Source organism: Phyllostomus discolor, chromosome 3 (genome assembly GCF_004126475.2).
Source record: "Phyllostomus discolor isolate MPI-MPIP mPhyDis1 chromosome 3, mPhyDis1.pri.v3, whole genome shotgun sequence".
Taxonomy (NCBI): Eukaryota; Metazoa; Chordata; class Mammalia; order Chiroptera; family Phyllostomidae; genus Phyllostomus; species Phyllostomus discolor.
The window spans coordinates 180,132,762-180,272,349 of record NC_040905.2 but is presented as its reverse complement, the minus strand read 5'-3'; the positions used below and the strand labels follow the sequence as shown (position 1 = coordinate 180,272,349).

The 139,588-nt window shown below is 41.6% G+C and overlaps 2 protein-coding genes across 3 annotated transcripts; one reads left to right on the top strand and one right to left on the bottom strand.

The window, feature by feature from the left end:
- Positions 1–27,276: 27,276 nt before the first annotated feature.
- GOLM1 (golgi membrane protein 1) lies at positions 27,277–80,327 on the top strand. The gene is made up of 10 exons (XM_028508079.2): positions 27,277–27,424; positions 40,461–40,610; positions 42,619–42,798; positions 58,675–58,729; positions 61,154–61,256; positions 67,840–67,969; positions 72,214–72,373; positions 73,058–73,327; positions 75,194–75,307; positions 77,392–80,327. The coding sequence occupies exons 2-10, from the start codon at positions 40,482–40,484 to the stop codon at positions 77,433–77,435; spliced, it is 1,185 nt and encodes a 394-aa protein (XP_028363880.1). The 5' UTR covers positions 27,277–27,424; positions 40,461–40,481; the 3' UTR covers positions 77,436–80,327.
- On the bottom strand, positions 79,974–138,332 carry NAA35 (N-alpha-acetyltransferase 35, NatC auxiliary subunit). Of its 2 annotated transcripts, none has more exons than XM_028508071.2 (23): positions 138,167–138,332; positions 137,179–137,307; positions 127,456–127,489; positions 126,908–127,022; positions 125,717–125,791; positions 123,692–123,859; positions 112,893–112,959; positions 112,770–112,813; positions 111,473–111,523; positions 110,732–110,815; positions 109,796–109,910; positions 101,910–102,088; positions 99,416–99,475; positions 97,317–97,423; positions 91,094–91,160; positions 89,702–89,800; positions 88,936–89,114; positions 86,878–87,014; positions 85,791–85,858; positions 84,869–85,009; positions 84,369–84,491; positions 83,409–83,489; positions 79,974–82,643 (listed from the first exon to the last, which is right to left on the bottom strand). In XM_028508071.2, the coding sequence occupies exons 2-23, from the start codon at positions 137,300–137,302 to the stop codon at positions 82,584–82,586; spliced, it is 2,178 nt and encodes a 725-aa protein (XP_028363872.1). In that variant the 5' UTR covers positions 137,303–137,307; positions 138,167–138,332; the 3' UTR covers positions 79,974–82,583. The 2 variants fall into 2 exon arrangements, with proteins under 2 accessions (XP_028363872.1, XP_035877693.1); XM_036021800.1 differs by having other exon boundaries at positions 138,036–138,302.
- Between the last annotated feature and the right edge of the window lie 1,256 nt (positions 138,333–139,588).

Here is a 139,588-nt window from a genome sequence, read left to right as displayed (position 1 = left end):
GAATGAGGACTCATGCTTTGTCAAAGCTGAGGGGCGAGGGTCCATCACCCCCTTTCTCCATAGCCCCCCAAGTCCTTCCCTGGGGCCTCCACCTGATCGTGCCTGTCTTAAGTCATTCCCCCCTTGGGGAATCTTACCCATCATTGGCTAACTGACTGAGCATTGGGGGCCAGTTATGGAAGAAGGAGCAGAAGTGGTACTCCTGCCAGGGAGATAAGCTTTGTCTCCTCAGTGGCTTCTCATCTGAAGGTCGCTCACTCAGCCTTAGCTATGGGGGGGGGGGGGGGGGTTTACAGCTCCTGAAACCAGGCAGGGCAGTTTCCAACAGTTACCCCCACTTTGTACTCTACCTGACTTTTGACCTTTCATTTCATCTTCCCTTCTATTGATTTTTTAGGAATTAGAGAATAAAATCTTAGCACAATGTCCCTCAACAGAGACACTGATCCAATAGAAGACGGTGTGGAGACAGAGTTTCCCAGGTGTTCGGTACGTACTTATCCTCTAAGATTGTACACGGAAACTGTACTTTCAAGTTCTGTAAAAAATACTAACTGTGGAGTACCCAGTGGTGAGCCTGGGGAGCCACGGGGAGCACAAACATTCCACTCCAGGGACTTACCTTTTGGGGCCCAGCAAAAGGCAGCTCTTCAGTGGGCAGCCGAGCAGGCGCACCGACTTGTTTTCATAACGGTGGGAACACGGGGGAAGAGCCCTCCGCCAGTCCCAGCCCACGTCCTCTGCGTGGCTCTGGCGACAGAGCCCACTAGAATCGAAGGGAAACTGCAGGGACCCGAGTTTGGGCCCTCACTTTGTCCTTCCAGTCGAATGGCCTAAGAAGCCTCTTAGGAATTAGGGGATTAGTAGGCAGAATGCTCTGGAAAATAAAGTTTTATCCCTTTAATACAGGAGTTTAGATACAGAAGGGGGACTCCGAGGGGACAGGGTTGTCTTTTCTGCTGACAACTATTCCCGAACACTCCACAAGTGTAACCGTTTGTGTTGCTAAAACATTCCAGTTCATAGGGACGATCACAGCCCCCTTTGTACTGTGTTCCTAAACATCCCAAGCCCATTGGACACCGGGATGAAGCTTTGGTATCTACATCATCTGGCTCCCTTTCTTCCTTAAACAAAGTGTGGCCTTACCCACAACAGATGTTGCAACCCCCCAAAGCTCTCTCTCTGCATGCTAACTAACAGAATTGCAGAGTAAGGAAGATCTTAAAGACTTTAGAATTCAAGCCTAACAGGTTCATTTTATAAGGCAGGCTTTAAATGACATGTCTAAATAATACCTCTTTCGGGGAATGACCTGAGACTTGACCATCCAGTCTCTGCTCCACATTGCCACAATGGACTTGGTTTAGTTGGGTAACAGTGTCTCCCAAGGGTAGCTGCTGCTGTTTGCACGGTTAGTTATGCTCTTTGTTGTAGGGTTAGTAGATCTGCCGGATGATTACCATTCACCAATCTCATGACTTCCCACTTTTTTCCACACAGCTGCCAGAATTATATGCCCTTGTCGAGAATTTGAACAAGGAGAGCAAGAAATCCAATCGTCTAAAAACTCATGGTATTTCACCAAATGAAGCACAGGAAATACTTACTCAAAACCTGAATACCATGTCATTCACCAGCAGAACTGATTTGACAGAAGATGCCCAACCTGTTTTCCTGTGCAATGTGGCTAGACCAGATGAGGAGAGCCCAGTGTCCATGACTGACCTCCTACACACCAGCTTACTGAGCAGCTCGCTCTCTTCAGAAGACAGACTCTCAAAATCCCGGCAGAGATTGGCTCAGTATGGGATCCCTCCTCCCTCACACACTTTCCCTTATGAGATTCTCACCAATAGGTTGAACTCTTTGGTCACCACAAAGAAGGAAAGTCAGAGGACCACAAAATTACCCATGCTCAGCGTTTTCCGCACCAGTCCAGAAAAGTTTGCCTTTGAAGATACAACTCATGAATACTTATTAGTTGAACCAGGTAATCAAACAGTAAGGCTGTGTGGGAGAAAGAGTGGAAACCTTCCCAGAAAATTTACCTACATTTCTAGAGCTGAAAGAGTCAAATATTTATCCATGAGAACTCTGCAGCGCTAATGCCCTTGCTACATCTAATGGCGACAGGAAACAGAGAATAGAGACTCGAACCTTCCAGGGTCAAGTCTAAGACCCATTCACCAATGAGCATATCATTTAGACATAGCACTTAAGCTTGCTTTTATTTTTTTTAAGATTTTATTTTTATTTTTAGAGAGAGGGGAAGGGAGGGAGAAACTTCAATGTGTTGCCTCTTGCACATCCCCAACTGGGGACCTGGCCCACAACTCAGGCATGTGCCCTGACTGGAAATCGAACTGGAGACCTTTTGGTTTGCAGGCTGGCACTCAATCCACTGGGCCACACTAGCCAGGGCTAAAGTTGCTTTTATGAAATGAGCTGGTTAAAGTTGGCCTCTAAAGCACCCATTCAATTAGTCAAATATTTACTGAGTAATGATTTGCATTAGAGTTTTTTCAAGAACCTGTACTCTTTATGATGCATCTCTACAGAGAGGAGGAAACTCTCCATTCTCATTATTTAATGGAAAAGTACCAATAAAAGGCGAAAGGCCATACAGAGAAAGTAAAAATATATAAAACATGATTGCAAGTTTTGATAAGACAGGAGTATCCCTAAGGCCTCCATTTTTCCCATGTAGTTTGAGGGAAGTACTGTTTTGTTACTATGTATAGCTGTAAAAATTAGATTAACCCAGCCCTGGCCGGGTAGCTCAGTTGGGTAGAATGTCATCCTGATATGCCAAGGTTGTGGGTTCAGTCCTCCATCAGGGTACACACAAGCCTCAAACAACGAATGTATAGAAGCATGGAACAACAAATCGATATTTCTCTCTCCCTTCCTCCCTCTCTCTAAAGTCAATTAAAAATAGATTAAACCAATAATATATAATAGTTGAGTCTTTCTAAAGTGGGTTCTTGACCCCAGATAAAACCATTTGTACAGCAAATATGTTGATGCCACAACTTTTACATTAAAAGTAGTGGGAGAGATAGGAACAAATTTATAGAATGGATTGATTACTCTGATCACACAGGGTGGGCAAAAGTAGGTTTACAGTTGCTCATATGGAAAATAATGCAATAATCAATAAATAATAATACAAGAATAAGCTCTATGTGTTGCATGCTCACAACTGTAAGCCTACTTTTGCCCCACCGTGTATGTGCTCTAACTCTTCACACTGATGTCTACACAGAGCGTAGTGCTGTGCTCAGTGGGGGACTATGCAGTATATCTTGGCTGTGGTTCCTCGACTTCTTTTTTAAATCTATTTTATTGATTATGCTATTACAGTTGTCCCAATTTTTCCCCTTCCCCCCCTCCACTCAGTACCCCCCATTCCCTCCAGCAACCGCCCCACCCCACCCCCTGCCTGAGTTCTTGTCCATGGGTCATGCATATAAGTTCTTTGGCTTCTCCATTTCCTATACTGTTCTTAACATCTCCCTGTCTATTTTGCACCTACTAATTTGTGCTTCTTAATCCCTGTACCTTTCCCCCCATTTCCCCCCCCTTCCCCTCCCCATCACTTGGATGGTTATCATCCAAGTGATCTCCATTTCTGTGGGTCCATTCTTGGTCTGTTTGTTTGCTTAGTTTGATTTTTAGATTCAGTTGTTTATAATTCTGAATTTGTTGCCATTTTAATGATCATCTTCTTTTTTTAAACAGGTCCACTAAACATTTCACATAAGAGCCTGGTGATGATGAACTCCTTTCACTTTACCTTATCTGGGAAGCACTTTATCTTCCCTTCAATTCTAAATGATAGCTTTGCTGAATAGAGTAATCTAGGTTGTAGGTCCTTGCTTTTCATCACTGTGAATGCTTCTTTCTAGACCCTTCTACCCTGCAGAGTTTCTTTTGAGAAATTGGCTGACAGTCTCATGGGAACTCCTTTGTAGGTAACTCTGCCTTTCTCTTGCTGCTTTTAAGAGTCTCTCTTTATCTTTAACCCTTGGCATTTAAATTATGATGTGTCTTGGCATGGACCTCTTCGGGTCCAACTTGTTTGGGACTCTCTGTGCTTCCTGGACTTGTGAGTCTATTTCATTGGCCAAAATAGGGAATTTTTCTTTCATTGCTTTTTAAAATAAATTTTCAATTCCTTGTTCTTCCTCTTCTTCTGGCATCCCTATGATGCAGACCTTGGTATGTTTGGAGATGTCCCAGAGGCTACTTTGCCTATCCTTGTTTTAAATAATTCTTTTTCCTCTTGCTGTCCTGATTGAATTCTTTTTTCTTATGTTTCAAATCATTGACTTGATTCTTGGCTTCATCCCTTCTATTCTTGGTTCCCCATAGATTTTTCTTTATTTCATTTAATGTAAACTTCATTTGTGCCTGGGTCTTTTTGGATGCCATTGAAGTACCCAGTGAGGTTTTTGAGCATCCTGCTAATCAGAGTTTTGAACTCTGCATCTGATAGGTTGGTTATCTCAGTTCCGTTTAATTCTTTTTGTGGAGTTTTGTTCTAGTCTTTCTTTTGGGCCATATTTCTTCCCTCAATTTATCAGCCTCCCTGTGTTTGTTTCTGTGTATCACACAGAGCTGCTTTGATTCCCTGTCTTAGTAGTGTGGTCTATTGTAAAAGAGCGTAACTGTAAATTGTGTGAGGCAGAGCCTTAGGTGATCACCAGGACAGGGCAATCCAACTCACCATTTTGTGGCTCCATGTGGGGAAAGGTTCAGAGAAGGGACAATGCCATTGCTTGGCTTCTGAAGGTTTGCCTGGAAGAAAGCTGTCTCCTGGCACTCACCCTGATTCCAGTCACTTCGCTTTCTACCTGTATGCCACTTGTGGCCTTCCAGCGGTTGCCCTGGTGCTGAATCCCAGAGGGGGTGGGTCTGTGTGAGTCCTAAGTCCATGTGGGTGCTTTAAGAAGAGTCTCCTGAAAATCTGGCAGTTCCTTCCATCACCTTCTGTCACCCAGACCCCCACTGGTTTTTACAACTGGAAGTTATGGGGATTTATCCTCCTGGTGCTGGAACCCTGGGGTGCTGGGTGGTCTGGCTTGGGGCTGGGATCACTCGCTCCCAAGGTATCCCTCTTGGGTTTTATTCAGAAGATGAATGTGGGACCACCCATTCCTCCACCTCTCTGAGCCACTCCATGGCTCTGCCCCTCCTACCCATCTGGATGAATGTGGCTTCTTTAAATCCTTGGTTGTCGGACTTCTATACAGCTTGATTTTCTGATGATTCTGGATGCCCCTTGTTTTGTAGTCAAGTTGTAATTTTTCTGTAGTTGTATGAGGAGGCGAAGCATGTTTACCTGTGCCTCCATGGTGACCAGAAGCCACTGTCCTTTTATACTCAGGGCCTACACAAGCATCTCAGAAGCAATGGTACTGGCAATATACGTACTTCTGACAAATCTTCCTCCCTGTTTTGACCACACATTAGGATCCTCTTCTCCTCCCTGTTGCCCTCAGTGCTCTGCAGTTCTCTCCACTGCACACTCTTAGTTTTCGAGCACCAAATGAGACATTCTCTCTACCTGCTGTGGCCGTACAGGGGCCTCTCCAGCCCAGTTAACCAGGCCCACCCAACATTCCATTTGGAGGAGGGCTTTAAATGAGGTGGACACCATAGCTTCCCCCTTGGTTTATAAAAATTCAGAAAAGCCTTTCTACCAGAAGGGAAGAGACTCAAGTTCATCGAAGGTCTATTCTGTCATGACAAACCTCTGAATCGCTGAAGGTTAAATGACACCACCATGTGACTCTTTGAAAATGTGATTCTTTTCAGAAAAACAATTCATGGATCTAAGGGATCTGGAATGGAAATATTATAAGGGGATCACAACGTGGAGACAAAAAGCTTCAGGCTCATATACAAAGATACTGTACAACAGTGAGAAGAGATTTGTAGAGAGCAGGGAAATGCATGAGGATATTTCCCCCCCACTCACTTATGGGTCTTTGGTCGTTTGTTCTGAAGTTGATTATCCAAAAAGTGTAACTTCTTCTTCTTAGTGGAATATGTAGTTTATTAAAATATTTTGGATGTAGACTTTACTTTGGAGAACATCAAATTCATACACAAAAAGTAAAGCAGCAGAGGCAGCACGGAACATACGAACTGAATCTGATACACATGTAAGACCTAAAATTAAACCACTAATATGGAGTAAAAGATCCAAGCTGATCTGCTAGGGTGTGTGTGAAGGGGAACACACAAACAAGAATGGCTCTCTCAAACTTTTAAGCTCATGAAAAAGTCATAAAAGTAGTTGGTAAATTGAACAAATGGAAGAATTAACACCTGAGGAGACAGAGATCAATCTGAGAACTTAAAAATATGTTAACAGCTGGAAGATATGAGGAAGGAGGTAGCATCTATGAAATAAGAATGGGATGATTTGAAAAAGAACAAATTGGAAATCTTAGAAATGAAAAATGTGGTCATTGATAGTAACGTAATAATAATAACCCTCAACAAATTATCTCAAAGGTGTATGGGATGAATCTGAGGAGAGAGAATGAATGAGTTGGAGCACAGCACTGAGAAAGAAGCTTCCAGATCACAACACAGTAAGATAAAGGGGGAAATTATGAAAGACATTCATTCTACCCTTCATCATCCTTAACTTTACATCCTTTAACTATCCCCTTTACTTTACCCTCCACTATATATCTGATGGAAGTTGCAGAAGAATATAAGGAGAATGGAGAAAAGGTGATGTTTGAAAATAAAATGACATGATTTTCTGGAAATGAAGAAACACGTGAAAACTTGAATTGAAAAATCTCACTGAGTGTGATTAGCAAGAAAATAAATCTATACCTAGAAACGCTGTAGCAAAACCACAGAACATCAAGCAAAAACAGGAAGATAGAATCTACAACAGAGAGAAAATAGATGACATAGAAACAAATGACAGAATGGTGGTGCTACTCTCCGTAACAACAGATGCCAGGCGATGGCGTCATAACTCAAAACCCTGACGGAAAACAGCTGTCAGTCTGGAATTCACCCGACGGCCAAACTCTCTTTAAAGAGTAAGGGTGAAGTAAATACATTTTAAAACATAGAAGAGTCAAAATTGTTTACTGCCCCCACTGAAAAAAAAACTGCTAGCAAATATGTACTTTAGTGGGAGCCCAGAGGGAATACAAGCAACAGGGGTGAGCAGTTAAATTCTTAATGATATGTGTGTATGATTGTGTCAGTATTAAAATATACATTGAGATTCTATTTCCTAATATTTCATTTTTTAAATTTGTCCTCTGTAAGTGAAATTAGTCTGTAGTTTTCATTGTTTGCACTGTTTTTTTTAAAGATTTTATTTATTTATTTTTAGAGAGGGAAGGGAGGGAGAAAGAGAGAGAGAAACATCAATGTGTGGTTGCTGGGGGCCATGGCCTGCAACCCAGGCATGTGCCCTGACTGGGAATCGAACCTGCGACACTTTGGTTCTCAGCCCTCGCTCAATCCACTGAGCTATGCCAACCAGGGCAATTGTTTGCACTATTTTTAAAATCAGATTTTGGCTTCAGCATAGCGGATATGATCAGCAGGAGAGACCATCTAGAAATGGGCTGGAGGAAGATTTCTGGGGTTTTCATAACATACTGGTTTTTTTAAAATCAGCATATTCAAATGTGTTCAGTATGCAAAAATTTCTCAAGCTATAGATTTCACAACTGTAAACTTTTCTTTATTCATGTTATACTTCAAAAAAAGTTTTATAAGTCATGCTACCTTCATAAAATGAATTGGGGAGTTTTTATCTTTTTTTGAGGCCATGGCTATTTAAATAATATTAGAAATATTTTAAGTCCAAATCTTTAAAATCTAGATAGAATTTAGTTATAAAATCATCTAGTACTGACATCTTTTCTTCTTATTTTATTATGAAAACGTTTACACTAGATTCAACACTTAAGATTTTACCAAACTCTTTTCATCTATTCATGTTGTTTGCTGAGCTTCAGGTCTAAGATACTATCCTTATATGTTATTGGTGAAAATGAAAAATGTGTCTTTTATTTCATGGGAAAAAACTAAACAACTATTAGCCAACCCGGTAATAAGGTTCAGGTAGGAAAAACTGAGCAAATAGTAATATGTTGGATATTGATATATCAATGATAATTTAAATGTGAATGGAATAATACTTCAGTTAGAAGCCAAAGATTATCAGAGTGCATTAAGAATTCCAATGACACACTGCTTAAAAAAGACATAAGCTAAATAAATATAATAATGCAAAAAGGCTGAATGTACAAAGATGGAAAAAGATGTATCTCCCAGACATTAACTAAAAGAAAATTGGTTTAGCTATACCGATATCAGACAAAGCCAATTTTAAGAAGCATCATTAAAGATGGAGGATCACTTATATTAATCATAGAAGTTTTGTTCACCCGGAAGACATGGCTGTACACTCCCAAGTCCCAGGGTGAATGCCCGCAGCATGGTCTGCCCCGAGAAGACAGAGCCAGGGAAAGCGCCCATGGCGGCCTGGGAGTTTTCCTGTTTATTCTGGAAGGGACGATCTTCCCATCAGAATTCTGGATGCACACTACTAATCAGAACCACTATTAGCCACAGGGGATTTGGGGAAATCAAGGGTTTTTAAATTAGATGCAACGCAACCTCAAACAAAATTGTAGTACTGTTTGTTAGAAAGGGAAGAAGACATGGGGATGGGTGGTTACAGGGCAGGCACCTCCGTGTCAGCAACAAGGGGTGCAAGTCAACAGTCCTCATTTTCTGATCCTTCCACTTCCTGCGACCTCACCGCAAGCCCAGTGCTCCTTCGCCACCGCCCTCCAGCCGCACTGCCGTCTTCTGTCCTTCAACTCACTAAGCTCCTTCCTGCCTTTGGATCTTGGCACTGAGCCCTCACTTTCACGGAATGTGTTCCCCTGAACCTCATAAGGTTGCTGTCACCTCATCCACCGCATCCCAGGTTCCAACGCTGCACCTCAGCGAGGACAGCTTGGCCAGCTGGTCTAAAGACGCTGTGCCATCGCTCTGTAACACACCTTCTTGCTTTAATTCTCTGCTCAGTATGTATGTGATCGAACATACAAATTGTACACCCAACCCTATGCTGATCAAAATTTTACCTGATTTGTTTCCTTGTTCACTGAAGTTTATTGGTCTGCCTTTTTGGGAGTTAAGTATCGTACCCTCTTTATTCTTTTTTTTTCAATTATCGTTTATACTCAACATTATTTTGTATTAGTTTCAGTATACAGCACAGTGGTTAATCACTCGTATACATTACAAAGTGTCTCCCCAGTATTTCCAGCACCCACTTGGCCCCACGCATAGTTATTACAACGTTACTAACCATATTCCCTGTGTTATAATTTGCATCCCTGTGACTGTGCTGCAGCTACCAGTTTGAGTTTATTAACCCCGCCCCCTTTTTCACTCAGCCCTCAGACTCCCGACTCGCCTGTCTTTCCCAATAAAAATCTTGTCATTCTGTTTGTCATCCTATCTCCAGTAGCTAGAGTACGTATTTTTTTTTAAATTTTGTTGTTTTTTTTTATTTTTTAATTACAGTTGATGCAGTATTATTTTGTATTAGTTTCAGGTTAGGCAACCATGTACTTTACCAAGTGTTCCCCCGATATTTCCAGTACCCAGCTGGCACTGTACGTAGTTATCACTACATTATTGACTATATTCCCTATGCTGTATTTTACAACTCGTGACTTTTTGGGAACCACCAATTAGGACTTTTTCATCCCCTCACCTTTATCACCCAGGTCTTTCTGGCAACCACATCCACTCTGTGTCTATGAGAGTCTGTTTCAATTTTGTTTGTTTATTTTGTAGAGCACTTCTTGACACGATAAATACTCGATGATTATTTGTGGAATGAATAAATGAACAAATAAAATACTTCTAAGCATCTATTGAATGACTGAGAGCATCCCTACGGAACTGCACCTTTTCCTCTCACTATACAACACATGTTCTCTGATCACAATCATTTCCCCGGAAATTTGCCAGAGAAAATTAAATTTCTGCAGCTACCGCAGTGCCCCCAGAGAATTCCAAATGTGGCTACTCACCCTGTCATTGCAGATACAATGACTCATGTTGAATTATTTTGGAAAGTAAAAAATGTTAAATCAATCCCTGAACACACTATGTGCTTCACTATTGATAATGGATCCTGCGAACTCAGTTCCATTCAGGGTAGTAAAGGATGAGTTTTCTTTGTTCTAGACATTAAGATACAACTGTACCTCTTCAAGTTGCTTGGTCATTGCCACCATTTGAACTTTTCCTACTTACGATAAATTGCCTCCCAATTTAATGCAACACGATATTGAGAACCTGTTGTGCCAATTATGCTTCTAATTTTCCTCTAATGTGTATCTGTTTCTAGAATGGTAATAAAATCAACCTAAATCATATTTAAAAATAAGGTTAGAGGCTGCAGGTACACATAGAGTTTCATTAAAAGAGTATGTCATATAATCAGGATTATGAGATAATCAAAATGTAATAATCATCTGTAAAATTATTGCAGGAAAATTAATGCTTAAATGATACAATCATGATGATAATTAGCATAATACTTTTGAATTTGTGTGGCTTTCTATAATAAAATTATTATTAAGGAAAAAGGGTCTCTTTTTCAGGTCCTGAACCAAAACGAATGGCCTAATTACTGTCAAGTCTGAAAACAGAACTAGACATTGTGATCTTGAGAAAGGGAGTTATTTATCACGTCAGTAGAGGCAGAGGGTGATAATAAATCAGACCTTTTGGTGACACTAATTAAAGCATTTGGAATACACCTCGATGAAAGGCAGAAAGGCAGAAAGGAAGATGATGCAAACCTATTGTGCTGAACTAAGCCTGGAGGGTTTAAAAACACAGAACAACTTTATACATTAGACTTTAGACTTATGATGTGGTAACTTTTAGTTAGATGTTCCCCCACTCCCAACAATGCCCAGGCTCTCGTTGATCCCTATCTGACTGCATGCCTGCTTTCGGTGTGCCTTTATGAACTCTAAGCAGTAGTAAAGATGATGACTATTTACCATTTATAAAGCACAATCTCAATTTATGTCACTTGAGATACTATATTAAGACAGCTTTGCTGCTCACGCAAATAAGTATACTAGGAGATGGACACGATATTTCATTCACTTACATTTTTCCACACACTGTGACTAAGACTCTCACTAGCAAAAAGCCTCCGCGCCAGGCTGAATTTCTGGTCTTACCTAGACAGAGAAGCAGCTGACAGATGCTCTTGCCTTAGGAGAAGGGAAGATATTTAAATTCTACATTACTAAATATTCTATTAATGTCAATAAGTCTTTTTATCTTTTGAAAAGATGATATGGTCTAAAGCACTAGAAGTAGAATTATTGTTTAATACAGCTTTCTGGAAGGCAAGTTGGCAATTAGTATGAAAATCTCAAACTCTTATAATGTATAAATACATATCCTGAAGATATATGTCCAACAATATGAAAATACACATGTAAGCACAGGAGACTGGTTAAATGTACACACACACACACGAAATGGAGAAGTTACAAAAGGAACATGGAAGATATCTATGCACTAATAAGGAGTGACTTCTGGGAGACCACTAAAAAAAGCAAAGTGCAAAAGAGCATATGTGGTAAGCTATGTTTTCTATAAGGAGGAAAATAACAAAACATACATATATCTGCTTATCTTAAAAAAGAAAACATACTCCCTGGCTGGTATGGCTCAGTAGACTGAGTGCCAGCCTGTGAACCAAAGAGTTACTGCTTTGATTCCCAGCCAGGGCATATGCCTGGGTTGCAGGCCAGGTCCCCAGTAAGGGGTGCAAGAAAGGCAACCACACATTGATGTTTCTCTCCCTCTCTTTCTCCCTCCCTTCCCCTCTCTCTAAAAATAAATAAAATATTTTTAAAAAAAAAGAAAGAAAACATAGGGAATCAACCAGTAAACAATGAAGCTGACTGCCTACAGAAGGTAAGGAGGTATGGGCTTAAAGGGATATGAGACAGTGAAATTACACTTAGTGGGCCTTTTTATGTAGTTCTGACTTTTGGAAACATGTTAATGTTCTGTATTCATGTAATAAAATTAACAAAGAGAGACAAGATGGAAAATATGAAATTGAAAGCAAACTGAGAAAAGCAACTCAATTGTATACCCAGTGAATACCATAACTATACTGAAGGCGAGAAAGAGAAAGAATCAGTCGGGAAAACATAAACACAGTACAGTGTGACTTAATGTTGCCTATAGGTTCTATGTCTTTAAGCGAAACTACATATAATGAAGCCAATTTTACCACAGGCTAATTGATGTAAACAAGAGTTTAAGTTCCTAGGCATCTCATCAATGTTATAACAAAACAATGCTGAGCAAAATGGCATTATTTAAGGACCTGTGTTATTTGGCAGGGTAGGAGAACTACAAATACGCTGAGCTCTTTCTAGTAGATTTGCGTAGTCAGTGAAAGAAGCCATTCTGAAAGAATGTTTAGATGTATAGTAACATGGAATGAAAAGTAAATGTGTCGGTTTCTGGCATCCAGGATTCTCCCTGTGGAAGAGGGGCTTACAAATATGGAATGGGAGAGGCAAGAAAGAACTCTGGGGGGTGGGTTGGAATTGGAGGTGTCAGTGGGAACTTACGATTTCTAAAATATGTATTTAATGCTTATGATCAGAAGGTGCCACTACTCACCAAAAAAAGTGTGTAACCCCAGCGAAATCTGTATGTCTGCCAGTGCTAGGGCCATTCGCAGACGTGCACACAGCAGCAGAAACTTGGAGTCCCCTGACTTGCATGTTCTCAATGCGGTTGACACAGGTGTCCCTCTGCCTTCCAGTGTCAACCCTCACGCCATAAACCAGTGTCCTTTTTCGCAGTCTATTTAGTGCCACATTTTTCCCATTTTTGTGCTTTTTGTCAGCGATTTTGCTGTTGGAAATGGCCCCTAAGCACAGTGCTGAAGGGCTGTCCGGTCTTCTTAAGTCCAAGAAGGCTGTGATGTGACTTACGGAGAAAAAAAAAACGTGTTGGATAAACTTAGTTAAGGCGTGAAATACAGTGCTATTGGCCATGAATTTGACGTTGATGAATCAACAGAATATACTGAGTTAGACGTCTCTAAACAAACACATACCAAACAAAGTTATATGCCGATCAGTTAATGAAAACGTTGTGATTAGAGGCTCGCAGGAACCTAACCCTGTCCCTCTTTTAGCAATGCTCCAGTATTCTCTAATCCAGTGTTTGTGGCAACTGTATGGAACATAACTAATGCAGATAAGGAGAATGAGCTATGTGTGTATGTGTGCATATTTGCACATGCATTTGGCATGTGGATAAGTATATTTTTGCATGTATATTTGTGTTAAGTATATATACTATATGTGCATATACTTCCTAGCTCTGACTGCTGAAGGTGCCCAGCAGCAAAAACATCCTAGAAACAATTAGCACATCTAGCACTCAGATATTGGTCTCTAATACCATTCTCCACTAAAAAGAACCAGGGCTCCTTGGTCAAGTGGCTGATTCCAGAGAGTGGGTAGGATGGACACAAGACGAGCCTGGAATATCTCAGTGGGGAAGTGCTAAAAAAAATGATAGAGGCAGCCAGCTCAAGGGGGCCATCGGTCAAGTCTGGGAGAACATGAGCATGAAAGTAATTGAGTACAATAATGAATTACAAACCACTGGGAAATAAAACAGGGATCCATGAATCCATACCCATTATTCCTAAATGAGAGAGAAGGGAGTTCTTCTTGCCTACAGTAGAATGCTGAGTGCCAGCTGATAAATGTGGACATTGTGCTAGAGTTGGGAAATCATCACTTCTCAGCCATTGTTATAAAGATTGGTTTAGATAAGAATCAATTAATGCTAAATCTACGGGTAAATTTTGATGAGGAGCTAGATATTTGAGTATTCCTCTACAAGTTGCTTGGGAGCTCCAAGAGAAAACAATAACTATACACGGAGAAATCTGACCGCACTTAGTGAGTGTTTAGATTGAACTGAGATTGCCGAAACAACCAGAATTTTTATTCTTCTGTGCTTCAAGATGTTTCATTTGGAAATAAATTCAAACTTACAGGAGAGTTGCAAAAATAAGAATAGTACTAAGAACATTTTTACACACTTTACTCAGATTCATCTATTGTTAACAATTTATTCCCAAACACTATATATTTTCTAAGAGTAGGGACACTCTCTAATACAAGCACAATACAGTTATCAACTTCCGCCACTTGCTTCTGAGACAGTACTTTCACCTAACCTGTTGTAACACCACAGTGAGGGACAGATGGACACCCCGAAAAGCACAGGACAGCAGGCTATGCTGGGAATGTGTAACTAGAGTCTAATCATGAAGAAACACCAAACAGACCTGCAATGAGAAACCTCCTATTTTCTCAAGGAGTTGGGGGAAGCTCTGTTCTTTTAAAATGTTAATGTCATAAAAACACGAAATGGCTATGAACAAATGTTCCAGGTTAAAGGAGACTAAAGAGATATGACAACCAAATATAATGTGTGGTCCTATCCTGGATCCTGTACTGGAGAAAATGCTATAAAGACATTATAGATATTGGTGAGTCAACCTAGGAGACTAGAACATGAACAACAGATTAGATGAAAGTACTGTCTCAGAAGTAGGTTGTGGAAGTTGATGACTGTGTTGTTCTTGTATAAGAGCGTGTCCCTATGCTTAGAAAATATATACCAGTGTTTGGGAGCAAATTGTTAACAATAAGTGAATCTGAGCAAAGGGTGTAAAAATGTTCTTTGTACTATTCTCTCTCTCTCTCGTTTTAAAGATTTTATTTATTTTTAGAGAAAGGGGAAGAGAGGGAGAGAAACATCAATGTGTGTTGTTTCTCTTCAGTGTGGTTGCCTCCTGTATGCCCCCAAAGGAGGCCTGGCCCAAAACCCAGACTTGTGCCCTGACTGGGAATGGAGCCAGAGACCCTTTGGTTTGCAGGCCAGTGCTCAATCTACTGAGCCACACCAGCCAGGGCCTTTGTACTATTCTTATCCTTGCAACTCTTCTGTAAGTTTAAACTTATTTCCAAATAAAACATCTTAAAATACAAAAGAATAAAAATTCTGGTTGTTTCAGCAATCTCAGTTCTGGGAATGTTTTTCAGGGAAATTTTAAATACAGTTGCAAAGATGAGTATAATAATAGAATGTTTGCTATCATGGTATTTACAAAATCGGAGAGTTGGAAACAATTTAAGTGCTCTATGATAGGAGACATTAAATAAATTGTGGTACAATGGAATAGCACGCCAACATTAAAAGTGATGTGGAAAGATTCACAGTCCGTTAAATAATAAAATACAGTTGAAAAACAGTATTTACCATATAGTCATGTGGGTGTTTGTGTGTGTTATGGGCTGCTTTTCCCCATGAAGTGGATTTTGAAAAGGGTTTGCATGTGAGTGATTCTTGGAGAAGCGTTCTGAGAAAGATCAGCTCTAAGGGCATGTGGGAAGGAGGATGGGGCAGAGGGAGAAGTTCAAACTAGTGCAGTCACAACAGAGGTCTCAGCCAACTGCGGGCACTTCTCTAGCTGAAACTGGGAATTTCCTTCAGAATCGTCCCAGACTGGGGCCCTGATGTATGCTGAGCAGGCCAGACAGTGTCTGGCGTTCAGGAGTGCTTAGTCATTGCTGCTGAAGAAAGGAAGGAGTGAACGACATAAATTCATTTCAAATACGGTTTCTGTGGAATCTGAATTCGCAGGTCCCACTTTGAATCACAGAAAGGCTTTGTTTTTCTGGGAAGAGTCCTTATTATATCCATTTAACATATGTTTGTCTTATTAGCACAATATATTCATACGTCGTCATTCTGAAAACTTCAGCCTGCATTTTTCTAGAACCACACAAAATTGCTATTTTTGTAGGCCAAAGTGATTGAACATCAGCAATTTTATATGATGTAACCTCATGGAAATCTCATAGTAAAATATTTAAACCATAGAACGATACAAAGAAACACACGAGGTCTCCGTTTATTCCCCACTTCTCGATCCCACCCTCTGCCCCAGGGGTCACCACAGTTACAACCTGGTCTACAAACTTCCATTTGCTTTCTGGGCACAAACATTTCTGCATTTGTACAACGCACACACGAAAGGCTTAGTTTTTATGAAAACGTACTCTACATCATGATTAAATTCTTTCCAAGTCCAGACCTACGGTGATACCTCACCATCTGCAGTTGCTACATACTGTGATTAATATAATTTACCATAATTACTGTAATCTATCCCATCCTGTCCTCTGCTGACAGGCATTCAGATTGTTGTCAGTCACTCACCACTATCACAGTGGCCATTCATTAAAATGAGGAAATAGCCTTTCACGTGGTGTGGCTGCGATGAGGATTCCCGCCGGTGGCCAGGGAAGGGCCTCAGGACGGTTTCACCGACTTCAACTCCCATCAAAAGTTTTGGAGGTTATGTGTTTTCCCGCATCCTGATAATTACCGAATATTATCAGTTTTTTAAAATAATCTTTCGTCACCTCATCTTACAGATAAAAGTGAACTCATTTTAATTGGTGTATTTGTTTCTGTGTGAATGGCCACTAGGCAAGGCTATGAATACATAGACCTGGTCAACTGTTCTGCCTGATGGTTTGAGTTACTCCTACTGATTTATAGGAGTCCTTTAAATTAATCCTCCAAAAGTCATAATGTTTTGGTAAATATTTTCTTCATGTTTGCTGTTTTTGTTTTAATTTTGCTTTTAGTTTCCGTTAAATACAAAAATCTCTTTAAAAACTTTATGCGGTCAAATCTAAAAATCTTTTGCTTGATGGCTTTGAGTTTACTCTGGTCTGAAGAAGGCCTTTCCTACACTAAAACAAACAAAACATCTCCTGCTATTTATCAGGCATTCAAACAGCTGGTGAGAATACTGAAGGCATGCATGAATGAATAAACTGGAAGAAAGTGTAGGAGAGTATCTTAGGTTGGAGAAGGCAACACTGTATTACAAATAGTGCAAAGCAGATCCATTCCCTGCCTCATATCTCAGATTAAATTCTTACTTTTACACGTTTTGCAAAAGCACGCCTGGTAGGAATGAAAAATAGTACAACCATTTTTGAGAAACGGTTTGACAGTTTCTTCTCGTGTGTTTCTTAAATCACACTTTTTCAGGCTGGTCCCCAGATTTTAGTAGAGCCTCAGCTTGGCCATTTTTCTTCTCACCCGCTGGAGGAAATGATAGATAGGCACTCAGAGGGCCCCCTTACCGGCCCCTGCAGCTGGTTCCTTCACAGCCCTTTGCTTTGGGGCCTCTCCCCGACACGTACATCACACCAAGCAGAGAAAACCGTGAGAGCTGCTCAGAAAGAACATCACTTTTAAAGGGGGTTGTAGGTCTCAAAACACATGAAGTCACCCTTTTACTCCTTTGTTGAGTGCTAGGAAAGGCTCTTTAAAAACTGGTAACATTTCCTTCTCATCCTCAAGTCACATTAATATCCGTGATACTGTGAGTGTATAATCACAATGATCTACATACAGCCCCAATCAGTGCAGGGCACAGATGCTGGTTGTTGGAGTGCCTGATATTATGAAAGGCATCTTACTCTAGACTAAGAATTATTCTTACCTCCCTTTGTACTGTAACAAGCTGGCCTTTCAAAGGTTTCAGATGATCTTCCAACATAGGATCACCACATTTAGCAAAAGACAAATACCCCAAAACCAAAAAACCAGGATGCCCAGTTAAATTTGAAATTCAAATAAATAAAATATTTTTTTAGTATCTGACCCATGCAATATTTGAGATACATTTAGACTAAAACCTTATTTTTTAAAGATTTTATTTATTTACTTTTAGAGAGAGGAGAAGGGAAGGAGGAAGAGAGGGAGAAAAATATCAATGTGGGAGAGATACATGGATGAATTGCCTCTCGCACATCCCCAAGTGGGGGCCAGGCCCACAACCCAGGCATGTGCTCTGACTGGGAATTGAGCCAGCAACCTTTAGGTTCACAGGCCAGCACTCAATCCACTGAACCACACTAGCCAGGGCTATAAATTATTTGGTTTTTATTTGAAGTTCCTATATAATTGACAACCCTATACAGGTATCAAAAGGACTAAGAGTCAGAAGTCTTTGAGCTGTTTGTGGCAAAAACCCAGGTCATATGAGCTGAAGTAAAACAGGGAGTTAATTGGATGACATACCTGAAAAGTTCAAGGATGGTGCTGGCTTTAGACAGGCTGAATCCAGACAAACGACATCATCAACACTAGGTGCTTGTCTCTGTCTTTTTCAACATATTAGGCCAGTGTCTCTACATGGTGTCCCTAAGCAGCTCCAGGCTTATCTTCTCCCAGCATGGGCTGTCTTAGTGGAAAAAAGAACCCCTCTTTCCCAGTAGCTCCAGCAAAGCTCCCATAATGGAGTCTCATTGGATAATTGGGTCATGTGCCTATCTGTGACCCAATCCCTACTGCCTTTGGAACTGGACATTGGATTAGCTTTCTTTGGCTGCCATAACAAATCACCAAAACTGGGTGGCCTAAAACAACAGAAGCTTTGTTTTCTGGTAGTAAAGGCTCTTGGGGGAGACCATCCCATGCTTCGTCCAGCTTCTGGGGGCTCCAGGTGTTCCTTGGCTTGGGGCTCTAGTCTCTGCCTCTGTGGCCAGATAGCTGCCACCTCTCTCTGTCTCAATACTCTTATGATTGTATTTCAGGCCCACCTGGATAACCCAGAATAAGTTCCTCCTCTCAAATTCCTTAATCGTATCTTCTGCCTTAGAAGGTAATATTCACAAGTTCTAGGGATTCACACATGGAATATCTTTTTAGGGGGTCACCTTTCAACTCACTATAGACATTAGGATTGAAAAGTCAGTGAGAAAGAATTCTCCAAAAAATGGTGATCTCAGTACTTGAGAAAGGGAAAAATGAACGCTGGGGTTTCCCAACATAACATAACAAGGTGTTAGTGACAAGGACTTTCTATTCTATTCCATTCCACTGATGTCACATGTTTATTGGGAGGGCCCCTCCAATGTGCTGGGCACTGTACTGCCCACAGAAGCTTGTAGTCCAGTCTGAAGTGTTTATCCAGCACTTGCCACGTTAAATGCCAGTGAGGATACCAAGCTAACAAAGGAGAGTCCCTTCCTTGGGAACTTTGCAGACTTTACGTGGTGGGGCAGAAAAGCGGTGTGTGCTATGAGAGTTGGTTCTGACTGGGGATGTTGAACAAAACTGTGATCGATGAAGGGGAAAGGGACCTCTTACAGGCAAAATAGCAGAACAAAAGCTGGGTGGGGACCAGGCTGACATGGAATGAGGACATTGGACAAATAGCCAAGAATGCTACACTAGGATTCTATATGGGCAAGAAAAATCCCCACTAAAATTTATTAAAGAGGGGTGAGATGACCAGATTGGTGCTTGGGGAAGATGATAATGTTGTACAGAATGTTTGTGGAGTCTGAGGTGAACCCATGAACCCTTGGGTATACCTTCCAATGTTACATTTCTATCTCACCCACCCGTTTACAATGATTCCCTAACCCGCGCCTGTCCCCTTGCTTTTCTGCTTCAGGCTCGTGTCCCTCTGGGTCCCTCATCATGCTGGAGTATTTCCCCTTCGTTAAGACAGCCACCCATCTAGGCCTGTGTCTGGCTGCTGTGGTGCACGTGGCTGCCCCAGAGTCCAGTCTCCTCATAGCACGGCAGGCAGCAGCAAGTAATGGCGTCTCCCCTGGCATGCAGAGCAGGTTTGCAGCAGAGTGTCGCCGACGAGAAACCAACCTGTGAACAGCTTTCCCGGGCACCTTAGAAGGAATGTTCCAGAGGGCAGATTTCCAGCAAGTCCTACTGGCACCACAGCAACTTCTCTGATATTCAGGGAGCCATACCCTTTCCAGTGAGGTGTCGAAGTCATTCCTGGGTGTGGGTGGGTAGGGAGGGGGCTCTTCCGAAGATGCTCCTTCTGAGCCCTAAGAGGTAGCAGTTGCTCCATATCTCTGCCATTCTTACATCCTTTAAAGTTCTCTCTGCGACTTGCTGCTCAGACTCTCATTAGTGCAACTCTGCTACAGTTAATGATTCTTCATATTAATCTTTCCATGTTCAAATTACTGTGATTCCTCTCTCCTGATTGGACCCGAACTGTACACCCTTCTGGACCTGCCTTTTCCAATATAGTAGCTACTAGCCATATGGGCCCTTGAAGCACCTAAAATGTGGCTGGTGCCGAGAAAAAACTAAATTTTTAATTTTATTTAATTTAAACGAAAATATGTGAAACTGTAAGTTTTTCCGTTAAATACTTTAGTGCATGTAAAATATCTCATTCACATTTTATTACATTAATTACATGTTGACATGATAATATATTGGATATAGGGGATTAAATAAAATACATTAAAATGATTTTTACTTGTCTATTTTTTTAATGTGGCTAGTAGAAAATTTTAAATCACATACACCGCATGAATTCTATTTCTGTAGGACAGCCTTGTTCTACACCCATTTTCCACATAGTCCTGATTTTCCTAAAGAAATATGACTTCTGTCTCTTCCATAACTCTTTGAATTTCTGTTAGAACATTTGTGGGGGATATTGGCTAGGTTTTTTTTGCCTGCCAGTATTCTGTCTCCTGTTGGGAACTGCCCTGCCTGGTTTCAGAAGCCGTAAATAATCCCCATGGCTAAGGCTGAGTAAAGAGACCTTGGGACCATAAGCCACTAAGGAGACAAAGCTTATCTTCCTGGTAGGGGCACAGCCTCTGCTCCCTTTTATTTTGCCCTGCTTGGCCCTGGACAGATGACTGGTTAGCCAGTGATGGGTAAGATTCCTCAAGGCAGGGATGACCTAAGACAGGCATGGTCATAAAGGAGTCCTCAGGAAAGGACTTGGGGGCTATAGAAAAGGGGGTGATGGACCCTCGCCCCTCAGCTTTGACATAGCCTGAGTCCTCATTCTGTCTGTGAGAAGTCTCCTAATCTCTTGGCTGCCTTACTTCCCCTGCCTGATTTACACCTGAAACAGTGCCGGAGGTGGGTGCGGCCCTGTGCTGGAAAGGGTGGGTTCCCCGGGGGCAATCAGGCCTAGGAAAGAAGGCATAAATCCTGTGGAACCTGCTTTGCTAAAACCTTCAATTTTCTGATAAGGGTCCAAGCATAAAATGAGTTAATTTCCCAAAGATTCATGGCCCTTTGGCTAACTGACCATGACTCAGAATAAGCCCTCATAGTTCTTTGAATGTTATCTATTGTTTAATCATTACTGCCTGACAGTGATGAATAAGAACTTCCTTGAGGTAATGTTCTCAGAAAAGCAATAAAAGCCTGTCCAGGCAAGGGTCAGGGCGCTCTCTCACTCAGAGAGTGGCTGTACCGTCCCTTTTTCTCCACAGGACTCCTGTAGTCTGTGTGAATTTGTTCATTGCATCTACAACACTGCAGACACCGCTGGTCAGAGTCCGCATCAGTCTCCATGCAGGAATGTCCCATGGTGCTAGCCTGGATGATGAAAATGAGTGCCCATATCCCCCTAGAGAGACCACAGGGCTTGTACCTACCAGCCTGAGGGAAAACACAAATGCCTTGCATCAGAAGCTCCTTCCCCACACGTCATATCTTGAGCAAATGTTGCAAGGGATCAGCTGAAGGTCCTGTTTTTTTTCTAAATATAGTTTATTGATTATGCTATTACAGTTGTCCCACCCCCCTTTATTCCCCTCCACCCTGCACACACCCTGCCACCCATATTCCCCCACTTTAGTTCACGCCCATGGGTTGTGCATATAAATTCTTTGGCTTCTACATTTCCTAGACTATTCTTAACCTTCCCCTATCTATTTTCTACCTACCATTTATGCTACTTATTCTCTGTAACTTTTCCCCTCTCTCCCTAATCCCATTACCCCACTGATAACCCTCCATGTGATCTCCATTTCTGTGATTCTGTTCCTGTTCTAGTTGTTTGCTTAGTTTGCTTTTGTTTTCGTTTTAGGTGTATTTGTTAATAACTGTGAGTTTATTGTCATTTTATGGTTCATATTTTGTATCTTCTTCTTTTTAGGTAAGTCCCTTTAGCACTTCACATAATAAGGGCTTGGTGATGATGAACTCCTTTAACTTGGCCTTACTTGGGAAGCACTTTATCTGCCCTTCCATTCTAAATGATAGCTTTTCTGCATAGAGTCATCTTGGATGTAGGTCTTTGCCTTTCATGACTTGGAATACTTCTTTCCAGCCCCTTCTTGCCTGCAAAGTTTCTTTTGAGAAATCAGCTGAGAGTCTTAAGGGAACTTCGTTGTAGATAACTGTCTCCTTTTCTCTGCTGCTTCTAAGATTCTCTCCTTAACTTTAATCTTGGGTAATATAATTATGATGTGCCTTGGTGTGTGCTTCCTTGGGTCCAACTTTTTTGGGACTCTCTGAGCTTCTTGGATTTCCTGGAAGTCTATTTCCTTTGCCGGATTGGGGAAGTTCTCCTCCAGTATGTTTTCAAATAAGTTTTCAATTTCTTGGTCTTCCTCTTCTCCTTCTGGCAGCCCTATGATTTGGATGTTGGAATGTTTAAAGTTGTCCTGGAGGTTCCTAAGCCTCTCTTCATTTTTTTGAATTCTTGTTTCTTCATTCTGTTCTGTTTAAATGTTTATTTCTTCCTTGTAGTCCAAATCATTGATTTGAGTCCCAGTTTCCTTCCCCTCACTATTGGTTCCCTATACATTTTTCTTTATTTCACTTTTCATAGTCTTTATCTTTTCCTCTAATTTGCGACCAAATTCAACCAATTCTGTGAGCATCCTGATTACCAGTGTTTTGAACTGTGCATCTGATAGGTTGGCTATCTCTTCACCGCTTAGTTGTATTTTTTCTGGAGCTTTGATTTCTTCTTTCATTTGGGCCATTTTTTCTTTTTCTTTTTTTTTTTTTTTGTCTCGGCACACCTGTTACATTGTAAGGGGTAGAGCCTTAGGTTTTCACCGAGGTGGGGCAACGCACATCGCTGCGCTGTGGTGCTGTATGTGGGGGAGGGGTCTGAGAGGGAACAATGATACTTGTTTGGCTCCTGCCCTGCTTTCAGTCACTTCTCCCACTACCCCCAAGCAAACTGGGCCCCTTTGGTGCTGATTCCAGGGTGGGTGGGTTTGTGCACGTTCTAGGACCCTGTGGGTCTCTCCAATGAACTCCCCTGTGAGGCTGGGAGTTTCTCCCACCACCTCAACCACCACAGGTTTTTTCAGTCAGAGGTTCTGAGGCTTTATTTCCATGCACTAGAGCCCTGGGTTGTGCAGTCTATCTTGCTCCCCAGTTGATCCTCCTAGTTTATCTGCACACAAATGTGGGACTGCCCACTCCTCCAGCCACAGCCTTGCCTGGTCCTCCAGCCAGCTGCCTTACAGTGAGTCCTCTCCACCCGGCTGCCCATCTCCGCCCCTCCTACGGGTCTGGGTGAGTGTTTCTTCTTTAACTCCTTGGTTGTCGGACTTACATACAGTTTGATTTTCTGTCAGTTCTGGTTGTTTTTTGTTTTTAAATTTGCTGTCCTTCTTTTGGATGTGCAAGGAGGCACAGTGTGTCTACCTATGCCTTCGTCTTGGCTGGAAGTCCAAGGTCCTATTTCTTAAAGCTGCAGCAGAGTGTGGCAGATAAACTATACTCTTTCTGTTGTGTCACTTTTGCAGTGACTTCTGTTGCCTACATTTTCCAGATTGGTTGGAAATCAATCAATAGAATTACACTAATTCTCACCATTGATTCTGCAAGACACTGACATCTGTTTAATCAATTCTCCTTTTCCTTAAGATTGATAGAGGCTTTTTCTGTTGTCTGCAACCAAGCGTTCTGATACCACACTGAAACTGCTCTATGATGACTTACATTTAATTCTAGCAAGTTCTAGGCTATGGGGAAATTCTATTGAAAGATAAACTGGAGAATCAGGCAGGAGCCATCCCTGTAGGTCTATGTGCAAAGGATGGTGGGAGCCATCTCGGAGAAAGGTGCACATCAATACTTTTCAGTCCTTGGTCATCACTTTGCTCATTCCAGGAACAGAGTATAATGGGCCAGCCTCAGTAGGTTAGGGGTCTGTGGTAGGCTGAAAAATAGCCCTCCAAAATATTCATGCCTTAATGCCTGCAACCCGAGAATGTTACCTTCCATGGCAAAAGGGTCTTTACAGAGGTGATTAAATTAAGGACCTTGAGGTGGGAAGATTATCTTGAATTAGTTGAATGGGACCCAATATAATCACAAGGGTCCTTAGAAGTGGAGAACCTTTCCCAGCTGGGTCTGAGACATATGACTCCAGAAGCAGATTAGAAAGATGTTACTGATTTGGAAGATGTATGAAGCGGGTCACAGCTGAGAAAAGTAGGTAGCCTCAAGAGGTTGGAAAAGACAAGGAAATGGGTCTTCCCTAGAGATTCCAGAAAGGAATGCAGCCAATGAGATTTCTGACCTATAAAAGCTGCTGTTTTTAACTCATTAGGCTTGTGATAAGTTGTTGGGGCAGCAAATAGAAAACTAATACAAGATTCCACACCCTGCCCTCTGCCCCTGCCCTTGAGCTGGAGAGGACATCACTTTGATTGACAGTCCTATCAAGACAAGGCTGCATCCCTTGCAGAATAGGAAAGTTCCTGTCTGAAAAGCATGTGTCATTAGCAAGTGAGGGAATGGACACTGAACAAACAAAACATGGCTGCCCACTGCCACCTACCACCACTGACCACCACAGCCTTCATTTAATCAAAAATCTGTCCAGTTGAATTTTTAGGACCAGCAACTGATTAGACTAAATATTCTGGGTAAGAAGACTTGAGGAAATAAAAAACCTTATAAGGAATGTAAATCCAATATTTATATATGCAATATACACAGTCTGGCACTCAAGTAAGGCCTGCTTGAATGTCATTGGTAGGGTAATAATATGGGTGTAATAATTTATAGTTTTTACTTGAACATTTCACCTAAAATGTCATATGGTGTACCCAAGTGTGATATTGTTATGTTACAGAATTACATGCTTATGATTTTGTAATAAAAAATGTTATTTGTGCTGGACCCTGTATCTTTATATATATATATATATATATATATATATATATATATATATCTTTATATATAACTGCACCTTAAAATTTCCAAATTCTGAGGCCCTTGGCTGGGTAGCTCAGTTGGTTAAAGGGTGATCCTGATACGCCAAGGTTTCAGGTTCAATTCCTGGCCAGGGCACACACAAGAATCAACCAATGGATACATAAATAAATGGAACAACAAAATAGATACTTCTCTCCCCCTTCTTCCTCCCTCTAAAATCACTAAAAAAAAATCCAAAATTTGTCATAAAGGTTTTCATGGAACCTAAAAAGGACTAATTCCTCTTCAGTAAAGATGTCGTTAATTCAGCCAGCTGCTGCCTTCGTACTTAGACACACGGACCTGTTCCATAAAAAGAATCACTGGCTTAGTCACTGCTGACTTAGTTGCTGATAAATGAGAGGTACTAATGGAGACCTACTCAGAGGCAAATAAGATGAAAGTGACAGTCTACCAATCTAAGAAGTCACAACATAATCAGGATAGACAACAAAACTTACTGTATCTGTCCCCAACCCTGTATGTGCTCAGTTAGGGTTACGAGAAGATCAGAGAAAAGTGATACAAGTCAAGTAATTGGAAAAGCCAGGGCTGATGTCCAACACACTCTCAGCTTTTGAACCTTTGGTCTGACCAGGTAACCATCTAACAGCAAGTAGTGAAAATTTTGCTTTGGAACATGGTAGAATATGACTCTAAAGGGGTCATTATTGCCAGCTCATAATTCAGTTCAGCAGGTTTTGGCTCATAAAAAGTATTCTGGGGCATTTAAGGAGATCTATGGTCTGGTGGTTGTTAAGTTATCTTGGACACCCTTCTAGGTGAGTCACTGTCCAGGTTGAAAAGTTTTGACTGTAAGCATACCCTTAGGGGTTTGTGTACTTTCCCATTTATCCTTCTGTTGTTAGGATTTGTGAGGGCTGAGAGGAAGGGGTTCCCACCCCAGAAACTCCAGCTAGGTAAGTTCCAAAGGAGATAATTCTATGAGAGCTTTTCTCAGTTCCAGCCATATGTTAGAATTACCTAGAAAATTAACAGGAGTGTCCAACCTGCAGCCTGTGAGCCGCATACAGCCCAGGGTGGCTATGATGTGGCCCAAGTTTACTTAAATTTACTTAAAACATTATGCGATTTTTTGTGTGATTATGTGTTGCAATATATTTAACATGTGGCACAAGACAACTCTTCTTCCAATATGGCCCAAAGATGCCAAAAAGTTGAACACCCTGCAAAACAAACAAAAATACCAGTGTTTGGACTCAAAACTCCAGAGTTAGGAAACTGGCATCTCCATACTCTAAATTAAGCTCCCAGATAATCCTAACCTCTGGTCAGCGACGTCAGGGTTAAGAACCATTGCTTTAGAATTTTCTAGTGTAGGAATCCTGTAAGATGTTAGATGTAAGATGTTGTAGCATCCACTCAGGGAGGTATGACCTGACAGTGCTTTCCAAACTTCCTATGCTCAGCAATCTTCATTTTATCTGTGGCAAGTAGTCGGAAGTGTCACAGCCTAAAAAAAAATAGGGCTTGAGAGATAACAGTCGAGGGCTGGGGGGTGGGGTTGGGATGGAGATTATGGCCAACTGGGAAGGGATGTGGAATTAAAAAAAAATTGTGAGCATAGTCGCCCCCCCATCCACCACTCCCCATATCTGTTTTTCACTGGTTCCTCTACTCTAGCCAGTTTGGGCCTGGACCCCTGAAGGAGGCTTGAATGTGGCAAGGTGTATGGCGCTGGGCATGGTTGGCTCTGGTTTCTGGAAAATTCCTTGGTGGCCAAGAGGTGTGGGGGAATTGTCTCTCCAGATCCCTTAGCTCCGCCGCTGTGTCCCACCTATATGCTTCCTTAAGAAGCGTCCGGACCGCTCGACTTCTGCTATGGAGTTGAGTCCTCAAGGAACGCCGGTGGCCTTGGCTGAGAAGGGGAGGCTACCAGGCAGCAAAGAGGGAGTGCAGCGTTGATTTTCCCGCTCCCGCCTAGGGGCGGTGGGTTGGACGAAAGCACCTTGGGGCTGGCGTAGCTAGCGACGCGACCCCGGCCGCACCCGCCTTGCCTCGCAGCGCCTCCTCCCCGCGCCGCGGGCGCTGCCAGGGGGCGGGGACTCGCCGCTGCGGAGGACGGAGACGAGGCGGCGCTGGGCGCGCTACGCCGAGAGGACCGGAGTGCAAGGCCGGTGGCAGCGGGAAAGCGGCCTCGTGGCCTGGGAACCAGGCTTGCAGCGCCAAGCAGCCACCGGAGCTGTGGCAGGAGGTGAGTGAATGGGGTGCGTTCCCCGGCGCTCCTGGTCGCCGCCCTGTCCCCTGGCTGCCTTCACTCTCTTCGTCCTTCCTGAGCCTAGGGTTCGCCCACAGGGACTCCGTGCGGGTCCAGGGAGACACCGCCCGGCTCACGACCCGGCTGCAGCCTTTTCCTGGAGCCTGCTCTGCCCCAGCTCTGCCCCTTCCTGCGCTGGAGCCTTCGCTTCGGGGTCTCCCGGACCCCCTGGGCTCTATCCCCTGGCTCCGAGGGGCCGTGCGAGGATTCCTCCCTGTCCCTGCGGAGGCTAGTCTGGGACGATGCGGGGCCTTTCTTTTTGTTCTTAGCTTGGTTACCAGTATTGGCATCTAAAGTCAAAAGCGTGCGTCCCCAAAGTCGCCCTGGTGCCAGTTCTGTGGGCATGATGGGCACCAGGGCAGGGAAAGAGGGCTGGCAGCAACGTTCACCTCACCTCCTTGTCTTCCCTCTACCTCCCAGCCTTCGGCTAGCTCGGCCCGCGGCGGGTGCACACGTTGGCAGCGGTCGAGTCCTGGCAGGTGACTGGGAGCTGGACGCTGGGTCCTGGGACTGCACTGCTGCAGCCCAGGTGGAGCCCGTTTTAGGGATGCTCCAGGTCCCCTCCTGTATTTTCCACCACTGGCTGTGTGAAGAAGGATCTACAAAACTTTCGCTGTGCCGTAAAAATAGTTTCCTGGGTTCTTATACTCTTTATATTTCACAACGTGTTTAATAGTTTTAATGTTGGGTTTTTGTTTTTTTTTTGGTAAAACAAAGTGGGAAAAATACCTGTTTTGATCAATATTTTTTAGGAGAATTTCAGAGTCATTATTGTTCGGAGTTCCATAATGATGCTAGACATTTTCAGATGTCCCATTTTTAAATTTGCTTTAACAAACTTGTGTGGCTTTCACCGTTTTTTGAGATTTTCTTTGTCTGGTTGGGGTCTCCAAGGGCCTACAGCCTGAAATTACATAAACGTTGAGGGACATTTCTAGGCATGGGTTATTAAGATGTCCAACAGCCTGATGAAATATTTAACAGCTCCGGAGTGACTCTGTTTGGCTTATGGCCATCAGATTGACTCAAATTTAGGCAGTTTTAGTGTTTCAGAATTACTTGGAGCATGAGACCTGGGGAGCAGTGTAATCTCGGAGGTCCTTGTGGTCCCCTAGGGCAGTCTAGGTCCTTCTCGTGTCATAAAAGATAAAACTAAGCTCATGCTATTGGGGAGAATAACTTTATTTGTAAATACAAACCAGTAACTTGCTAACATTCATCTTAGGCTAGAACTCAGTTTTTAAAGTGTCAGTGGTTAAAAAGACATTGAATTTTTAAGATGTTTAAAGGAAAAGGTTAGCTCTTCAAGATGTTATTTTGTTCTCCTATGGCGAGGTGATCACGTTTGTTTCATCAGTTTTGCTAAAAAAAATGAAAGACCAAGGATGAGAGGAAGGGGTGCTGAGGGTGAAGGAGGGGTCAGATTGCAGTGACAGTACCACCAGGAGCTAAGGATGCCATCTGCTTTCTAGCTGCTGGTCCAGGTACTGATGGGGGATGCAAAGATTTTGGGTTTACATGTGTTTTCAGGGGTGAGGCAGAAAGAGCAGGGAGGGTGGTTGACCACTTCCCTCAGCCGGGAGGGCTCGGCTGAACCTGACAACCCTGTGAGTGTGCAGACTGGGGTTCTGCGTTGAAGCACACTGGGTAGCAGGGCAGAGCCTGGGGAAGCTGCTACTGCAGGGAGGAGCTGGAAGGGTGTCACCAAGCAGGCTGTGGGGAGCAGGGCAGTAAGGCTCCTTGACAGGCACTCAGTGAAAGGGAGCTGGAAGGCAACATGGTCCCCAAAGGCTGTCCCTGCACCCTCCCCACCTTATAAAACTGCCTGTAGGGGCCAGGAAGGAGGGAGGGAGGGAGACTGGGATGAGGGATGAGAGTCCCTGTGCCCTGGGCTTTAATTCAACTGTATTATTGTTATGTTTATCTTTAGAAAATAAGTTGCTTTAGGAAGAGACAAATTTCTTTTTCAGTGACCTAACAATAAATTTGCTTTTTCAGTGACATTACTAAATAATATCAATAATTGGGGTAAGAAAAAAAAATGCTGCTTTTTGGTAAACAGTCCCTCCTGCCCCTCCAAAGGAAAACTTTGTTAAATTTTTGAAAAACATTTGCAGAAGTAGAAAGAATGGTCTTGATATGCTTTTGCTCTCCCATTAGGAAAGTGTGAATGGTATTTCATTTGTCTCCACCCTCCCCCACCCCCCCCAAAAAGTTCTTTGATTGTGGTTGTTTTCTTTGGTGGACTTTCAGGTTACTGATGAGGCCTCAACAGAAGAGAGACTTGGCTGGAAGAAGTGTTTCCTAGATTCCCAGAGTCTACTTTGCTTCACACACAAATTTCTCTACACTTTCAGGGGCCGGGGGAAAAAAGCATGCCTTCTCAGATTTTCAGATTTTTACACTTTGATCTTATTTTGCTTTCAAACCTTTTAGGGCTGTTTTGATAATACTTTCCCACAGTTAAGATTTTTGAAGATTAATTAGTGTCTGACAGGAAGAACATATGTAAAAATACTATGTAATGTGATTTCAATGACATATTTTGTAGTTTACTGTGGTTTCCAGATTTTTTTAATCATTCTCATTAGTAAAATAAATTTAAACACCTAAAACTTATACACTGTTCTCTGTCAGTTATATCTCAATGAAATACCTTTTTAGATCTCCCCATGTGCTACTATTAGCTTGTATCTCAAGGCCCAGTTTACATTTAGAGTTGGATTGTTAATAACTGGAAGTAAAACCCTATTTCAAATACTCCCTGAATTTTGAGTATCTTTGTTCTGTTTCTGGTCAGATCATATTTTGTGTTTTTTTAATTGAATTTAATTTGGGGTGACATTGGTTGATAAAAATATAGAGGTTTCAGGCGTATGGTGTGTTCACCACCCCAAATCCAGTGTCCTTCCTTCACTGTTTATCCCCCTCCCCCCTTGACCCTCTCTGTCTCCATCCACTCCCCTTTCCCTCTGGTAATCACCATGCTATTCTTTGTGAGGAGTTTTTTTTTTTCCCCTTAATTCCTTCACCTTTTTCACCCAGCCCCTCAACCCTTCTCCCCCTGACAGCTGTCAGTCTGTTCTCTGTATCAGATCATAGTGTTATTTATTTATTTATTTATTTTAGATTTTGTTTATTTTTAGAGAGGGGAAGGGAGGGAGAACGAGGGAGAGACACATCTCTCAGTTACCTCGCTAACAGACCCCCCAAGGAACCAAATCTGCAGCCCCAGCACGGACCCTGACTGGGAAGCACACTGGTGACCTTTCCCTTTTCCCGACAGCGCCGCACTGTCAAGGCCAGAGCACTGTCAGGGCCAAAGCGAAGTTTTTTCTTTGGTGTGGTTCATGCAGAGCTGACTCTGGTAGAACCATGCACCTTCCACACTGGGCTTGCGCTCACCTGTGCTTGCGTTTATCAGTATAACTAAATTTGCGCTTTTTATAGCACTCTGAAAGCTTCCTGTCCTGCTTCACATCCATAATGTGTAGTCGTGTGTCAGCCCGCCTCCCTGTGCAAGTCCCGAAGGTGAAGGAGCGCCTCAGGTGCCTCTGAGGGGTGAGGACGCGTGACCTTGGACAGAAAGACTCAGGGAGAACGCAGAGGCAGCCTCTACTTTTATTAGCACAGTTAGTATTTTACGGTAATGGAATAAACTTAGTATAATATAACATACTGTACAATACTTAGCATAATTAGTATATACATAATACATATTTAAGTTATTTTATGTGATAGTCGTATCACTAAAACAGTTGCTATCCTTCCTTCTGGATAAAAATAAATGTAACTTCTGAGATGCCCATCCCCAGCTCTGAGGAGCGGCTCCTGCACCAGGTGGGATGCATGAACTCCGCTGTAGACAGCTGGTTTCTTATTTTAGCCTCAGATAATTCTTTCACTTGATCATCAGAAGAACCCCATGAAGGCAGGTACAATTAATCTCTCCCCTTTTATAAAAATGAGTACATTGAGACTAAAAAAGGTCACATAATACCACAATAGTCCCTTTCCGTTAAGTAAGTACTTGGTGGCAAGTAAATGTTTGAATTTAACTCTCACCCCAGCCCGAGGACACAGACGCCACGGTTGTCCCTTTGCAGTAGGACCGTTGCAGGGGCTGGGAGAGGGTGCACAACTGCCGGGCAGGGTGCCCGGTTGGAAATGGGTCCTCACACTGCACGCCCTCTCCTCTTGTCCACCTGCCCAAGTCTAGGTGGGGGCCTGGGTCTTCCTTGGGTCCCTTGAGGACAGAGATCTTTTTTTGTCACTTGGGGTCCCTAGTGGTGGGTTCCAGCGCAGAAGAGAGCTTTGGAATCTGTTTAAATGAGCTCCCTTTTGTCCTCCACTTCGTGAATATGCCTGTGATACGATAGTTTTGTTTTAGGGGCGGCTGTAACATACCTTGATTTAACCTGGGGATGCTGGAAATACAGCTCTAGAACTTGCTAATATTACCAATGTATATCTTCCTTACATCTTAATTTTTTATGGTTCCTGTTCGGCTTTCATATTAAAAATATGCGTATTGAGAAGAAAAAGATTGCATAAAGTAAGAACGAGTGCTTTTCTTCCTCTCCTCTGTACATTCTATGCCGCCATAGCTTGTACGTACCCTCCCTTACAGACATGCACTGTATGTTCATTTATTGAGAGTGCTTCTAAATTTTTTTCAGCAAAAATGGGATCATGTGATAATTGATACTTTGGGAACTTTTTTCACTTGACAGTTTGTATTTTGACTACCCATTGCTCCATAGCAAATCTCCTGTAAACTTAAAACCATCGTGTTTTTGCGGCTCAGGGGTCTGTGGGCTGCCTGCACTCAACCGAGCGGTTCTTCTGCTCTACCTGGGAGCCGACAGGGCCGCCGTCTTTTTAGGCTCAGCTGGGCTGGAACTTAAAAATGACCCACTGGCTGTTATCAGTGTCTGAAAGTATTGCCTTGGCATGTTCTTAGAGCAGATAAAATTATGAACTGATAAGTGATTTAGAAAAAAATTGACTACAGTTCTCTGATTTCAGTGCTGTCAGAACTGGAGAGTCTAGCCCATCACACCTTGTTTATCCGATGGATTCTTCCTTATCTTTCCCCATTTTTTAAGTATTTATTTTTATTTATTTATTTTTAGAGAGGGGGAAGGGAGGGAGGAAGAGAGGGAGGGAAACATCAATGTGTGGTTGCCTCTCATGTGCCCCCCAGCTGGAGACCTGGCCTACAACCCAGGCATGTGCCCTGACTGGGAATCAAACCAGCAACCCTTTGGTTCACAGGCCAGTGCTTGATCCACTGGGTCACACCATCCAGGTAGTATTTATTTTTAGAGAGGGAGGAAGGGAGAGAGAGGGAGAAGGAGGAAAAAAAACCATTGATTTATTGTCCACTTATTTATGCATTCCTTGGTTGATTCTTGTAATATGCCCTGACCAGACATTGAAACCACGACCTTGGTGTACTGGAACTCTAACCAACTGAGTGACACTGCTAGCGCCTCCACATTTTTTTCTGTGTCCTTGAGGGAGAGGGTCCTGTATAAGCTGTGTTGCCCTGGACTTGGTGACAGTCCATTGTGATTAAATATTACATACCTTTATGCACACACATACAGTGACTTTGAGATGCCCAAAGGGAGAAAAGAACCTCAGGCTGAGAAGTTACTTCAAATGGAGTCCATTTTAGGTTACTCTTTACTTCACAGAGAAACAATAGAAACCTAATTTCTCTGGGGCGGACAGTAGTAGATAAGTTTTGGGAAAAATGTTTGTGGCCCAGATGGGAGGTGGGAGACAATAGAAGAATAAAACCAAAGGCTGAAAAAGAGCTGGGTGTGTGTGGAGGGGGGCATAACATACCAAACTCAACCCTTAAACAGTAGGGGAATACAAATGTTTCTCCAAAGATTAAACACCTCTCTGACATCCCTTTCTGCTTCTGGAAAATAAAGGAGCGCAGCCAGAACAAAAGTCACTGCCAGACTTTCCAGGGTACCCTAGAAAGGACAGTGGTTCTCAGGCTTGCCTTGCATCGGAGTTACCCAGAGCACTTTTAAACACAGGTGGGGAGCCCCTTCCCAAGTCTGTGACTTGGTAGGTCTGGTCTGGGCTAGAAAACGTGCATGTCTGACATCCCTAGGTGATGCTGATGCTGTTGGTCCAGGGATCACACTTTGAGAACCATGGAGCTACAGCAGAGATTGGCAGCCCTTTTCTGTAAAGGGCCAGGTGATACGCTGTAGGTTCTGCAGACCGTACGGGCAGGGTCACAGTTACTCAAGTCTTGTGGCCCGGCAGCCACAGACAATAAATACGTGAATGGGCATGGTTGTGTTCTAATAAGACTTTATTCACGGACACAAATTTTAATTTCGTGTACTTTTCATGTATCATCAAGTATTATTCTTTTGATTTTTTTTCCAACCATTTAAAACCTAAACTCTGCCCTGGCTGGCCAGGGTGGCTTAGTTAGTCAGAGCATCATTCTGTAAACTGAAGGGCCGCGGTTTCGATTCCCCGTCAGGGCACATGCCTGGGGTTTGGGTTCAGTCCCCAGGTGGGGCATATGAGAGACAACCGGTTGATGTTTCTCTTGTTTTCTTCCTCCCTTACCTTCTCTCCAGAATCAGGGAGCTTGGCCTTGGGCGAGGCTAAAGAAAAAATCTAAGCTCAGGGGCCGTGTGCAGAAACGGGTGGCTGGCAGGCTCCTGCCCAGGTGTAGTCTTGGTATGCGTGTGGGAGGTGGCCTTTCTTCAGTAAATTCCAAGTGCCGGAAAAAACAGGATAGAGCTTGGTTCCTCTCATGAGTATTGCCTGCTCATCTGTCTGCTTTTTTAGTAGTTTTACTTCATCACACTAAATATGCACGTTAATTTTTATAGTTTAAAAAAAATTTTGTTGAGGTACAGTTGACATCTAACAGTAGTTTCCCATGTAATGATTCGGCAGTTGTGTATGTGTACGTGTATAGTGTGAAATGATCACGATAAATGATCACAGTTAACGCCTGTCCCCATATACAGTCATAAAAGTTTTTCTTGGGATGAGAACTTTTAAGATCTCTCTGCGCCACTTTCAAACAGGCATTACAGTGTTATCATTAACTGTAGTCACCATGCGGTTGACATCTTTTGTTTAGAAACCAGCAGCTTCCAGAGTTGGGGGAAATGTGATGTTTATAATAATTGTGGATTGGGGAAGTGAGAGGAGGAGGTTCCGTGTACATCCTAGCGAGTTTGGAAAGCAATTTAAGGAGAACAAATGGACTTGGTGATTTAAACCCTCACGGTTTGGAGCAGGAGTTGACAAACCTTCTCTACAGGGCCAGATAAAAATTTCATCCGATCCCATCCCCATCGTAACCCTGTGAGACCTCTGTCTCAGCTGTTTGACTCTGCCTGGCAGCCGGAAAGCAGCTGCGGGCAACACTTACAGGATGAGCATGGCTGTGTTTAGTAAAACTGGATTTACACAACAGGCCAACTGTGGCCCGTGGGCCTTGGTTTGCTGATGGGACATGCTCGATGTTTCAGTGTTTTTAAACCCTCAAGAAAATGTCAGTGACGGAGTCCCTCATAGCCCCCAGTGCTGAGCTGGAGTGTTCCCAGGTTCGTTTGCTCCTGCTTGCTCCTGCCCTAACTTCTGAACTTCCTGCTCTGCTCCTCGGGCTCGCTGGCAGCCACTCAGTCCGATATCCAGGCGAGGCCACTTCCTGAGAAGGAATGAAGGTGCAGCTCCCCGACTGCCCAGAGCCTCGGAGCCCCTGCCCTGTCCCGCAGCAGTGAGGCGGGCCAAACAAGCTAATCTGGTTTGATTGCTCGAACGTTAAACCCCATGTGAACATAAGGAAACAAAAAGAAAAAGTATGTAACTAGGAGGGTCAAGGGACTGATGCACTTGTCGGGTCGCCCATTTTCATATGCCTTTTCTCTTTTAAAAAAATAATTAGAGGTCTGTGTTTTCTTATAAAAAGTTTTTGTCTTATAAGCCAACAATAATTTTAACCAGAAGGTCAAATTTTAAAAATTAAGCCAGAGAGAAAGAATCTGCAGTGTTTTGTGACTTTTCCAATTTACCAGGAGACTTTTAATGCAGAAACACTACTTTCACTGCAGGGAAGCCTGGGGTTTCAGTGTAGTTGGTTTAGGTTAATCATTTTTTTAGTACGATCAGATGCCTGTAATCAAATACGAGACCAAACATAGTCTGAAGCCTAAATTACAATGAATGGTAATATTTCTGATGCAGTATATCTCCTCTTCACGTACACCACCCTCTCTGTGCACATACATTACATTTAAGGGGGGGGAAGGAGAACGTTGATAGTTTTGACAGCGGTGAACTCTGGCTCTGAATGACCGCACGCAGTCTTCTTCAGTCTTTGTCCTTCCTCACCTGTAGCTGCCCCTTTAGATTCAGCACTAGTGGTTTCTGCAGTCCTGCAAGGCAGGGGCGGGCACTTTGCAGGGCTGAAGGGCGAGTGTTGGCCCTTCCTTCCTCGTGGTGACCTTCTTACCGGGGCAGCCCTGTGTCCATTGGGAGTCCAGGACTCTCCTAACCGAGCCCTCTGGGCAGCTGCACACCCTCCTGGCCAGCAGCGCACTGGGGCACAGCAAGGGGCTTCCGAGGCTGGACTTGTGTGTGCCGCGGCATCTGTGAGTCAACGGCAGGTGGTGCAGTTACTGCTGCGAGTACAGAAGCGTCAGTGGGAGGAATGCAGACGGCTGCTTTCTATTCAGTAGAACGGTCGTGGGAAGAAAACATTCATCACCTTTTCCTTATAAAATACGAAAAGCCTAGATCTGGAAATAATTTGTTATGCATCTTTCCACCTCTAATAATGGTAATAGTCAACATTTGCTGAGTGATTACCATGTGCCAGATGTGGTTCTAAGCACTTCTTGTATCATAGCTCACTTGAACCTCACAGTAACCCTAGGCGGAGGGCAGTGAGGCACAGGTGGGTCCTGTGACTCCGAAGAGGTGGAACCAGGATCTGACACTGGCCACTGGGTCTCAGTATTTGTTCTCCTAACACTGCCCTGAGCTGCCTGGTGCTCGCACAGCTCCTGACTCATGGTTGCTCAATAAATTTTTTATTGACTGGCTAAAGGGAGGAGAGTATTAAACAGTCATCTGTACACTTCCCTTGACATGAGAACTGACTGAACTGACTTCATATTCTGTTTTCAGACTTCAAAGTACACCTATCCACGAACATATATGCTGGGACAACAAAAGATCATTGAAGGATCTCATCTAAAATTATTGTTAGGGGGTTAGGTGTGTGAACAAGATAGCCTTTCCAGGCAGAACTAGATAAAAATAGCCTTTCCAGGAGTAACTAGATAAAAATAGGTTGTTTGATAAAGAGTACTGAAAGAACTAGCTAGCCATTACCAAAAGAGAGAGGAAGAGAAAGCCTTTTTCTTTGTATTTCTTACTTCTTACATTAAAAAGGAATGCTAAGTGGATGAAAGATTTAAATATAGTTATGGAACCATAACTATATTGAGAGGAGATATGTGTAAATAAATGTATTTTGAAACTCAGAGAGAATAGGAAATGTCTTTCTAATTCTAAACAAAATCCAGAAGCGACAAAAGATTGACAAGATTAGGTTGTTTTATTTATTTATTTTTTAGAGAAAGGGGAAAGGAGGGACAGAAACATTGTTGTGCAGGAGAAACATCAGTTGGTTGCCTCCTGCATGCCCCTGTGGGGGACCTGGCCTGAAACTCAGGCATGTGCACTGACTGAGAATTGAACCGGCAACCTTTTGGTCTGCAGGCTGGCACTCAAACCAATGAACCACACCAGCCATAGTATATTAGGTTGTTTTAAAAGCACCACCAAAAACTATGGGCAGAAAATTTCAGAGAAAGTCAACAAAATAAATGAAAAATTGAGAAAAAATTATTTCATGAAAGAGCAAATATTAATTTATCTTTAATATACAAGGAGCTCTTACAAATCAATAAGATGAACACTCCAGTTTCAAATGGGCAGAGGCTATGAAAATGGCTGTCACCAAAATAAACATACAAATGGCCAATGAATGAAAAGATCTTCATTTATGCCTATAACTGAAGAAATGTATTTTTAAATATCACTACTAATGAAATGACCAGGCATTTAAAAGTTCATGTGTTATTGTGTAAGAAAACAAATAATTCTCATGCAGCTGATGGAAGGGTTAATTATTGGAAATGATTTGGAAGCCAACATGGTAAGATCTATCAAAACTTCATTAGAAATTTAATTTGTGAAAGAGTTGCAAAAACAGTACAGGTGGTTCCCATATATCCTCCTCCCACCTTCCCCTTACATTTATCAAAATTCAAGAAATTAGCCCTGGCTGGTGTGGCTCAGTGGCTTGAGTGCCGGCTCCGAGAACCAAAGGGTTGCTGGTTCGATTCCCAGTCGGGGCACATGTGTGGGTTGTGGGCCAGGGCCAGGTCCTCAGTTGGGGGTGTGTGAGAAGCAACTGATGGATGTTTCTCTCCCTCTCTTTCACCTTCCTTTCTCCTCTCTCTGAAAATAAATAAATAAAATCTTTTTTAAAAATTAAAGAAATTAACCCTGGCACTCTCTTACTAACCAAAGCACATAACTTACTTGATTTCACCAGTTTCCCCCCCAGTGGTCTTTTCCTGTTCCAGGATCCTGTCTAGGACGCCGTCTCGCATTGAGTCGTCGTGTCCGTGTGGTTGTTAAGCCTGTGACAGTTCCTTAGTCTTTTCCTTAGTTTTCATGACCTTGACAGGTTTCGAAGAGTGTTAGTGAGATGTTTTGTTTGACGGCCCTCGATTTGAGTTCCTCAGAAGTTTTCTCCTGGGGCCTCCTGTCAGGTGGTTGGTGACGTTGACGTGTCTGGTTACTGCTGATGCTAATCTTGACCACATGGCCGACTCAGGCCGTGTCTGCTGGGGTTCTCCACTGTAAAGGTTTTGTTTTCCTTTTGTAATTTGCTAAATATTTTGGAGGTGATGAGAGCTGTCCGTGTTAAACGCATATATGTTTTGGCCCAGCAATTCCATGTACTGAAATGTATCCCCAGCTGTCTGTGGTGTTCCAGCCTCTGCAGTATGGGGAGGGAATGCCCCCTGGCACTGCTGGAGGCATCAGTGAGCCCCCGTATGGGAAGCACTTGGTCAGTGCCTCATGCACAGTAAGCCCCTTGCTGGTTTACCCTCCTTTCCAGGACCCCTGGAGGCCAGATGTGCTTGGAGTTCAGAATGTTTTCAGAATTCAGAAGGTAATACAATGCACTTGTTATATATTATGCGACAACCCCAGGAGGCTCTGTAGCAGCACCTCACAGTCAGACAGTAATCTTCCTGCAGCAAAATATGTGAATATTCACACGAAGGGAGAAAGATCAAAACTATCATTAGTAGCTTCAGGTGAGTTCTGGGCAGACTTTGATCTGATTTCAGGTCAGCTTTTGTTACTGGCTGTGTGATTAAAAATTCCTTTATGTTTTGAGAGCATTCTGGATTTCTGAATTGGGGATGAGGCAATTGTACACCTGGATAAGATGTTGCAAACACAGATGTGGATGCAGAAGAGTGTTTGTGATGCATTGTTGGGAATAAGCCTAGAATACCCCCGTGGCCCTCCGTAGGAGCTGGCTAAGTGCATCCTGGTACACAGTGGTGCCCGAGTCAGCCCTTCAAACAGAACGGAGCCAACTGTAACGTGCTGCCAGGAAAAGGGAGACAAGATGCATTACTAAGTGATTCATGACACGTACAGAACAGTGCCAGTGGTCTTGCGTCCTTGTAAACGTGTCCAGAAACATCGAGAAAACTGGCTGCACATTAGAATAACCCGGGGAGATTAAAAAACACCAGTACCGGGGCCCTGCCTTAAGTCCGTTTATAATCGGAGGGGAGGAGCGGCCCCCGTCTTGGGGCAGGCATGCCTCAGAGACGCTGCGGTTCCACTTCAGGCCACTGCAGTAAAGCACGTCTTCCAGGAAAGTGAGTCACCATCTTTTTGCTGGTGGAGGGCCTTGCTCTCCATTTGTTAAAAACGCAACACCTACAAACCTCAATACACTGAAGAGCAATAAAACAGGGTGTGCCTGTGCTAAGAAAGAGGACTTCTCCCACAGGGTGAGTGGGCCCTGCCAGCTTTTCTGTGTTCTCACAAAAACTTTCCTGAAAAGCTGTGTCCCTGGTGGTCTTTCCTCCCTTTCCACCCCGTTCTCTTTTCACCCCACCATCCTCCTCCTCCATTGCTGGCCCCACTGGGCATCAAAGCGATTATTGCCCTCCCTCTGATAAAGTCTTGTCTTATCCTGCTCAGCAAAAGCCTGTTGGCAAAGTCAGTTTTCTTTGTCCTTGGTGACCAGTGCTGGGATGCAGCCAGACCTGGCATTGATTGAAGCCTGTGAACCAAATGGATGGCTCCTTTCTTTGAGAGCTGTATTTGTGTTTCTTTAAAGAAGCTTGGGTTTCTCTGCAGCTCCCAAAGTCTGCATAACTGTGCCGTGTGGCTCAGCGTGCTGTGGTTGCACAGGTCAGGGCCCTGAAGGGGGAAAAACGAGTGAGCCAGGGTGACAGCCTCATTTCTGCCTGTAGGCCCTGTCTGTCCCTGACTTACACAGAACGAATTCCCACTCCGGGTGTGTGTGTGTGGGGGGGGGAGGGAGTGCTTTCCTGCTTTGCTCAAGAAATGCTTTCTTAAGCTGGGCACCCTTAGTAATTCTGTCTCCATGTTACAGATGAGGAAACGGACACGAAAGAGAAATTGTTACATGCCCGAGGTCTGTGAGCCTGCCCTGGGGGGCCAGCCCCACTGCCCACTGTGGGGGCTGCTTACCTGTTCTCTCTCAGCAGCTTCACGTTTCAAGGAGGAGACGCCAGTCTCGCTTTGAGGACGCCTTCCTGTTGGTTGGGACAATGGACGTGGCCTGCTTTGGGCATGGGATGCTCTTACTGAAGCTTGTATATTTGTATTTATTTGGCAGATTCTCAGCCTGGCCTTTGAGATGATGGGACTGGGAAACGGGCGTCGGACCATGAAGTCACCGCCCTTCGTGCTGGCTGCCCTGGTGGCCTGTAACATTGTCTTGGGCTTCAACTACTGGATTGCGAGCTCCCGGAGCGTGGACCTCCAGGTGTTTTGCCTGTTTGTTTTGTTTGTATGAGTGTTGTAGCAGGGGTGTCCTAGCAGGGGTGTCCAACCTGCAGGCCGCCGGCCGCCGGCCACATGCAGCCCAGGATGACTGTGAATGCGGCCCAACACAAAATTGTAAATTTACTTAAAACCTTTTTTTTTTTGCTCATCAGTTTTTATATAGTGTTTATATATTTAAAGTGTTGCCTAAGACAGCTGTTCTTCCAGTGTGGCCCAGAGATGCCAAAAAGCTGGACATCCCTGTGGAGTATCTAACCCTGCTGAGCGGATGGGGTCCAAGGGGCTAGTATTTGTCGCCCCCTGAGGCCTCGCGCTCAGTGGTGTGTGCTCCCTGCAACGCGAGTCTGGGGCTCTGCGTGTGCCCGCAGCCGGCCTGGGCCCCACTCTCCACTCCAGCTCTGCTCCTGGGTGGGAGAGGGCCCCCTTGGGACCTCTTAGGCGTGCTGCCAGGACATCCCTCTCTGCTTTTCCTGTGAGTTAAGAACTTTGAGTTGAGCCATTTGGGCTGGTGCTGGGAAGACCACTTGGTGAAGGGCACCGACCACACCCATTCACGTGCTCCCGTCGTCCTAGGTACCAGACACTGCTGATGGAAAGGAGGTTGCAGAACAGGTGTGAGAATGAGTTGTTAAAGGTGCCATTCTGTATCATCACTGCTTAGTGATAGTAATACTTTAGCTTTCCCATCTCCTGTTGCCTGTCGTGGGTCAGGCAGTGCTTAGCAATGACAGACACGCTTTGTGACCAAACTCTAATCGGGCTCCTCGGGCCCCCTTTACAAGTAGGACTCCATGTTGTCCCCCACCCCTTCCTGTCCGTGGCCTGCCCAGCCCAGCCTTAGCAGAGAATCCTGCTAAATATCCCCATCTCTGATCAAGCTCCTCATCCCTCACTCTTTAAGCCTTCTGTGTGCCTTTAGCAAGAGTCCCCTTACCCTGGATGTTTTCTTTGAATGCTCTCCACCTGCAGGTGCTCTGTGGCTGGAATGCTTTGCCATCTTTGCTGTACTTAGAGTTGAGCACGGTTTCTCTCCCTCCTGCTGCAGTCATGACCCCTGTTGTGGCAGTCTCGAAGAAAGCTTTCCATACTGTTTTAACAAGCATCAGAATAGTGTTTTCTTCTTTTGTTTTTTAGAGTAGTTTTTTTCTTTACAGTACATTATACATATCATCATCATTTGTACACAGCTCTACAAGGTTGGGACTTTATTTTCCCCATTTCATAGGCAGGCAGACTGAGGCACAGAGAGGTAAAGTGCTGGGCAAGCTGGGATTCCTACCCAGTCGGTCTGACTTTGGAGCTCTTGAGCTCTGGAATGTCAGCACGCCGGTGCACTCCGTCCTCCTCTCATGCTTTGCTCACCCACTGGTGGTGCAGCGCCTTTGTCTGAGCTTCCCCTGGAGCCCAGTGTCTTTGCACACGCGGGCCTGGTGTCCACAGCTGGAGAACTGAGTCTGTTCTTAAAACTTTTGTCTGGTAAGGAGTGGTTAAGTGCTCTGTCAGTGGGGAAAAGAACGAAATATTTGAGCACCAGCTCATACCAGGTAAAGCATGGGGCATTTTTTTAAAAGATTTTATTTATTTATTTTTAGAGAGGGAAGGGAGGTAGAAAGAGAGAGAGAGAAACATCAATGTGCGGTTGCTGGGAGTCATGGCCTGCAACCCAGGCATGTACCCTGACTGGGAATCGAACCTGCGACACTGCATGAGGCATTTTATGTACTTATTTTATTATTTAAACCTCACAAACTCCTGGTGTGGGGGTGTTTCCATGGAGACATGTCGTGTAGACATATTTGCTGCTTCCAGACTGTTTCTCTAGAAAAACCTGTTGTAGCTTCTACACAGTTGACTCTAAAGACTGAGCCCTGGGGACACACTGTGTGTGAGGCTTGCTGCTGGCTTTGTGCCCTGTGTTGTCTTTGCTCAGATGGCCTGGTCTGCAGGGAGGGCTTGATATTTGCCCTCATGCTGTGGTGTCCTTGTAGACGCAGATCATGGAGCTGGAAGGCAGGGTCCGCAGGGCGGCCGCCGAGAGGGGCGCCGTGGAGCTGAAGAAGAACGAGTTCCAGGGCGAGCTGGAGAAGCAGCGGGAGCAGCTCGACAAGATCCAGTCCAGCCACAACTTTCAGATGGAGAGCGTCAACAAGCTGCACCAGGATGAAAAGGCAAGGCCTGCTTTGTTTTCTTCTGCCGTCCGTCCCAAAATACTGGTTTACACACTGTCCAGTTCTTCTCGACGGGGGGGATAAGTGGCTCTGTGTATATTTATGTAAATGTGTGGAGTTAGCCTCTTGATGAAGCTTTGAGTATCTCATCCCATCTGGCCATTAGTCCTTGGGTGGGCTTCTCGTAAAAGCCTTTGCAATGGTGATAAATGAGAGAAATGCAAAAGAACTATCTTAGCATCAGATTTATTTTCCTGTTGGCTTTTTTTCTTACTGCCTACAAACCTGTTAAGTCCCAGCTGTCTGCTAGGCCTGTGCTGGATGTTTACATCTCAAAGAAGAATAACATTTGTGCCCTCATTACGTCTCCTGCATTGGAAGAGTTGCAGACCTCTAAATAAGAACTAACAGAGAGTAGGGGACTCAAGAATGCTGGATTTTAAGTTTAAATAAAAATCAGATCCTACACAGATTAAAAAGGGGCTTCCTGCTAATTAACATATCTAAGCTTTATATGTCTTGGTGTTTTCTGTTTTTCTTAGGGATGGTTGACTATACTTTCTTGTTTATGAATTTGTATAATGGTGCAAGTACTAATGTCTTCTTTTCTAAAGTGCATCAAATTCATGACTATTTATTACCTAGAAGGATTTGGCTCTTACTAATGCATGCACCCCTGTCTCTGAAATACTTGGTTTATTGGAAAGAAGCCGTATCCTGAGATCCATTATCTTGAAGGTGGACTTCATTTTAGTATGACTCGTCACTAGCACTTCAGCAGAAAATGAGCCACTTCTAGGTAGGGCCTCGGACTTTTCTTACCTAACTGGTATAAAAATATGAGGAATACTATTTTTTTTCATTTGCAGAGTACTTTCCCATATTCACAAATATATATATTTTTCCCCTGGGAAATTGTTCCAATTTTAATGCTATTACAGTCAAGTACTTCCTGACTTCTCTTTACTTTTCTCCTGTGTGGTGACACTATTTGTGCCTGTTTGTGAAATCCTCTTTAACAGAATAGAATAGGACCTAGACAATTCGCACAGGTGCACACAGATGGAACCCCTCTAAAACACACTTTTGGGAGGAAGTAGAGTTTATTCTCAAGGTGTGGAGTTGACAGAAATTCCATCTTGGATTTGTAGGACGTACAAGAGAATGTCTCTGGCACCTTGGTCCTCTGCCTGGTTAGGAAGGAAGAGTGTGACAGGAGCTGGGGGACATTGGGCTGGGGAAGGGGACCCAGCGGAAGCCAGCAGGTTCGCCCCATGGGGCCTGGGCTGAGATGGGCCCCCAAGCTGGATGAGAGGTAGGGCTCCTCGTGCTGCTTCATTGCCGCTTCAGTGCGTGGCTGAAGAAGCCCCCTGGGACCAGTCAGAGCAGTTTTTCCAGTCTGCGGCAGGTGAGGAAGAACAAGGCGGTTTACTGCATCTCTCTGCCTCTCCAGCCCGTGTGTATGTCATTACCCGAAAACTTAATTCTCTTTTCCTTAGAAGGAATTGTGTTTTACTTGAAGCCTCTGGCCATTCTACATTTTTGTTTTTAGTTTTTTTCTTTTTGAAATAGTAGTGATAGAAGATAGTGTGGGTGTGTGTCTGTTTCTCCTGTGTGGTGCTTGGTTGTTACTTTAAAGTGTCTTTTTTTTTTTAACTCCGTCAGTCTGCCAAATGCTCCTGAAATTTTACTAGAACCATGAAATCCAAAATTCTAGACTAATCTCTTTCCTACTCCAAACTTCTGGTTCTGTTTGTGTGTTGCATGAAAGTGTGGTTGCACATTTTAGGTAGAGACGGGGAAAGAGGTTGTTGCAGGGCAGTTTCTGCTCATGGGCATTCCGTCTTGACCTGGGTCCGAGCTGGTGGGGCTGCAGTCCCCTATGAAACATAAATACCTGGGCTTCCCGTATCATGTGGGCAGAATCCTCAGAGGACGTGCCCTGCAGAACCATTTGTTCTAGAGAATTCCAGTAATGTAGTCAGTGAGGCGTCATCACCACAGGCAAGTCCTAAGATAGAAATGCTGGTTCATTTGAGTGCAGTCTGTTGTGGAGATAAGAGCCAAACTTGGAATTCTTTAAAACATGACTGACTAACTGTTTCCTAAAAACATCTTCCCATGTAGAATGTAACAAGAGGGAAAACTAATTTTAGCCAGAAATCAGGTGACTATTTGACCTCTGTTCTCAATGCTTCACTTTTATGGGTTTAAGAAAATTTTTTAACATTTTTTATTGTTGTTCAAGTACAATTTTCTGACTTTCCCCCTCACCCCTCCCTGGTTTTTTGTGGGTTTTTTTGGTTTGTTTGTTTTTTTAACAGGGGGGCATAATGGGTGGTCGGAGCCCTCCTACCTCATCCCCAAGTCCGGAACTGCTTGGGGACCCAAGCGGAGGGAGGCTCTTGTAGTCAAATGAACATCTTCTGGCACATGTTGCCAATCAAAGAGTTCCAGCAAAGGAGGTAAAATACACATTTGGAAGACAAAGAGCCATTGAAAAAGAATGTAAGTCCCCTTTACATGTAGAGTTTTTAACTTTTAAGATATGTGATGTAAAGTTCCTTTCATTTTAGGGGTGGGTGTAAGTTTCTTAGTTCCAGGAGGATTTTAATGTTGGCTCTGGGTGGTGGTGAAAGGCACAGACGGGGCTGCGGCCAGGCAGACGTGTGTCCAGGCCTTACCTTCCTTGGTCGGTCGTGTGACTTCAGGCCAATCAGTTAAGTTTGCTATCTGGTCGGTGGCCATGCTCCCTGCCAGAGCCTCCGCCGCGTGCTAGTGTGCAGCAATGCGGCTGTCATTGCAGCGAGAGCTTCCATTGTGTGCTAGTGTGTGGTGGTGCGGCTGTCATTCCAGGGAAAGCCTCCGCCGCATGCTAGTGTGCGGCTGTCATTCTGGTGAGAACCTCCGCCGCGTGCTAGTGTGCGGCGGTGAGGCTGTCATTGCAGCGAGAGCTTCCATTGTGTGCTAGTATGTGGTGGTGCGGCTGTCATTCCAGTAAGAGCCTCCGCCATGTGCTAGTGTGCAGCGGTGCAGCTGTCATTCAGGTCATCAGGCTGACTTGCTGTTTATCCCCGGTGTTGGGGTTGGAACTAATTTGTTATGGAAGTTGTTTCAGAGCAGTCACACGGGAGCTTGCTCATACAAAACCACAGACTTAAAACACACTGGGTCAGATCCTCTGGGCAGCGGGCGTCTGAGAATATGGGATTGTTTTATTTTAAAGGTTGTTGCCCTGGCTGGCGTAGCTCAGTGGATTGAGTGCGGGCTGGGAACCAAAGTGTCCCAGGTTCGATTCCCAGCCAGGGTACATGCCTGGGTTGCAGGCCATGACTCCCAGCAACTGCACATTGATGTTTCTCTCTCTCTCTCTATCTCCCTCCCTTCCCTCTCTAAAAATAAATAAATAAAATCTTTAAAAAATATATATATTAAAAAAAATAAAAATTAAAAATAAAATGTCTGCATTCTAAAATGAGAATGCATCATTGTTTTAAAAAAAAGATTATACATGGGTACGGGCATTGTATTTTTGAAGTTCTCAGATCATTGTGATGCAGGTAGGTGTGCCATGAAAATCGTAGGATGTAAAAGGGGTTCTTTAAATGATGAACGTATTTGACCACATCTAGGCTTGGCACATCATTTAAAAAGACACAGAAACTTTTGGCTTATTGATGCAGTGTTGCTTTAGGGGTGTTGAGGCAACTACTTCAAAGGTAGAAAATCAGGGGTATAGTTCGAGATAAGAGAATTCTTCATAAATGTTTGTTGAGAGGAACTTTAGTTGATTACCTTGATAGCTCACTGGTGTAGGTGACTAGGTTTTGGATAGGAAGTTCTTCATTTGATTCAGGTGAACAGGCTACACATACACGTGTTATTTCAGTTATCTATTGCTGCATAACAAATTACCCGAAAACATAGGGATCTAAAACCAGGACAGACAATATTTATTTTGCTCATGTGTCTTCTCTGTGGGAGGGTTCAGTGGGCACAACACGTGTGTCTTCCATACCATGTCACTGCCTGTGAACCTCGAAGGCTGGGGCAGAATTGCCTGAAGGTGTCCTTCCGCATGTGTCTGGTGATCAGTGACCGGAGACCTCAGTGGAGCTGGAGCTGAAGCACCTACGTGTGGCTTCTTGGCTTCCTTGAAGCGTGGGGGCCAGGCTCCCAGGCTGAGCACCCTGACAGACAGAGGGAGGGGACGAGCCAGGAGGAAGCTGTCACCTTTGTAAGAGTTTCCCAAGACTGCTGGAACAAATTACCATAAACTGGGTGTATTAAAACAACTAAAATTTATTCTTTCATGGTCTGAAGACTTAGAAATCCCAAATCCAAGGTGTTGGAAGACAGGAGACTACTGGCCAACATGGAGGCGTAGGTAGACACACTGTGCCTCCTTGCACAACTGAAAGAAAGGAGGACAACAACAATTTAAAAATAAAAAATAACCAGAACTGCCAGAAAATCAAACTGTATGGAAGTTTGACAACCAAGGAGTTAAAGAAGAAACATTCATCCAGACCTGTAGGAGGGGTGGAGATGGGCAGCTGGGATGGAGAGGACTCACAGCAAGGCCACGCTGGAGGGCCAGGGCCGGGGAGGTGGCAGTTGGCAGAGCGGGCAGTCCCACATCAGTGTGTGAATAAACTAGGAGGAACAGCTGGGGAGTGAGACAGACTATGAAACCCAGGGTTCCAGCAGAGGGAAATAAAGCCTCAAAACCTCTGACTAAAAAAAACCTGTGGGAGTTGGAGTGGTGGGAGAAACTCCCAGCCTCACAGAGAGTTCGCTGGAGAGACCCACAGGGTCCTAGAATGTACACAAACTCACCCACCTGGGAATCAGCACCAGAAGGGCCCAATTTGCTTGTGGGAAGCGGGGGAAGTGACTGAAAGCCAGCAGAGAGCTGAAGAAATAGCATTGTTCCCTCTCGCACCCCTCCCCCACATATGGTGCCACAATGCAGTGATGTGGGTTGCCCCACCCTGGTGAATGCCTAAGGCTCCACCCCTTACTACATAACAGGCACACTGACACACAGAAAAACATGGCCCATATGAAAGAACAGATCAAAGCTCAGAAAATAGCACTAAGTGATAAAGAGATAGCCAACCTGTAGATGCGGAGTTCAAAACACTGGTAATCAGGATGCTCACAGAAATGGTTGATTGTGGTTGCAAAACACAGGAAAAAGTGAAGTCTATGCAAAGTGAGATGAAAATATACAGGGAACCAACAGTGACAGGAAGGAAACTGGGACTCAAATCAATGATTTGTAACAGAAGAAAGGAATAAACATTCAACCAGAACTAGAGAAACAAGAATTCAGAAAAATGAGGAGAGGCTTAGGAACCTCCAGGACAACTTTAAACATTCCAACATCCAAATCATAGGGCTGCCAGAAGGAGAAGAGGAAGACCAAGAAATTGAAAACTTATTTGAAAACACAATGGAGGAGAACTTCCCCAATCTGGCAAAGGAAATAGACTTCTAGGAAATCCAGGAGGTTCAGAGAGTCCCAAAAAAGTTGGACCCAAGGAAGCACACACCAAGGCACATCATAATTATATTACCCAAGATTAAAGATAAGGAGAGAATCTTAGAAGCAGCAGAGAAAAGGAGACAGTTATCTACAAAGAAGTTCCCTTAAGACTCTCAGCTGATTTCTCAAAGGAAATCTTGTGGGCAAGAAGGAGCTGGAAAGAAGTATTCAAAGTAATGAAAGGCAAGGACCTACATGCAAGATTACTCTATCCAGCAAAGCCGTCATTTAGAATGGAAGGGCAGATAAAGTGCTTCCCAGCTAAGGTCAAGTTAAAGGAGTTCATCATCACCAAGCCCTTATTATATGAAATGTTAAAGGGACTTATCTAAGAAAAAGAAGATGATCAAAAATGTGAACAGTGAAATGACGACAAACTCACAACTATCAACAACTGAACCTAAAAAACAAAACAAAAACAAACTAAGCAAACAACTAGAACAGGAACAGAACCACAGAAATGGAGATCACATGGAGGTTATCTGTGGGGAATGGGAGTGGCGAGAATGGGGGAAAAGGTACAGGGAATAAGAAGCATAAGTGGTAGGTAGAAAATACACAGGGGGAGGTTAAGAATAGTATAGGAAATGGAGAAGCCAAAGAACTGATATGTACAACCCATGAATATGAACTAGGGGAATGCTGGTGGGAGAGGGGTACAGGGTGGAGGGGGATAATGGGGTGAAAAAGTGGGACAACTGTAATAGCATAATCAATAAAATATATTAAAAAAAAACCCAAAACAAAAGGTGTCGACAGAACCCAGAAGGCTCCGTGGCAGGATCCTTCCTCGCTGGTTGTGGCTGCTGGAGCTGGCCGGCAGCCTGGGGCAGTACTGACCTGCCCGCGCATCCCTCCAGCTCTGCCTCTGTTCTCACTGGGCCATGTTTGCTCTACGTGCCTGTGTCTTTGCCTCTTCTGTTCTGTCCTCTTGATTTGGATCCACCCTCATGACCTCATTTTAACTTAATTACAGCTGCATAGACCCTATTTCTAAATACATTTTTCATGGGTTCATTTCCAGGTTCTGGGTGGGTATGAATATTTTTGATACAACCTCCGGCACCTTTTATTGTGGCCAGCGGGGTCACTTCCTCTGCGTCAGTTAGAAGGGAGTCACTGAGGCCAGCCCAGATGGAAGGGGAGGGAGTTAGACTCTACCTTTGGGCCAGTGTCAACAAACCTGAGGTTGCATTTTGAACCACCAAATTTGTATGGTTATAAATAATCTTTACCCAGCCACCAGTGAAATACTGTTTTCTTTTTAGGTTTATATATGTGTGTGTGTGTGTAAAATAAACTTTTAAGGGGCCTAAGTAGAAACAGACCCTCAGGCTTTAGTTAGTTCTTGGCAAAAGCTCACAGAGATTCACTTGTAAAAGTCTGCTTTGTCTTCTAAGGGCAGCACAGAGTGGGGCGGTCCGTTCTTTTATTTTGTTGTCAAAAGGCTGATCAGTCGTGTTGGGTCTGCGACTTACCAAGGCCTTGGGTATCCTCCTGGTCAGTGCCTGCTCCATAGCCACACAGAGGCCCTAGGTGTGTGCGATGGAAAAACTGCCTGGTATCTGATGTGCGTGGAGAAGGAGTCGGGAAGATCCCGAGTTACGTCACAGCGCTTCATCCAGGGAATGTCCAGCTTCCTGCTATTGTGTTCGTTTCTGCTTGCCACAAGTCTGAAATAGCTTCAATTTCTGTATTTTTGTTTGTGACATTCTTGCTAGGCTGGGGTTTTTTGTGTTTTTTTTTGCAGCCATTTATCTGATGTTGAAATTTAGCCTTTTCATGTATTGTTAAAATACATTAATAGGGCAGGGGTACAAAGAAAATCATTTGAGTAACATTTCATGTGTAATGGAAATGCAGTTGCTGTATCATTCCTGGAGGGAAGCAGCTGACCTAAAAATGAAAGACTGCTGAGTGGAGGAAGAGGGGATGCTAATGACATGTTAACTGTTTTGTATCCAGAATAGAAGAGCTCACAGAGGCCGCCAGGAAGGTGGAGGGAGGACAGGTGGCTGTTCACCTTGCCTTAGTCCCTCACCTGTGTGACCTGCGCCCACATTGAGGTGACTTCAGTGAGCTTCCAGGTTTCTCCCCTCTTGGTCAGTAACTCGGGGCATGAGGAGACGATGTCCAGCGTTATTTGACGGTGTGAGGCACGGAAATAGCGTGTTACAGAGGGTTTCCTGTTGGAAATGACTGGGTGGTGGCGTGTCCCTGGTTGTCAGGTAGTGACAGGGAGGAGAGCTGAGAGGGGTCGTGTCATGGGCTCTTGGCAGTCTGGGACCCGGGCTGGGGGCTGCTCCCTTCGGCTGCAGCGGCATTTGTGTCTGTGTGTGACTTCCTCTCGAAGATTCAGCCCCTTGAAAAGGAAATGGCTAACATTAAGAAGTTTGGGGGAAAAATTTGGTCATTTGCGAAGTGCTGAATTTTCAAAGTGCGTTCACACATAAGTTCATATTTATTTTCTCAAAGTGCCCAACTGGGAGACAGGCGTCTTCTCAGTGGAGGTAAATACTGCACCCTGAGAGGTCACTTGCTGGCCTCTGGGGACTGGGCCCAGGCTGCTGGCAGGACACCCCTCTCACAGTGTTCCAGTTTCGGCTCTCCAGGTCAGCTTTTCTTGTGCACCTGAGAAAGTGGTGATTGTCTTCTGCAGATGTGTTTGTTTTTTGAGGACCAGAGTGGACTTGTGCAGATAAATGTAGTTTCTTTGATTTTTATCACATTTCATCCCTGTGACTGATTGAAGAATCAAGGGTTCTAGAAAAGCTTTTCTGTTCTTATTCCCATCAGTTTTCTGTGTTCAGTTCCGTCTGTGTGTTCAGTAGTCTGCTGGGCACTGGGCTTGTGCCCAGGTGCGGAGCAGGTGGTATCTGTTGTCTGCGCATTTCCAGTGAGTGCTGGGGACAGAGCAGTGAACGGGTCAGTTAGGCTCAGTGGTTGACAGAGAGGTCACTCTGGCTGTTTGAAGCAGAAGGGATTTTCTGCAGGGAAGTGGGTGCCAGTGCAATGGTGGGAAGGTCCCGGAGGAGCCTGTGTGGCTAGGATGCCTCACCAGGGCAGCGTCGGCCCCAGGGCCCGGTCCAGAGGCTGAACCAAGAGGCCGCGGCTGCAGCCTTTGCTCAGAGCCAGGGCCCCCACACTCCTGGCTCCATTCTGCACCCAGTGCCCTAGCCCTGTTCAGCACTGCAGTCTCAAAGGGATGCATCAGATTGGATCTAAATCCCTCTGGGGGAATGAGTCTGGGAAATGTACTTTTTCGCTTTGAAGCCTCTTCAGGAAGGCACTAAAAGTTGTGTGCCACAGACGTGGAGGAGCCGAGCCGCGTCCTCCACCAGGCAGGCAGGGCCTTTCAGGCCAGTTAGGGAGTTTGAACGTGAGTTGGAGGACAGCGGACTCCTCACAGGATTGAAGCTGTGACTCAAGGTCGTCAGGTCAGATCCAGGGGTTTGAAAGGCAGCCCGTGGCTCCTAGGCAGCATCCTTGGGGTGAGGAGCAGGGCAGAGTGGAGGCCGATCACTCTGGCAGCTCTTGAAATATTTGAGGCAGAAACCACAGGCTGAATTGCAGTAAGAATAGAATGAATTCTGCAAAGAGAGTGGATTGGAGAGACAGCCAGCGGGAGGTATTGACAGGCCTGGGTGGCAGACGCAACGTGGAGAGGGGGTGGGGGTCTGCAGCAAGGCAGGAGGTGGAGAGCAGGTGAAATGAATCTGTGAAAAAATCTGTTTCCCTGGGGAAAAAAAATGGAGTTCAGGAGATTTTTAGTCTTTTCAGATTGTAAATTCCTTAATTTGCCATGGGATATAGCCTTCAAAGACGGCTTTGTAATTAAACTTGAGTAATTTACCTCTCACATTTGAAAAAAAAAGTGTTAAGAAAAATGGCAGAAGGCATCATCACATTTACACAAACGCCCTTTTCTGCGCTGTCCCCAAATTGCATCCCTTCCCCTCCCTGTGCGTCCTCCCCAGGGGAACGGCCCGGGGTCTGCCACTGGGCCTCAGAAGGAAACTTGGGGACAGCTTACTTAAGGCCGATCTGATTTTATAATACTCCTCGGATTAATTCCACACAGAGGACATTTCCTTGCGGTGGGATTGCTTGCGATGGCGGTGTTTGAGCAGAGGTGGCTGTGTTTTCTGTGCATTGCTCTCCTGTTCCACAGGGACAGGACAAAGCCTGCACAGGTACTCGCTCTTGAACTTGGTATCTCACTACAAAGAGCCCGTCCATGTTGCAGAGCTGTGAAGGGTGCCGCAGACCCTTTGGGGTCTGCTCCTGTGCTGGCGTCTGTTTTCAAGTCACTCAGAATTCCCTGCCCCTCTGCTCACCTCTGTGCTTGACCAGCACCGCAGGGCAAGTGTTCAATGTGAAACACCTCCATAGAGGAGGTTGCACCGTGCAGCCTTTCCACTTATTCTCTCTCTGGTGCTGACATGTATGTGGGGGGCGTCTGTGATTACTCCTGTGGAGGAACAGTGTGCAGGGTCTGTTAGGAGCACTGGCTGAGCCTTGTAACCTGTACACTCAGTTCAGTCTTCATTTTGCCTTTAATCCCCGAGGGTCTGTGCACACCTGTTTGCAGGAAGTCAGGATTTGACCTTCCCACAGCTCAGGACGGAGACCTTGCTAGGATTCCCATTTGGGAAGGAAGGAAGCAAAGCCACAGAAGGGGCTCCTCCAGGCTTCTCCCGGTCAGTGCGGTGGGGCTGGGCAAGGTTGCACTCTGCAGCTGTGAGCATCAGCCCCACACTGTCACCGTGGCATTTCCTGGCTGGTAAGGAAGAGCCAGGAATGTTCCAGATTGCTGGTGCTGGCTGTGCTGCGTGACAGCACAAGGCCCTTCTGGCAGGAGCTGGTTTGGGTGTGTAGAGAAACCTGTGCCTGTGTGTTTCCCTGTGTAGGTGGTGTTCCTTTTTTTTTCTTTTGAATCCTCACCTGAGGATGTATATACTCATTGATTTTAGGAAGAGTGGGGAAGCAGGTGGGGAGAGACAGAGACAGAGAGACGTTGATCAGTTGCCTGTCAAACACGTCCCAACCAGGGACCGAACCCACAACCCAGGCGTGTGCCCTGACCGGGAATCAAATCGGCCACCTCTTGCTTTGCAGGATGGTGCCCAACCAACTGAGTCACACTGGTCAGGGTGAAGAGTAATGATTGCTTATCAAAGATTTGCAGGAGTCTCCTGACTGGATTCATGTCAGTTAGAGTCAGAAGAGTAAGAACATGCCTTGGCTGGGGGGCCCAGATGGGTAGAGCGTCATTCTGTCCACCAGGAGGTTGTGAGTTCAATTTCCAGTCGGGGCACATACAGGACACAGCAGATCACTGTTGCTCTCTACATTGGTGTTTCTCTCTTTTTCTGTTTCTCTCTTCCTCTCTGAAATCAATAAGCAAGTCCTGGCTGGTGTGGCTCAGTGGATTGAGCCCCAGACTGCAAAGCAAAGGATCGCCGGTTCAATTCCCAATCAGGGCACGTGCCTGGGTTGCAGGCCAGGTCCCCATTAGGGGAGCGCATGAGAGGCAACCACACGTTTATGTTTCTCTCCCTCTCTTTCTCCCTCCCTTCCCCTCTCTCCAAAAATAAATAAAAAAAATATTTTTAAAAACGAAATCAATAAGCATATGCTCAGGTGAGGATAAAAAATACAGACTAAGGACCTAGAGGTTTCACGATCGTCCTCTGCCATGCTGGTGCCCAGATGTCTGCGGTCATGAGTCCCCTCTGGCCCCTCCCGTTCCCCCTCCCTCTGATGTAAAAGAAGCCGGAACTCTGTACGCCCTCCAGGTGGATTTGGGCCACACTGGGTCTCCCGTCTTCTTGGTTGCCACCTTCTCAATCAATAAACCTTTCTGTACTCCATACTGACATTTTGAGTTTTGGCCTTTCGAAGCATCAGGCACATGGACTTTAGCCTGGTAACTGAGCGTGTAAGCTTAGTGGGATGCCATCAGTAAATAACTGGCATTTTCCTTCTACTGGGATTCTGTCTGCCCTCCCTTCTTATTCTCCAGGGACTGTGCTGTCCCTACCAGCAAGTGGGTATTGAGCGCTGAAAATGTCCCAGTTGGGATGTGCTGTCGTGTAAAATATGCCAGATTTTGAAGGTTTAGTGTGAATAAAAAACTAAAATACCTCATTGACATTGTTATATGTTGATTACATCTTGATATGATAATGTGGATATATATGAGGTGGAATCAAATACTACTAACACTTTATTTTTATTAACCCTGTTTCTTTTTGTTAATTGGGACAAAATTCACAAAACATAAAGCTCGCCATTTTGACCATTTTACATTTAGCGGGTTTTGGTATATTCACAACCATCACCACTATCTAACTCCCGCACGTTTTCATCACCCCTGCAGAAAACGTGTACTCACTAAGCGGCCACCCCCGTGTCCCCTCCCTTTCGGCCCCCGGCAACCGCTCACTCACTTTGTCTCTGTGGACCTGCCTGTTCTGGGCATGCCGCAGCAACAGAGTTGGACGTTGTGGTTCCTTTTGTGTCTGGCCCCTTGCACGGGGCCGTGTGTTTCCAGGATCCGTTGTGCTGCGGCCTGCATCGGTGCTGCGTTCGTTTTTATGGCTGCGTTGTGCTCCGCTGTGCGGAGACACCGCTTTTTGTCTGTCCGTTCAGCACTTGATGGAGATTTGAGTTGTTTCCACCTTTTGGCTGTTAGGATTAATTCTGCCGGGAGTGTCTGTGGACGAGTTTTTGTGTGGACGCCTGTTTTCAGTTCTTTTGGGTCCTCGCGCAGGAGTGGAGTCACTGGGTCCTGTGATCGTTCTGTTTAGCCTCTTGAGGAACCACCAACCCGTTTTCTACAGGGGCCGCACCACTTGAAATTCTCATCGGCTGTGTGTATTCTTTTGTATTCTTTCACGTGCTTGTTGATACTTAACTTTCCTGCCCCCCCGCCCTTAACTTCTAGCCGTCCTAGTGTTTGTGAAGTGATATCTTCTCATTTTGTTTTGCTTTCTCTAATGACTGAGGCTGAGCATCTTTTAGGTGCTCATCTGCCACGTGTGCACCTTCTTGGAAGAAGTGTCTGTTGAAATCCTTGGCCCAGCCTGTGCCTTGTTACTTAGTGTAATGTCGCTGCTAGAAAATTTGAAATTCCCACGTGTGGCTAACACACTGCTGTTGGATTGCTCTGCCCTGGGAGATTCTGAAATTGCCGAGGGCTAAGAAGGTGACGCTAATGAATACTTCATATTTTCCCTCATTCTTAGTGTCAGCCCCAGTGGTTTGAGTTTTTCATTTTCAGGTTCATCTCCCTGAGGCACTAACAGGACTGTCATTACAAAGACATTATCCAGGCACCTGAGTGAGTGCCAGTGGGTTGACGGGGTGAGGTGGTTTGAAGGTCCTCTTCAGTAAGGCTTATGTTAGGGTGGACCTCACCTTCAAGGCATGCTGATTATTTTATTAAGCCGAGTACAGCAGTAAAAGTCACCTCTTTTCATAATGCAGTCAGCATCACACTTCAGTGAGCTTTTCAAGTTAGTATTTTTAAACTTCAGTCATTTACATCTTACTGAACTCACAGAACATAATTTATTGTAGATTTACTGCTTTGGAAATGTGCTGTGAAATGTTGAGCTTCCTTTTCTAGGAGTCTAATGCAGAAATAATTTGATCAACACTACTTGTCTCCCAGAATAGAATGGTTATGATGAGTTTGTACGTGGAAGATTCATCTCGAGGTCGCTCGAGTTTAGTTTCCAGTTGCATCCCGGTGGCCCTCGCGTGCCTCCTTGTCTGCTGCTGGGCGTTCCCAGGGGGCAGTCCGCACACGCCAGGAACTGCAGCGCACCCACAGCAGATGGAAAACACCGGGTTGTTTAAAAGTAGACTGTCTCATTCATTTAAAATAGTTTCATTTAATGCGGTGGTTCTTTTCTTTCTGTTGAACTCCCCAAAAACCAATAAAGCATTTTCATTGTTTTCCTGAAAATAATTCAGCGAGATCTACAATAAATAGTAAAACTGTGTACAAAAGCTTGATGGCATTTTATGATCCTTTTCTCATTCACTGAAGTGGTGGAGACTGTATTTTTTCATGCATAAGTAGGTAGGTGGAGGAAGGTAACTAAAATCTATTTTCTTTGGGAGAATAAAGCCACATGGGAGATGGCAGCATCTTCAGGTATTTCAGAATGCAGCAAGTTCTGAATCTTCCTAAACACCCAGAGAGTTGCAGACCCCAATATGGGTGTTTGGGGTGGAGGCCAAGGGGAGCAAGTGGGGAAGGGTCAAAAGTCAAACTGTCATAATTTAGACATGATTTACCCAAGGGATAACAGTTTTTGAGATAAAATCAGTGTGTATCATTTAAGTGTTTCCTTTTTCTGTTTGTTTCAGCTCTGGTGTTCAGAGGGAGGGAGGTTTTGATACCTAGGCGAGGTGAATTTTAAGGGTACAGTTCATTAGTGTTAAATATATTCATGCTGTTGTGTAAAAGATCTGTAGACATTTTTTATCTTGAAACGCTGAGACTATGGCCATTCTACTCGAATCCTCCTCCCCCTCCCTTTCTCCTTTCCACCTTTCTGCTTTCTGCTTCTGTGACTTTGACGGCTTTAGCTCCTTCACTGAGTGGAATCCTACAGTATGTATCCTTTTGTGCCTGGACTTTTGTGTCCTCAAGGTTCATGTGTGTTGTAGCATGTGTCACTCCTTTTTAAAGGCTGCATGATATTCCATGGTATGCACACCCTCTGTTTCTATAGGGGGTCACAGGGCTGCTCCCAGCTCTTGGCCCTTGTGCATAGTGCTGCTGGAAAACACGGGCATGCAGGTATCTCTTCACGGTCTCGCTGTGAGTTCTTTCAGCTGCATACCCAGGAGTGAGAAAGCTGGATCGCATGGTCACCTTGTATTGTTTTAATTGAACTCGTGCAGGCCTTTTCCTGGAGCAGCAGGAGCTGCACACCGTGTACACCTGGTGCCGTGCTGTGCGAACCGTTGCGGCACTGCAGGTTCTCTTCTCTCTGCTGCTCCTCTCGGTGGGCGGGGGGAATATAGACTATCTATAAACACCGTTCTTGATAGTCTCTGCCTGAGAGACCAGTCACACAGGGTATCATCACTGTGATCCTTTCCCGTTGTACCAGGAAGTGTTCCGTGCTCAGGTCTCCCAAAATAAATGCCAGAGCAGTCTGGTTAGATTTCATTTACAGGAGCACACACCTTATTCATAAACACCTTTCTTCAAAAAACTGTTTAGGCCAAAGAAAGAGTGAGGGCTGGGCAGAGAGGGCCAGGAGGACCCCAGAGGCACAGAAGGGGGAGGTGGTGTGGTTGCCATCACCACCATTAACCAGGAAAGGGACGGAAGTGTGTCTGCAGGTCGTGGGCAGCATATCCAGTGTGTAGCATTTTACAATCTCTGTTGGATGTAAGGAACTTCCCCGTAGTGGCCCTGTGCACAGTGTGTGTTCCCAAAACAACACTCACCAGTGTGATGCACTCTGATGTCTCATATTCTAGTCCCCCTTATCCAGTTTGCTGCTCTTGGCCCTGGATGGGTGCAGTCCACTAGATTGGTGTCCTCCATGGGGTTTAGATCCAGTTTGCCAAGTAGTGACGGAGAGCTCGCTCCCTGGAGCCGGCTCAGGTCTGGCTTTGCCTGTTTGCTGTTGAGAGAGGCACGTGACCTTGAGCTCCCTAAGCAGCCTGTGCCTCAGTTTCCTGCCCTCAGTTTCCTGCCCTCAGCAGAGCACCTGCTGTGAAGTGGGTCCTCCTCGGTGTGTACAGGCTGCTGGTCACACCCACCTGCACACTCATTTTTCTTTTCACCCTTTTTACATTGTTATCCTGAGTCCTGTGTTGCCTTTTCCCTCCTCTGTCATCAGCACCCCCAATTTGGTGAAACTAACTGGGTGCGAACCCTCCACTCCAGAGCTTGTAGACTCTGCGGACAGAAGGAAGAGGCCAGAGATTAAAAGAACTCAGGATGGTGTGCTGGTAGCGTGGTCACCCAGGTCCCTTCTCTTTGCTCTGATAGCCAGCCTGTGATTCAGAGTTTGCCTTGTGATTAAGGATGTGACTGTACCCAGGTCCCCTACCCCAGAGAAAGGTCAGAGTTGCTGCTTCAGCCAGGAGCGGCTGGGGCTTGCACGGAGGAGAAGCCTGTCCTGGAGCCGAGACCAGCCTGGGGCCCTGGGCCTGCCTTCTGACCTCTGCACGGGGGGGAGGGGCTGCTTCTTCCCTCTCCCTCCTCAGCTCCCCCAGGTACTTCTTACCAGGGCTCCTCTGAGTCGTTAGATTCTGGGTGTTTCATTCTTTGTTTATCTTCTTTGCAGGCGATTTTGGTGAATAATATCACCACAGGCGAGAGGCTCATCAGAACCCTGCAAGGTGAGCGCCCCTCCCCTTCTTCACACCAGACATCGGGCCTTTAAGGAAAGGGGGGAACCCCCTTTCCTCTTGTCCTTCCCTAGAGTTTCTTATTCTGATCTAACGGTGGGTGTGATTACAAGTGATGAAGTAGTCTTCAATTCATTCTTCTTGCCTAACTATATTTCCTTAAAGAGCTTTTTCTTTAAAAATGTTAGTGAATACATTGCAGGCTGTTCTGTACAGAAGAATTTTTTGATCTGTTGAAAAAAAATACATATGTACCCACACACATATCTGTGGCATTTTTGTGACTGGTTTTGTGTGTGTATGTGTGTATAGATGGTATAGATACAGGGTGAGGCAAAAGTCGGTTTACACTTTTAAGTATGGAAAATAATACAATAGTTAATAAATAATAATACAAGAACAAACTGTGTTCCGCCTACTCACAGCTGTAAACCTACTTTTGCCCCATCCTGTAGTTTGATTGGGCAGTGCTGGTCTGGAATTCTATGAATATTAACGGGGAGATGCAGGGTCACATGCAGTTAAGGGGGTTACTTGGTTGCGGGGTCTTCTCAGAGCTGATGTTCCTGGTCAGACCTCAAGGAGGGAAGACTGTCTGCCGCCTCTCCCATACAGTCACGTGCTGCTTAACGACCAGTACGGTTTGGGAAATGTGTCGTCAGGCGATTTTGTCATTGTACGAACAGCACGTGGCGGGCACTTGCCCAGACCCGGGTGGCGTGGCCTGCTGCACTCCGAGGCTGTGTGGTGTACCCCGGTCGTGTGTGTGGGCCCGTCACTGACCAAAAAAAGCATCGTTCAGCAGAGCATGACTGCTTGGCGTTTTCAGACAACTGCCATCAGGTCCAGTGGACACACAGTTGAAGGGCACACATTTAAAGAGCACAGTGGGACAGGTTTTGATGGAAGTGTGCACGTCAAGAAGCCACCGCCAAAATCAGCACTGCAAACACATCCGTCAGCCCCAGAAGTTCCTTTGTGCCCCGGGGCCGTCCTCCCCAGGGAGCCTCTGACCTGCGGCTTTAGATTAGTCTGTGTGGTTTAGTTTTGTGCGCATGGAATGAGACAGTGTGTGTCCTTTCTTGTCTGGCATCTTCTACCCAACACGCTCTGAAACCCGTGCGTGCCCATGTGGGTGGCAGTGCGGGCCTCCTCATGCAGGGGGGTGTTCCCCTGCCCCCTGCTCCGTTTGCCTGTGGAGGTTTTTTTTTTAAGGTTAAGTTTATTGAAGTATAATTTACACACAATAAAGTCTACCCTTGGTGGTGTGCCTTCCTCCACGTTCTGACAAATGCAGAGTCCCCTAGACCACCACAGTCCCAGCCAAGACAGCCCGTGCCCCACTCCAGGAAGTCCCCTCCCAGCCTCTTGTGGTCAGTGGCGGCCCCCACTGCAGCCTCAGGCACCCAGTGAGTTTGCCACCCCACCTCACCCCACCCCTGTTTTGTCTTTTCGAGATCATTATGCAGCTTTGGAGGAGGATCTGTGTTTCTGTGTTTTCACCAGCTTCTTCACTTCATTTATTACCACCCCCCCCCCCCCCCCCCCCCCCCCCGAGAGCCTTGCAGGTCTAGAGTTGCTCGGACAAGTCTTGGGAAACTCGGGGCTCCCCAGGGCTGTGCTCCAGGCCCTGGTTGCACCACCCGCCTGCTCTGGTGTCACTTCTGTGGCAGCTTGTCCTTCCAGCACCCCCAGCTTGACTGTTCGCCAGCTGCTGCTTTCTTCAGTAGAGCTTTTACAAGATTTTTTTCCATGTTTCTGTAGCACCCCATCCTTTCCCCTTTGCAGTTCTTATCAGACTTGTAAATATCTATTTAATGTCTTTGTTTCCTACTATGTTGCTTTTATGAGCCAAGTTGTCCTGGCAGCAGGGACAGGGCTGAATTTCCTCAAAGAAAGCTGCAGTTTTCCAGATAAGAGGGTTAGGTGATTAAATGACCCAGGGCCTCCGAGAGTGGCTGGGCTGTGAATAAATGATGGGAAGGGTGCCGGCGGGCAGCCTGGCAGCCACGGGTGGGGTTTTGTGGCGGGGGGTGGGGAGACTGCCTCTCTGACCAGGTGTGGAAATCAGTGGGGTACACAGTAGAGCTTGTGGGACAGCTCAGGGTTTATGATGTCTAAAACAGAAACAGGCATTTTAAGGGTTGGAGGCCAAAAAGGAGATTTAAGAGCAGAGACATTTGGAAGAGAAGCAAGGTGCAGGCTCCCGAGGGATCGTAGGTCTCAGAGGGGCACTGTTGTGGCTGGGGTGTGTGAATGCTAGAGTGGGGGGGTTCTCATTCCTTCCTCTTTCCCTCCTCATCCTCTGGCGTGCCGCTGCCCCTTGTGTTCTGGTTATGGGTTTTGCTGTGTCTGCTGTTGTCCTGAGGGCCATCCTGGTGACCTGTGTGATTTCCTGTCTTCCTCTTGGCTTAGACCAGTTAAAGGCGCTGCAGAAGAATTACGGCAAGCTGCAGCAGGACGTCCTCCTGTTTCAGAAGAACCAGACCCACCTGGAGAAGAAGTTCTCCTATGACCTGTAAGTGTGCGCAGCATCCAGCGCTGGCCCTCGGGGGCTGCTGGGTTTTAGGCCGAGGCTCACAGACGGGATCCAGCCTGTCGCAGAGCATACAGGGCTGTGCGGGAAAGGCCCAGCCCCTTCGAGGGGTCAGATCCTTCCGAAACAGTGCCTCTTACATCTTCTGTATCAGCAGTGCTTCTGAAAGCCGTGGGAGTGTTTGCCAGCAAGCTCATTGTGCAGGACCAATAAGAGGGCAGTTCTCCTCAGCAGGAAATGACTTACTCAGCATACTTTTAAACTCAATGTAGCTTAAAACTCTATAAAGCACAGGTGAGGTGGGTAAGTCAGTAAATCTTTAGATTTATTTTAAAATTGTGTCCCAGAAGTGCTCAGGTGTGATCTGAGTCCATCTCCTGGACTGAGAGGTGTGTTGGGCTATAGCAATGTGATATATCGCTTTTGGTTTTCTTGAGACTGTGGAGTCTCTTTCCAGACTTCTGCAGTGAGAATGGAGTATGTTTAACTTTCCAGCTTTATTGAGGCATGATCGACAGATGTGTATATTTAGGGTATAAAACGTGACATTTTGATACACATTGTGAAATGCTGCTCCTGATCAAGCTAACTCACCATCCATAATCTCACACACATACCTTTTTCTGTGTGTATGGTGAGAACACTTCAGTTACTCTCTTACAAATCCCAAGTACGCAGTACATTGTTATTAACTGTCGTCACCGTGCTGTGCGTTAGACTCGGCTCGTAGCTGCGACATCCTTTTAAGCTGATGGCAACTTCAGGCACATACAAAACACTGCAGCTTTACTTACTGGAGTGCTTTTATGATCTAGACAAAACACACTTCTGAAAGGTTAGCTAAACCCGTAAGTAAGATAGTAAAAAAAAACAATTTTGAGGGTAGAGAATGAAGTTGTCGTTGGTGTATTTTTTCCCCTTTTTTTCCTCATAAAAACAATATAACCAAAGCCCAGGAAGTTGAGGATTCAGAGACCCCGCACCCATCACCCCAGCCCTCTTTTCTCTGTGACTTACTCCTCTCCAGTTTGGGCCCAAGTTCATAAATTTTTTCCATAATTGCACTCACCATTTAAATGTTTAAATCATGTTTTACTTATATTATGTATATGTAAGAATTTATATTGTTCTATAATGTTTTATCATTAAAAATGGCTGGTTAGTATTCCATGCTGTGGAGGTATCAAATTCAGTTCTCGTTTCCTTGTTGGATATTTAGTTGCCTTCTAAGTTTTGGTTATTGTAACTGGTCTGCCTTTAATGCCTATAACTTTTAAAAAGTTATTATCTTGGATTATTTCCTTCTAAAAAAGACTCAAATCTGGGTTTAGTGTGTGATTTGGTATAAATTGCCAAATTGGCTCCTGAGAAGATTCTGGCCGTCTGTGTGGTGACCAGCCATGTCCCACCCTTTGTAGGGATGCTGATGTCCTGATCCCTTTAGAACCTAACACAGCTCAAACCAGGAACCGCCAAATAGGTGAATACACAAAGGACATGCACAGTCAATGCAAAGGAATATACTAAGCACATGCGCATATGGAACCTCATTCAGCTAGGCCAGTGGTTCTGAGTGGCTGGCATTTCGCCCAAGGAAACTCCTGGCAGACAGTTGTGTTTGCCACAGCTTGGAAGAGGGGGCCCTAGCGTCTAGTGGGGGGAGAACAGGGACGCTGCTAAGCATCCTGCAAGCACAGGGCTCCTCCCCCAACAGAGTTTTATCTGTTCCACGATCCCAGTCATGCTGAGTTGAGAATCCTTGAGCTAGGCTGGCAATCCACGAAAACTTTCAGACGAAAATGAAGCGCCCCAGTCTCACTATTCATCCTTGACGCACATACTTCCCTTCCACTGACTGGATTGCAGTAAGCCGTTAATTAATGGCCTCACCTAATATATTTGACCCAGCAGGTTGTAGTTGGAAGTCAGCCACGGCCCTGTGACCGGAGGGCAACTCCACTGCCCAGGCAGGAGTGTTGAGACGAGCCGTGAGCAGAGTGTTCTGACCTGGGCTGGCTCTGGGCGCAGGAAGCACCGTTTTTCTCTCAGGTGTTGGATAGGTTGAAAACTCTGGCTGAGCACATCTGGTTGTGTCCACAGCCCTGAACCAGAATCAAGGCGCTTCCCAGGGGTGACGTTCACGGAGTGTTGAAAGCTGGAAAGAGTTAGTTGTTCCTACCTTTCTTTGGATTATAGACCCTTGGTGAGGCTCTGATAAAAGGTAGGACCGCCTTGTTCGCAGATTTATAAATGGATGTGTACACGAAGTTGTGCGTCAGGGTCCCACAAATCGAACGCATGACTTTGTATACGTGTCCATTTATAAATCTGCCCATCCTCCCTAAAACACCCTCTCTGGTCTAAACATTTTCCAAAAGGCAATGCTGAGAATGAAGAAGCTGGTGGAAAGGCCAGGTCTCCTGATGAACAAGGTGGTGTTCTGACTTCGAATGTGAGAGTCTGCACGCATTCCCTGCTTCTTACTCCCACCCCATGGCAACGGCAATCACTAAGTGATTACTCGATCCTAACAGCCTTGCATTCTCTCCCTGAGGCACCTGGAGGTGGGTGGTATGTGAGGTGAATGGCCTGCCATCTCATGTTTGTGCCGTGAGGAGGTAGAGTTGGTGGGATGCAACCAGCAGTACTCTGACAGTAGCCTCCCGGATAATCGGGTCAGCCACCTTCATAGACTCCTGCACTGAGCATGTTCTGTTCATAGTCTTCTGACTGTGCCTTGCACCAGTTAGCATAGCCTTTGGTTGCCAAGTCTTGTATGTGTCTACATTTTAGCTCCTGTTAACACCTGAACATTTACCACGTACCTGTAAGAAGCAGCCAGCCTGAAGCCTCCAGGAAGTAACACTGTCACGGTCTGCGTGCGTGACCTGTGTCTCAGACTTTGAGCTCCATTCTGAGGTTGTTCCCTTATTGCTGTTGAGCTGAAATGTGGAAAGCTGATCTTAATCTGCAAGGCTGGGGGCGAGAGGCTCTTTGTACTAGATTCTGGCAGGGCTGAGAGCAGGCGAAAACAGTGCTTCCCCTTTGTAGGTTTCAGGGTCCGAGAGCAGCCCTGCACCTGCTCCTTTGCTGACCCTGAGCAAATTGTCTGTGAAAATGTCTGTGAAATTGTTGGGTGACAATGAATTGGGCACGTCTAGGTCTCTCAGTGTGCAGATGTCTCTCTTCTTGTTCGCCACGCTGGAGGTACTGGGCACTCCCCACTCTACCACCTGGGGCTGGCCTGTGTATGAGGATTTTATTTAAATGAATTTTCCCCTGGCTGGCGTAGCTCAGTGGATTGAGCACGGGCTGGGAACCAAAGTGTCCCAGGTTCGATTCCCAGCCAGGGTACATGCCTGGGTTGCAGGCCATAACCCCCAGCAACCGCACATTGATGTCTCTCTCTATCTCTCTCTCTGTCTCCCTCCCTTCCCTCTCTAAAAATAAATATAAATAAAAAAAAAATAAAAAATAAATGAATTTTCCCCCAAGTCTTCTTTTGATCTACAAGCTGTGCAAGGTCAGGAACTCCAGCTTTCATTATTTCTGAAGTACCTGGTGCCCCCTCCGTGTGTGGCACATTGAGACCCAGTAAGTCCTTTGAAGTGTCAGGTACGTTCCAGGAGGTAGCGGTTGAGGGCGCTGGCACTTGGCCCTGAAAGGCGTGTGACCCAGAAGGGGTGGCGAGTGGTAGAGAGAAACAAGCCTGGCTTCTGGTTTCAGCCTTCTTCCCCCTCCCCCCCGCCCCACCCAGGTCACCTCTTAGCTTCCTTATTTGTACACGTGGGCAGTTAATTACTGTATGGCTGGTGCTGGAGGTAACTCTTAAAATGAGTTCCAGGCAGGAAACTGAGGTGACACCTCTGAGTGTCCGGCGGTGGGTGCTGCGGGCGCTCAGGCTGGGCTGGGGTATGGGTGCCGCCGCCGGCAGTTCCCTCACCCCAGCCGGGCATCTTCCTCCCATTCTGTTCAGTCTCATTCTACGTTTCAAAATAAAGTTGGGTTTTTGAATGTTAGACTTATTGCTAAGGTAGCACAGGGAGTCCCGGTGTATCCCACGGCCCATGGTCCCTATTGCTGACACTTTGCATTAGTGTGGTGTATTTGTCACAGTTAATTCACCGACATACATACGTTGTCATCAGCTGAAATCTGGGCCGTATTCAGATCTCCTCAGTGTTCCCCTGATGTCCCTCCCTGCCCCGGGTCCCTCCTAGGGCCCCACGTTACATGCATTTGTCAGGCCTCCTTCGGCTCCTCTCGGCTCTGACCCTTTCTCAGACTTTTCTTGTTTTTTTTTGTTTGTTTGTTTTTTGTTTTTTTGTTGAATGATCCTGATAGTTTTGAGGCGCACTGGTCAGGTATTTTCTAGAATGTCCTTCAGTTGAGGTCTATCTGATGTTTTTCCTATGGACACACTGGGGCAGCACCTTCCTGGGGGGGAAGGCTGCAGGGGTGCAGTGCCCCTCTGACCAGTTCGCGCTCTGGGGACACACTGGCAGTGCGACTTAGCACCGTGGGTGTGAATCTCGATCCCCGGACTGAGGGGTGTTTGTCAGGTTCCTTCGCTCTCAGGTTACCCTGTGTTTTCTCCCTCTGTGCTGTGATCTTTGGAAGAAAGTTGCTGTGCATAGGCTACACTTAAAGACCGAGGTGTTATGTTCCAGAGGAGAGAGAGAGATAGAGACAGACAGAGAGGGGAGGGGAAAGATGGGGGCAGGGGGAGAGAGAGGACACAAACCTGGGGAGACAGGGCAGGTAGTATCGTGCTGTCTGGTGGGGGGGATGGGTGAGTGAGTAGCAGCAGTGGCTTGGGGCAGGGCGTGAAAGTGATTAGTTGGGTGGGCCCTGCTGGGAAGTCTCCTCCTTCCCAGGTTCTGATGACTCGGATCTTAGGTCTTTAGTTAGAGTCCCACTGGTCCCTGAAGCTGTGTTTTTGGTTTGTTGTATTAATTCCCCCAGCCAGTTTTTATCTCTGTGCTCAGGTGGGGTAGCATCTGTTGTTCTAGCTTCCAGTTCACTGATTGTTTTCTTCACTGAGTTTTTAAATTTTGGTTTTTGCCTTTTTAAGTTCTAAAGTTTCCATTTGATTCCCCTTTAAGTCTTTTGTTTCTTTCCTAAGACTTTCTGGTTGTTTTGGGGTAGTTTTTTTTTTTTTTTCCTGAGACTGTTTATCTTTTTCACTTGCTTCAGTCATGCTTTAAATGCTCATTGAAATACTTTTCTGGTACCTGCCTTAACCTCTCTGTCAGATCATTTTGCCATGTGGTCGCTGGTGTCTCTTGATGGCCTCTTCCCAGTCAGTGTGAGAGCTTCCTGGTTCTCGACAGGACAGGGATCGTTGCCAGAAGCCCTGGGCAGCGGCCAGAGCCCTGACTCCCTGTTGCTGTCCTCAGGGAGAAGGGGGAGATGCTGGCTCCCGTGTGCTCTGCACACACAACCTCTCCACACACCACTGTGGCATCCTTCAACTCCGAGGTCCCTGGTGGGTTCGCCTTCTTCTCTCCACTGCTCAGAATCTTCTGTTTATTTTAACTATAATGACTGGAGTTTTTAGTTGTGCTTGGTGGGAGGAATAGGGGAAAACACCTCTGTTCCATCTTCCTGGAAGAAGAAATTCACTCAGTTTTCACACTGCTCAGAGTCCGCACAGACCTCACAGATTAAGGTGCTCAGTCTTGTACGACCACCCCCACTGGCTACCTCTGCACTAGGGCTCCCCACAATCCCTCAAGTTCACTAAATCTCTCCACCAGCTTACAGAACTCAGGAAAGTTCTATCCTTACAATTTCAGTTTTACTATAAAGAATACAACCCAGGAATAGCGACATGAAATGGTAGAGACTTGTAGGGCAGGGCCTGGGGTGAGAGGGGGCAGGCCGGAGCTTCTATTGGAGTTGGGGTGCCACCTCCGTGTTCACCAACCAGGAAGTTTGCGCAGTGACCTGGTCCAGAGTTTTATCTGAGGTTTTATAACAGCGCCGTGATTGTTTTAAGCCTTTGATCACGGGTTGCATTCAATCTCCAGTCCCTCCCCTCTCCCTGAAGGACGAGGGTCCTCTAAAAATGTGATTGGTTCCTCTGGCCACCAGCCCCTTCCTACAGCTTTGTAGGCTTAGTGAGTCATCTCATTAGCATAAACTCAGGTGGGGTCTGCAGGGGCTAATCAGGAATAACAGAAGCCACTCCCATTACTCAGGAAATTCCAAGGGTATTAGGAGCTCTGTGCCAGTACCTGGAAACAAAGACTGAATTTTTTTTTTCTAATTATGCCACAGATTACATTTTTAAAAATGTTTTTTTTTCTAACCAGTAAAGTTTACCTGCTTTAGAACAAGGTAATGTATTCTTAGTAAGTTTCAATCAACTACAGTTTTCTTGTCCTTTACTAGTCAAAAACACAAGTTGCCCCGCCTTCCATAGTGCCTTTAGATAAAGCTGCTGCCCGGCAGGAGAAGGATGAGCTGTGCCCCTCGTGGAAGTGGGTTTCCCAGTCACGGCAGGGACACACGGTGTGCAGGCACACCTGCAGATATTTGTCCTTTCCTTCTTTCACCAAAGGAGCCAGTGCATCAATCAGATGAAAGAGCTGAAGGAGCAGTGTGAGGAGCAGATAGAAGAAGTCACCAAAAAGGGGAACGAAGCTGTGGCTTCCAGAGACCCGAATGGAAAAAGGGAACAGAGCCAGCAGGTAATTCTGGGTTTTTCTGCCAAGGAGTTCCAGAAGGCATCTGCCGTCCTGTTTGCTCTGTCCTGTGCTCTCGCTAGCGGGTTTGCGTCCCTGAGGCACACAGGCTGGTCCCGGGGTGCCGGGACGTGAAGGGGTGGGCTGCCTCTGGTCCCAGGCCCCATGCGTGTGTGCTCCGGGCTGTGCGCTGTGCCAGGGTGACTGCACTGAGGGCTCACAGCCACCCGGGGAGAGAGTCGCTGTTGTTTTCCCCGAGCTGAGGGTGCCGGGGCCCATGGAGATGGTTAAATGCTACAGCCAGGGTCACACCTCCTGGCCGGTGGGGGGTGCCCGTCGGAGCCCATGCCTCAGGCTGTGTCCTGTGTGATGCACAGTCCAGGAGATTGCTTCTGGAGATCTTCATTTTTGTTTTAAGATATAGCAGCTTTATTGAGATATATTTAAATACCATATAATTCACCCATGTACTATATGTACATGTCATTTATTGTTTTTTAGTATATTCACAAACTTGCAAAACCATGATCACTATCAATTTTAGACTTTCACTATCCCCAAAGACACCCCATACTCGTTAGCTTACCTCTCATGTGCCTGAGCCCCCGAGCCCTAGGCAGCCTTCTCGTCGCTGTAGAGTTGCTTACTCTGGACATTTCATATCGGTGACATCACACAATACACGACCTTTTTTGTCTGATGTCTTTCACTTAGCCTAATACATTCAGGGGTCATCCGGGTGGTAGCTTTATTTTTTATGGTTGAATAATATTCCACCATATGGCTATCATTTTCTGTATTCGTCTGTCAGTTGATAGTTATTTGGGTTATTTCCAGTTTCTGATGTGAATAGGGTTGCTGTGAACATTCAGGTACATGTTTTTGTGTGGCCCTGTTTTCATCTTTCTCAGGTATATATGCCCAGGAGTGGAATTGCTGGGTCATGGGAACTGTTTCGGGTATCGAGAAACTGCCAGACTGTTTTTGGGATGTAGTCACCCCATTTTACACTCTCACCGGCAGTTTATGAGGGTCCCGGCTTCTCCGTGTCCTTGTCAGCTCTTGTGATCACCATCTTCTACATTATAGCCGTCCTAGGCGGTGTGGAGTGGCACCTCGCTGTGGTCTGGGTTTGCGTTTTCCTGATAACTAATGCGACTGAGCATCCTTCTCATGTGCGTACTGGCCCTTTGTGTACCCTCTTCAGAGGAATGTCTGTTCAGAGCCTTTGTCCATTTTTAAACAGTTATTTTTTATTGAGTTGTAAGAGTTCTTTATATAGTCATATATAGATAAAGCTATTGGATATATGATTTGCAAATATTTTTTCCCATTCTGTGAGTTGTTGTTTCACTCCCTTGTTGGTGTTCATTGAAGCAAAAAGTTTTAATTTTGATGAAGTCATGTTTATTTCTTGTATGGCTTATTCTTCGATGTCTTATTTAAAAATACTTTGCCAAATCCAAGGTCATGAAGATTTATTTACTCCTGTATTTTCTTCTTAGAGTTTTATAGTTCTTCACACTTAGTTCTTACATTTACTCCTACAATCCATGTTGAGTGCATTTAATATTTTTACATGCTGTGAGGGCAGGGTCCCACTTCATTCTTTTGCATTGCACATCCAGTTGTCTCAGCGTCGTTTGTTGGGGAAAAACCCTCTTCTTTCCCACACAGAGTGTCTCGGCACCCCGTCGAAAATCAGTTTGCTGTGAACAGGAGGGTGTATTTCTGGACGCTCACTTTTGTCCTGTTGTCTCTCCTCATCTCAGCACCTCACAGTCTTAGTTCCTGTAGCTTTATCATGAGCTCTGGAATCACGAAGAGCAATTCCTCCAACTTCCTTCTTTTCCAAGATTGTTTTGGCTATTCTGCATCCATTGACTTTCAATATGCATTTTAGTATCACTGTCGATTTTGAGAGATTACATTGAAACTGTAGATCAGTTTGGAGGGTATTGCCATTTTAGCAACGTTAAGTCTTCTGATGTATGAATGTGGGATGTCTTTCTAATCATTTAAGTCCTTTAAAAATCTCAGTGTCTTATATTTTTCAGAAGTCTCAGTTCTTTCATTCAATTTATTTCTAAATGTTTTATGCTATTATAAATAAAATTGTTTTTAAATTTCATTTTCAAATTATCTATTCCTAGTATATAGAAATGCAATTTATTTTTACATTGATCTTGTATCTTGCAGACTTGCTGAACTTGTTTATTCTAGTGTGTGTGTGTGTGATTCCTTAGGATTTTCTTTCTAGACAAGATTATATCATATAAAAATAGAGGTAGAGGCACTTTTACATCTTTCTTTCCGATCTGTATGCCTTTTCTCTTTCGTGCCTAATCGCCCCGGCTGGGCCCTCCAGTACAATGTCAAGTAGAAGCGGGGAGAGCAGGTGTCCTTGTCCTGTTCTTGATCATAGACGGAAGAAGCATTGCCTTCTACCATTAAGTTTGATGTTAGCCGTATGTTTTTCACAGATACACTTCATCAAGTTAAGAAAATTCCCCTCTGAATTTGTTGGTTGGTTTGTTTTTTTTTTTTTGTCGATAAGAGGTGTCGAATTTTGTCAGACACCTTTCTGTATCTACTGAGATGATCATGTGTTTTTTGTCCTCGATCCTTATTGATATGATATTACATTAATTAATTTTTAGATGTTAAACTAACCTTGTTTTCCTGAGATAAATCCCAGTTGGTGTATAATTCTTTTTTGTGTTGCTGGATTTGATTTGCTAATATTTTGTTGATGATTTTGGTGTCTGTATAAAGGATATTGGTCTATGGTTTTTTGTGTGTGTGTAGTGCTTTTGTCTGGCTTTGGTATCAGGACAATACTGGGCTCATAAAATGATTTGGGGTATATTCTTCCTTCTTATGTTTTTTGGAAGAGTTTGTGAAGATTTAGGATTGATTCTTCTTTAAATGTTTGGTAGAATTCATAGTGAAGCTATTTAGGCCTGGGCTTTTTTTTTGAGGGGGCAGAGGATAATTTTTAATTTACTAACTCAATCTCATTATAAGTCTACTTGGATTTTCTATTTCTTGAGTCAGTTTTGGTAGTTTGTGTCTTTCTAGGAATGTGTCTATTTCACCTAAGTTATCAGTCTTGTTGACAAACAGTTGTTCTTAGTATTCCCTTAAAAATAATACTTTTTTATTTGTGTATGGTTAGTAGTGTTACCCCATTCCATTTTTTATTTTTAGCAATTTGAGTCTATTCTCTTTTTTTCAAAGATTTTATTTATTTATTTTTAGAGAGAGGGGAATGGACGGAGAAATAGAGGGAAAGGAACACCAATGTGTGGCTGCCTCTTGAGCACCCCCTACTGGGGACCTGGCCCACAACCCAGGCATGTGTGCCAACCGGGGATCGAACCTGCAACCCTTTGGTTCACAAGCTGGTGCTCAATCCACTGAGCCACACCAGCCAGGGCTGAGTCTATTCTCTTTTCTTTCCCAGTTAATCTGGCTAGAGATTTGTCAATTTTGTTCATGTTTTCAAAGAACTAACCTGGTTTTATTGATTTTCTCTATGGTTTTATTCCTTATTTTATTAATACCCTTTCTAACCTTTATGATGTCCTTCCTTGAGTTAGGATTAGTTTGCTCTTGTTTTGCCAGTCTCTTAAAGTGAGAGATCACATTGTTAATTTGAAATCTTTCTTTTTTTTTAATGGAAGCCTGCACAGTTTTCTCTGAGCACTGCTTTAGTGGCCTCCTGTGAGTTTGGTATGTTGTTTTTTTGTTCCAGTTTTTCTCAGGTACTTTCTGATTGGCCTGGTGATTTTTTTCCGACCAATTGGTTATTTAAGAATGTGTTGCCTAATTTTCACATATTTGTGAATTCTTCAGATTTCATTCTTCTATGATGAATCACTTCATTCCACTGTACTAGACAACATTTTATACGATTTCAGTCATTTAAACTCTGTTGAGGCGTTTTGTGGCCTAGCACCTGTCCGCCATGGAGAACGCTCGGTGTGCTCTGCAGGAGGATGCGTATTTCGCTGCTGTTGGGTGGAGTGTTCTGTCGACGTTTGTTCTGTCTGGGAGGTCTCGACTCGCCCTCAGATCTTCTGACTCCTGCCAGGGAGGGGCACAGTCGGGGTAGATGCTGGCGTTTCTCAGGGTTTCGGTGTCCTTATTTGTCAGAAGGACGTGGTGGTCCCTTGCGTTGCTCGGGGTCATTCTAAGGCTTCCGGTCACGGAGCCCCTGCCCTGACCTCCCTGTGCTCCTGTTGCAGCCCCACGCATCCAGTGAGCCTCAGCCCCGGTCGCAGGAAGCAGGCCTGTCCCAGGCAGAGGGGCCACAAGGGAAAGGAAACGTGCCCAGTAACAGCAAGCCCCAGACACCAGCCCCCAGTTCGGAGGCGGCTTTGGATGTGAGGAGAAAGGGTGAGAAAGGTGAGGCTTGGTCATCACATGTTTGAACCCTCCTCGGAGCCCCATTCGAGTAAAAAAACCTAGTGGCCGTTTAAACCCTCCACTGCGAACACAAACCCACACTCCGAGGCGGAGAGACTGCTGCTGGAGGCAGGCAGTGCGCTCGAGACGGGGCTGCGGGTGGCTGGTGTGTCTCTGGGCACTTGGAACTGGCTCTCTCTCTGTCCTGCTGGTCTCGTCCTCTCAAGTGCGCACCTTGCTCTGTGGTAGCTGGGTGAAGAAGGGTTTAGGCTGTGCCTTTATTCAGGACGGTGGGGGGACCGTGGGATCAAGGGGAGGTGGCTGAGTCCTGCACACCTGTCAGCGGCTCCCAAGCACTTGTCTCGAACATACGACGATCAGATGACCTCAGCAGTACACCTTCCTCCACTTGTAGGTTGTCACTGGAGTCACAATAACTTGGTCTAGATTTTTTTTTTCTTAAACCACTTTTTGCTTCCCCGTGGCTCTGAAGATGAGCCGGGGGCCTAGAGAGGACTGGAGTCTTCTGCTGAGGTCATTAAACAAAGGGCCCAGCCGCCCCAGCTGTCCACAGCCCACCTGGCCACAGTCCTTGGGAGGGCTCTGGGAGGTGGGTGGCGTGAGGGGTTTTGCTGACATGAAGTGAAGTGCCAGTGAGGTCACAGCTAACAATGTTCTCTGTAGAGGAGACCAATGACATTGAGGTCCGCAGTGAGGAGGTGCTGCGGAGGGACAGCCTGGGGCTGCCCCGGGAGCCGCACCAAGAGCAGGCCGTGGAAGAAGACGGACGTGCAGGAGGAGGAGCCATGGGACACGCTGGAGACCTTGGCCCAACCTCGCAGGTGCCAACCACCCTGCTGTTGAGCCAGGAAAACCAGGAGGCAGAGGAGCCTGAGCGGGACCAGCTCGTCATCCGGGACGGGCAGGAGGAGGAGCAGGGAGCTGGCGAAGAAGGTGGGTGAGAGGCACCGCCCGCTGACTGCTTTCCCAGACTTCTTACTGACGTGGGAAGGGTTTCCAGGAAATTTATCCTGTTTATTTGGTAACCGTGATCACGTAGGAGGCAGGAGGGAAGAGTAGTGTGCTTTCTGGCACTTAAGAGTTTTCAGAAATAATATTCACAGGGAGTGAGGGGGCGTTTCAGGTGAAGACCTCGATGGGTGCTTAGTATTGATAAGAGGAGGGAGGGAAGAAGAGGGAAAAAGGGGGGAGGCATGGAGGAAGTTAGGTAGGAAATCATTTGCAGAAAAGGGACATGTGAATCCCACCTTTCTGGTTTGGTTGACTTTTCTCTTTTTTAAAGTGTGGGAAACAGATCAACAATATTCTGGGATGTATTTCAGTTTCTTAAAGATGTGAAAAATTTCAATCCCAGCGGAGCCAGGGACACTTAAGTAGAAGACACCTGTGCTCTGGGAATGGCCAAGTAACAGAAGTGGGAGAATGTGCCTGTTTGCAGAAGTTATCCTGATTCCATTTAAATCTAATTTTCCCTCAAGTTTCTCTTTCTGAAGAATGCTTTCTCAGTTCAAGAATTGAGCCCTGGCCATTGTGGCTCAGTTGGTTGGAGTATCATCCCGCAACTGGAAGGTTGCAGGTTCAACTCCCGGTCAGGGCACATACCTAGGCTGCAGGTTGATCCTGGGCACAGGCATGTGTGATCCCCAGTCCTGACTTGTATGATTCCTGGTCTGGGCATGCACAAGAGGCAACCAGTTGATGTTTCTCTCTCTCCTTTCCTCTCTCTCAAAAGCAATGAAAATAAAATGTCCTCAGGTGATGATAAAAAAAAATTATGAAAAAAGATATTGGAAAAAAAAACCCTCAGGTGGCTGATTCGGTGGCAGACTGCTGTCATACCACTCAGCAGCTGGTCACACGGTGTGCCAGCCAGCAGGGCTGCAGTGCTGCAGGGCGTGAGGCTGCACCGTGTTCTGGGCACAGTTGCGGTGATCTGCTTTGCAGAGTAAAGCTGCAAGACACACAGGCCTAGCTTTGTTTCCGCTTCAGGCAGTAAGTGCAGAGAAATATAACTAGAGCTGACTTTTCCAGCGTGCTTTAAAAAAAAGATTTTGGGCCCTGGCTGGCATAGCTCAGTGGATTGAGCACGGGCTGGGAACCAAAGTGTCCCAGGTTCGATTCCCAGCCAGGGTACATGTCTGGGTTGCAGGCCATAACCCCCAGCAACCGCACATTGATGTCTCTCTCTCTCTCTCCCCCTCCCTTCCCTCTCTAAAAATAAATAAATAAAATCTTTTTTAAAAGATTTTATTTATATTATGTACAAATATGACGTGTTTACATCCAACCCTGTGACTCTGTCTGTTGAATGTATTTTGTCCTTTTCTGGTCGCCGGTCTCTCCGGGGATGACCGCAGTGACGGGTGACCTGACTCCGTGGGTATGATGGAAAAGCGTGTCCTTTGGCTCACAGCAGCCGCTCCGTTTCCTTCTTTTGGAGCAGTGAGCTGTGCTAAGGAGATACCGTTATTAACTAGAAACCTGTTGTTTCCAAAAACAGTGCTGTCTTCTTCTAACCTCAAGTTGTGTCTTTAAAAAAACTGGGATTTGGGTTCAGCTAGCTAGTTATCCCGTTTTCTGTGGACTCCAAGTTGAAGTGGACACACATAAGCAGAGAACTCCTACACGTGCTCTGTACTAGCAGCCAACGCACGAGTCCTGCCAGTTCCTGAGATGCAGCAGAAAGATCTGAGTGCAGCCACGACTGGGGTAACGCCAGTGTCTGGGCTCTGGTGTTTCTGTGGCATCAAGAGAGAAATGATGTAGTTCATGTTTTGTGTGTCTGCACTGACTTTACAGGGAGAAACCAGTCAAAAATGGGAGGAGATGATGACTACAACATGGACGAAAATGAGGCCGAATCGGAGACAGACAAGCAGGCGGCCCTTGCAGGGAATGACAGAAACGTAAATGGTAATAACTGTGGCGGTGGGGGTGGGGTCACCTCCTCCTCGGTGCAGTTGTAGTGATTCACTTTGTGGCCCTCCACTTTTGGAGTGACTCTGCAAGGAATCCCAACAGTAATGTGGTAAGTGATCATCATGTGAAGGCTTTCTTTTCTTCAGAAGCCTTTGACTCTGGGACAGCAGAGGGGGTCAGTTGGAGGATTTGTCTTCAGTGACATTTAGGGATTTTCCAACAAAATGGCCGGGTCACCACGTGATCACTCTGTAGTACCAATCAAAATGTCCTAATAAATATGCACGGAGCTCCAGGCAGCTTTTTGTATTAACACTTTGTATGACTATGATTTTGCATTTTGGAAGAGTCCAGGCCAGTGGATGTATCTGACTCTGGATTTGTCTCTTTTGTTGAGATTGGATTCAGGACGGACATTTTTGCAGCTGCAGTGTGTCCGTCTTGCTTCACGCCAGGAGGCGGGCGATGGCAGTTGATGGCTTGGCTAGGGGCTGCCCACCAGGTCTCCCCCTTGCACGGGTCCACTTTCCCATGTAATACATCATCTAGGGTGGAATGCACTTTCTCTGTTTTTATTGAGATTGATATACAGCCCTGGGTAACTTCAGGATATATAGGGTAATGATTTGACACATCGTGAAATGATCACCACAGTAAGTTTAGTTACCACCCATCATCTCACAGGGATACAAAAGTCTGTTTCCTTGCAATGAGAACATTAGGGTCCACTCTGACTTCCATGTGTGTCGTAAGGCATGTTGATGACTTCGTCACCCTGCAAACCACACCCCCTATGGGGGACTTTGCCATGGCACAGCTTTGCCATCCACTGAAAACCCTTGTCTGATTCTGTCACCTTCACGTATATTAGCTGTCATTCTCTAAGGACCCCCGCCCTCAGCACACACTTACACACTCACACATACCGGTTTGTTTTAGTATTGCTGTGAACTTAGGGTTTCCTTTAACATTTTTATATTTTCTGTCAGATTCTTGGTGTTTTAATTTTGTTTTTGAGTGCTGTATGTGCTAGAGAGATTGTTCCTTACCTGTGATGTTAAGATGCAAATTTCTCCTCCTAGTTTGTCTTGATTTTGCCTATGGTGTATTTTGTCACACACAGATTTCAAAAATTTTTGTCCTCATTTGTGTAGTGCCTGAGCTCTTGAGTAGCATGTTTTCCGATGTAGTCACTGTCTCAGAGCTGGCTGCCACTTTTACGTGAGCCCAGTGTCGTCCTACACGTTTGGCTTTGCAGTGACGGCTTGTGCTTTCATCTCCTACAGCCTGGTTGTCTGAAGGATTTGGCTTTGTGCAAGGCTTTAAAAAAAGTGAGGGAGGAAGCAAGTCAGGACGAATGCTCTGTCAGCTCCTTTAAGAGACTTTCAAATTGAAGAAATGTCATCAACATCATTTTAAGATTACCACTGGAGTAGTTTAAGGCCCCACTTGCACTGGGGACAGGAGAGGCATTAGCTCCAACTTTATGAGAGAGTAATTTAAAGCAGTCAGTTAATTAATAACATCACTAGAAATCTAATGTATAGTAATTGTAAATATTATGTTGGCTTTAGGTCTTCTTTGTGACATGACTTTTCTGTTGTCTGTGTGTCCAAGGATGGAGTAAGGGTGGGGGGAGCCACAGTCACCTTCAGCTCTGTGAAGGGAGAGCTTTGGGAAACGGGAGCTGCCCAGAGCTGCCCATGCCTCGTAGGGGGCAGTGTGCTTCCTGGTGGAGGGGCCCGAACAGGGGGAGGTACAGGCGTGTGAGGACTGTGATAGCAACAACTTTGAGAGTAATGTTGTTATCCATTTTATGGGATGTGGGGTATTATTTCACGATTTGAAACAATATGGCATTTTCAGATGTTTTAGCTTTGTTTCATGGCACCTTGCTGGCCATACACGTGGTCTTGTTTGTGATCCTGTCCTTGGTAGGAATGGGATTCCCCATTGTAATGTGGTCATGAGATGGTCTCCTTTATGACGGTTCCTACGTACTTAGGTCAAATGGGATCTGCCTGGACTGGTTTCTCAAAATGTTTAATTAGAATATTACCTTTCTTTTTCCTTTTTAGTTCTTAATGCTGAAAGTCAGAAAAGAGACAGTAAATTTACTTGATCAGCATGAAAAGAGGAATCACGTACTCTGAATCAAACTGGAATCACATACTTCGTGTCGGGATTGAACAGCGATAACCACAGAATCTTCACGAGGGACTGAATACTGTGAAATGTACTAAGTAAAATATACATCTGAAGATGATTATTATGGAATTTTAGCATGTACTTTATGTAGGAAAGTGAGATTGTTTTTTAGATGTTTTTTGGGGGGTTACTTTTGAAGCATCCCTATTAAAGATGTTAAAATGTGTTGGCTGATAGGTATTTCATGAGAAGATCAATGCCAAAAATAGAACACAAGTTCTCCAAGTACATGGACAGTGCTTCTAGAATTTAACTGTTTAAAATAAAAGCAAGTCTGTAGGAAGAGTCCACCTTCTGGTGCAAAGGAGTGATCTGCTGCACTTAGAAACTCCTTTTTCTCAGTTCCTTCCGAGTCCTTCTCTTCTCCAAATGCCAGGGCGAGGGACGGTACCAGCCTGTCACTTCTGTTCTCCATCAGCACTGGGTTCCTGGTTTGTGCTCTCGCCTGTCCATTTCTGGTTCCTGTACTCAGTGGCCTGGAGCACTGACTGGTAACACGAACACCACCTACAGTAGTTTGAATACCCAGGTGTTTTGTGGGAGAATTTTTGAAGACTACTTGTATAATAGCCCTCATATTAATGTTAAGTGGGTTGTAATTTGAAAACTCGTGATCTATACTTAACTAATATGTGTAGGCAAAGCAAAATCTTCTGTAATTCAGTCCATAGTACCACAAAAGGCCAAGTGGATTAGACTTTGGACACAGCGGGGGCCAGAGCAAAGGTGCCCCCAGTGCCTGCTGCAGAGCGGTGAGGCAGCCCGGCACTGCAGGGCGGGTTTGTTGTGGACAGACTGCCGACTCCGCTGGAGGGAAAGAGGAGCAAGTTGATGTTGAAGGGTATGTACTAGTTTAGAAAGGCAAGACAAATGTCAATAGTGTTTTTGTCACAGTTTATACAGTTAGCTTTTAACTATGAAAACGGACTTAAAAATCAAAAGTTAATACTTGAAAATGACTAATAATTTACATCGATAATAGTGATATTAGATTTGGCTTGTATTGGTCCTTATGTTTCAGGTAAATAGGTTTTTGCCTCTTGTGAATGGCGGGCAAAGCCGCAACTAACGACTTTCATTGGGCCCTCTGAACAAAGGGTAAGTGGGCGGTGGTGCTTACTGCCATGTGTTTGGGGTTGCAGGAGCTGAGATCCAGTCTCTGCAGGTCACGTGGCAGGACTCCCTTGTTTCCAGAGAGGAAGCGGCCCGAGAAGTCAGGAGCCCAACTGGCCGCACGCCTGTGTGGACGTGCTGTGCCCCCGACAGTCCCTGAAGGCAGGCTGTGCTTTGCGTTCAGGTTAAGAGCTCTACCTTGAATGTTCTTCATGTGTAATATCCTTTTACCACCTCACTAAGATTAAACCTTTTCACCCAGAAAAGGCCACTGAAGAAGTGTAAAAGTAGCTTTGTAAGATTTTTATCTAAGTCCTTGCCCGACACCCCTCTCAGCCTTAGGGATGATACGCTCTCTTGCTTTCTCAAATAAAGCTTCTGTTCATCTCTTGTTTAATCAGTGTGCAGAGTTGCGGAGAAATGAAATTCTCTGTTAGTTCAGCTTTTAAAACTGTTTTCAGTTTTCCCTTCATCCCATTTGATCCCTAAGGAAGCAGCTTTTAAATTGTGGAGATGGAACGTAAATATAAATAACCCCTGTCACCTGACGACTTCGCCTGCGTTCCCAGAGGCATGTCCGAGGGCCGCTCCTGCGGCAGGTGTGTACTGGGAGCCCCCCCCCCCCCCCCCCCCCCCCCGCCTGCTTTGTTGCCGCTGGCTCCTCTGGGATCGCAGACACCTATTCTGAAGCAACAATTTAGAAGTATCACAGCTGTTTAAAAAACAAAAATCTGTGCAATAAGCATCAAGTAGATAGTTTACCTCTGACCTTGGTCTCTTTAGTGTTACCCAAAATTAAATCAGCAGCTATTTCAATTTTAACAGGCAAACTCTTTAATTCCCACTGTCTCGTCTCAGATGGTGTTTGCACAGGAGTGAAAAGTCATTTTATCTTTTCTCCTGCAGGTAGGACTGCAAGTGGAGACTCCCTAAGCAACCTTGGATTAGATTTCCTAAGTAATCTAATCACGGCACATACTTAATGTATGTACTTTTGTGTGATGAAGTTTGAGAAATAAACTATTATGTTGATGTTAAATAACTAGACTGATAACTAGCATGACTGTTTTAATTGGCTGAGAGCTGGTTATCCATCCACAGCAGAACCTGGAATGGTGAAGAGAATTCAGCATCCTTTATGGTCCAGTGGGAATTAGTCTAATAATCTTTCAGGCAAAAATATAATTGGAGTAATAGAACAATGAAAAAAGATTATTATTTATAAATGATATTTTATAGGACACCGAACAACTTCTAACATGTCTTTGAAACTAATTTTAGCAAAAATACAAATTTAAAACAGAGGTTCCATTAATTGGGTTATATTAATTCCCCCTGCCCCCTCATGTCAGCTTAGACGCTGCAAATGTTCATTAGTGTCAGAAAGTTGGGGAAAGTTTATTTTCATTTTGTGTTTAAATGTTTGTGTATTTGTAGGCTATTTCTTAGCTCTGAGAGCAACACTTTTTAAAGTGTACTAAGCTACTGTTCTTTAAATCTGGTTTGTAAAATTCTGGTTATGTATACGCTGAATGGTGTGTATCTCTGGGCAAGTTAAATGACTTTGAATAGTCTCATCTTCAAATTATACAGACCTTCAGATAATGAGTTTTATAACCAAGACCCTAACCAGTTGAGACAAGTGCTTGTTCTTTATTCTTACTCCTTGGAATAAAGTGCTACCTTGTCCTGAGTTGAGTGACACAGCAAGTTCTGCTTATACAACTTAGATGCTTAGAGATTCCAGTTCTACAATGGGTGCTTGGTAAATACTTGACTCTTGAGCCAAATAAATGATTGTGATCGATTAGAGATGTCCTAGATAACCTAATTTTCCATGTAACTGAGGTTTGCCTTTAGGAACCTTCATAAACAGATTTAGACGAACAAATGTCTTTCAAATGAATGTTAAACACAAAGACATTCAGATGAAAACCCACTTAGCGGTAAGAGGTAAGCCAGAGTCTTTGTGAAAGAGTTCCTTGCTTTTTACTAATGTGTCTCTCTGAAAGCTGTTGTGAAATGACAGTAATGGAATGTCCATTAAGGGGTGATGGACCATATCTGCCTTTATCTTATGTTCGTATTTAAGCAGTCACCCAACTTTTAACTCTCCAAAAAAGCTGCCACATTATTAACATTTAACACCTGAGTATCATTTAAGAGTAATTTTGTGACCTCAACCAGCATCCTACAACTGCCAGTCCCCCCTCCCCGCCACAAAGGACAATCTTGTTCTAGTTTTTTGAGATGGGCTCATTCAAAAATTATTCTAGAAGTCTACAGGTGACATATCTGTGATCAAAACAAAGTACCACGCCTTCCTTTAAGCATGGCTTAATGTTTGAATTATAGACAGAAAGTTACAGATACTGTATATCTATAATTTTGCAGGAGTTTAGAAGTTCAGAGTTGTTGAATAACTTTACATGACCTTCCAAAAGCTGATGTACCTTCTTTAAAAAAAAAAATTAATCCTGACCTATGTTTGATTTTAGAGAGGAAGGGAGACAGAAACATTGATTAGTTGCCTCCCATATGCACCCCAACCAGGGATTGAACCCACAACCTTTTGGTTCATGGGATGATTTTCCAACTAACTGAGCCACCCAGCCTGAGCTACATCCTTTTTAAATGTAAGGAATGGAAGGCATTATTAGCAGAGGACTAGAAAATCTTACAGTGTAAATGAATGCCTAGGTGAACTGGTTGAGTGTCTCAGCCAGGTCATTTCAAGTCTTCAAAAGCAGAATTTTAAAATACCTCTGGCAGCTTGTAGGATGACAAAAATAGTCATCTCAAGTTTTATTTTATGACTCCTTATGGCAAAAGCAACTGGTTCTGGTTTCCCTACTCTCCTTAAGATTTGGAGGTATTTGATATAGCAACTTCTGCTTGGATTGCTTTGCAAATATCAAATCAACCAAATTCATCACCTGAAGCAAACTGTTTAAGGCAAGGCACCAGACTCCAACGTGCCGCCTCCAAATTCCTCTGCACTTCTAGCAGCCCTGGGTTCTCACCGTCAGGTGTTGCTCCTGCTGAAAAAAGTAGTCAGCCCACTTCCCTAGAGCCGTGGTTTTTTGTTGTTACCTTCTCTATTCAGTTTGCCCCAGGATAGCTCAATGCCATCAGGATGTGTGTTACATATTTCAAAAATTCACATTCCATTAATTGCACGAGCAATTTCTAGATTGATGAAGTTCCTTTCTCAAGCTTACACACTTGGAAGATAGCACTAGTTGTAATTTGGTTACTTTTTTTTCTAAGTACTTTTCAGGGGCTTGGTCTAAATTTTAAACCTTTTAAAAGTACCCAAGTAAATGTTAAAGATGTATTTAAAAAGCATCTACATTCTTACAGGTATATAATTTAAGATATCATGACACATAAAATCACAATCCTCATGTAATTTAGCCTTCCTATATAGATAGCTTAGAAGTCCCTCCTAAAATCCCTCTGAAATGTATTTTGCTAAGATCCCATATAAGTGTTTAATAAATCCTTTGATTTGAAACATCTTTTGGATAATTTGTTTGAATTACTCAAATGTTAAAGAGTAAACACCTTCAGTTCTTAACATGTATTAACAAAGTGCTATTGTTTTCATCTCCAGTAATACATTTTTGTCAAGAAATTTATTAACCTTTACAAACACTATTCTCAACCATTCATAAAAAATGATTTATGATTAAATCTGTAATAAAACCATACAAGGTTCCTCAATGCATTCAACCAGAGCAGTGTTACCCATGGACATAATAAACCACTTTAAAACAGCAGTTTTCATTCATGTCATATAAGGCTGTCAAATTAAAAGAATTCTTTATAATGGGTTGTTATCCAAGAAATCCATTTCACTTCATATTAGGTGGTAAGACTGATGGATGGATCCGCCAAGAGTAGAATCTGAAAGTAGACTTTACCCCTTTATGGTCACCTTTCAATCTCAAACAAGCTTCACAACGGGAAAATATTTATGAGCAGAGAAATCAAATTCGGGAGGAACCTATAAAGAAAATCAGAAAGTCAATGTTATCTAAAAAATGATCAGACAGTAAACAACAAAGATTACTTCTATCTTACAGTATCTTGTATTTCTAAGGATGAGGCAGCAGCACAACATAGATTTTTTAAAAAGCTGGTTAAATGACAAAAACCAACCTGGAGGAAAAAAAATAATTAGCGTATTTCCAGGTTTGCGAAGACCACCAGAAAACAAGCTGACCTGTTTTCTATCTTAGAGGAGTTAACGAAGGAAAATGGACTCAAATTACTGAACGATGAGATGCGTGTCACTGGTAAAGAAGGGCAGGCGGTGAGACTGCAACACTGGGAGTAAACACAGGCACGTGTAACAGATGGCACCAAAACGGCCTCAGCGGTCGGCTCCTGACAGATGCAGAACCGGTGTTGAATGTTTATACAGCACTGGGATAAAACACTACCAAGAAAGCTTATGGAATCTTCCATATCCTGAGCCATTAAAAATAACTTATTGAAGCATTCACTTTTCTAAAAGCAGGTGACTTTTTAAGTACCTCTTCCATAAGTGTATTCATATACATTTTCTTTTTTCACCATGAGTCATCAGGTAATTTACATGGGGAAGGAGAGGAACGAAAGGGCAGACTTTTGAAATTTTAAGTTAAAACCTCTTCTAAGATAATTTTTGAGTGCTTAACTCTTATAAGAATACTTGTACATCTTTTTGAAAAAGTGAAGTTTCACAAAAACTGAGGCCCACCATTTATTTTCCCCACAGTGTACTTGCCTTAGACTCCTTTTTGTGTCCTCCCGCCAATAGCTTCATAACCACAAAGTTGGGTTTGGCGACCTTTAAAATTCTATTGACCTAAACAATGAACAACATTAAATTATCAAAACATAAAATTCAGTCAAAGTGTCTTTATAGATACTAATAGGAACTTTGTACAATATCAAGTGTTAATATTTTATTAAAGGCAATTTAAAAATATGAATATATTTCTATTAGTAACTATAGAATAATGCATTTCAATAAAATTTACTACACAGCAAATGTGAAAATAATGGAAGCCTGAAACTTAATATTTGTAAGTTCTAAACTCTACACAGAGGTATCGCCAAATAAAGTCACCAAACAGTAGCCCTTTATTTTAAAAGGTCAAGTGGATAAGGTGGTTTTTACTTCCTGTGATAAATGACTAGATCATTTTTCAGATTTAAGATTTATATTTGAATATAGTAAGCTACAGAATAAGATATTTTAAATATTAGCATTTTTAAGCTATGGATCAATCTGGATCTTATTTCTATTCTTCATGGTTCTAAGTCTTTTTTTTTTTTAATTGATTTGAGAGAAAGAGAGTGATTTGTTGTTCCTACACGTTCATTGGTGGTTTTCTTGCATGTGCCCTGACCAGAGACTGAACCTGAAACGTTGGCATATCAGGTTGATGCTCTAACCAACTTCACAACTCAGCCAGGGCCCAAGGTTCTAAGTTTTAATTTCTCCTTGCATTGATTTCTAAATTTATCCATAGGAGGTATTTACATCACCTCTCTCATCAAATAATTTTAAGTCTGACAAGGTCAGGTTAGCAAAGCCATCTGAAATTCTCGGCAGAAACACAGCAGGCTTCATTGATTAATTCTATAAAGTTCATTTTTATAATCAAACTGCCATCCAGTAGTTAAGACATGTACTTCCCACCAACCTTCTCCCCTAGAATTACTGTGACTGCACTCTTACCTCATGATCTGGGTTGGGGATGTTTTCCAGTATCATTTTCGCTTGCTGGAAGTGCTTACTAGCTGCCACATACAGATCTGGAGACTGAGGAGGAGGGCTGTATTTATTGAGGTCAGACATCTCCTAAGAAGGGGGTGATACTATCATTCAAAACATGTTTAATATGAACAACTTAAAAGTATCCTTTTAAATTAATTCTACAATGACTATCCATTAATAAGTGCACACCGAAGGAAACATTCAGCCATACCTGTTTTTTCCTACGTAGTAATAAATTCTCAACCATCACATACTACCTCATGTTATTCTCATACTTAAATAATGTGGTAAATACAACAGAAAAAAGCCAAGTAATTTTCACACTATTTAAATTGGTATTTTATCACCTTGTCCTATTGGTTCAACAACAGACTGATTTGACTATTTTAACAAAAGGGCTAGGCACAAACATCCGTAAGAAGGTCTAAGACTAAGCATTTTACTTTAGTGAGCAAGTTCACCTTGAACTGCAGATAGTGTACTGGGGGTGGGGTCATCACACTGTTGAACGGAGCAAATCTGTGCTCATACCGCACTTGTTCACTATCGAGTTCAAACTTGGGTTTTCGTACTTTGCCATCCATGTCAAATGCTACCATGGTCTAAAGAAGAAAAAAAGAAAAAAGGATACCAATATGAAAAAGTGAACACTCTCATTAATTCAGAATAGAAAACAGGTGTTTACAGAGAGCTAAAACAACTTAAAGCTCAGAAATCAGAAATGGGGAGAAAAACTGACTTCAGTATTCACTTTTATGTTATGTGCCATCTTTTATATAAAACGTTTTCAAGGTCTTGTGTTTATGTTACTACTTTTCCCTGTGAAATTACACCAGGCGCACATTTTTTTTCAATATTTCATGCTTTATAAAAGCTTTGAACCTTTCAAGTAAAAGCTTCTGAAGAAACAAGTAGCATATAAATTTTTGTAAGATAAGAATAGGTCCTGTTCTTCAAACAGGAGTCCATGTTCTATGTATTTTAGTGTAAGTTACTTTAAATCATGTCCCGAATTGCTCAGTACAAGTGAAGACTCAGTACTTACTATACTACACCTCCTTGAAAACGCCTGCTTTTGTTTAAGCCACACATTGTGGAGCCCACCCCTTTCCCACTACATTCCCAAAAATTAGGCACTTCAGAAAAGGGTCATGTCTGATTCGGTGTGGTCTCCTGCAAATGTGCTTAATACACGACATCTGGCACACAACATGGGTTCAAATATCTGGTAAACAATTTTAATAAAAACAACTAGACTTGGACAAAAGCTAATTTCAATAAAATTTAATAAAAACGGGTGAAATTAGAACCAAGAAAAAAATTTTAATTAAACTATGTAATACCGATATAGTTGAAAAGCAAAAAACTTTTTTAACAACTTACCTTAAACATTCCAGCACACATGTTCTGATAGGCCTGGCTCATTGTGATTTCTCGGCTCAAAGGGCGAACTGTAATTAGAAAATCACCTATACTCATTAACCCTTCCTCTTGCATTACTGCAGGAGAAAATCTAATTTTTGAAAATCTTCCACCTTGTTTATTAAACTTTCAAACAGTTTTTTTCCTGCAGGCTACGTGTTATTTTATGGCCCACTACAAACAATACTGACAGGCTAAACAAAAATCACGTTCCCAAATGGCTAACACCCTGACATTCTAGTATTAAGTAATTTTAGCTCCTGAATTCATCACAAAGAGAGAACATTTTTTTTTTCTATAAGCAATCTGGTATGTTTAATCCCAAATGGTTGTGATAGAAGCCACTTCTTTTTTTCAATTACAGTTTACATTCAGAATTATTTTGTATTAGTTTCAGGTGTGTAGCGTAGCAGTTAGACAATCATATACTTTACAAAGTGATCCCCCTGATATTTCCAGTTCCCACCTGGCACCATACACAGGTCAGAGACTTATATGGAAAACCCGAGAACAATTGTTCACGAGTTTTCTATATAAGAAACCCACGAACAGTCTACCCAAACTGCTGAAATCCTAAGGAAATAAGAGTAATATTTTGTAACAATTGCAGCAATATTTGTAACCCTTCTGTACGTGACCAGTAAGGCAGTCCCTCTGAAACATTACTTTCCCCTCCGCGTCCTTGGGTAGTGTGCCCAGGCACTATGGAATCACCCTTCTGTCAAAAGATCAAAGGTCTCCTGCTGTCTTGTTCCTTAACCTATCTTGCTTGCAGGCTTCCTGTGGCCTATCTTGCCCTAAGGTCCTCTGACACATGGACTTGCAAAGAAGTAAAGGAAAAACAAGGAAAGGAACCAAAAAGGCTTGTGTCACTAATACTGGGACTCAGTTTCCACCTTATACTTTCCAAAGACAAGATGAGAATTAAATTATTATGACTAATTCACCTATTACAAGGGACAAGTAGCACTCCCATCTACTTATTTGTAGAATTTAAAGTATCTCCAATGTTTATTCATTTCTTAGGTTTAAAAATAATCCACGGCACCTTTCTTCTTTTTCTTTGTCTTTTTACTGCTACGGCCCTTCTGTTGCTCTTCCATTATCCTTTCCTCTGCCATCTGAGAGCCATCGGCACGACTTAATGTCGACATCAACCATGCATAAAGGAACTCAGAGAGGTACCTTACAGGATAAAAAATGTTAGTTAACAGTAGATGTCTATGTGAGATAGCTTTATCAACACATGTATTGGTGCTAACAGATTATTTTTCATAATGCTATAAAGTCTTTAAACAATAGATTATCCAATTAGTTAATTGATAGGTTAGAACTTATATGAGCATTACAAGTGGTTAACTTCCCCTTTCTTGTAGCCATCTGTGTTGCCATACAATATGGAAAAATTTGTTTCCTACGACACACACTTTACAATTTCACAAAAGATTTATTGATAATGATGCACATATATGCAAATCAAATAAATCCCATTGTTAGTTTTACTGTATCACAGCACCTTTCACCTCATTAATGCAAATATTGTATTTTCCTGTTAATTACAAAAGAAAGCAAATAAATCCAAATCAAGAGCACAAAATCTCCCAATCAGCTGCCTCAAACCCCAAAGAACTTCAGCAATTTCCCTATAAACTGTCTTCTTTGTCTACTATGAGTTAACAAAATGTACCCCAAATATCTGTATCAAGACCTGTTGGTAAGAGCTGTTATCTATTGAAATGTTGGAGAATACACCAAATAATATTTTCCTCATATTGCTATAGTTGATGCTCAAATTCAATCTGCACAGCCAAGAGTCTCTGTCAAAGAACCCCAGCAGCCAGAATGACAAAACCATGCCAATGATGTGGAAGAGAATTACTTTTATTCTTTCACAGCAGTGACTCCAGGAAGTATATACTATCTTTATTACTAATATAAATAACTTAAATGAGTTTAAAAAAGTGAACTATATTAAGAGCTAATATATGGAACTTAGTTGTTTGTGATGGGGAGTAAAAGGTTATTACTATTTTAAAGTTACCACCATATTTTGCCAGGCTAAGAAAAAGATTCAAGATGACTGAATTCATTAGCTCACAATTTTCTTTATTTTCTTTCTATCATGGCTTTTCCAGGCCTAAAATATTCTCAAGCATGTTCTTCCTAGGTTTCTTCATCTCATTTCTAAGTAAAAGCAAAGAACTATATACTCAGGATCCTCTCTTACCAACATCTTCAAACCTCCCAAAACAAATCCTCAGGGCCACAGTTTGCAATAATTACGCTCCCATGATAATCTTAGCCTTGGTTTCTTCTCAGAAGAAATCTGGTTCAAATTTTTAATTTTAATTCAGTTAAGTATTGGGTTAGCCAAAATGTTCGTTTATTTTTTTCTGTAAGATGGCTACAGTAGCACTTAGATGTCTTTAGCTTCATTTGAAACACTGTGACAGCTGTCATATTAGCATGCATTTCAAAAAAACTTAAAATTGGCGAATTTTTGTGTAGCCATTTTAATACTGAAGATGGAAGAAAACTGCAACATTTTTGGCATATAGTGCTTTATTTCAAGAAAGGTAAAAATGCAACTGAAATGCAAGAAGAGATTTGTGTGGTGTATGGAGGTGCTGTGGCTGACTGAATGTGTCAAAAGTGGCTTGTGAAGTTTTGTACTGGATTTCTCTCACTGGACAATGCTCCATAGTCAGGTAGGCCAGCTGAAGTTGATTGTAATCAAATCGAGACATTAATTGAGAACAGTCAACATCATACCATGTGGATCAGATAGCTGACATATTCAAAATAAGAAAATCAATAAAGTTATTGGTGAAAATGAAAATGTCTTTCATTTTACAGTAAAAACCAAGTGGACATTTTGGCCAACCCAGTGTATTCAGTGATACTAGTACCTGGCATCACTGAAGTTAGGGCAAAATGTATGTTTATTTTTCTACCTATAAATAGGTAAAAGGTCTTCCAATAGTCCCACAACTAAAGTTAAAATACACTAAATTAAAGAAGTACCATGAAATTATACTCTACAAATGCTCTCTCAGATCTTTTCTATCCCACCCACTACCAATTTTAACTGAAAGTGTTCCCTTACCAATATATGTAGTAGTACTCGTGCATGCTGTAGAGTTCCAATTCAAAGCCACTTAAAAGATACTGTATCATAATTCTAAGGTTATGGTAAAGGACCCAGGTGCCTAAACAGGCCAAATGTTGCCTTTGGGGTTCCTGTTTCAACAGCATAGTGTGAAGTGCCGCATCAACCTTCTCTGCCTATCAGAATAAAACATAACATTTACTTTGTTAGGTAATGAGAGAATTTAAAATAAATAGCATGAGCAGAAAGTATGAATCTTGCCACTGAAAGAACAAATACTTACAAAAGCAGTTTGGTTAAGTTTATACCCCAACTTTCACTTCACAATGGATAATATTTAGCTAAACAGTCCTTAAAACTGAAAAGACACCCAATTTACAGGACAAAAATAAAAATAATTGACCTTCAGGTCTTTAGTTATATTATCAATATTGCCGCTGCTCACAAATTTAAGGTTAATTTCTAATACATTTTTATATTAATATAAACTTACTATATAATTATAAATGTACACATATTTTATAATTTATCATGATTATCAAAGAAATAATTTAAGATGTTTCTCAGTTTGGATTACTGTTGTTTCTTTTTTGTAAACTCTTACTTTGGTATATGAAACTGTTACACTGTAAGTAAAAAAGGTAATTCACCATTCTGAAAAATTAAATAGTCAAAATATTGTTCCAAAGAATTGTTTTTAAAAATCTGGTCAAGGCATATGAACTGCTTAGTTTTAGAAGGCGGGACACTTGTTGGCTCTTACCTCATCCTGCAAGGTGGCAAATTCCTCAAGAATATGACCCAGCTTGTCTCTCTGACGAGCCCTGTTATGCCCATGGATCTGAATAAGACTGCAGAATGGCTGCAATGCAAATAAAGTTTGTTAACCATCAATATGAAATTTCCTGATACTATAGAAAATAAACATTCAAAGTTTCCAAAATCTGGTTTAAAGAGAAAAAAAATACTGTGTATGTAAGAATCATGCCTATGCATATTTTTTTCATAGGGATTTCTCTTTAAAGAGCTCAATACCAGAATTTATTAAGTTAGAAGTGGTTATGAAATTTGTTTTCATGACAAAAATATCCTCCTTCAATCTTCAGATACCATCCACAATCTCAAGAGGACAGTTTCTTTTCTGCTTATTTCAAGCCAAAAGTCAATGTTCAAGGCTGACATTTCTGTGCTGTTTTATGCATACCAAAATGTCTAGTAATTCTAAGGCATCAGTAATGGCTAATACCTATGAACTTGAAGGTTCTTCTACTCCTGATCTATATAGTATTCCCATATAAAATACTGTAACATTTCATTAAACAGACAATAGACATGTACAATAGAATGCTCTGATTTAAGAAGTATGAATCAGAACATTCGAGTATAATACTGTTTTTAACACTGTATACTTTGACAGATACTATCTCATTTGATGGAGGTGATATTAATATCTCACTTTTTAAAGATTGGAAAATTTATAGAAAAGTAAAGTGATCTGCCTGATAATGATACAATGTTAGTTTATAAAAATGAGATCTGGTCATTTACTGATTCTCCTTTGACCAGACCATGCTATCTTCATTGTGTGTGTGTGTGTGTGTGTGTGTGTGTGTGTGTGTGTGGTAATTGGAATTAGGCCCTTAAGAGCTGTCTTTATAGTGCTTATAATTAAATAAGAATGAATTGTAATAAATTTAATCCATCACAAAGTTTACACTTTTTCCTAATTACTTGAGATTTTCAAAAAGTTTGTGATCTTGTCTACATTAATAATTTTAATTTTACTGTCACCCTCCTATTCATATGTGCCTGGGGATATTACAAGTATTCCTTGTTTATAAGGTCAAGAAGTTTTTATGTGCATTTATAAAACAATGTGAACTGATGCTTTCACAGATGGAAGTCATAATACAACCCACTTCTGTGGTTCCTGAGGGTGTTGTAAGAGGACATCAAAAGGAGCCTGTGTACCTGACAGCCTGCCAAAAAGATACTAGATTATGAAACTACCGAGTCAAGCATAAGAAACTTTTTATTCAGTGAAAATGAACAAGAAATATGAGAGGAAAAAACAGCATAAACTAATGCTACTGAAGGAATTATACCCTACAATTTTTGAAGTATCCATCACAACGACCCAAACTGTAGCTCTTACCCGAACACAGTGAGTAACAAAGGAGTCAATACAGTCCTTAGCCTGGTGGTTATTATATAGGCAGCACCTGAAATACAACATTCATGTCATTAAAGTCAAACTACTTGGCCTACAAAAAGAAGCAGAGGTGTTACCAACAAACAGGGATGGTGAAAAGAGAAAATGGAACCAAATACATTGCTAAGCTGAAGGCTGGTGGCTCTAGGTTAAGAAATATTTCACCATTACTGTGCTGTTCACACAATAAATGTCCATTATTTCCAATTTCTTTAGTTTTATATTTGGACAATTAAAAGTTAAACTGAGTAAGATCAGACTAACAAGGAAAAGAAGGAAAATTCCAAAGCTCCACTTTTTTCTGACCCTACGCCAATGTCATTAATTTCCTACAATGGATAGCCTTACAGTTATTACAAAGAACTATACAGAATCATAATTTCTCCAAGACGTATCCACATTTCCAAATGCCAGTCAAAATCATCCACCATCTATATACCCCTCTGGCACTTGATCTTCTATCCTCACAAAGTGGTTTTCCTGTGGCATTCCTTAGTTAAGAGGACTACTTCTTGACTAATGCTTTCCTGAGCAGTCTGGAAGGATTTGCTCCTTTCCTGGCTCTAGAGGAACTACAGGGGCTGAATGGATGGAAGACAGCCTTTTTCCGTCCCCGAGGTGGGAGGTCAGTAGCCTTTGCACCTAAGGAGATGGCAAGAAGCAAAGGCATTCTTCTGATGCACTGAGAAGAAGCTGACAACTTGCTACTCCTAAAAGTTTGCCATAACTGAGCAATCTGACCATAGCCCCAAAGATAAGCAGTTGTGATCATGCAACAGACAATGGTAGTACACCCAGGAGCCAGGAAAAGAAAAGGCAGAACACCTGGAACAGATGGTGGCAAAAGAGAGGTGCTGGAAGGCCCATTATTCTTTTATTCCACAGTAAGAAAATTACTGAAATAGACTAAAATAAAGTGCTTAAAAAAAAAAAGACTTTCTGGATCTGAAAGCTATGATTTTCAAACCTAAAGATTCAGTACATGAGAGATGCTCACTAGTAGTCTTGAAGATCAAGAGGAAGAACTCAAACCACAGCAAATATAACAAAGAGATAAGTGTCATCAGGAATATGGTGATTAGAAGAATATAGTATATGAGGAGTTCTAAGTAAGAGAGAGAGGAAAAAGATGAAGGTAAAGCAGTAATTAAATAATAATATAGGAAAAGTGATTTGACTGAAAGACCTGAAGCTTTAATGAACTCAGTTCCAGACAGGAGTAGTTGAAAATCACACCTGAACATTCTGTTAAAACTCTTGAATTCTAAAGTGTTGCAGGTTTGATTCCCAGTCAGGGTACATGCCTAGGTTGCAGGCCATGACCCCCAGCAACCACACATTGATGTTTCTCGCTCTCTCCCTCCCTCCCTTCCCTCTCTAAAAATAAATAAATAAAATCTTAAAAAAAAACACAACAACCTCTTGAATTCCCCAAACTCCTAAAATAAAGAGAAACTCTATAATCCTCCAGAAGAAAGTATCAAATCACCACAAAGGAAAAAATATCAGCAGCAGATTCCTTACATGTAACACTGTATTTTGAAAAACAGTGGAACGCCATCTACAAGCTACTTACTACGCAGTGAATGTTGCTACATGCACAATTGATTCTTGGTATTCATGACAATTCTTCTCTGTAAAGTTGCCCTGGACACTAGATTAGACAATACTGAAACACTGCTGCCAGTGTAAAATACAGGGTTCTGTTTCTGCCAGCCTCTGGTCACATTTTTATGTGACTAACCAATACATAACAGTCTTGTTTTATGTGTATTTGTTTCCAGATACCATAAATAATATATACTGTTGATACATTAGCATCGAACTCATGCCTGAGCAAAGTTTATCTAACACATCTTCTCTCTGTAAAGCACAGGACAGCCTTCTTGTGCTAAGGTACACCGGACAGCACATCACTACCCTTACAAGCCATTTTAAACTATGAAATCAAGGAAAAGCACAAAACCAGTCCTCTAATAGAGCTATTTATAGTATAAGGGCTGAGACAAGAAGGCAACGAGAAGGCTGCCTTGCTCAACCTCAGTGTTAGGCAACTTGCTTATGTCCATGAAGATGAAAAAGAGCAGAATGAATACTGATCTGAGGGTTACAAATATATTTTAGTGTGTAGGCAGATTTACAAACACGGAATCCACAAATAATAAGATGGACTGTAGTTAAATCTAAATGGGTGGCAAAAGTAACAATGTGTAATCTAAGTGCTGAAGGAGGACTGTTGAATAGAAAATGCAGAATGTGCCCTGGCTGGGTGACTTGTGTGGAGCGCTGTCCCGGTCACCAAAAGCCTGCGGGCTGGATCTCTGGTCGGGGTGTGTATGGGAGGCAACCAATCAATGCCTCTGCCTCAGTCTCTGTCTCTCTCTCTAAAAACCAATGAACATGTCCTTGACTGAGAATTTTTAAAAAGTTGAATTTCTATCTTCATAACATTTACTGGAAAATTAACTCAGAAGAATTAAAAATGTAAAGGTAGAGAATAAAGCCGTAAAAATCTCTGTAAGAAAAGTTTAGTTGGTTAAAGATTGAACAGGACAACCTATGGTCTGGGGAGAATTATTTGCTTCAAATAAGAAAGGTATCAAGTTATACAGGAAAAAAAAAGCAAAAACTATCAGAGAAAATGAAAATTTTGATGTGGAAAAACAAAGATAAGCAATTCATTTAAAAATCTAAATGTTCAATAAATAATTAGTGATTAAAGTAACAACAAGATATCACTTCTTACCCAACACATTGGAAAAAATAAAAAAGAATAATAACACCTGCTACTCAGGATGCAGGAAAAAGTATAACCTCATATATCGATTACTAGGAGAAATATGAATTGTTACAATCTTTTAGAATTCAATCTGGCAATATTTATCAAAATTAAAACTACACATGCCCCCCTCCTCAACAGTCTCACTCCTTAGAATACAATCTTATTATAAACTATTTGGCAGCCTTTACAAAATTAATTAAATCTATATCAGGTAATTTGAAACAAAGTCATGATTGTACCTTTTTGGGCAGAAAAAAGGTAAACAATTTTAAAAGTAAAAATAATTTTTTAAATTTAAAAAGCAATCCATAAAAGTTCACAGAAGAGCCTGGTAATGTCCTCCTATTTAGAGCAAGTCATGTATGTGTGTATCTTTATACAGAAAAATAAATGCAGTGACAGTCATCAAAATGTAGTTATCATAGAGGTAAGATTTCAGGTGGTTTTTACTCTTTCACATATTTTCCTGCATTTTTAAAATTTTCCAATGTAACCATGTATTATTTATATACAGTTATCTCCCCATAGCTACAGTTTCACTTTTTGCAGTTTTAGTTACCCATGGGGTTCCCAAAGTATTTAATGGCAAATTCCAGAAATAAATAATTGATAGTTTATATGAATATAGTGTTTGTTTCACAATATCTGACTGTACTGTGCTTGTCTTTTCACTTTGTACTTGAACACAAACACGGTGATACCTCAAGGTCTGAGAAGCGACTGAGGTGACTAACGGGCGGGCAGTGCCCAGCGGACACACTGGTGAAGGGCGGTGTGCGTCCTGGGCTGGACAGAGCAGGACAACCCTAGATTTCATCCTGCTGCTTACAATGGTGTGCTATTTAAAATTTACGGATTACTTATTCCTGAAATTTTTCAATAAATATTTTCAGACAGCAGTTGGCCTTGGGAATTGAAACCACGAAAAGTGAAGCCACAGGTACGGGGAGGGTCTACTGTATTTCACCTAATAATGACCCAAAAGTGCAGGAGAAGTGATGCTGATGAAGGAAAGTAGCATTTGCCACCCAAAAATATGCCTCTTTGAGATGGTATTTTAAGCTGGTTATTTTTAAGAAACAAGACTCAGGAAGAACCTTTGATTTCCTCCCCAACTGTTTAACAGATTTAGATACGGAACCTGCTCCAGAAAGGGAGCCATCATCATGGAAAACTACAGTTCAGTATGAACAAGGTGTGGTATAAGGGAGGAACCTATCAAGGACTGTTTGATCCAAGTCCTCTCTGTGTCCCACTGTTAAACGAGGTCCAGCAAAACAACTATCAAACACCTGCTTTTCCATCTCCATGTGAATATCCTTCCTCACCTGTGAAGTCTGAAACCATGACCTCCCTTTCTCCTTTGCTCAAGATGGCACACACAGCCTCAACTGCCTTTTTCCTAAAGCTCCACAGTCTTACAGAATCCCTGTACATACATATGTAATTAAATTTGTTGGTTTTTTTTCCCTCCTGTTAATCTGTCTTGTGTCATTTTAATTCTTCAACCAGGAAGAACTAAGCAGGGAAAAGGAAAATTCTCCTCCCCCATACCGGTGATTTGGATATGCCAAAGAGAAGCTGTAAAGGGCTTCCTTTATGTGAAAAGATATATGTATTTTAAAGAATAGTGTATATAGGGTGTGGTACTGTCTGAGGTTTCAGAAACCACTTGGGGTCCTGGAATGTATCCCCCATGGATAAGGGGTGGGAACTACTATAATCAGCTTGCTTTTTTTTTTTTAAAGCAATAGTTACATTCTCTTCCCTTTCCATTCCTTATTGAAAAAGCTGTCACATCCTACTAAGTTTACTAACAAAATTATTCCTATTAATTGTACTACTGAAATCTGTCCTCTCCTTTATATTTCCAGGGTTTAATTCTTCTTCATCTATTACCTGTACTACCAAATCAGCCCCGCTAAACACTTTGCCTCCATTATCACTACTGGTTTGCTTCCTACTAAAAAAATACATACTCTACCATGCCAATTCCTTTCTAAAAACTTGAAGCAGTTCCTGAATTAACCATAAAATAATGAAAGAAATGGAATGCTGGGTCATGGGAGATGGGGGAAGGTTGACCCTTTTTAAATAGAATGATCAGGGTAGCCCTCACTGAGGTGACACTGGACTTGAGGGTGGTGAGGAAGCTGGCCCTGGGAATCTTTGAGGAAACACCCTCTACCCCCATTCCTGTGTAAAGGCCATCAGAGAGTGTACGTTCCAGCAACAAGAGAGTCAGTGTGGCTGAAGCCAAGGAGGTGAGGGGAGAGCGGTAAGAGATGCAGTCAGACAGGTGTCAGGATAGGGATCTAGATCAGAGTGTATGAGCCTTGAAGGCTCAATTAGAAAGACTTTGGCTTTACCTGTGGACGCAACGGTGAAATGTTAACCAACACTGAGGACACTTGGGAATTTACTTCCTCCTGGTTAAGAGGCAGTCGTTAATTGCGAGGTGTCTGGGTAAATTCTCAAGCTCCCTGGCCCCTAACAACTCTTGAGGTGTCATGCACTGTCTACAGAGCTCCTGACAAGAATGAACAAGGGTTACTTTCCACAGAGCACACCTTTGTGTGGTGGCTTTCTTCTTTTCCATGTCCCACCTGCCCACAGCTCTACTGTTTTTTTCCTGGGAAAAATTTATAATAATATTTACATGAAACTTTGTCACAGGGTCGGCTTCTGGGGAAACCTAACCAAAGAAAGCTACCAGAGAGTTCTATGTGAGATGTGGCATGATTCATTCAACTGAATGATTCATTCAGACTGAATGCCGAGCCACTAACTGTTCTTATAATACACCACCCATACACCCCATCTTCACACATGCTGGTTTCTTTGTTAAGAAGTAAAGACTCCTTTCTTCCATCCACCACGGAAAGCTCTACTTATTTTCCAAAATGTCAACTCAAATTATGATTCTTTCTGCCTGAAATACTTTCCAGCCTCTTACGGCAGCAAGTTTTCAGGGTAGTGACTCCATCAGAACATAATTTAAGAATCAATCACCTGCATTTTCTATTTCTATCTGGACTGAGCTTGTTGAAAAGAGACCTTACCTTGTTTTTTTAATTACTTCCCAAAATGCCTAACTAACACAGTGTTTTGCACACAGTAGGAATCAATATAATTTACTGAATTTCTTGTAACTGCTTGAAGTTTTTCTACTCATATTGGACCTAAGGTCAACCTCACAAAAACCTCAATTTAAATCTAAACAATATGTGGCATAAATTAATTAATTTTAATGTGATTGAATTTGTTGTTTTTATATGGAGACTTGATTTCAACAGTTTTTTTTATTTCTTGGCTAAAAAGGAGAAGGACAGAGAATTTGGGCTTTTAAGGAACATGTATTATAAAACATCTTCTGATACTTACTTTGGGGAAAGCACCGGAGGACTGACAAAAGACCGAAGGGCATCTTTCACCATGTCTTGCATGAGATGAGTTCCAAAGACCTTTTTGTTATCAACCAGGAAAGTGGTCTTAAAAACAAATGTTACATATTAGTAATGCTGTCACAAACTTGACATACTGCACATATAGTTCCCATTACTGTGACATGAGAATACTTCTTGGCTATAAATACCACAGAGGCCCTGACTGGTGTGCCTCAGTTGGCTGGGTGTTGTCCCTCAATGCAAAATGTCACTGGTTCGATTCCCAGTGAGAGCACTTGCCTGGGTTGTGGTTTGATCCCCGGTCAGAGAGCACAGGAGAAACAACAGATCCATGTTTCTCTTTCACACTGATATTTCTCTCCTTCTCTTTTTCCCTCCCTTCCCCTTAAACAAATAAACAAATAAAATCTTTTTAAGGAACCCCACAGAATACAAAAGGGATTAAAATATAAAAAGTTGGTGGAAAATTTTTATAAATCACTGCCTCCACAACAGGTATTACATATTAATCCCTATTTAAGGTGTATTTTGATGCAGGAGAATTAAAAATGTGTAGGAAAAAATCTTCCAAGTCAAGAGTAGTAATTGTGAACTTGTCAAAAATAAACTGACTAGTCTAATTATGTCAAATGAGCTAATTACATAAGAAAAGGTTTCAGAAATTATGAAATAGTAAATGGCTATAAATACTTAGCTAGTCGGTAATCTGTAATACCAGTAAGGAATGCATGAGAGGCAACCAAACATTTGATGTTTCTCTCCCCTTTTTGCCCTGCCTTCCCCTTCTCTAAACATAAATAAAATCTTAAAACAAAAAATGCAACCTTTCCAAAATTGGAAAAAAACAATAGATTATTAAAAAATACATTAAATTAAAATATTACTTCATAATAATTTGCATTTAATTTGTTCTCTTAACCTCATTGCATTTTAATATTTATTATATTATACCCTATTTGATTTCTTAACACATGTGGGTTATTTCCAGTTTTTGATGATCATGAACCAAATAGCTATAAATATTTGTATACGGTTTTCCAGAACATCGGATTCTACTTCTCTAGTAAACAAGTAGAAGTGGGATTTCTACATTTCACTTTATAAGAATCTGCCAAGTTGTTTCCCAAAAAGTATGTATCACTTCACATTCCCATCAGTACTGCATCCTTACAAGCACTTGCTATTTTATTTTCCTTTATAAGATGGCGGATAGTGGCATTTCATTATGGTTTTAATTTGCACTTCTGTAATACTAATGATGTTGAGTTTTTTCCATGTCAAAGTGTTCAAATTTTTGCTTATTTAAAAAATTGGATGGTCTGTTTTTTATTATACTTTTAGAGTTCTTTTTATGTTCTAGATTCAAGTCCTTTGTCAGACATGATTTGCAAATATTTTCTCCTACTCCAGTCTCTTCATTTTCTTAAATGTCTTCCACAGGATTAAAGTTTTACATTTATCAACTTAAAGATTGTGCTTTTGACATCACACCTGAGAATTCTCTGCCTTTTCCAATGTCACAGAGATTTTCTCCTATGCTTTCTTCTAAAAGTTTTAGTTTCACATTTTACATTTAAGTTTATGATGTATTCTGAGTCAGTTTTCCACCCATATGCCTATCCAATTGTTCTTGAACCACCCACTAAAAAGACTACCATTTCTCTATGGACTTCCCTTGGTAATTGGTCAAAAATTGACCATATTAATTATATTTTCATTTCATTCTATTTTAAGACTTCCTCTTTGATCCATGGGTTATTTAGACATGCATTAATTTCTAAATATTTGGAGAATTTTCCAGATCTTCTATGAATTGCTCATTTAATTCAAACTAATCAGAGAACATACTTTGTATCATTCAACTGTTTTAAAATTAAAGTTTATTTTATGGCCCAGGATATGATCTTGATGAATGTCTAACAATTTAAGTCAATGCTTGTAATTTAAGAATGTAACATCAACTGTGGAATAGGCTTTAGAAAGAAGCATTTACCTTTTGTTCCATCAATAAAACAATGTCAACAGACACATAATTTGATGTTTAAAGAAGTTTTTTCAATACTAAGTGACACTTACTTGTAATAGAGACCTTGAAAGAACACAAGGTGATTGTTCACTAAACTCACAGAAAAAATCCTAAAAGATAAACAGAGAAAAAGTAACGTCAATAATGGATTAAATAAAAGCAGAAAACATTTGCATATGGAGTGTAGGTTTTACTGGAAATAAAACACTCTCAGTTAGAATATGACCGACTGTTAAAGATCATCTCTACAGAATTGTCTAAACTATATCAGAGACCTTGGACAATTTTAGAGCCTCAATTTTTCTTTAAACCAACTGACCAATAGTAGTCTTTTGTGGACACTCACATTAAATTTGTACACCATGAAAATAACTGTCAACAATATTTTACTAATTAATTTTAGGGTTTACTTCCTACTTCACCTAAATGAATACCAAGTAATAACCAGGCCAACTGGATTCATATTACTGACTGACTTCCTGACTCTAGGGAAAACCCAAAAGATATGCTCAGAAAGCTATACATGGGATTATACAGATAGAGAAAAAAAAAAGATAAAACACACTGAAATGTTAACATCTGTAGGTTGTAGGATAGTAGTTATTTATCATCTTAATATCTTTCTGCATTTTGGGGGGGTCAAAGTAACACATTTTTAAGAGTGGAAAGAGGTAGTCTACTGGCTGTCTCTAGCTGTTAATATCCAGAGACAACCAATATTATGCACTTCATCATGTAGAGGGAACAACAGTCAAATGAGTATCTACACATAGTAATGCAAAATAAATTAGTGTACTTATAACTAAGTATCAACAAGAGGAATACAGGAGAATGACTATTTCCCTTTATCAACATTAAATATTATTATACTTTTCAATCTAGTTGTTATAAATTACATTTCTTTAATAACTAGTAAGGTTAAACATTGTTAATGTTTACTTCTTTTTAAAAGTGTGTGCCTATGTCCTTTCCCAATTTTTCATTTGGATGCTTATCTTTATTTTACTAATATGTCAGCATTCTTTATAATCTGGCATTAACCTGCCCTAGCTGGTGTGGCCCTGTGGATTGAGTTGCCAGCCTGCAAACCAAAGTGTAGCTGGTTCAATTCCCAGTTGGAACACATGCCTGGGTTGGGGCCAGATCCCCAGTAGGGGGCGTCTGAGAGGCAAACACACACTGATGTTCCCCTTTCTTTCTCCTTCCCTTCCCCTCTCTAAAAATAAATAAAATCTTAACAAACAAAAAGTAATCCGTCATTATCCTAATAACAGGGTTCTTATGCAGATTAACCAGACCATTTGGTCTCTAACCCTCCCTGACTTTTTATCCTTCCCTCTACTCTTAGCCTCTTGTACCCCCAGACCCCTACTACCACTGCCCATTCCTCTGTCCCAAGTCCTCCGGGGATCCAGACTTTTCTCCTACTAGACTCTTTCCAGGTCCAGGGCCAGCAGTCCAGGCCTGGCTCCCCTAGCTCCCCTCTATGGTGCGTCATTATGCACTGACAAGGTAATCCATTATCTTCTGCCAGAATACAAATTCCAACTGTGTATTATATTTTCTCATGCCAATTCACATTGATCTCTCCCTTTCTAAAACCCTATAATTAATCTGGTAAACATAAATAGGTACCCATGTAACAATTAAGGATCAGAAAGGTAGATGCAGCAGAAGAGTAAGAAATCTCTATTTATTATCCAGATATGTCACTAACCAATCTCATTTAGTTACAATCCCTCTAAACCTAGGTTTAGCATTATGACAAACTGCAAAATGAATTGGCTTACATCTGTGATCTTTTCTCTCTCTTAAGATTCTATGATTCTTGGACTTCCGGCAAGATGGAGGAATAGGTGGACTCACCATATCTCCTCACACAACCAAGATTAGAACAACAATAATTTACAGACAGAATAACACCCAGAACTGACAGAAGATTTATCTGAATGGAAGTCGGACAGCCAAGAAGTTGAAGTAGACCCGTACATCCAGACTGGTAGGAGACAATGAGCCAGGGAGGCTGGGGGGGGGGGGGGGGGGCGGCCACGTGGGTCAGCGGCATGCGGAGGTCAGGGGGAAAACTTGGCGCGAAATCAGTGCAAAAGCCATCCAGTGCGCAAGAACGCAGCGGTGGTCCCGAGTACGCAAGCTGCGGCTGGCGGACCCAGTGAGGCGGCAATTGTGGACCAGGACAGAGCTCGCAGCCCAGGATCCAAGAAGGGACTGAGATCCCAGGAGAACGGAACTACTGCCATTGTTCCCTCCCGTCCCAGCTCCCACCCCCGCCCCCACATATAACGTCACAATCTAGTGAGTGGGGTGCCCAGCCCCGGTGAACACCTAAGGCTCCGCCCCCCACTGTAACAAGAGCAACCAGACGAAAAAAAAAGAAAAAAAAGTTTCACTCCCCTCATTTTAAACTTTGTAAGGCAAAGTTTAAACTCCCATTTGTAAAGTGTGGATGAATTATGTAGCCTCATGACTTTAGTTTCTTAATCTCTAAAACAAATAGTTATATTAAGAATAGAGATTTGTACTTACCAGGATACAGTGTAAATTTGTTAAGTTTACCACCTCACAAACAGTTTTTATTCTATCTATTAATCTTGCAAAATAGTTGACCATTTCTTCTCTTTTAATTATCTTTGCATATCGAGGAAAAGTGGGTGGAAGTAGCCTCTGGTTAACAAGGGGCTCAAAACCCATCATAATTGGATGATCTAAAAAGAAATAAAAATAAGATTTTCAATGTTTCTTGGAATTTAAAACTTCAAACACTACTAAATGTGAAAAAAGGCAGTTTCAAAAACATCTCCAAATGAATTCTAATCATAATATCCTCTAGATTTTATAATTTACAATTAATATATCTATGCACACATATTTTAAAATAGATAAGCATATTTAAAAGCTAAAGTTGTACTTGCCATCTACATGGTGGTGGTGGTGTTTACAGGGAGGGCCTTCTGCCTCCAAACCAAGAATGGGATAAAACACGGTTAATATATTCCCGCATAACTATCTTTTCTGACTATAATGGTATGAAACTAGGAAGCAACAAGAGGCAAATAGAAAATCCACAAATACATGGAAACTAAACAACACAGTTCTAAACAACCAATGGGTCAAAGAAGAAATCAAAAACTATCTCAAACCAAATGAAAATGGAAAAAACACACCAAAACCTATGAACTTCAAAAGCAGTTGTGACAGGGAAGTTCATAGCAATAAAAGAACATATGTAAAAAATTAGAAACATTTCAAATAAACAACCTAACTTTATACTTCAAGGAACTAGGAAACAAATTAAGCCCAAAGTTAGCCGAGGGAAGGAAATAATAATGATCAGAGTAAAAATAAATGCTATAGAAACCAGAAAAACAACAGAAACAATCAACAAAACTAAGAGCTGGTTTACCAAAGATAAACAAAGTTGGCCAACCTTTAGTTATTCCTATATGCCTACTGATTGGAGAATTTAGTTTTCATTTAAAGTAATTATGGATAGATATGGAATTGCCGATCTCACTTTGTAGACTGTTTTCTGGTGGTTTTCTAATTTTTATAATTCGTTTCCTTTTTTCTCTTGCTCTTTTCCTTTGTTATTTGATAATTTTCTGTAGTGTTATCCTTTGATTACTTTCTCTATCTCTCTCTTTTTTTAATATCTATAGGCTTTTGCTTTGTGGTTACCATGAGGCTTGCATAAAATACATTTGTACTCAATAATAGTGTATTTTAAGCAGATAACCTCAAACACATACAAAAGCCCAGTCCGTCATATTTTATGCTTTTGATGATGTTACAATTTTCATCTTTTTACATTGCATATCATTAACAAATTATTGCAACTATAGTTATTTTAAATACTTTTGTTTTTTAACCTTCATGTAAGAATTATAAGTGCTTTACCCACTACCATTAACAACATTAGAGTATTCTGAATTCAACTAGTTGGCCCTTGGCAGCCACAGGTTTTGCATCCATGGATTCAACCAACCAGAGATCAATCCACGACTGGGAACCCGTGGACACAGAAGGCCGACTATATGCGCTGTTCTTTGCTACTTCATAGAAGGGACTTGCACATCTATGGAGGATCCTGGAACCAGTCTGTTGCTGATACACAAGGGCCACTGTATTTATTTATGTTTCACAGTTTTATACGTTCCTATGTTTTCAGCCCAGCCCAAGCTGCTAGTTGCCTTTAAACTTCTGTGATTGTCCTCACCTTCCCCTCAGTTCTTAGTAGTAGTTGAGGGTGTGTCAAGACTCACCAGTGTCCCAAAGCCAGCATCTATATGCAGGCCAATTAGAAGCTAAACCCTCTTGTAGCAGCTGGGGAAGCATGTAGTTAAGTCCCTCCCAGGCAGAAACTAGGAGATGGGCATTTTTGTCTAATTCCTCTGTGCTAGGTCTGGGTGTATATCCATAGGAGGAAGGGTGCTCCCATACCTGATAACAACTGTTTCTTTGTTTTACAGTCCAGTGGGGCTCCTGAATCCAAGCCCTGTTGGTCAGTAGAGCCAGGTAATCTGAGGGCTCATCCCTTGAGCACCAGCTGTGTGTGTACAAGCTCCTTCCTGGGGGATACTGGTAACTGGGTTTTATCATTACAACAAGTTGGACAGAGGAAGTGGGAAAGGTGCCTGCTGGTTTTCCCAGTCTCAGGAAAATCTCATCCAGCCTTTAGATGCCTGCTAAATTAGAAGCCCAACACTCAGGTAGCAGCTTTTATGGAATGCAGACAAACCTATTTCAGGGGAAGACTAAGAGACGAGTAATTTTGACTACTCCCTCTGCATGGATCCCTGCAGGGACAGCCACGGCAAATGACTGTGAAACAAGCCAGGCAGTGAAAAGACAAATACTGTACGATCTTATTACCTGTTAGAAGAACCTAATGAACAAAACAAACAAATGAGCAAAATAGAACCAGAGGCATGGAAACAAGGAACAGGCTGACAGTGACAAGAGGGGAGGAGGATAATGGTAGAAAAAAAGGGAAGGGACTAGTCAAGGACCCATGGCCATGGACAACAGGGTGGGGATGGACTGTGGGGGTAGAGGTAGGGGTAGGCTGGGTGGATGAAGACAAAGGGGAAAATTGGGGACAACCATAATAGAATAACAATAAAATATTAAAAATAAAAGAACTGCTTCTTTGTTTGCTAGTCTTCTGGGACTCATAGATAGAAGCCCCCTGGCTAGGGATCCAAGTTCCATCCCTCAGCCAGTAGCAGTAAAAGGTGGGGTGCAGTTGTATAAACAAAGTTCTTCCAGGGAGGTACTGGCAGCTTGGGAGTGGGTTGGAGGGAGAAGGCAAGCAAGGTATCCTTGGACTTCCCTGGTCTCTGGGAAGGATCACAGCCCACCACTAGCTAGTGCCTGCTAAGTGAGAAACTGCCTCAGGCAGCAGCTTTTAAAGTATACAGATAAACCTCTTTCACAGACAGCTTGACAGAAGGGTAATTTTGTCTGCTCTCTCCCTGCTGACCCCTACAGGGACAGCCAAGGCAAGTGCTCACAAGCCCATTAAGAACTGCTTAATTCTTTGCTGTAGTCTTGTGGGTCTTGTGGACACAAGCCCTGCTGCCTTTCAGAGCTAGCTGTTCTAAGATCCTGTCTCTCCAGAAGGAGTCTTAAAAGTTGGGATGCTAGAGGTGGAGTGCAAACAGTTCACTCCTCAGGAAGAAAGCTGGAAGTCAGGGGTACTCTCCTGACTGTATAGCCCTATGTTGGGGGGTTATGGCAGAGTATGTCTCAGCTTTTCCTGCCTATTTAGGTGTGGGTATTTTCTCATTCATCTAGTGCATAGGAGCTGATCAGCTAGTTTCTGGGTATCTTTCAGAAGGAATTGCTTTGTATATAGCTGTGCATTCACTATGTTCATGGGAGAAAGCTTAGGAGCCTCCTATGTCACCATCTTGATCAAGTCCCACCCCCAGATACTTTCAGTGGACAATAGTCTTTAGGAAGCAAGATCTGGATGATAGATCCTTTAGATGATAGAGCTAGAAAACATACATATGTATACGGACATACAAACTTTTTTTAAAATTTTATTCCGAGAGAGAGGCAGGGAAGGAGAAAGAGAGGGACAGAAACATCAATGTGTGGCTGCCTCCCACGCATCCCCCACTGGGGACCCGGCCCACAACCCAGGCATGCTCCCTGACTGGGAACTGGTGACCTCTTGGTTTGGATGCCTGCGCTCGATCCACCGAGCCACACACCAGCCAGGGCACCAGTTGGATGTTTTAAAACAATAAACACTTATTCTCTCACAGCTCTAAAGGCCAGAAATTTAAGATCAGTTTCACTGGACTGATCTTAGTCCAAGGCACTGACAGGACAGCACTCTGTCCAAAGACTCTAAAGGGAAAACTTATTCCTTGTCCCTTCCAGCTTTTCGTGGCTGCTGGAATTCTCTGGCCTCTAGCTGCCTCATACAAATCTATACCTGTCTTCCCATCACTGTCTCTTCTGTGTGTTTAATCTTCCTCTGCCTCTTTTAAGATATTTAGGATGATATTTAGGGCCCAAATAGATAATCCAAAATTATCTCATTGAAAGATCTTTACTTAGTTGCACCTGCAAGGACTTTTCCAAATAAAATAACACAGGTTTCAAGATGACCATAAGTGTGAGGGTTAGTTTTTGGATTCTGACTCTATTCTACAGATGTATGCCTATCTTTAGACAAGCCCCACACTGTCTTAATTACTGTAGCTTTGCAGTCAGTTTTGAAATCAGAAAGAATGACTCCTTCAACTTTGTTCTTTGCGCCACTGATTTATGTTTCCATTACTGCTGTTAAGAAGTCTAATGACCTTCTGTCTTGATTCCGTATCTGTAACTTGATTTTGTCTCTTTCAAATCTCTTAGGACCCTGAGTTTTAACCCACCAATATGAAGTTTCATGATGATATGGTTTAAAAGAAGTCTATTTTCATCCTGGTTGTACCAGGTACCTCTTTATTGGTCCCTTCAATCTAAGTATTTGTATCAATCAAATCCATAAAATTTTCATAAATGATTTTTTGGGGTGTGTTTTTGCTTCTACTTTCTGATCTCTTATTTCTGGAACAACCTTTATTAGTTTACATTTCTTTTATCTTATTTTTATCCTTATTGGATATTAAACCTTCTGGAACTGATCCTATAGTATTTTTCATTCGCCTTATTTTCAATCTCTACACTTTTTACTCTACTTTCTCTAAGATTTCCTCCAGTTTGCATTGTTTTCTTTCAATTTTTATCATTTCTGTTTACATTTGAATCTCAAAGACCATGTTCTTTTTTTCCTTTTTAATCATCACCCAAGGATATGTTCACTGACTTTAGAGGGAGGAAAGCAGGAGAGAGAGAGGCATCAGTGAGAGAGAGAGACGTAAATTGGCTGCCTCCTGTACACACCCCAACTGGGGATCACACCTGCACACCTTTTGGTATACAGGACAACACTCCAACCAACTCAGGCCAGAGCTCTTATTCCTTTTTTTTTCCTAATATGCTATATGTATTACATTTTACACATGCACTGATTTTTCTCATTTTTAAAGGCATCCTGTTTTGATCCACTTGCCTGTTTTGTTCCTATTTTCTGGCTTGAGACTTCCCACCTTGACTAGATTTGTCACTGAAGGATAAAATAAACCTCATTAAGAGCTCTGTGAATATAAGTTAGGCTTTTCCACCAAGCCGTTTTATCATGACAGTACAAATTTTGCTATGTTTTCACCTACCTCTGGGTGTCAGACTTCTCTAAAAAGACTCTTTCAAACTCTTAAGTGGTGTACAAGAGCTAGGCTGTACTGTTTTGGAAACTAAGTGAGGGAAAAAAGTGGCTAAAGTTTGGAGGGAAAGAGGAAGTAAGTCGGTCACAATAGTAAATATTTAATTTTTCACTTAACTCTCCCATAATGTGTACTATTCAATGATGCCCCATCCAGAATCTCTGTTACCCTACATGAATGCTCAGTGATTTAAAGCTTTACATAGCCGTTTTGTTACCAGCTGGAGTTATAATATTAAGGCAAATGAGTTATCTGAGATGAAAACTAATCTACAGCATTGTTTTATCATCATTCTTCTTAAAATAGACATTGGGAAGGCATTCAGTTTTTTTGTTTTGTTTTTAAAGATTTTATTCATTTATTTTTAGAGTGGGAAGGGAGGGAGACAGAGAGAGAGAGAAACATCAATGTGCGGTTGCTGGGGGTTATAGCCTGCAACCCAGGCATGTACCCTGGTTGGGAATCGAACCTGTGACACTTTGGTTCGCAACCCGTGCTCAATCCACTGAGCTACGCCAGGCAGGGCTAGTTTTTTTTTATTATAGAACTTTTTAGCTTTATGCTCAAGGAATAATTACAATGTTAAATTAAGACAGCTAAAGGTTTAAACAGAAAACTAAGCAGAGTAAGTACTCCCTAAATTTACTACTTCACCTGCTTAATCGTCGAGACAGCTTTAAGCAAATCATCTTCCTGAAGCTTATTTGTAAGCAGACTATAAAACCAAACAGTGGAGAATATACACACAGGCAATATTTTTCTTTTTTTTTTTTAAGCCCTGACTATAGGGAAGCCACAAATCACCTGGACAACTAATGATCCTATGGTGATGAGTATCCTCACAGTTATAGTTTTCACAAAAGTATTCTTGCACTAGTATTCAAAGTATTGAAGAGCTGCAGATATGTTGTACTTCTCTGTAAATAAGTACTAGGCAGCTTGCTATGCATAACAACCTTTTTTTAATGTACCATGGTTACAGAATGCCACCTGGTTAGGCATCTTATATACATATTCCCCTACTGAACAAAATGAAAAAATGTTAATGAATTAATATATTCACTGTAATTATTAGATAAATAAAGATTATGATAATACTGATTTCCTAAACCAAATTACCTTTGCACTACCCCACTATCTAACACCTGAGTAAGAAAAAAAGTTTGTAGGAAGGGGAAGATCCAACTGCTGTCCCTAAAACGTGAGGAACGCAAAAAGAAAGCAGTAAAATTAGGAAAAACTGGCCTTCCTGGTCACAACACCAACAACTGGGAAACAAAGTTTAAAGAAAGTAAATTTCATCTTATTTTAATAAATTTAAATTAGTCTTCTTTTATTGATTCTAGAGACAGGAGAATGGAAGGAGAGAAACATCAATGTGAGAAAGAAACTTTAATCGGTTGCCTTTTGCATGTGCCCCAACTGAGGACCGAACAAACCTGCAACCCGAGCATGTACCCTGTTAGGGAATTGAACCATGACCTTTCAGTTTGCAGGACAACATCCAACCAATTGAGCCATACTAGCCAGGGCTCATTTTCAATAAGTTTTAAGGGTAATCAAAATTGCCACATATTATCTAAAATATTAATTTACTTGCAACTTTTACAAGAAAAGTACACTATTCCTTTCATATTAAGGCTTATTTCATAAATTAAATCTGAGTGTCAACAATGTGCCAAGCACTAAAGGGATAAACAAATAAGAAAGTCCCTAAAGTATCAAAAACTCACGGAAAGACAAACAGGTAAACAACTACAATATGATACACTAAAAAATGCTGTAGCAGAGGCATGTATGAGTCCAATGGGGTAATACTGAAGCTGCCTGGTGAAGGCAGGGAAGACTCTGTAATAAAGGTAATGATCTGTCAAAGAAGTAAAGGGGAGAGGTGACTAAAAAAGAATGTACTGCCCTGGCTGGTGTGGTTCAGTGGATTGAGTGCTAACCTGTGACCCAAAAGGTCACCAGTTTTATTCCCAGTCAGGGTGCATGCCTGGGTTGCATGCCAGGTCCCCAATTGGGGACGTGTGAGAGGCAACTGATCGATGTATCTTTCATGCATCCATGTTTCTCTTTCTGCCTCCTTTCCCCTCTCTCTAAAGATTAAAAAAAAAAAAAAAAAAAAAAGAGACTGTACTGTTGACATCATAACATGGTCCCCAGAGCAAAAAGAATAAAATATACTACTCTTTTCATACTAGAAAAAATGTTAAAAGAAGGGGGCATAAACATTTTGTAAGTCTATGAAGCAAAACATTCCAAGGTCCAGACAGACTGAATTAAATGAAAAAAATTTTTTAAACTTTAAGTAGCGATTTTTATTTTTTTTAAAGATTTTATTTATTTTTAGAGAGGGAAGGGGGGAGGGAGAGAAAGAGAAAGAGAGAGAGAGAGACAGAGAGACAGAGAGAAACATCAATGTGCGGTTGCTGGGGGCCATGGCCCACAACCTAGGCATGTGCCCTGACTGGGAATCGAACCTGCGATGCCTGATTCGCAGCCCTCGCTCAATCCACTGAGCTATGCCAGCCAGGGCTATATGAAATTTTTGAACAAACCAAACAATATATACACACTCTGATTGGGAAAGAATGAAAAAAGAGTAGGAGCAAAACAGACACTTACCCCCTTTTGTAGTATCATTCTGGGCCTGGATGCCATGATGCAATGAGTTATGAATGGCAGAAAGAAGATCTGCTGCTTGAACCATCAATTTTTGAGCTTCTGCAACAGCACTGGTCTAGCAAATAAATCACCAAAAACATTCTTACATATTCTTTCACTGAAAGATATATATTAAATAGGAAAATCCTATAAACAATAATGAATTTAAATGTTTGTTGTAATGTCACTGGTTTTCACAAACTATTCACTTAATACAGGATGTCCAGATCCTGTTAGGATAGAAATCATTATTTTTTTTAGCCATATCCATATTTTGTAGAAGCCATTAAAAAAATTTTAAGGACTTCTAGTTTATTCTATTAATCTTTTGTTTAAAAAAGAGAGATGCAGCCAACTGGAAAATAGCAACATTTCTACTTTGTCATTCATCAAAGTGAAACAAACAAAAAATGGAGAAAAGAAAGTATAGGAGTTAGAACAATGGTAAAAGTTGACTCTTTAGTCACCACTTATTAACTATTCAAAAATTCATCTGTAATTGAGATACACACACACACACACACACACACACAAAATTTACCATCTAGGACTTACTTTGGGATCTACACAAATCTAGCAGTTATTATTTCTTGAATGAAAGAAAATATCCTAAAATTTTCATTGTTACTTTCTCCTTTCAATTCACAACATATAACTACCTAATTTTTATAACAATGACATACATGCATGTTATGGAGTAGAATGTAAAATTTTAAGACTTTTTGAGAAAATCATCAGGGCTACTCTGATGTAAACACACCAAATGTTGAGTGCTATCTATGTGCAACTGGGCACATTTTAATGGAAAAGTCTCAGAACCACTTCAATAAAGAATTCCATCTAAAAGAAAACAAAAAGCCCCCACTAAAATAGAAAGATTACAGTAAATGTCCTTACCTCCTTCTTAGTAAAGGCAATAAGCACTGTCAGTAACACTCGAGTAAATTTCACTCTGCTGAATACTGCTAAACACTGTTGGTGCTAAAAAAAAAAATAAAGAACTGAAAGTTAAAAAAGATGCAAAAGTATGCCAAAATAATTTTTTTTGAAAATACAGTATTTTAAGTTTGAAATCTCACTATACAACTTACTACATTACAAACACCTTCACTCAGGTTTTACATACCTGAAAACAGGAGATTCAGCAAAACATAACAAAGCCTACTCTATTGAAGTAGAAACATAAGGCTTCTATAGCAACAAGGCTGTGATTTTTCCCTAAGAGAAAAGTTACACTATCATCTCTAAAACAAATACAATCAGTATTTTAAAAAGGACTGTTAAAAAAGTACTTTAAGCTGAGTTAGAAAATTTAGGATCTCAACAAAGGATTGTCAACTTTTGATTCTATGCAAGTTCTTGATTTTTGCCAAGCTCTGATGTACCATTTGTAAAAAGTCATTTTTAATTCCTACCTCATAGGAATACTGAAGATTCAGCACTGAAATCATATATTTGAAAGAGCTGTATTATTATTCTATTAAAATAAATACAAGGGAAATAAAATCCCTTGCAATGTCCAATTTTTAAAGAAATACCTTAAAAAGGGCTTCCATAAATTATAATGCAGTTCATAAAACTACAACATTAAGAGGCAGACTTCTCTGATATTATCTACCAGAAAATAAGTTCAATTACTTCTAGTTCAACTTCTGGATCTCTTTCTTCTCCTTGTCGACTTCGAGTACTCTAAAATTTTAAAAAATGTGAATTAAAACAAACACAAGACTGTAGAAGCATTATATCATAAATTTATAAGGAAAAGCACCTAATTAATTTATTGTAAGAATCTATTTGTGGAAAAGCACCTAATTAATTTATTGTAAGAATCTATTTGTAAGAAAAATGTCTGAGAGGGAAAAGAAGTTGTATTTAGTATTTCCCTCAATAGGAAATATTACTATATACAGAAAGTTAATCTTGATATAAATTACAAAAATCACACAAAAAAGTAAGGTATTAAAAGCAGCAAAAGCAAACACAAAAATAACACAAGTAAAAGCACATGGCACGCGGCACTTCTTTCTTTTAAAAAGATCTACTCGTTGAAATTCCTGATGTTTTTAAAACTAATAACCCTACCAGGAAAAATGTAATCTTTACAAAATCACATGATAAGAATTAAGTCACATAATAAATACTGATCTGTTCTGCACTAAAATGCAAGACACCTTGTTAATACACAAGTAATATACGGTTGACTGTTTTGACAAAATTCTAGGAAGATATGGTAGAAGAGCTGGGTTCTAGCACTGGAACAGCACTGGGTAGTGGCAGGCCCTTAAGTAAGACTCAAACAGGTTACTAAACTTCTTTGAGCTGTATTTTGCTCACCTAAATGTGGGGCACTGTGTGCATTTTACTGTCTAATTCAATGAATAATCGTAAATATCAAATAAGACAACAATGTAAAACTGCTGACAATGGTGCTGTGTTATACAACTAAAAAAAAATAGTAGATATATGAACTTTTTTCCCTTTTTAATCTCTTTGGGAACCAACCAAATCATCAGGGTCATTTGGCTGAAGGACGTCATTCATAGAAGGCTTTTACCAGATTTGGGATACCTCCATTTACTGAGCTTTTCCACTGTCTTGTAGACACTCTTCTAGCTATTAAAGCTACAAAGATGATGACAGTCCTTGCTTCTGAGTAACTTAACAACTCCATGGTATTATGCTACTCTTAAAGTAGCATACAAAAATGCTAAAACACTGGCCCTAAATTAAAAAACTGAGGGTTAAATTTCTAATACTTTTAAGTGACATTAACTTGTCAGTAGCTCCTATTACAGCCTCAAACTCATTACCAGAAAGGCACAGCATACACAAAGGAAGTTGAAGGTCCTACCTACATTAGCTATTTGTACTTAGTTAATCTTCCATTTAGAAGAAAACAAAAATCCTATACAAAAGAGAAAAAATGTATATATACCTTTACTCTTCTTTGCATGTCATCCTCCACATCCTTTAGCATGCCTAGAAAGAAAGACAGTGAGGTGAAAAGGAAACAAATCCAAACATTAAACTTGTGAACTACCTTTATAAATAATATTACCTGTAACTCGAAGATCTGTGACACTGTTAGCCATTTTAAATCCGTAAGTCATTGACTGAAAATCTTCCTAAAGAGAAAAGGAATAATTAGGTCCTTGAGTAGTAGCAAAACCTTTCCTTGTATTTCTCTTATAAAATCACTATTTGCTAATAAGAAAACAGTAGTGGAAAGTCAGCCTGCTTGTCCAAATATTGCTATCCAGCACCCAAGCTTTCCTTATCGCTGTACCCTTAAACACCATATTCTAATACTCTGTGCCCATAATTTCAATTGCTTGTCCTTAGACAATGTGGGGCACTGTGTGTATTTTACTGTCTAATTCAATGAATAATCTATGAATAATAATCTATTAGACAATGCTTATGATAATATCACAAGGTAACTCCCACTTACAAAGTATTCTCACATTCACAGGTGAACAGTAAATACATAGTAATTACTGTTTGATTCAAAGACTGCAAGATTTAAACAAGGCTCTTACTTCAAAAATTATTAAATGCCTATTCCACTGTGAGGATGCAAAGGTTAAACCTGCTCAAACAGAACTACTCAAAGTGAGAACAAAACCACATTCCCACTTAAGCCCCATTCTGAAAAAGTTATTCACACATGGATTCCCACCCTCAAAATCATTTAAAACACTACTGAGAAATTAACAAATTAAGTGGCTTGCTGACTTGCATTGAAGACTATTAATTTAAAATCATCTGGATGATTTGGTTATGGCAGAAGCTCTAGTTAAGGAGTGTTTCTGTCATATTACAATTCTTATAAAAATATATATAAAAGCCTACCATAATGGACTAAGAGGTCTTTACAGCAGTGGCCAGGATTGTAGCAAAATCTTTGAATTCTTAATAAACACATCAGTGACCATGCAATGCATGCCAGGTATTACTACCTTACAAACAGAAAGACAACAAACATAGATTATGTCTCTGGTCTCAAAGAACTAGGTGTGTTACAGGGCTATAAGGTTATCCTCTAGGTGAAGTTTATACTCTATCTCTACTTGAACACCAAACAGGATTCTCAAATTTTGTGTCTAAGAAAGTATATTCTCCTAGTGTTTACCACACTGCTATGGCACCTCCATCTATCCAGTTACTCAGAATAAAAGCTTGCACTTCAAGTTCTCTCATTTTCTCACAGCCCGCATCAGATCAATCAGAAAACCCTGTAGGTTCTATCTTCAATTTCTAAATATCTCATTCCTTTCACAGCTGTCTCTATTTTGAGTCACTACCATCTCTCACTCCCGTAACTATCTCCAGATAGGCCCCAACATTCCCATGTGCCCCTGCTACATTTGCTACCATAAGTCAAAGGGATTATTTTAAAATAAATCATTTTACAACACTTTCTTTTTTAAAATATATTTTATTGATTATGCTATTACAGGTGTCCCATTTTCCTCACTTCAGTCCCCTCCAGCCTGCACACCCCCTCCCACCCACATTCCCCCCCTTTAGTTCATGTCCATTTGTCATACATATAAGTTCTCTGGCTTTTATATTTCCCATACTACTCTTACCCTCCCCCTATTTTCTACCTACCATTTATGCTACTTATTCTCTATAACTTTTCCGCCTCTCTCCCCATCCCGCGCCCCCACTGATAACCCTCCATGTGATCTCCATTTCTGTGATTCTGGTCCTGTTCTCGTTGTTTGCTTAGTTTCTTTTTATTTTTGTTTTAGGTGTGGTTGTTAATAATTGTGAGTTTGCTGTCATTTTACTGTACATATTTTTATCTTCTTTTTCTTAGATAAATCCCTCTAACATTTCATATAATAAGGGCTTAGTGATGATGAACTCCTTTAACTTGACCTTACCTGAGAAGCACTTTATCTGTCCTTCCATTCCAAATGAAAGCTTTGCTAGATAGAGCAAGTTTGGGTGTAGATCCTTGTCTTTCATGACTTGGAATACTTCTTTCCAGCCCCTTCTTGCCTACAAGGTCTTTTTTGAGAAATCAGCTGACAGTCTGATGGGAACTCCTTTGTAGGTAACTGCTTCCCTTTTCTCTTGCTGATTCTAGGATTCTCTGCTTAATTTTTATCTTGGCTAATGTAATTATGATGTGCCTTGGTGTATACTTTCTTAAGGCCAACTTCTTTGGGACTCTCCGAGTTTCCTGGACTTCCTGAAAGTCTATTTCCTTTGCCAGATTGGGGAAGTTCTCCTTTATTATTTGTTCAAATAACTCTTCCACTTGTTGCTCTTCCTCTTCCCCTTCCGGTACTCCTATAATTCAGATGTTGGAACATTTAAAGATGTCTTGGAGGTTCCTAAGCCTCTCCTCATATTTTTGAATTCTTGTTTCTTCATTTTTTTCTGGTTGGGTGTTTCTTTTTCCTTCTGCTCCACACCGTTGATTTGAGTCTCAGTTTCCTTCCCATCATTACTGGTTCCCTGTACATTTTTCTTTATTTCACTTAGTGTAGCCTTCATTTTTTCATCTAATTTGCAACCAAATTCAACCAATTCTGTGAGCATCCTGATTATCAGTGTTTTGAACTATGCATCTGATAGGTTGGCTATCTCTATGTTGCTTAGTTGTATTTTCTCTGGAGCTGTGATCTGTTCTTTCATTTGGGCCATTATTTTTTTTGGCTTGACGGGCCTGTTATGCCTGTTATGTAGTAGGAGGTGGAGCCTTAGGCATTCACTGGGGCAGGACAACCCTCGTAGCCAGGTTGTGACACTGTATGTGAGGCAGGGGTCCAAGAAGGAACAATGGCACTTGCTCCATTCTCTGCTGACTCTCAGAGAGAAAGCCACTTCCCACAAGCACTGGGCCTTTGTGGTGCCGATTCCCGGGTGGGTGGGCTTGAGTACGTTCTAGGACCCTGTGGGTCTCTTCCAAGAACTCACCTGTGAGGCCAGGAGTCTCTCCCGGCTTCTCAGCTACCACAGGAGTTTTCAATCCGTGTTTTGAGGTTTTATTTCCCCGAGCTGGGACTCTGGGTTCTGTGGTCTGTCTCGCTCCCCAGTTTCACCTGATTTATCTGCTCACGAATGTGGGACCACCCAGTCCACCAGCTGCCGTGTGTGCCTCGCCCGTCCATAATCCAGCCTCGCTGGGTCCACCCACTGCCGCTTTCCCACAAGCCCTCTCCACCCGGCCACCCATCTCCGCCCCTCCTTCTGGTCTGGATGAATATTTCTTCTTTAACAACTTGGTTGTCGGACTTCCATACAGTTCGATTTTCTGTCAGTTTTGGTGTTTTTTGTTTTTAAATTGTTGTTGTCCTTCTTTTGGTTGTGCAAGGAGGCACAGTGTGTCTACCTATGCCTCTGTCTTGGCTGGAAACCCCATTTTAGAGCACTTTCCAATCAAAACCTAGTTTTTTTCCTCACAGGAAAACCCAAAAGCCCACCATGGCTGCTAAAACCATCCCACCATGGGCTCTGGTTTCCCTCTCCAATCTCACTTCCTACCCACCACTCTTCTCTATGTTTACTGTAAAGCACTCACAGAGGCCTTTTTGTGTCCTTGAGATACATCAAACACATCTCTCAGAACCTTTATACTTACTGATCCCCTCTCCAAAATTATTTTCTTCAAAAGAATTACAAAGCTCCATCCCCACTATATTCCAGTCTCTGTTCAATGTCAATTCCTCATATAGATGTTTCCCCTGAGCATTCTCTCTAAAACAGCCTCCTCCCCTACTTTCTATACCTTTCCCCAGCTTTATTTTTCATAAAACTAATCACCACCTAACATTATATATGTATTTGCTTACTTGCACACTGACTATCCAAAAGAATGCATAATCCATGAGATCAGGGCTTTGCTTTATTCAGTATTTTATTCCAGGACTTAAGAATAGTGCTTGGTACAGAGTACTTTTCAAAATATATTCAGTGATGAATGATGACTCACCGTGGGGCCAGGGCCATAAATGTAAGCAGCTGGTAACTTTCCTGAGTACATCAGGCTGGTTACAAGATACCTTGGGGAATGGTGGAGACTGTAGCAAACCAGAGAATATCTACTTCATCTAAAGGAAGTCAACCACTAGCTACCGTATTGTGGCCATGAATCAATGCAAGGCTAGTATGGTAAGGTATTATAATTTTTCAGAACAAAAACCTAATTTAATGTAAAATCTTCCAATTTTTAAATGTTGCCCATTTTTGAAAAATTAAGTAGGCTAGCACTGTGATGATAACACACAAAAAACCACCTGTAGGCCCTATCTGTGAATTGTGAGTTTGCCAAGAGGAGTCTTAGGAAAAGCATTTGTCTGGGAGAATATCACAGGTCTGTGTAGTAAATACAAGGCTTGTAACAGGAACTTAACCCAAGTCATTGGAGGGCTGAAGCAGAGATGTTGGATAAAGAGAAGCTGGCATTAAAAGATCATTCTGAAAACTTTGTGGATTTAAGGACAAAAATCAAAGTGAAATCAGAAACTGACACAACAGTCCAAGCAGGAGGTGGTGACGATTTGCGCTGAGATTGTAACTAAAGGTGAGAAGTGGCTGAAATCAGTATGTATCTAAAAAGTAAAGCCAACATAATGTGCCAAAGACCTGAATATGGGATATAAGGTAAAATGTACAATTAAGAATCATTTTTCAGTTTTGGGTCTGAACAACTGCTAAATGATTGAACCATTTAATGTGATGGGGTAGACTTGGGGAGGAACAGGATTAAAGGCAGAAATGGAGTAAAATGTTGGTTATATAAAGTTTGCAATTTCTTTGATCAACCAAGTAAAGATTTTGGGCAGTTACTTGCTTGAGCCTGGAAGTCAGGGGAGGAATCAGAACTAGAGATATAAATTTGGGTTTCATCAGCATACAGTTGGTATTAAAAGCCACAGAACTATAGGAAATATACAGAAGGAGAAGGTATAGAAAATAGAGAAAGCCCAGCAGTATTTCAGCATCTAGTGAAACAAGCACAGGAAATGGAATAACCAGTGGGGGAGAAAGAAATCTAAGACAGAACTGTATCAGGAGATGAGAAGAAAGAGTATCACAGAGTGCTCAGCCAGGTCAAATGATGCTGACAGGTCGAAGAGGGCAGGGTGAGAACAATGGATTTAGTAAGATGGATATCATTAAGGACCTTGTTAGTACCAGTTTCTATGTAGTGGTAGAAAAGAATGTCCTGTTGAACAATGTCCAGGTGGGCAAGAACAGACTGAAAAAGAGTAAAACAAATACGGGTTAACAGTCCACTTAAGGAGTTTTTTGTGTAGGGTAGCAGAGAAATGGGATTATAAATACAAAGAGCCATGGATCCAGGGAACTGGCATTTTCTTTTAAATAGAGTGATATTAGAACATGTTTATATGCCAGAAAGAACAATCTAGTAGTGAAGAAATACTCATAACGAAATACAAAGAAAGGGTTAATAACTGCATTAGGTAAGAGGGAAGAGAATCTAGAACACAAGTGGAGGGGCTGAACTCAAAATGCCAGGGATACTTTTAAATTTCCACAAGAGAGAAGGCAGAGTACATGGGTATCAACACAGGTTAGCACTTGTGATAGGGAGAAGATGGTGTACTTCTAATATGTATGATTCCATCTAATATTTCATTAAGGTACAAAGCAAGCTAATAGAGAGAAGAGTTGGCATTAGAGACTTGAGGAGAAAAGATATGGAAAAGTCACCTCAGAGGCTGGAAACGCAAGTTTCCCACAGCAAGTTATAGAGTAGGACTGTAGCTAAGTGCCCACCTGAGATTTGCAGTCCTAAAATTAAAGTGAGAACAGACACACAGATAAGAATTTTCTGTAGCAGCCTTCTGCTGTTTGGGTACAAGCTGTGAGTAGGCAGACGGTTGGGGGCCTTGCCAGAAAAGTGACACATGATGAAACGAAAGGGGCAAGTGAGTTTTAGAGTGATTTTGGCACTGTATCAAGGAAATGAGGGCATGAGGCAGAGTTACAGAGAAAAATAAAGCAACCGCATCCATAAATCGAAGGTCTGTATAGAAGTAAAGGATAGCAGGAGTAAGAGAATCAGAGTAAATAAAGTGATAGCAATTAAAAAGCAATATGCTTGAATCAAGACTCTGGAGGTGAGCAGATTAGTATGGGTAGATCACACCATTATTATTCAAACTGGTGTACTCCAGAGTAGAAGAGGATGCTATTAATAATCACACCAGGACAAAAGGTGTCAAGCTGAACTGTTCCATGCAAACCAGTATGTACAGATACCAGCTATAACAGAAAGATGTGCCAAGGAAGGGGCAGAGAAGAAAACTAATGTATGTCTTCTGGTTAAGTCAGGAGAGTGGGATATAAATTTAAAGATAAGGAGGACTTTTCCCTAAAAAGGTAAGTAAGAGAGAAAAGGCATAAGGAGAACCAGGGGGAAATGTATCTAAGGGGAAGAATCAAAGATATGCAGTGTTGTTGGCTTTAAAGATGGAGTCACAAGCTAAGGAATGGTGGAGGCTTCCAGAAGCTGCAGAAGGCAAGAAAGCAGTCCCTTTCCTACAGCCTCTAGAAAAGGGCACAGCCCTCCAGTACCCTGATTTTTGCCCCATGAGATCTGTGTGGGACTTCTGACCTCCAAAACACTTCCTCTGCAACCATGTCTGAAAAACCCAAAGACAGACAGAAATTGAAGACAGAAATGCAGGAGAAAAATCCACTGCCTTCAAAAGAAATGACTGAACAGAAGAAGCAAGCAGGTAAATTGTAGTGAGGGCCCCCACTGCCAACATGCACTGTACACTCCACAAGTATTGCCTTCTAAATTTACTTCTTTTAGCTGTTTAACTTTGTAAGATGCAAAGAGGATGATGGATCAGTTTAAATGACTGTGCTGCCCCTTTTCACATCAGAGAACTACTGACAAGGCTGTACCTGCTTCTCCCACCTGCCTCTCTGGCTGGCAGGGAAGGAGGAGAACTTGCATGTTGGTGAAGGAAGAAGCTGGGTGGGACGACAGTGAAATCTAGAGTAAAAACCAAGCTGTTCCAAGGTGTCCTGCAGGCTGTAAAATGCAGTTTAATCAGAGTGCCATTTTTGTTTGTTACAATGATTTTAAACTATTGGAATGCACAATTTTTAATGTGTAAATAAAAAGTTTTAAAACCTGGAAAAAAGAGAGAGAAAAGGCCTAAGAGCCAGAAAGAATCCTGTGCACTAGCATGAAAAAATGAAAGACAATAATATACCCAGAATCAGGTGAACAATATGCCAAGGACGAAAACAAAAATTTGTATGAGAAAGAAAATGGAGGCATATACTACTCTGGCTCATCTGTCATTAATATTTATACAATCAGTGTCAGAAACAAGTAATGACTTAACCAAAAACTGAAGGACTATTGGGGTAGGAGAGGGGGTAATGTATGAATGCTAAATACTTGGTAAAGATGTGCTGATACACACACCATAGTTAAAAACTGTTAAATTCTTAAATTCAGAAATTAGAATATAAACCTATTATCTAGGAATATGAAAATAAGTAGCAGAAAAAAGCTAGAAGATTATGGTAATAGTCTCAACAATAAAAATAAAGTTAAAAAGAAAAAAGAAAAAGAAGTCCTTGCTGGTGTGGCTTAGTAGACTGAGAGCTGGCCTGGGAACTGAAATGTTGCCAGTTTGATTCCTGGTTCAGGGCACATGCCTGGGTTGCAAGCCAGGTCTTCAGTTCCAGGTGTGTGTGAGGCAACAAACAGATCAATGTATCACTCACACATTGATCTTTCTCTTCCTCTTTCCTTTCCTTCTCATCTGTCTAAAATAAATAAACACAATCTCAAAAAAAAAAAGAAACTCCTTTTTAATAGCATCATTACATTCAAATTGCATATGTATCAAGTGACCTTATGTTAAATGATCTTATAACGCAAAAGTAGAGGGTGAAGGGACACTTGGAAGTGATGGATGTGTTAATGGTATTGACTGCGGTGATGGTTTCATGGTGGGTGCTTATCTCCAAACTCATCAAATCTTAAACATTAAATATGTACAGCTTTTTATAAAAAGCTAAAAGAACTGAGTATTAATACAGAATAAATAAGAACAGAGAATCACAAATAAACTCATGGGCTATTCGACTATGTACAAGTATTATCACTTCTATTAAAACACATACCCCAGGGGAAATTTTTAAATAGCAAGATTGAGCATGACCAGATTACCTATTTTCAAGAAGGTCAAGTGGAAAATGAACTAGAAGGAAAGACTGGGCCAGAAAGAAAAGTTCTGCCTACACTTAAAGCTAACAAAGGCATGAACTAAAGCAGGAACAATGAGAGAGAAGAGTGACCAGATTCAAGATAAAAATAAAATAACCTTGATGTAGAAGATTAAAAAAATAAGTAATCAAAGATAACATTCTAGATACCATCTTTGCAAGACAGATAGCAAAAGGACAGCGGTGAAAGGGGTGAAATTACAGTTACCATTTTAAATGTGTGAGCAAGATATTAAGAATGAAACCTCTTTAGGCAGCTGAAAATGTATCCACTTCAGGAGTTAAAACAAAGCAGGGACATAGTTGAGAACAAAATACACCAGCACTCAGGAACTTCAGAAGCACCCATTTCAAAGAAATGATTATGTCATTCTCATATCTCTTAAGGACTTTTACTAGGTAATCGATTTTTTCCTTATTTATAAAACTGAGACAAATTTATCTGGAAAATCAGGAAAGTTTAGAGGAAAACAATAACCATTCATATCATACACACACAGCATATGAGTGTTTTCCCATCCTCAACATGGTGTACTATAAAAAACATCTAATCTTTGCCCATAAGGGGTAAATAATGGTATCTCATACTTTTAATTTGCAATTCTGTTTAGTAAGGTTAGTTATCTTATGTTTAAAAACTATTTTGCAAACTATCTTCTGATTTTAAAACAATATTGATTTTAGAGAGAGGAAGGGAAAGAGAGAAAGAGAGAAAAAGTAAGTGTCGGGGCGGGGACAGAAAAAAACTCTGTGAGAGAGAAACATTGACTGGTTGCCTCTGGTACACCCCAACTAAGGATCTGACTCGCAAGCAAGGCATGTACCCTGACTGGGATCGGACCAGCCACCTTCGGCTCATGGAATGATGCTCCAACCAACTAAGCCATGTGGCCAGGACAACTATTTTCTGATATAAAAAAAATTTAACACTTAAAATATTTCATCTATATGCAATTTATTTTGCTGTTAGCCAACCCCTTCCCTCCCCAAAACACCCTAATTCATATGTTAGGTCCTCAAGCCCAAAGTGATGGTATTTGGATACAGGGCCTTTGGAAGGTGATTAGGTCACAAGGGCAGAGATGTCATACGTGAGATTACTGTCATTATAAGAGGAACCCCAGAGAGAGTTCCCTCTCCCCTTCCACCATGTGTGGACACAGTGTAAAGACGGCTGTCTATGAACTAGGGAGCAGGCCTTCACTAGACGCCGATCTTGGACAACTTAGCCTCCAGAACAGTGAGAAATAAATTTCTATTGTTTATAAGCCAACTAGTGTATGGTATTCTATTACAGCAGCCCAAAGGGACTAAGGCAGATGTAAAATAAGTTGATTTTCAAGAGTGATAATCAATTGTTCCAGTATGATTTGTTAAATGAATCATTTATCTGCCCTACTGATTTTTGATGTCCTTCGGGTATACTTTGAGAATGTAACTATTTAAAATAATTTGTATTTCTCTTCTCACTTATTAACTTAATCTCTTAAAAAATTCCACCTAATGCATTAGATTTTCCACAATGACACCCATGTCAATTCAAATATGTAGCTAAATAACCAATGAGTGTATAAAAAGTAAAGACTATTTCATAAACAACTCACAAGCCATACATTTAAATGTAGACAATCATGCTGGGTATATATCTAATTATTCTCACACACATAACATTAATTTAGAAAAGTTTTACATTCTATACACTGGACCATTGTTGGAGTCTAAGATATTTATTTTGGGTCAACAGCAATGTTAAAAAGAAACTACCAGTTTCAACAAAAGGAAGAATTACATTATCACTTATCAATAACCTCAAATGCTATCACATTTCCCCTTAAAACTACCAGCATCTGAAGCCTTGTTTCTATAAGGAGAAAAAAATCTATGTCTATAACTCAGAACACTTCAACAGAATGTGGTGCTTAGTACTAACTAGAGGAAAATGTTCACACCCTAAACAGCAATTTTTAATCAGTGTGCCCCATGAATTTTTAAAACATACAATACCTGACTATTTAGTCAGGTACAGTGACCTCTTTTCCCATAGATTGTCAAATAAAAACATAGTAACAGCCAATATAACAAAAGTCATCTGGTGTGAATGAATCAAAATTATACCTATTTTTTGTTAGACCAGCAACAGATATATTTTTTGATGTGCTGCAGAATTTTAGTAATTAGTTTGTGTGTGCCATGAGATGAAAAAGGTTGAAAATCGCTGCCCTAAAATATTCCTCATACCTTTGTTTTCTTTAGTTTCTGCTTATCCAAAGACTGAAAGTAAAGCACTTCTGTATTTTAATTTGTAAAAGGCTTAAGGGCAGAGACTAGCTCTTCTATTTTCTTTGTGAATTCCTACAATATCCAGAACAAAGTCCTCTGCACATAATGGATACTCAGTGAATGGTACTGACAGAAAGAACATACAGTAAGATGAAAGTCCTTTCTTACAGAGAAATGGATTACGTTAGCCAATATATAAATAGCAATGGCATCGATTTTAAAAACTGTTTTTAACTATACGCGTTATAAAAATATGTATCATAAAATCATTTAAATATATCACAGTGAATAAGATGGTCAATGAGCTTCAGGAATTCTTATATTACAAGATCTTACCTCTTCAAAAACAGCAGCTTTATTTACTTTTTCCCTTGCAATGTCACAGATTTTCAAGATTCCCAGAGCAAAAGCTTTCATGGCAGGGTCTTCTATAAAGTCTGGATTATGAATGTAAAGGCACGTAAATACTGTCTGTGCCAAGGAGTGGCCTTCTAACCATGTTATCTATAAAAGAAATAAAACAATGTATATGTTTAAGGTTACAAAGTCTGCAAAGTCTAAACTGATCCGACAGTCAAAGACCACAGTGTGACAGACCAAAATAAATATATTAATCATAAGATTTAAAAGGTGATTAAAGGGAAGGTCAGGAAAGACAAAAAAATTAGAATTCACTTTCACTGACTAAAGTCTTTCAAGAGCTACATACCATAAATATGATTAGCTGAAAGCTATAAATATGGAAAGCAGTCTTATATATAATTCAGTTTGCAATATATCTGGAGACTAATGGAGTTAGAGTGCCTCCAAATAGAGCACCCAAAAGCAATTAATTCCACATATAGTCAATAAAAATCCATAAACTAAGGAACTTACATTTTAGAATTAACTAGGTCCTTTGCCACTCATTTAACTCTTTTCATCCTTAAGACCCCAACCCAGTCAAGAGCATCATATCTCACCAAGACAATTGCAAGAAACTACATAATGGTTTTAGTGCCCCTGCCACCCATCTCTAATCCAATATACCCCCAACCAGAGGAATCTTTCAAAAACATAAAAATAATCATTCAACACTATTTTACTGTGTACTTACAATGGGCCAGGTACCAGGTGCTCAAAGCTGGTAATACCTATAGCAGCCCAAATTGAGTAACTATTATGTCCCAAGTGCTATGCTAGGTATTTTCGTATATCTTATGTCCTTTTTCCTAACACTTTGAGGAGGGTGGTATTTTTCTCCTTTCACATGTAAAGAAACAAAGTCAGAGGGTGTAAATAGTTTTACCCAAGTTTATATAGTTAGATTTTACACTAAGTCCAAGAATTCTGTAATAGAGCAAGACACATAGCACTGCATTACAAAATGAGAAATGCACATGAAAATTACTACAATCATTGCATTTTTGTATTACCAGTATGAAGACTTTCCAGGTGAAAAAACCCTCTAAAGGCCTAACTCTTAGAGACAGTTTCAAGAAGTATCATACAATGGTTGCTCAATTTTGGCAAAAACCCTCCTACTTCCCTCCCCATCTGTCCTATTCCACTGGGATGGTGAGCTAATAAAGAGTAAGAAAGGTATCTTTGAGGGAAGGAGACAGCTTCGGAGGAAGACAGACCAGGATCAGGACTCTAGTTTTGCCCTTTCCTAGCAATGTAACCCTAGCAAATAAGATGAAACCATGTGTTGAACAGAGCTGACATAAGACCTAAGTGAAAAATACACACATAAAACATCTAATAGAAGTACTTCACATACTGGCAACCAATACTTACTAAATGACCATATGAATAAAATTTATATAATTCTAAGGACAATGATTGAAATTTTTTTTTTAAAAGGATGATTAGGAATAGGCAAAAAAAGAAAAGAAAATAGGCAGTAAATGAGAATTTTGCCAGAATTAGCCAACATTGTTTAGGGAAGACAACTTATCCAGCATTTTCTCTGTCTTCAAACACATGGCCAATTTACTACAATTTACTACTAGATTAGAAAAATCTCTCTCCAAAGCCAATCCTTATTTCAATTCCATGCTTATTTATGGGACTTCCACTTACAAATTTGCTTCCCTGGATACCTTGAAAACAAAAAGGGTACTTATGGTAATGGCTACACTATTATCTTCACTAGAAAGAAAATACCCCCTTCACCCAGAAAATGAGAACCTAAAATCACCGGATGACAAGAAAAAATGCTGTTTCCTATAGTATACTTGGCCTGTTAATCTTATTTACACCTTACTAGCAAGCATTACAGATATTTCATACTCGACATTGATGTGTTTACTTTAAAATTTAAAGATACAGATAATTAATAGTTTTAAAATTAACTATTAGTGTTACTTTAACTCTTACCAAACAGCAAAAACATGTATCCATTATCCCTATCAATTCCGGCAAGGTGAGGTCTTTAATTTTAATGGTACCATCCTAAAAAGGAGGGGAAATATAACATATAAAAAGAAGATTTTTAAAATGTACATAAAGTAGCATTTTGCAAATGCTATATCAAATCCATATATTTTATCTTTCAAAAAGTAAGTATTTAAAAAGAACAATTCTAAGAAAACTCTATCTCATCATCGGATAAAAACTAAGAAGCCAAATTAACTCTGTATTCTTAAAAATATATTTAAAACAGGTCTTTGGTAAGAAAAATGAAAGTCTTTTCCATCTGAAACATAAAAAAGGCTTTATAAAGAAATAAAAAGCTAAACCAGCAAGTATTTTAAAAGCACAGTTCAAATTAGTTTCAAGTGTTAATAAATATGAATCATTTTAATGAATCAAAACTCACAGACGATAAAATAAACATTTTAAAAAACATTTCCCTTAAGATGGTTAATTATACTACCTGTAAATTTTGTTTAAAATATCTACTTACTCAGCAAATCTTTCTTCATAAAATATGCAAAATTTAACTCTGTGGCAACTATGAATGTGTTTCTAAATCAATTCTCAATGAGTAAACATCAAATCACTACCACAAACATTTTACTTAATATATTAATAGGTAAAATTTAATCCCTAAGCTAATTACTCTGGTATTTGAATATATACTCAGATGCTTTCAAAGATCAATTTTAAAAATACACACACACAAATTTAGAGCAAACTTTTATTGAAGACCTTAAATAAATAATTTTCAGATTTCAATAGAGATACATAACTAAAGGTTGTAACTAATTCTTACTTATATATTTGAGGTACTTTTAGAAAAGTACACTTGAAGTTAATATGCTAAGTTGCATTTCCATCAGTAATCAGAGTGTCTTAAAATATGAATAACAAACAGCCCTGGCTGATGTGGCTCAGTGGACTGAGCACTGGCCTGTGGAACAAACAGCCATTGGTTTGATAGTCAGTCAGGGCAAATGCCTGGGTTGCAGGCCAGGTCCCCATTGGGGGGCGCTTGAGAGGCAACCACACACTGATGTTTTGCTCCCTCCCTTCCCCTCTGTCTAAAAATAAATAAATACAATCTTTAAAAAAAATATATGAATAACAAACAATAAAAGAAAACACAAAAAGCACAATGGTGACTACCTTGATGGCTTGTTCAAAATTGAGAACTTTTCGATTAACTTGGTTTCCAATCATGCCAGCATCCATCTTGGGATCCATCATTTCAATGGCAGACATGGCTTCAAAAAGACCAAATCTGCAAATAAAAAAATTGACCCCATAAATTGTTTCTGAACTAGTAAACTTACCCAGATTCCCACAATGGTATAAAATTGTAATACTTTAAATAACTACAGTATTCTATGTATTTAAGTTTTTTTAACTTGCTTACACTTCTACTTCAATTCAATAACCTTCCTTCAACACAAAAATTCTTTCATGTACTTGTCACTAAAATTACTCAAGGAAAGGACCATAAGTCACAGTTTCACTGATAGAAACATTTTACATCATAACTAGGGGTCAGTTGCCCCAAAACAGCTCACCAAGGTGAAAAACATATTTATAATTAGTTTTACTTTTATAGCTTTGAATATAAAAGTACTCAGGCTTCAAGGAACACTACTGCACATGAGAAAAAACTGATGGAAATATCATACCACACTATTTCAAAGGACACAAATACTTACAGCTTATCATGAAGTAGTTCTCCCAACTTTAATTCTAAAAGAAACAAAGAGAAAAATCCTTTGATAATACCATATTTAACTTTTTATGCTCAGAAAAAAGACAAACAATATCACCTGAAAAATGCACATGTATTACTTTAAACTTAATTTTCTAAGATACGGTTGTAATATTGCTACTCAACTACAAACACAATGTCTTCTACACAGTGAATATTTGGATATTAACCAGAAACTAAACTTTTAAGAGTAAATGCCCCATCAAGGGCCAAAATAACCCAATTAGAATTACCAATCTCATTTTAAAAAATTACTAGTATTTCCTTGAAATAAACTTTTTCATAAAACTGATTACTACTTCTGAAGTTGTTAGGAATCAGCTGTTCTCAATCTAATCTCTTCTGTCCCAGGAACAGTGTTAAAACTATTTTCTTAAATTACTTTTTATTTAAATAATATAGAAAACACTTGCATAGACAGCTAATCAAAATGGTGTTCATTCCTTTAAAGCAGTTTTCAACCACAGCTGCATATTAGTATCATCTGGGGAGATTATGAAAATTTCAAAGTTCAAGCAGCACCCCAAACCAACTAGGAGTGGGTTTATGCAATACTGTTGAAGTGCTCCAGGTGATTTCAATGAGCAAGTATGGTGGGAACCACTACCATTTTAAGTAGCTTAAATACTGATGGCCAAGTCCTGTGGAAGGTATAAACAGGCAGTTTTCAGAACTTCGTAGCTAATCCTCTATTAAGTAACAGTAATGCTCTTACATCATCATAAGTTAAATTAATAGTAATTTTTAACAGTTTCATGTACCAAAACAGATAAATCAATGAGAGGCATGTATCAATTTCCTACAATAAAACATATGTAAAAGAACACAACTGCAGTTCTCAAAGATGGTTTGGGAACCCAAAAGTCTGTGATGTTAAAATTATTTTCATAATAATACTAAAACATGCTTTTTTTCATTGTGCTGACATCTGCACAGATAATGCAAAAGCAATGATGTGAAGGGGGTGGGGGGAGGGTGGGAAGCAATGCTGAGCAAAATTGTTGTGGCTTCAGCACAAAATCAAGATAGTGACCCCAAGCTAAAGAGTGAATTTTTCAACTCCATGTACTTGCAGCTAAAAAAGCAAAATTTTAAAAAAGATTCCACTCAAGAAATCCTTGATGAAACAGTAAAAACTATTAATCTCAAAAGCAGGGCTAAGATTCCACAAGGCACCAAGGGTACAAAATTTAACAAGACACTTGCTTTCTGTAGTGCCTTCAATTCTGCACTCTAGGTACCCTGCTTGGTTCACACTAGTGCAGGCCCTTGATTAGGGCATTAAATCTCAAACTTCTGAATATGTCTTTTTAATATTCTATTTGACAAAATGGAAAGTACATATTAATACTTCCAGTGCATACTAGTGTAACAGGCTATCTCAAGGAAAAGTACTTGCACAGTTATCACAGAACACCATTTTTTACTCGAAAGATCTAACAAACTATAGGTATTCAGACTTAAGAGTATGACATTTTCTTGAAGCAAGTAAGTTTACTGCTCTACGGGAAAATACCTGACATTTGTTGCCAATAATAAAATTCAAGCTTTCAAGCAAAAATTAACATTTTGGAAAATGTTTAATTTGCCACTGTAAGCTTGACAGTTTCCCAATACTTATACTTTTCTGATGATATTGTTGGTGATATTAACAAATGTGTTTTTTAATATTGTATAGTGAAGTGAGTCAACATTCAGAGGTTCTGCTTAACTCAGTGAACCAGTATTTTGCAAATGGCAATGCATGTTACAAAACTAGGCATGGGTAAAAGATCCACTCAAAGTTCAAGACAGACCAATGGATTTTAATGTAATAGAACATGAAAAATACATTGATAGAGCTTCAGATTCCACATAATGAATCTTTAAAAAACTACCACCTTTAAAAACTATTCAAAGGTGAATATTCACAATTACCTAAAAAGTGTAATCCATCTTTCAACTATGTATTTGGTGAGGTTAGATTTATGTCATATATTTCAACCAAAACAACCTGTGGTAACCAGTTAAATACAGAAGATGACATGGAATTCAGGTGCCCCCTATTATGCCAACATTAAAGAGATTTTCAAAAATATAAAACTCCCCTCTTTTAAGTTATTTTTTGTTTTGGAAAATACATGGACTTTTCATTAGAAAACTGTTATGTTAACATGCAATGAGTTTATTATCATTTTCAAATGGATTAATAAGTATTTTTAAATTTCTCCATTTTAAATTCTAATACAGTAAATATGTATACATAACACACAAACAATAATTAAGAGTGTAAGAGGATAATTTTTAAGAATATAATGGGGTCCTGAAGCCAAAAGAATTAATAACTGCTATAATAATCTATCATATACTTAGGGTATATGTGGGTACCAAATAGCTTCATCAATCTTTAAAATAAAACACTATACAGACCTAGAAGCAAGTTGGTCACTCTGTGACTTGGTTTCCTCATCAGTAAAATGAGAGGTTGAACTAGATGACTCTCATAAGGCCATACAGTAATCAGTTCACTCACTAGTAAACTACAGGCAGTAAACTTTAAAATTTATTCACTAAGCAAGCAGAGTACCAGCACTCTCACTGTATGGCCAATGACTAGACACAGGATCACAATCTTTTATAGCACTACGGACATAAGTCACTTGGGTGTTGTCCAGCTAGGTAGCAGTTCTCCAAAAATTTAGTGAGAAGGATAATGTTTTATATTTATCAATAGCAGACAGGGCAATGACATCATCACACATCACGAAGTCTCAAAAATTCCACTGTACGCTAATAAGAGAACGTGAATCAAAAAGGTAAATCAATGTCTTATTATTACCATGAAAATAGTTTTGACCTAGCATACCCTAGTGAAAGTCTTGGAGATCCCACGGATAATGGATCACACCAAACCATTAAACTAAGTTAACACAATGATTTTTTTTAAGTCACTTGTACTTTTAAGTTTAAGCCTTAAGTAGATGCAACGGTATATAGCTTAAACCACTCAGACCAAAGGAAATTAAGATACAAAAACTTTTGGACAATCTTGATAATAAACAACCTTTAATTTTATCCTCACTCCCTTGAAAAGCACAAATAGAAATGTTGTGAGAGACAATTTAACTTAATTTTGTCAATTACAGAATTCAATGACATCTTACTGAGAACACACTTCCATTTGCCTTGGAAATAAACAATGAATCATAACTTGTGGCTGGAGTCTGGGTATGCAGCAATGCTGAGCACCTGAAGCATATGACCTTTCTTTCCCCTGAAGAAACCAGGACAGAAAACATGCAACAATGCAAACACATTTTACCATCTCTTAAATGAGTAGATTTGAAGATGGATGCATAGGTAGGAATGCTTCACTTCCTTGCACAACCAATAGTAAGATAACAACCAATTTAAAAACAATAAACAATCAGAACTGCCGGAATATCAAACTTCATGGAACTCCAACAACCAAGGAGTTAAAGAAACATTCATCCAGACCAGTAGGAGGGGCAGAGGTGGGTAGCCAGGCAGGCAGATGGCGTGGGTGAGGAGGGATGGCTAACTGGAAACTAAAGACTCAAAACCTCTAGCTGTAAAATACTGTGGGGGTTGCTGCAGCAGGAGAAGCTCCTAGTTTCACATAACAGAGTTCATTGGAAAGTGGGGCCAGAGCAGAGTAAGTGAGCAGCACTGTTCCCTGTGACACCTCCCCCAAAGACAGCCCCACAACACAGCAAAGAGGGTTGCTCCACCCTGGAGAATACCTAAGGTTCTGCCCACTTACAACATAACAGGTGCGCCAAGACAAATATAGCCCAAACAAAAGAAAAGATCAAAACTCCAGAAAAAGCTAAGCGATGAGGAGATAGACAACCTATCTGATGCAGAGTTCAAAAACACTGGTAATCAGGATGCTTACAGAATTGATTGAACTCGGTCACAAAATGAAGAAAGAAATGCAGTCTACACAAAGTGAAATAAAGGAAAATATACAGGGAACAAAGAATGAAGGGAAGAAAACTGGGACTCAAATCAACGATACAGAACAACAAGAAGAAAGAAATATCCAACCAGAAGAAACAAGAATTCGAAAATATGAGGAGAGGCTTAGGAACCTCTGGGACAACTTTAAACACTCCAGTGTTCAAATCATAGGGTTGTCAGAAGGAGAAGAAGAAGAGCAAGAAATTGAACACTTGTTTGAAAACACAATGAGAGAGAACTTTCCTAATTTGGCAAAGGAAATAGACTTCCAGGAAGCACAGAAAGTCCCAAAGAAATTGGACCCAAGGAGGAACACACCAAAGCACATCATCATTAAGCTACCCAAGATTAAAAATAAGGAGAGAATCCTAGAAGCAGCAAGAGGAGAGAGTTCCCTACAAAGGAGTTCTCATAAGACTATCAGCTGATTTCTCAAAAGAAACCTTACAGGCAAGAATGGGCTGGAAAGAAGTATTCCAAGTCATGAAAGGCAAGGACCTACATCCAAGATTGCTCTATCCAGCAAAGCTTTCATTTAGAATGGAAGGGCAGATAAAGTGCTTCCCAGATAATGTCAAGTTAAAGGAGTTCATCATCACCAAGCCCTTATTATATGAAATGTTAAAGGGACTTATCTAAGAAATAGATCAAATACTACAAACAATAAAACAACAACTAACTCACAACTATCAACAACCGAACCTAAAAAGCAAAAAAATTAAGCAAACAACTAGAACAGGAACAGAACCACAGAAATGAAGATCACATGGAGGGTTATCAGTGGGGAGGGAGAGAATGAGAGGGAAAGGTACAGGGAATAAGAAACATAACTTGTAGGCATAAAATAGACAGGGGGAGGTTAAGAATGGTATAGGAAATGGAGAAGCCAAAGAACTTAAATGTACAACCCATGGGCATGAACTAAAGGGGGTGATTGTAGAATGCTGGAGGGTGGTGGAAGGATAAATGGGAGAAAAAAATTGGGACAACTGTAATAGCATAATCAATAAAATATACTACAAAAATAAAATAAATGAGAAGATTATTTGTAAACTGGTATTAGAGATCTCTGAATAGATTTTCTACATATAACTTTATAAATGATGACGACATTCCCAGCTAGGATCTACTGAATCCATGATATAACTGAAATCCAATGTCACTATGTTTTTTTCTGTAAGATGGCTCTAGTAGTGCTTAGCTGTCTTTAACTTCATAAGAAATCATTTTGTTAGACTGTACTATGACAGCTGTTATGTTAGCCTGCATTTTAAAAAAACTTATCATATTGATGAATTTTTGCACAGCCCATTTAAAATTAAAGATGGAAGAAAACCTGCAACATTTTTTGGCATATTATGCTTTATTATTTCAAAAAAGGTAAAAATGCAACTGAAACACACACAAAAAAGATTTGTGTAGTGTATGAAGAAAGTGCTGTGACTGATCGAATGTGTCAGAAGTGGTTTGAGAAGTTTCTTGGTACTATTAACATTCTGGCCAAATAATCCTTTGCTGTGGGGCTGTCTTATGCACTGGAAGCTGTTAGCAGCACCCCTGGCCTCTACCTACTAGAAGCCAATAGCAGGAGATAGCTGACATACTCAAAATATCCAAATCAATAAAATTATTAGTGAAAATGAAACATGTCTTTTATTTTACATAAAAAATGCAATGGACTTTTTGGCCAACCTAATAGTAGTGATATTTAAACAAATCAGTTAACCCCTGGGTGAAGGTGGTCAACTGAGCACATGCAAGTACTTTAAATTCCTTCCTGAAATCTCATTAAAACAACTAGAATTACTTTTCTAAAAAGAAGGGTATAAACTCAAAGGAACAAAAACAAGTGTAGAAATAATACAACAAAACTGGGGAAACCTGGAAACAGAAAGACAAGTAGTTCCCCCACAATGATCTAAAGTGATCCACAATTAATAGTGTATCCACAGTTATGATGAGTGATCCACAACTAACCAGCTGCCTACCCAACACATGCCCCACCACTGAAAATATTCTTGATTTCCATGAAATAAGGAAAATGTAACTTTCATTTCTACAACCAAAATCACCTAAGAAATACTTTATAGGTTACCCAGATCTTTCACCAAAAAAATTTCTGTCCATCTTTTTCCTCTTAGAATAAAGTGCTAACCAATTGCAAATCCCTATAACAATGATTCTCAAACTTCAGTTCATGGATAGGGATGGGCAACCAAAAAAAGTCCATGAAAGTTTTATCAAGAAACTACAAGCATATTTCTTCTATAATTGTTAAATACTATGTAATCAGTTCAATGATAATCTTTTTAAAAAATTACAGAAATATATTATAGACCAACTGGGTAACATTATAACCAAGCATTGTTATAATTTCAGTGCCTGAGCTTACGTTCATAATTATGCTGGTTTTAAGCAGTCACTGAAAATGACAGCATTTAACGTGATGCTGTGATTCTCAAACTTCTGAAGTACGAGATTCAGATATTTTTCTGGTTTGAAGAAACATGGCCTTAGAATATTCATTTACTCTTAAAACAAATACATATTGAGTACCTATAAAAGTTCTGAGTGAGAGAAGACAAAACAGAAAGGAAGAGAAAGAGCGAGCTTAAGCAACCTAGATTTTAAGAGAGAGAAAAGAAAGCAATAAAGGGTACTGGGTAAGAGCTGAAGAAATGGGATGGAAAAAGAGGGTCTTAAACAACGGTACCTCTAATAAAGATGGGCTGAGGAAGAATTAACTAAGCCATCAAAGAGGTAAGAAAATGGGATGAGAGATGGATCCATATCCTCCTAGACCAGAGCTTAAAAAGAATGGAAATAATGGTAGCCAAGCATGGGTTGTAGGCATCATCCTAGGAGAGCATGTGGAAGAAGGGAATCTGGCAGGCAGAAGAAGGAGCAGTATTTCATGATTATTTATGTTTAAGTGAAATTTCTAAGATGTGGGTTTGTAATTCAGAAAGCACCTAAATATAGACAACCAAATGGAATATGAAGAACAGAGACTATTTTAGGCAAGATTTCCTAGAGAAACAAAGCTCAGAGTTGTTCTTTAGGTTATTACATACCAGGCAAAACAACAGTGATGGCACCATACATTCAAAGTAATTTAGAAAGAAAGAAAGAAAAAAAAAAAGAGCCTCAAGGTCAGGTATAGGAAATGTGGGGGGGATGCCTACCATCTGCCTAATAGAAAATAAAAGAAATGATGAAAGTCAGAATCTGATCCAAAGGATTTTGTAGAGTCACTAAAAGAGTAAGTAGAAATGTGCATGAAAAAACATTGCCATCCATATGCAGATAATTTTACTGTACAAAAAAAGAAAAAAATCTACCAAAGTCTAGCCAAATGCCATCATACTGTCACCAAACATGAGAAAACACTGCAATAGTTAAAGAAAAAGGATGTAATGATGTCTGTTTTAAACTTAGTTTTCAGAAAGTTGCTAGAACAGAAGTCTAAACTATAATCCAGGCAATAAATCTGATTATTTTAAAAAGGGAAAACAAATTATTAATACCACAGGCTTAAGACCTTCCAACAGCCTTTAGTACTAATCTACATGCAAAGGAAGATTAATTCTATGTCAATTTTTTAGTTTCAAGATGTATACCTCACATTTGTGTCACCTGAGCGAGTGCAAGAGCTAATTATGGAAGAATAGGATGGTTTAATTAATGTTGGCAACAAAATGACATACTACCTCCTCTCGGTCCACACGAAAGCAGGATTAACCCATATCTCCTGCTCTAAATTCCTTCCATGAAGAAGCAGAATTATTCACTGTTCCTCAAACATAAAAGCTTCATCTGGCTCTAATGGTTCATGTCAGTCTAGAATAATTCCCTTTTACATTCACTTAGAGAAACTCAATCACTCCTTCAAGGTCCAACTTAAGCCATATGCACTTCATAAAACCTTTCCCTTTTAGGTGCATAATGACAGCCCCCTAATACAGTTCACTTAAAATCAGTGCAAAATGATAGGCCTGATCCACTTAACAGCCTAAGATCTGCAGGCACAAAAACTACACTGTAACTTAAAAGTTCTTTCTCTCTCCCTGAGGTAGACATATATGGGCAGTCACTCAACTCCCAGTCTAATGCTCTTTCCACTCTCTCTCTTAGGCATACTTTAATTGGACATGCATTTTAAAATAGTCAAAGGGTAAGCAAGCACATGATTTATCATTCTGCTTATAATTCAAATGCCTCCCTTTCCACGTGCAGATGCTCCAAGTCTTCATTCCTCTCCTTAAGAGCACTGTTCTAAACACATGCCACCTCACCATCACCAAAGACCCCTAACAGAGAGGCCACCAAGGTGTGAATCCCTCCACCATTCCTCTCCATCCACTTAGAAACAAACCTGTATCTTCACCATCCCAACCTTATTTCCTCCTGGCTCAGTATGTCCCTGTTCTTCCCCACTCCGAGTTAATTTCTCTACCATGTTTTTGATCCAATCCTCTCAATGTTCAAGCTCTCATTCTATCTTTGTTACTTTCTGGTATCTTAAATCTCCCACCTCGGCACCCCTCAAACAACAAACATGCTCAGTTCTCCAATCATTTATGCCCAAACATTTATCAAATGTACTATACGCCAGGAAATGTTCTGTGTGCTAGGGTTACTGACAAGACCTCTACACTTACAGAGTTTATATTCCAGTGGGAGAAGCTGACAATAATAACTGAAAATGGTGATTTCTAACATTAGATAAGTGCTATGAAGTGAATAAAACAGGGTGATTCAACTGAGCAGGAGTTGGATAGAAGAGAAAGAAGGGGTGAGTTTGCATAGATGAGAGGTTTTGACGAGTCCTCACTGGAGAGGTAACATTTAAGTGGTCAGGAAGGAGCCAGCTATGTGAAGAACTGAGGGCAAAGTAATTTAAGATATACAATGAAACATGCAAAGGAAGGGGGACCACCTTGGAGTGTTTAATGAGCAGGACTTATAACTCACATAATGAGCTCAGTGGGGCAGTGGTACAAAAATGAAGTTGAGCCCTGGTTAATGTGTCTCAGTTGGCTAGAGCACCGTCCAGTAGACCAAAAGGTTGTGGGTTAGATTCCAGGTCAGGGGCCTAGGCCGCAGTTCCACCCCTGGTCAAGGGATGTACAAGAGGCAGCCAGTGGATCAATGTGTCTCTCCCTCTTTCTCCCTCCCTGCCCCTCTCTCTAAAATCATTAAGAACGTCCTTGAGTAAGGATTAAAAAAACAGAAGTCTAAGTGGCAGGCAGGCACCAGATCATAAAGGCCACGGGGAAGAAGTTGGAATTTATTCTATATGCAGCAGGAAGCCACTGGAGGATCTTAAGCAGGCAACGATATAATTTAATCATTTTCAAACTTCAAATAGACAATATTACTACTATCTTTAGGTCCACACAATCCCTGTTTCCACAGTTCAAAATTATTGTTATATATTCTCTTACCTTTACTTAAGAAGTTATAAAATTTTAATTTAAAAAATTGCCTCAGCATCAATATTTAATGATGTGTGTGTATATATATATATATGCTTTAAATGAAAGTTAAAAGTAGAAGATAATGAATAAATGTGGTTAACAAACTTAAATAAACCACACTCACCTACTGATTTGATTTATTGAAACAATGCAGAAATCATAATCAAGATTTTATTTTACCCTTTCTCAGATTCTGAACTTCTAATCCAAAAATTCAAACTCACCTCGACAAGCTTCTTCAAAATCTTGAGTTATGTCCACCCAGTTTGTATTGCTTTTTTCCATCTTTTCTGGTATACTGAGCTCCCATCCCGAATCATCGTCTTCTACAGAAGCTTTCATAACCATTATGCCTACAAAATTAATACTGGTTTAAAAGAGAGGATGTAGCTTTCAGGGCCAGCATATTTGCAACCATATGTATTTAAGAATTGAATGAAAATATTACTAAACTGTTAAGGCAGGGCTCTTCTGAGTTTGAGGGTAGTATTGGAAAAACATACCTTATTGTGAGATTTAACGCAATTAAATCTCACAATAATCAACACTACTGCTGCTCATTTACTAATAGCCAGTCACCTACCAGAGCTCATAAAGAGTTTGCCCTCTCACTATTTAAGGAGAAAAATCACAAACCATTCATCCTACTACTGGCCCAAACAGAACCAACTCCAGAGCTTCCAACTTGCAACACAGGCCGTATAAGTGACCACCAAGGCATTCTACAGGATTCCCTCTCGCAACATTTCAAGTCAAGGTGGTTCCTCATTCGCCAGGAGCTTGCTGGGCCAACCTCTACCTGGCCGACGGCACCAGGTAGCCTCGCCGAGATGCGTGGCGTGCGGGAGCCCACGGTGGGGTCCCACCCTCCAGGCCTACAGCGGGGCCGCACCTGAGGCGGGAACCCGCCCCGCCCCCCCTACAGGTCAACTCGACCCGGCCCCACAGGGCGCGAAAGCAAGGACAGAGCTACTGTGGCACGAGAGAGCGGGCATGCCTGGTACCGGGTCTCTGCCTCGGAACACCGGTCAAGGCTGAGGCCTCGGTGGGTAACCGGCACCCGGGAACCCGAAGCTCCTACCTGAAATGAGGCGGGAGGGCCGGGGCCGCAGGGTGACCTGCCGTCCCCAGGGTTTGCCACACAAGCAGGGACTGAAGCGCTCAAACAAGGGAGACAGGAAGTCTCAATGGCTCCTCACGGGCAAATCGTACCTACTACTCCAACGGCTACTCGCGTGGCCACGCACTGCCCAGACCGCGGAAATCACGAAGCCTCCTCTTCTGCCGCCGATGTAGCAGCCGCTGCAGGCGCCGCCGCCCCCTACCCTCTGTGCTCAGCCTGACCGGCTGCTTGCGCGCATGCGTACGCCCGGTGCGCGCGACCCCGCCCCCTCTCCCACACTCTTAGGGTATCGTGATCTGCAGCCACACCCCTTCCCTCACCACTGCCACCAGTCGGTCGAGTGCGGCTATTCTTTTTTTCTCGCGGGAGTAGAGCCAATCGCGAGAACGGAAGATACCTTTCCTCTCCGCCCTCGGGCCCGAGTCCCTGGGTAGCGGGCAGGTCTTGGTAAGGGGCGGAGCCTAGGGCCGTCGAATCCGCCCAGCCCCGCGCTGAGCCCTGGGAAATTCTTTAGAAAGGTGACTTGACGATCGAGGTTATATTGTAAGTACGCCTATACCCCAGCCATTGCGGTATTAAATGAAGAGCCCAGCTTCTAGACTTCTACCGAGGTAGTGGGCCTGACACCAGATTTAAGTGTTCAGAAGAGTGCCTGGGGGTTTCGTGAGGGAAAAGAGAAACAAAATATCTGCAGGGTCAAGCCAGCCATTTTCTTTTAAACTCATACATGTTTTAGAGTAAAAAAAAAAATGCTAGTAAAATAATGAGTTTTAAAGTGGGGTAAAATAAGTAGACTAGTAAGAAACACATCTTTACCACCACATACCCATTAAAATTTAAGAAGATACCAAATATCGATTAGGACGTGGAGCAACTGGACCTCTTATGTAGCTGATGGTGATGCAAAATGGTTAAAACTACTTAGGAAAAGTTTGTCCTTTACAGTAAAGTTTATCATACACTTATATGATCCAGCAATTCCACTCCTATTTACTTATGAATACAAATATGTGTTTGTACATTAATTTTCATAGCCTTATTTGTAATGATCAGAAACTGGAAACAACGCAAATGTTCATTGAATGGTGAATGCATAAAGAACTCCGGGCATAGCCATATGATTTAATTAATAGTAATTATCAACAAAGAGGGATGAACTACTTGACATATAAAGACATGAATCTCAAAATAACGTTGAGCAAAGGAAGTCAGACTATGAGCAAAAGAGTATGATTACATTTATATGAAACTATAAAAAGACAAATTTAAACCACAGTGATAGAAAACATCAGTGACTGCAGAGGTGGGTGGGGGAGTGGGAGAAGAGTCAAGAAATGATTAACTGGAATAGGGCTAGGTGATCTGAGGTAATGGAAATGTTCTGTATCTTGATTATGGTGATCATTAGTTATATGGGTTGATGTATGTGTAAAAATTCATTAAAGTAAACACAATGTGTGTTTTATTGTTTGCAAGCCAAACTTCAATAAAGTTGATTTAAAAAAAAAAAA

Excerpts from the sequence above, each read along its gene's own strand:
- NAA35 (XM_028508071.2), bottom strand. The coding sequence starts at position 137,302 with ATGGTTATGAAAGCTTCTGTAGAAGACGATGATTCGGGATGGGAGCTC. Across the intron at positions 127,023-127,455 it reads GAACTACTTCATGATAAGCT|ATTTGGTCTTTTTGAAGCCA; the intron begins GTAAGTATTTGT and ends TTTTATTTGCAG. Across the intron at positions 109,911-110,731 it reads TTGCCTTTACTAAGAAGGAG|ACCAGTGCTGTTGCAGAAGC; the intron begins GTAAGGACATTT and ends TTTATTTGCTAG.
- GOLM1 (XM_028508079.2), top strand. The coding sequence starts at position 40,482 with ATGATGGGACTGGGAAACGGGCGTCGGACCATGAAGTCACCGCCCTTC. Across the intron at positions 72,374-73,057 it reads GAGGAGAAAGGGTGAGAAAG|AGGAGACCAATGACATTGAG; the intron begins GTGAGGCTTGGT and ends TGTTCTCTGTAG. Across the intron at positions 73,328-75,193 it reads GCAGGGAGCTGGCGAAGAAG|GGAGAAACCAGTCAAAAATG; the intron begins GTGGGTGAGAGG and ends CTGACTTTACAG.